A 143,044-nucleotide genomic window follows, 5' to 3' on the forward strand; every position below is an offset into this window, starting at 1 on the left:
CTCAGATTTTCCTATATCAATGATTCAAAATGACGTCAGAAAATTCTTTATTTATTTTCGAATCAAGATATTATTAGATTTTGCAGCAAAACCTGTTTATAAACTCATCATATAATTGCAATGTTGTAAGTCAGAAGCGTGTTTAAAAAAATGTTAAATGGGCCACATATATAAATGTACGAAGTTGAAGATCATTGAGGACTCAACATTCACAACTGTAACTAAGTTTTATATTTTAGATAAAATTATACTGTTTATTTTTATCATTCATGTTGATATTTAATGTAAACGCATGTTGTGTTAGTTGTTATCGTCTCTGATAGATCTGTACAGATTGGCTTATGAATACAAAATGAATCTTTAATGATTGCATTATATAAATATATGCTTAAGAATTAAATTGTGTATGTTTCACTCACCGGACAAGAATCAGGAAGTTATTTTTGTAAAATTGTATCTAAAAGGGCATCACCTGAAAGTTATTATATATATAAGAAGTGATAAAATCACAAAAATGGAAAGTCACTAATCAAATTGCAATATCAAGATCTCAAACACATATAATAACTTCTAATAGATTTAAGAATAGGCTTCATTTTCTAGATACACACTAAATATAAGGGATATGTTCCTAATGTCGTAGCGACAACCCGTCCCCTTTTGACGAATGTGACTACAGCTTTACACAGGCAATTTTTTCCAACGTGATTTTAACATGAGAATCACGTGATATTCACGTTGTCCACACCACGTGAGTAGAACGTGAAACGAGCAGAAACGTAATAATCACGTTGTGAGCACAAACGTGACAAAACGTTGTTCACACGTGATATTCACGTTGTGTATAATGCCACATGATATCAACGTGATAATACAACGTGATATTCACGTTTAATATATACCACGTGATATAAACGTGATAATACAACAGGACATTTATGTGAAGCAGCCATTGGAAAATATGAAATATTGTCTTTGTTGTACTTATTGACATATCATTTTTTTTCTTGGACATCTCTATTTGAAGATGATTCTCTGGTTCTTTGGTTCTTTATCTTAAAAGTAGGGTAAAAGTGATGTAAACATCAATAAATTGTCTTGTAGGTTATAACTGATTATCAGCTACCTCATATGCATGTTTAATGTACCTGTTATCATCCTGAATATGTATGTAATATTTGCAGCTGGATGTTAAGCATACATCAAAACTTAACTATAATTACAATATATTTTAATCCAAATCACGTTGTGTATAATGCCACTTGATATCAACGTGATAATACAACGTAAAATTTATGAAGACACATGGAACAATTGAAATATTGTCTGTTGCACTCATTGACGTCATTTTGTTCTTCGTCATTTTATTTTGGTTCTCAATTGAATTATTGTTAAACAGTTTTAAACCATCTTTTGATAATAAATGATTATTAGCTACCTTATATATGACACTGTGTGTGCAATATTTGCAGCTGGATCATCCATCAATGTATTGTACTTCAAATTATATTTTCTGGTTGTATTCAATGAAGTCCCATTAGTGGCTCTAATTATAGTTGTGTTCATGCTCTTTGGTCAGGTTGTTGTCTCTTTGACACATTCCCTATTTCCATTCTCAATTTAAGGAAACATTTCACACCTTTCTGGGTTTTTTTCATGATAAAGTCAAGTCATTTCAAATGACAGTTGCAACAAATATATAAAAAACAAATGTATATAAAACCACAATTCAAAATAGTCAAGCTAATTTTCAATTCAGACTCTGCAAGAGTTGTGTCCCTTTCAAGTTTATCAATAATCAATCTTTAAAATAACTAACCAAATCTGTTGGTGGATTAAATAAAATGTTTTAGCTCAAAATTGAAAAATGGTATATTTTTCCCTATAAAAGACATGCATTATAGAATAAAAGAAAAAAAACAACACTTTCCAGTATGACATTAAATGTATTCAAAATTAAGTGTCATATGATCGCAATATCTTTCTCTCTGTGTGTCTAAATCATCAAGTTTCTTCATCTGAAAAGAGAAATAAAGAAGTTCATTTACTATTTTAGTTTATCATTCAATTAAGCTGTATTGTATATGAAGCATACAGTTATCTCTATTATAATGCAAAACAAGTTCATAATTAAATTTCAATCATTATTTCGGTGTAAAATCTTCATTAAAGAAAATTCAGAGAAAAGATGTTATCTTCTTTGGTCCCTACACTAGGTGACGTATTAGGTATGCTTTTGGCTTCAAACATAAACACCGGGTATTTTCTGGCTTCTGTGCCGCTTTAGATGATGTAATAAAGTTTGATAAAAAGTAGAAAGTTAGGTGCAACATTTGAGTTTTTTTGCTTATTATTGTGAAAATTACATGTCAATGAATTCAGCAATTCAAAATGTCGGCTTCCTTAGTTACAGAAAAGGAGATTGAGAATTTTCTGCTAGCTGTCATCCAATCAGAATCATTGATACAAAATAATTGCATTAGAAATATCTATTTATTATAAAAATAACAGGTATGCAAATACATTTTTGCTTTGTTTGTACTTAAATTAATATACAAAAAAGCCATTTGTTACCCGACTTCCATGTTAAGCAAGCGGTAATATGAATATTTATATTTCCTAACCAGTTTAATTATGTTTTCTTTGCTGTCCCCGTTCCAACAACTTACATCTTTTTAGACTTTTATAAATTAGAGACAATGATAAAAGATTTAAATAAACTAAAATTTCTTTAAACATTTTTTTAAAACCACCTTTTTTTATCTTTTTTTTCATTGTTCAAAATCAATAATATTATAAAAAACATACTTGTAAACTTTATCACTATGTTTAAACTATATAACTTAATTTGAAAGAATACCTCGAATAGTCCATTGGCCAATTACCGATTTCATTCTGTTATTTCACACTTTTTAAACAAATTAATTCCCTTTGTCAATCTTGGACTCAGATTCTATGCAAAGTATAATAAATCAAAAATAATTTCTGATGTCGTAAGTATTTACATTTGAAGCTAAACAACAAATAAATGTATTATTAAAAAAATTCAAAAGCTTTTAAATTACTTACAGTAAGCACAGGTAAATTTGCTCTTTCTGCTAGCTCTACATTGTCAATGAAAATTATTGTCCCTCCTAAGTGAGACAACTTAAAAAGAAAGTTTCTACTACAGGATCAATTATGGGAATTGGCAAATGGACTATTGTAATAAAAAAGTTTTGTAGGAATAATCCAAATAAAAGTTTTGTGTAATTTTCATATTGGACCCATAAAATATCCATTTTGTAATCTTACCTATGCTAATATGGCCCGGTATCTAACAATCCTCTTTTCCTCACGGTCTTTAAGAGTTAGGTCTTTTTGGGGCTCTTGGTTGCTATTATAACGGTTTTCGTAGTCTTTAAATTCTTTAAAAAACCTGCAACCAAGAGACCCTTTCTGTTCAGCAGGAATTTTCCGTAACAACTTCCTTTCATGTGCGAAACATCTCTACAAAACAAATTACACATATTAAAGTCAAAGTTTAAACAAAGTGTTGTAAAAATTGTACCAACTCTTTTGATATTCATGATGACTTATACAGTACTTAATTAGTACTAGAAATTTAGGTACTACAGATTTTTGGTTACTATCGTTATATTTTCAGCATTTTGAAAGTTTTTCTATTTCAAATCTCTTAAAATAATGATTTTCAAACATGGAATATTGTATCTTGACCTATGATGGTTTACTTTTATAAATTGTTACTTTGGCGGAAGTGTTGCATTGGCACTCATACCACATCTTCCTATTTCTATACGCAAGTTTTATATAATTAAAACTAGTCATTTTGTTATAAACAAAAACATTTGCCTCATTTTGTCAAGCCTTAGGTTTCGGTTGAAAAAGCAAGACAGAGTGATCCTTCATTTCATCAGTGGTGGCGCCAGGGTCCACAAATGTTCACTATGTGGTTAAAGTTTTTGAAATTTTAATAATTTTCTTCAACTCTCCTGGATTTCTACAAAACTTGAACAGAAGCTAATGTTGATGATCATAATTTAAGACAGTATTCGGAAATAAATTTTGAAAAGATAAAATCAAGTTTTTCCTTATTTAAATTTAATAGTGAGTAAATAGTTTTCTTTTCATATGGAAACATTACAATTACTCTGTTGTTAAAGTTTGTCAAACATTCTTTCTTATAAAACTATCCTAAATTTGTAGCAACAAGAATGTGTCCATAGTACAAGGATGCCCCACTCACACTATCATTTTCTATGTTCAGTGGACCGTGAAAATCGGGGTCAAAACTTTAATTTGGAATAAAAATTAGAAAAATCATATCATAGGGAACATGTGTACTAAGTTTCAATTTGATGTAACTTTAACTTCATCAAAAACTACCTTGACCAAAAACTTTAACCTGAACTTCGCACTATCAGTTTCTATGTTCAGTGGACCATGAAATTGGAGTCAAAACTATTATTTGGCATTAAAATTAGAAAGATCATATCATGGGGAAAATGTGTACTAAGTTTCAAGTTGATTGTTAAAATTTTGTACTTTTTCTTCTGTATTGTACTTATAAATAGATTTAGTTTTTCTGCCAGCTAACATTTATGCATACAGTCTGCAGTTAAATTTTTAAAGCATTTGTTAGATTCATAAACTATCCGATTCTATGGATTTACAGCAAAAGTAGGCAAGTCTCTAGGTTCCGCAGAACCCTTACAATACATTTTATTTTTTTTTAATTTGAAATTTCATATGACTTCAAGTTAATTTATGCTTAATTTTTTTTAGTTAACAAATTGTTTATATACATAAACTTACTAGATGAGCTGTTAGTAGAATTGTGTCTCTTCCCAGGTCTGGCTTGAAACGTCCAAATAGGTGTCTTGCCAACCTGGGAAGGTCCATTTCTCCAGGGTCTTCTCCTGTTTCACTGAGTAGCTGTAAAAAGTTATAAATTGTATTATGCTCCATAACAAGATTTCAGAGAGCAATTTAAAAAAAAAACATAATTCAAATAGAATGGTGAATGTGTCGGTGGGAAACAGCTATAGATATTGCCCCAGCTTGCATATCATATAAAGTTATTAAGTGACACAAATGAAGAACATAAAAGTGACTCTACCCAAATTTGTACTTGGAACTTTGTTGTCATATTAATTAGTCTTGTGTGTAAGTTTCATAGAATTTGCTTAATGTAAACTTAATTTAGAATACAGAAACGAAAAAGTCAGTATTTTTTCATTTGTCAGGGGACATAACTCTAGAAAATCAAACTTGATCTGTATTTTGTGGTAATTAGCATTGTGTACAAGTTTTTACCAGTTTGTCAGGATTTCTTGATGAGTTCTTTTTTAACAAATGTAAATTTAAGAAGTTACTTTATTATCTTCTTATAAATTTTTGTGCATTATTATTTTACCTTGATCTTGACTTGGTTCCTGAAATCTACAAATTTCCTATATGCAAAGGAGAAACAAGATTTCAGGACCAAGTCAGAATCTTGTTTTACATCATAGGTCCTCCTGTACTGTAGGATCTTTCTCTGAAAAAAAAATATAACATTTCATAGCTTGCATCTTTTATTAGCAAACTGGTTCCATAATATTTTTTGTTTTGTTATACCCTTAACATTAATGTTTAAAGTGCCTTACTGACCAAAAGTTTCCTGTATTCTAATTACTAAATTAATAGTTCACTGTAATATGAATTATAATGCAATTTGCATGTAACATGGCTACGCGTCGCCAGTAAAACTGCATTTGCGACCGTCAAATCTACAATTGACGGTGGCAACTCTTCAACTACAGTACTGTTATTCCTTAAATATATTGTACTTAGTTATATAGATTTACCTTCAATTCGTCGTCTGTTTCCCTGACAAACAGCTCTGTGGAAAACATTTTCCTAAGGTATGCCAAGAAAGGTTTCTACAAAAACCAACATATAATTATAATGTGTATTTTAGAAGATGTCACAACAAAATCATGAATTATAAAAGTGAGACCTAATCACCTCAACACTTTAAACATAATCTTCAAAGCAGTGTAAGGGAGGTAATTTAAATTATGAGGTAATTCAAATAATGTTTCCTCCCTTACAGTACTATGCTTTTAAATTATGTTTTGAACTTAAATGAGTATCTATTAACCAGAACACCCTTGTTTTCCCCCTATATCTAAATCATCATAACCTCAAAGCCAATTTTTACCATCCTTTTGCACAGTATGGAAACTTTTCAGAGTGATCCATATATTAACACCCTTCCACAAGTTATTATCTGGAAAACTATAAAATGCTTATTTGGGCACCTTATTGGCACTTATTTCCAAATCTGTTAGGAACATAAACCCCAAAATCAATCCTACACTTTCTTTTCAAGTCATAAATCTTGTGTTTAATTTCTTTGATTTCCATTTACTTATACTAAAGTTATTGTCCGTACGCTTGTGTATCAGTCTTGCATGAATAGAAGTAGTTCCAGAAACATGGTTTATCGAAGTGTAAACTAAGAGAAAATTTCTAATTGACCAATCCAATTCAAGTATTTATAGATATATATGCAAATTATATCAGAATTATTGTCAGTTAATCAACATTTTAAAATTTTATAGTATAAGAAAAACAGACCAAAACACAAAAACTTAAATATAACCACTGAACCATGAAAATGAAGTCAAGGTCAGATGACACCTGTCAGCTAGACATGTACGCCTTACAATCATTCCATACACCAATTATAGTAGACCTATTGCATATAGTATAAGAAAAATAGACCGAAACGCAAAAACTTAACTATAACCAATGAAGCATGAAAATGAGGTCAAGGTCAGATGACACCTGCCAGTTGGACATGTACACCTTACAGTCCTTCCATACACCGAATATACAACACCTATTGCTTATGGTATCTGAGATATGGACTTGACCACGAAAACTTAACCTTGTTCACTGATCCATGAAATGAGGTCGAGGTCAAGTGAAAACTGTCTGACAGGCATGAGGACCTTGCAAGGTACGCACATACCAAATATAGTTATCCAATTACTTATAATAAGAGAGAATTTAACATTACAAAAAATCTTAACTTTTTTTTCAAGTAGTCACTGAACCATGAAGATGAGGTCAAGGACATTGGACATGTGACTGATGGAAAGTTTGTAACATGAGGCATCTATATACAAAGTATGAAGCATCCAGGTCTTCTACCTTCTAAAATATAAAGCTTTTAAGAAGTGAGCTAACACCGCCGCCGCCGTAGGATCACTATCCCTATGTCGAGCTTTCTGCAACAAAAGTTGCAGGCTCGACAAAAATTGACTATAAAGGGCAATAACTCTTTAAGGGGTAAACTGATGATTGTGGTCATGTTGACTTATTATTAGATCTTAATTTGTTGAACATTATTGCCGTTCAAAGTTTGTCTCCATCTATAATAGTATTCCAGAGAATAACAAAAAAACAAAAAATTCTTTAAAAAATACCAATTAGGGGGCAGCAACCCAACAACCAGTTGTCCAATTCATCTGAAAATATCAGGACAGATAAATCTTGACTTGATAATCAATTTTAGCCCGGGCAGATTTTCTCTTAAATGCTTTGGTTTCAGAGTTATAAGCCAAAATCTACTTACATGTATTACCCCTATGTTCTATTTTTACCCATGGGGGTCATCTTGGTTGGTTGGCCGGGTCACATTTTCTTAACTAGATACCCAAATGATGATTGAAGCCAAGTTTTATTGAATTTCTAACCAGCAGTTTCAGAGGAGAATATTTTTATAAAAATTGACAGATGACAACAACGAACGACAATGAAGGACGCCAAATCATCCTTAAAAATTTCAAAATAAACAAAAAAAATAAGTTTAATTTTGGACCCTTTGATCCCCTTATTCTGTTGGGACCAAAACTCCCAAAATCAATACCAACCTTCCTTTTATGGTCATAAACCTTGTGTTTAAATTTCATAGATTTCTATTTACTTATACTAACGTTATGGTGCGAAAACCAAGAAAAATGCTTATTTGGGTCCCTTTTTGGCCCCTAATTCCTAAACTGTTGGGACATAAACTCCCAAAATCAATACCAACCTTCCTTTTGTAGTCATTAACATTGTGTTTAAATTTCATTAATTTCTATTTACTTAAACTAAAGTTATTGTGCGAAAACCAAGAATAATGCTTATTTGGGCCCTTTTTTGGCCCCTAATTCCTAAACTGTTGAAACCAAAACTCCCAAAATCAATCCCAACCGTTCTTTTGTGGTCATAAACCTGGTGTCAAAATTTCATAGATTTCTATTAACTTAAACTAAAGTTATAGTGCGAAAACCAAGAAAATGCTTATTTGGGCCCTTTTTGGCCCCTAATTCCTAAAATGTTGGGACCAAAACTCCCAAAATCAATACCAACCTTCCTTTTGTGGTCATAAACCTTGTGTTAAAATTTCATAGATTTCCATTCACTTTTACTAAAGTTAGAGTGCGAAAACTAAAAGTATTCGGACGACGACGACGCCAACGCCAACGTGATAGCAATATACGACGAAAATTTTTTCAAATTTTGCGGTCGTATAAAAAGTAAACTATTATAGGTCAATGTACGGCCTTCAACATGGAGCCTTGGCTCACATAGAACAACAAGCTATAAAGGGCCCCAAAATTACAAGTGTAAAACCATTCAAACGGGAAAACCAAAGGTCTAATCTATATAAAAAAAATTAAAAAACGAGAAACAAACGACAACTACTGCACATCAGATTCCTGACTTAGGACAGGTGCAAACATTTGCAGCGGGATTAAATGTTTTAATGGATTCAAACCTTCTCCCTTTTTCTGAAACAATAGCATAACATCACAACATAGAAAAACACAAGATAAAATATCATAATAAATGTTAATTTTTGGTCCCGTTTTCAAATTGGTCTACATTAAGGTCCACAGGGTCCAAAATTAAACTTAGTTTGATTTTAACAAAAATTGAATCCTTGGGGTTCTTTGATATGCTGAATTTAAAAATGTACTTAGATTTTTAATTATTGGCCTAGTTTTCAAGTTGGTCCAAATGGGGGTCCAAAATTAAACTTTGTTCGATTTCATCAAAAATTGAATAAATGGGTTCTTTGATATGCCAAATCTAACTGTGTATGTAGATTCTTAATTTTTGGTCCAGTTTTCAAATTGGTCTACATTATAAGGTCCAAAGGGTCCAAAATTAAACTAAGTTTGATTTTAACAAAAATTAAATTCTTGGGCTTATTTGATATGCTTTATCTAAATATGTACTTTGATTTTTGATTATGGGCCCAGTTTTCAAGTTGGTCCAAATCAGGATTCCATATCAAGTATTGTGCAATAGCAAGAAATTTTCAATTGCACAGTATTGCACAATAGCAAGAAATATCTAATTGCACAATATTGTGCAATAGCAATTAATTTTCAATTGGAGTTATCTTTCTTTGTATAGAATAGTAGTTGATAATATATGTTGGAAATTTGCCAGACATGACTATGATGTCATTTTCTATTTTTATTTGCCAATAACTTTATGTAAATAACTACATTGGAAATTTGCCAATATAAAATGTTGCTGATGAAGCTTTTTTTCCTTATCTTATCTAAAATGTTTTTAGATAATGTATGTTGGACATTTGCCAGACATGACTATGATGTCATTTTCTATTTTTATTTGCCAATAACTTTATGTAAATAACTTCATTGGAAATTTGCCAATATAAAATGTTGCGGATGAAGTTTTTTTTATTGTTTTATACAATAAACAATGTATATTCACTTTTACTACCAACCAATCTTTACCATTCAGTGATAACAAACACTTTATTTTACATTTTAATATTATATGATGTATTTAAAAGAGTAGTTATTGTTGCAAACTCCATTAGAAATTTGAATTGATATCAGTTTTGGAAAAAGGGAAACGGGGATGTGAAAAAAAAGTGGGGGTTTAAATTTTTCTCATTTCAGATTTCATAAATAAAAAGAAAATTTCTTCAAACATATTTTTGAGAGGATTAATATTCAACAGCATAGTGAATTGCTCAAAGGCAAAAAAAAAAAGTTCATTAGACCACATTCATTCTGTGTCAGAAACCTATGCTGTGTCAACTATTTAATTTTAGATTTAAAAAGTTTGAAGAAGAAATCTTTAATTGATTTGTAAAATCTTGACATTTGTTTTGTGTAAAAAAAAACCATGTAATGTCAAAAATTTGATCACAATCCAAATTCAGAGCTGTATCACACTTGAATGTTTTGTCCATACTTGCCCCAACTGTTCAGGGTTCGACCTCTGCGGTCGTATAAAGCTGCGCCCTGCGGAGCACCTGGTTTAAAATTGTTATTTGGATGGAGAGTTGTCTCATTGGCACTCACACCACATCTTCCTATATCTATGGAGCTTTATACTTTCACTTTACCTCCACAGCAGATCCATCAACATTAAATGTTGGCACTGGAATTTCTTTAAAATTCACCTGCTCCTTTAATTTGGTAAGCTCTTCCACTGCAATTTTCAAAAGTTATTCTACATTAATATAGAAATACTACAATATAGACTCTTGAGTCTTTTCCTGGTTATGATATATATATTATTTTTAGTTCTTTAAATGATAAAATATTATGTATATCATACCTTCTTGCTTATAATTAGTTAAGGTATGTGTCAGGAAGTGCACTTGTCATATTATATATAAGATACTGTGTAAAGTATATAAGATAATATTATTAATTCGTATATTTTAACAAATTTGATTCGTTTAGGGATAGTCACATGTTAAACTATATTTCCGAAGGTAGAGAGAAAACGGCGGATAGCAAAAAGCATATTGACCTGCAAAAAGCATATCGCACGGTTATTTTTAGAATATCTAAAAACCGATATACTTTGTGACGTCATGTAATGAATTTCAGGATATTGTTTAACGTTTTGAAACACATGATATCTATGATCGATTATTTGACGGAAAAAATCTTCGAATACATATATAAAAAAAAAAAAAGTAAATGAAATAACAACTAATATGTTGTTATTGTCAAGCACGGGGGGTGGGGGGGGGGGAGGGTGGGGTGGGGGTGGGGGGTGGGGGTAACTTCAATATTTTTTTGGTAGGGGTGTGCCATTTTTGCCTCAAAAAACGTACCCATTTTAATATAACATTCACTGAAATTCAGTACCTATAGTTATATAAATATTTAAGAAAGAATGACCTATACTTATATACAATATTTAAAATATATATGATATTTTTAAATGTCAAATACTTCCATGCAGAAAGGTGCACATTTAATCAGATTTGAAGAAGAATAGATTGAATTTATATATGATATGTAGATCATACCCAAATCAATATACAGTTATCAAACGTGAAGGCATTTTGATATAGGATGTCATTAAAAAAGCTCGCAAAATTATGACCCATATTTTTGGCACATCCTCGTATACCTATTAATAGGAAGTTATCCCCCCCTTCCCCGTGTTGTAAAGGAGACAATGTAATATCTATAAAATTCCAACAAACCTAAATGACGACTTTGATACAAATATGGTTGGAAATTAATAATATAACAAATATAGCCTTTGTATGAGGTCAATATACTTCTTTCAGGTCAATATATCCTTGTATCGACCTCATACAAAGGCTATATTTGTATAATATATATAAGATATATATAGAGAATAATACATGGCAAAATCTGTATCATATGTCGTATCATCCCGAGACATCAATATCAGCCCAAGGGCCTAAATTAGGGTTTGAAAGAAACTGTTGTATAATGCTGTCTTTATTCTACCTTTATAGCTATAATATATATATATAATATATATGATTCTTTTTATAGTACATACATATCCTTTTCAGCATTCCATAATTTTGTTTGCAACATTTGCAGTCACATCCATTTTGATTTTCTGTCCCATCATTATCATCCTGTGGCTGTACCTCTGGCTCTCCTGAATCAAACAGATCATCCTGACTATGGTCAGGTTCAGTTTGCTGACTGTCCTGAAGATAATGATAAATTTCATAATTTCATGACATTAAACTGTTACAGAAAATTTCAAAGAGCCAGTGTAGCTCATCTAGGTTTACGTACAGAATTAAATTAATTATATGTGTGAAGAATGGTACTTTCATGTAGATTTGTTTGTTAAAATATTGAGGTAGATCTAAAGATATTATTTTTTTTAAAACTATTTTTGTAGCCCACATGGAACATACAGGCGTTATTCAATAAAACCGTAAATTTCTTGTTCCGGCCACTTTTGAAAAAAAAAATGTGATTGATCGACAAGCAATTTAAGCAATTGTTTGTGCAGCAGTTTGTGTAGAAACTTACTATTTTTAGAGGGATTAATAAAATATTGGTTCCTGAATGGTTCTAAATATCCAAAATGGTACGTACATGTTTAGTCAAAATAATTATGACGTCTGGCAAAAAATGAAATATAGTCTTCCAGACGTTATTTGGACTAGACTAACCCCTGTTCATCATTCGTATATATATATTATATGATATAAATATGCTGCTTTTCATATTGCAATGTTATATAATTTCACATTACTAGCAAAGTCGTTATATATTTTACCTCTAGCATCTATAAAAGTCAAGTGTTCCTTTTACGCTGTTCGTGTCAATATCCGTGTCGTCTGCAGTTGCTTGTCGTCAGGAACGCTCATTCTTGTGAACCGTACGGGATAATACTGCGAAAAGCGAAGCACGGTACATTCTAATTTCAATCACGTTAATCGATATCAAGTCATGATTAAACATATTGTTTTAATACAACATATATTAATCATTAATGATATAGGATGATAATATCTTTGTGTTTCAAAACTTGTAAATATGGATTCCGAAAATGAATATTGGTTCTCGGTTTTACCCGGGCTTTTTATAGATGGTTGTTTTGATTGAAAAATGGAACGACAAAAGGTAAATACATCACATTTCTCACAGAAAACTCGATACTCGTGTGATTTCTGCCATTACGAAACTGACAGATTATACAACTTTCAAAGACATTTAGAAAACAAAAAGCATTTAGTTTCCAAACAATTTGACCAATTTGTCGAACAACATGAACATGTAAACACTCAGTATACTGACAGTGAAAGTGATGATGACGATCGTGTCAATTGTTCAAGAACTGGTGAAAGTATCAATTCTATTGATGGAAGCCAGGATTCGTCTGATATGGAGATTATAGACAGTTTGAGTAACTCTGAAGAAGAAACTGATACCTTCCAACCAGAAATTTCTAGATGCAACACAGACCACAACGACTGGTTTCCCTTCAACAATAAGGTCCATTATTTACTGAGTATACTTGTCAACTCACGTACACACAAAGTTGTAAGTTTAATAAGAAATAATTCAATTAAAAAAAATCACATAGCAGTGGGTGTCATTGTTTATTGGAGATTTTGCTAGGTACTGGTCGTTTTGGCTCCCCCTTTTTTTCTGTTCACCCTCATGTCAGTGTGTGGAAAAAAGTATGTTTTTTTTAAATTGTAAATTATAAAAGCTATAAATCTAATTACACAAAATCCAGTAAATAGTATAATTCTGTAGGTCACATTTATGAAAGGGAAGAGATTGTAGTCACAATTTGTGAATTAAGTACAAAATGTAAACCAATACTAGTACATGTATGGGCAAAGTATGGTCTGCAATACAGAGCCTTTTATGTTTATTTATATGCAGTTGTATGAACATATATATATATTTCAACACTATTATTCTATTTAAAACCAGTAACTGTTTTAATTTTTTGAGGTCGCTGGGATACAATGTACCTTCATTAATTTTGAGTATTATGCATTTAAATTGAGTATTATACATTTAAAAGTATTGCCATTTTAATTTAAAAATATGTAGTTAACCCTTTCCTCAATTAATTTTTTTTTTTGGGATACCTGATTCGCATAGGATTTTTCAATACAATGCTGAAAATATACTTTAAACTATTAATGCATTGTGAAAAACAAATTTTTCATCAAATAAATGTAAGTCAGATATTCCTATGATATTCCTTAATTTCATATTGGGTACAAATTTTATTAAGTCTAGTACAGACACTTTGTAAACAAAGCGTTTCAACTGAGGTACTACACAGGCATCAAAAGGCGTCATTATGGAGTAAAGGGGGTGGCGTCAAACAGCTTAAAAAAGAGTCATTATGGAGGGAAAGGGTTAAATAATAAAAAAATACCTGAAAGGTAATTGTTTGTTATAACTTTTTTTATAAACCTCAAATTGTTTTTTGACAGAGTGATGAAATTGCAGCATATTTCTTGTTTGTTTTGAAAGAGGTTGGAGTGGTTGATGTTCCATCATTGAAACAATTAAAGGATTTTAATACTACTGGATTAAATGTGGAAAACATGATTGTAAAGGTAATATTTACATAAAATATTATAATTGTAAACTTTGGTATTAAAATAATTGTGTAATAAATCATATATTTGAAAAGTAAAAGAAATATCACCTTGTTTATGACGTTGACAATGTGTTTCCGTAGAGTTTTATTTATGACGTCAATAAATCATACAGGTTCGCGTAAATTTAGCGTCGTCTGCTTCAAATTAAGAAATGATGTTTTTACCCAAAATACTTCATGTAGAACAGTTCTAAGAGTTGCAGTATATAAAGAATAACCATACATTGTCTCGAAATATCAATCTGTTATTTGTACTTGGCTTGAAACAGGTAGAAATGCTCGACACATCCTCACTTTCTACCTGTTTCTAATCCTTGTACAAATAACATTGATATTTCGAGGCATTATATGGTTATTCTACATGTATGAAGCTAAAAAAAAAAGGAACATCAATACTGTGTTAGAAATATTGAATTTATCCTTAATCAGACAGATTTGGATGATTAGTCACAAATTATGCTATACTTTAAAATCAAATATAACTTACTGTTTATATTTCATCTAGAATGAAGACAAGGATGGAAATTTGTTCTGGACAGTTAAACCATCAGCTTTAATTGGTCTTGCAGTTGCAAATCCTAATACTGCATGTACTTTAAAGAGGTAAATTATTATCAAAAACTAAGATTTCAGTTGTTGTCATGTGTTTCAGTGTTACATATTTAATCGATCTTTTTTATGCCCCACCTACGATAATAGAGGGGCATTATGTTTTCTGGTCTGTTCGTTGTCTGTTTGTCTGTTTGTCCGTCTGTCCCGCTTCAGGTTAAAGTTTTTGGTCAAGGTAGTTTTGGCTGAAGCTGAAGTCCAATTATCTTGAAACTTAGTACACATGTTCCCTAGGGTATGATCTTTCTTAATTTAATGGCAAATTAGATTTTTTACCCAATTTCACGGTCCATTGAACATGGAAAATTATAGTGCGATTGAGGCATCCATGTACTTTGGACACATTCTTGTTCTTATATAAATAAGGCCGTTAGTTATCTTGTTTGGGTTGTATTACATTGTCATTTAGGGGCCTTTTATAGCTGACTATGTGGTATGGGCTCTGATCATTGTTGAAGGTCGTACGGTGACCTAAAGTTGTCAATTTTTGTGTCATTTTGGTCTTTTGTGGAGAGCAATATTTCTTCTTTTTTGTATATTAAGTTTCTTGTTATAATAGGATTGATTATGCTACAAATGTCTCAGTAACTAAGCTGTAAACATATGATTTCTTAAAATGTCTAAATTATTTTTTAAAGATATCCAGAAAAAAACCCAACAAAAGATGCTGGTCATGCAGGTAGCAGAAAATGGAAAGAAGAGATAGACTTTCATTGGGGAAAGAAAAAAAATGGTGACTGCATATACCTGGGAGAATATGTTAAACATGGCCACCAAATTGGAAAAGTGATTAACTTCATATCCATGATATCAGAGGTAAACCAGCTGTTCCATTAAGTTTCAATTAAACAAATTAAAAACCAAAACATTAACTTTAAAACTATATTTTCAATCACAATCCGTATACATGTATATTTAAATACTTGATATTAGATATTGTCACTCACATACTTACAACTACATGTATTCTTCAGTATTGAATCAATTGTTACCCCATAGAAGAAGGTAATAGTTGCATCTCATGATGGTAAATTAAATCACTTTTGTTTGGTTCTTGAGCATTTGAACTTGATCACTGTTTAAAGCTGGATATTATTGATATTTTCTATTTGATATTGATCTTTGAAAAAAAACTTATTTTAAACTGAAACTGTAATAAATTTATTATACTTTACATTAAAATGACATTTTTTGAGTGGCTAATAAGAGAGTGTTGATTTACTCTCTCACATGGTTAGCGATTGATATTTATGACCCACCTACGATAGCAGAGGGGCATTATGTTTTCTGGTCTGTGGGTTCGTTTGTTCGTTCGTCCGTCCATCCTACTTCAGGTTAAAGTTTTTGGTCGAGGTAGTTTCTGATGAAGTTGAGGTTCAATCAACTTTAAACTTAGTTCACATGATAAGAAATCCATAGTATTTTAATTTCACTCATATATATATCATTGTTAGTCTTAAAAAGTACATGTATATTAAACATGTTAAAGTTACTATATTTTTTTAATTTTTCAGGGTCAATCTTGTCTTACTATTGTAATGCAGTTGGTTAAAATTAACCCTCAGGAATTAGATTGTTATAATGATGATAGGCAAAATAGTACAGGGTAAGTATTTATCAATTATGGACTATTGACCGGGTTATTTTGTTATTCCCGGAACTGTTCAGATTATATTGGCTGAGGTCAAAGTCACAGATGTAATATAATACACAGGTCCTTAAACAGATTATTGAAAAAAAATACTTAATTTATAAATTAGGAGATAACTGTATTGTATTTTAATCTCTGACGGCATTAATTGGGGATTTAAAAAAGATATAGACTTGATGTTACTTAATAAGGGATAACTGTATTGTATTTGAAGCTTTAAGGACGTCCATCGGTAGTTTTACTGTCGCAAATTTAGTTTACCTGGCGACGCAGAGCGGAGACAGGTAAACAGGTATTTGCGACAGTAAAACTACCGATGGACGTCCGCAAAGCTTCAAATACAATACAGTTATCTCTATTGTAATGCAAAACAATTTCATAATTAAATTTCAATCATTATTTCAGTGTAAAATCTTCATTAAAGAAAATTCTGCGAAAAGGTGTTATCTTCTTTGGTCCCTACACTAGGTGACGTCATTGGTATTCCTCCGGCATCAAACATTAACACCGGGTGTTTTCTTGCTTCTGTGCCGCTTCAGAATGTAATAAAATTTGATAAAAAGAAGATTTTTAGGTGCAACATGCGAGTTTTTTGGCTTATTATTGTAGAAATTTCATGTCAATATATTCAGCAATTCAAAATGTCGGCTTCCTTAATTACAGACAAGGAGATAGAGAATTTTACGCTAACTGTCATCCAATCAGAACCATTGATACAAAATAATTGCATTAGAATTTTTTATACCCCCATTTTAATCATACCACCGCTTTAAATAAGGTGAGCGTATACTAATTTACATCTGTCTGTCCATCCGCCTGTCCTTCCATCACTTTGTCCTTCCCATTGATATTTTCTTCAGGAATTACAATGCAAAGAATTCTGAAATTGGGTTTGAGGGTTTATCATAGGTCAGCTGTACTGGGTGATGCGTTTTCAGGTTCATCTCTCAACAACTTCCTGATTACCAAACACTTGTATGATTTTACACATGATAACCAAGTTCAACTTTTCCATCACATTTTTCTACAAAACTACACTTGAGGATTTCTGAGATTTGGTTTAAGGGTTTGGACAGCATTGATTGGCAGGCATTAGGTAAAATTCACAACATATAGTGTGAAAGTCATATTATAGTGCAATTATAATTGATTACTACAGAAAATAAATTAATGTTGGTTTTTTTTTAAATAGCATTTGTTTGATAACTGGAAATATGGTGGAATATCCAATAGATGAATGTGAATTGATGGATCTGGCAATAATTGAAAACATTTCATTCATGAAAAAAATTAATGGAGATTACATAAACTGCACTCAACAGGTAATTAGCAGTCCCCATTTTTAATCATTTGATATTCTGATAAAAAGCTGCGAGAGAGTTGCTGCCTTATTATTTCTATCTTGTGGCTTGTGGAAAGACAAGCATGACATTTAGACAATATAAGTATAGTGTCTTGAAATATGAAATTTATTTGTATGAGGCTTAGAAACGGGGAAAATGCGAGGTTCTACCTGAAAATTATACTGAAATCGATAAAAAATATAAAAAAATTAAATAAAATATGTAAAAAATTCATTGACTACAAAAAAAAAAAGATATGATTGCCATGTTGAGACAACTCTCCACAAGAGACCAATATTACACAGATATTAACAACTATTCTATAGTTTACCGTACGACCTTCAACAACAAGCAAAGCCCATACCGCATACTCAGCTTTAAAAGGTCCCGAACTGACAATGTAAAACAATTCAAACCAGAAAACTAGAGGCCTCATTTATGCCCAAAAAAAATGAACAACAAACAAATATGTAACACATAAACAAACAACAACCACTGAATTACAGGCTCCTTACTTGAATGTTCATAACATACTAAATGTATGTTCATATTGAAATTGATAGAAAACCAAAAAATGGGAATATTGTAAATAAAGGAAGAGGGATAGAAAAAAAGCATTTTCCTGTCCCCATAAGAGGAGGGATATGACCTTTATCAGGACTCAGGGATCGGGTTTTTTTTAAAATCGGGATTTCCCCTTTCAGGATCCGGGATTTCCTTTTTTTTTCAATTTCGGGACCTCAGGATTTCGTTTTTTAACCCCGGAATTTCAGGATTTCATGTTTTAAAGCCAGGGAAGGCGGAATTTCTGGATCAGGACCCCTCCTATCCCCCTCCAATAACATGACTTATGATATTTTTGCTGAAATTTTCCAGTCCTTTATGTTTTACAAAATTCTTCCAACAACACTTTACATACTTTAAACTACGCTCTGAATGCCTGCGATTTCGTGGGTGTGTTCTAGTTATAATGATAATGAAAACACCAATTATGCTTAAATTTTATTCTTTTTTATAAATGTTTTATAGGATAGAGATTTAATGCTAGAGGTTTCGCCATTTAAAATCAGCAATCTTCCAGTTGTTACAGTACCAATCAACATATTTATTGATGACACATCTGCCAACAAGTCCAGAAGATGGGATGCCTTGCATTGCATACAAACACAGTTAGCAGGAATACCACTTAAAGATAAACAAAGAAATAGAAATGTTATGGTGCTAGGTACCTCTGACAAGGTTGCTATACTGGATATAGCTAAACCTATTTGTGATGATATCCTGTCTCTAAAGAGGTATAGAATTTCCAACATCTGGTGTATATCAAAATGATACTTAGGTTACCAGATAAATAAATTATTAAAGTGATCATTTTAAGTAATTAATGTAAATCATGATCTAACTTCAGTATTATGTCAAATCAATGTGATAAATGTCAGTTTTTTTAATAGATTAACTATGTTTTACTGTTTAAGAAAGTAAAATATTTTATCAAATAATTTGTATATTAACAATAATTAATAGTTTACACAAACTTTTTGTAAAGCAACACATTCTGTGTATTTTATATATAATATTCTGTATAATAATTAAATTAGTTGTATAAATAGTTTACATTTGTTTATTAAAAGCTCTGGAATTAGAGGATTTGATGCCATGACCAAAGAGAACATTATGATAACATCAGATGTAAACTGTATAATTGCTGATTACAACTGTGTCAGTCTTGTTTGCAATCATCTGGGACCATCCGCAAATAAGTTCTGTCCTAAGTGTATGGTAAGATGGTATTTTTATGACTAGGAAGAATTATTTTTATGCCTGGATATATATTGTTAGCTTTTTTTTTTAACTTAAGTTTGCCTCAACCAAATGCCATGAAACTTATGAAAACTTATTATTTACACAAAACACAGATCAATTTGGAATTTTAGAGGCATCACGTAAAAAGTTTTAAAGTTATACGCTTTACAAGTAGAAAAATATATATAACATTAATGAAGGAAATAAAAGCTTTATTTTACACTGTTTGAAGATGAAGCAGTTAATTCAAACATGCCTGACATACTTTTTTAGATTTCTACTAGTTTTTGTTGTTGTTGGGGTTATAGATTCATTTCATATTATGGATATCAAATGAGAGTTTTTAGATTTGCATTGTCTTAATTGTTAGATATTCTTTAAAAGTTTCATTTCATTTTTCAGGCAGATAGTTCAGATCCTTTGAGTTTTGAATGGGAAAAACGTACCCCAAATAAAACTCAAAGAACAATAGAGCACATAAAAATAGCAAGAAATAAGGTAGAGATCAGGAAAGAAAATGGAGTGAAAGAACATACTAATTGTTTTTGGGAAATAATCAATTGTCATAAGTAAGTACAGTTTATAAACAAAGTTTCTGCTTTGTACCTTAAGGATGTACTTAGATGAGGTTAGGTTAAAATTAATAAATTAAGAAGTTAAAATTGATACTATAAGCTGGTAGAACACTCTTTCCGGATAAAAATAAGCTAAAAATATTGATAATCATGGACCTCCTTTTTTAAATATTTTAGATTTGAAATATGGCGGGAAAAGGCTGACTCAGATAGTATTTGGGTCTCAAAACCAAAGAAAGAAAATCAAGAATCTTCTAAAATTTTGGTGAATGACCTTTCATGAGCTAATAAATCTTATATTAAAAAATAAATGGGTGTTATGGGGCAAAATATTTTACATTGTATTGTATGGAAAAACACCAAAAAGTTCGAACTTTTGACGCAAATTCCAAAACCTCACCTAAGTACATCCTTAAGGGGGCTCGCGGGTCTAAATATTTTTTTTTTTATCTAATACAGGATTTCTCTATATTTTTCTATAAATGAACTTTATCTTATACTTAATAGAAAAATGAAATAAAAAAATGGGGTCACCGTTCATTTACGCTCACAATCTGCCTTCGGAAGAAGCATACATTTTTGTTGATGTCCTTTTTTCTGTTGAACTAATAGGAGAGAAAACGGTAATATCGAAATAAAAAAAGAACTAAATTACAGAAATCGCTCAAATTTTACAGTTATTTAGTTTATGTACAGCTTATTTGAAAACAACAATAAAAAATATAGGTCACCGATAACTTAAAAAAGATAATTCAATTTTAATCCCAAAAAATGGCATTTTTGCAACAAAGGGAGATAATTTGAAGCTTTTTCAATGATATCTACATTTTAAAAGTCACCTAGGGTCAACACAAATTGATTTTTTGGAATGATTTACTCATAAGTAAAAAATAAACTGAAAATGCCATAGCTTAAAATAAAAAGACACATCCAAAGGTTCATTTTCATTTATCCAACTTTTTAAAATTTTAGGTTGTTAAGGTAAAAAAAAAAAGTTGGATAGATGAGATCAAAGGTAATCAAGAACAAAGGGTTTTTCAATTAGAGTTTGGGTTGAATGATAGATGAAAAATAAGACTGAAAATTATACCCTAATTTATTTTTCTGTAGTATTAATAAGAAAAGCATGTTAAAATGTGCAACTAACATTTAGTTAATGTAATGTTATTCATTTGAAAGTATTTTAAAGTTTTTTAACCATTAATTAAAATGTGAACTGGATAGAAAAATATCAGTTGCACTTTTATTCATGAAGAGATTTGTCAATGAGATAAAGCTTTTTTGGTGTAATAGATCCTGTTCATTCGTTTTTTTCTGTTCTTCTGACCAATTGATCCAAATGAGACAAAATATAAGTTGAATACGTTTTACTACACAAAGACTGAACAGAACAAAATTCAAACAATAATATATAGGTACCACTTATAGTCGCATTGACATCCTCTCTTATGATTATTCCGTTTGTGTTATTTTGGGAGAAAAACGAGCTAGCTTCCCTTGGCCAGAGGTCAATAAAATTTCTGCAGCAGTACCTAAAGTGTGGGCCAGGTGAGCTAAAAAGTTGGATAAATGAGAAGACGCCCATCCAAACAACATGTTAAGGGGTCATAAACCTTAAATATTTAAACAAGGCTTTGGAGATATTAAATAACCTTTGAAACATTGATTGCCATATTCAATAAAAAAACAACCCAGTAGAATGCTATACCCTATGTTATATATAATGATGTTCAACTGATTTTTCCATTTGTAGAGACACTCCAACTGGATTACTCCATTTCATGTATTTGGGTTTAGTAAAACATCTCGTGCAGGTAAATATAAAATAATTGGATGGTATATACAAAACACAACTTGACAAAACTTTTTCACATTTAGCTGTTGGTTTTATATTAATTATTTTTTTTTGTCTATGACCACATTTTTTTATGTTTATCTAATCACATGACTAAAGTATGTCTATGGGTTGATAAAAGAAAATAACGTCAGCCGATTAAAAGACGCGCTACATCCCAAATTAAATTATTAATATATAATAACCATTATTATTATAAGAATTTGAATTTATTTTCCAAAACATTCCAACAAGTGACATATGACAGACAACACATTTATTCTCAAATCTTTCACATTTCTTTAGTCATTAGTTGAATAAAGTTTGATAAACATCGGTTTTATGTTGTTGTTTTTAAGGTGAAAAAGTTATAGTTTTAAAATAATTTAATACTTTTATATTTTTTTTGTATGTATAATTCTAAATCTTTTGAGTTACTATACTTCAATAATTATAAGTGTATCTTAGTGAGTGCATTTACTTCTTTTGCAGTTATGTTTGACAAAACTTTCAGAGCAGCAGAAAGAAAAATTAGAACTGCATCTTAATAGTTTAAACTTGACTTCTTTTCCTTACCCTGTGAATGGGAAATTCATTAAATATGTTGACAGTCGACAAGGAAAAGATTTTAAAACATATGTAAGAAATATTTGATATACATTGTTATTGATTTTTTTATAATGTTTCAACCTTTCACTTTTATAGTTCATTACAGTAAAATTTTGTAAATGCCACTATCAGCCCTCTTTGCTTAATCATGGTAGCCAGCTTATAATTATCCAGAACACTGGCAGGACTTATAAATTAAGATGGGAGTCAAATTCACAGAAATTTTTGTGTCATTCCTTTTAAGAAACTATAAATTAGAGTTATTTTATATTTGATAGCAAGTGTTGCTTAATTTTAAGTAACTAAATACTAAGTACTTTATTAGGGAAATAATTTTTGAACTAATTTATTGTCCACAGTTCAACTTCTTTTGACTTATTGCAGGTGCAGGTGGCATTTTTTAATATGGAGTATGTCCGTCTTCCAATGAAATACCTACAAGCAATATCAGCCTTAGCAATGGTAATTTTCTATGTAACATGGAAATTATTTTTATAAGGTTTTATGATAAGGAATGAAAATAAGATATCTATTGGGACTGACTACCAACCAATCAAAATGTTGCATTCTTATATATTTCAGAAAATATTCAGTAGGATATATTTGTTCAATAATCTCAATAACTATCATCATATGTCATATTTAGATAAGCTTGATTTTGCAGCTTGTATGTTCATAAATTAAGGAAAAGGGAAGGTTATTGTACAACATAAGGAACATATCCAATATCATCTGTGAAACCCTTATTCCATAACGGTCAAGCAACAAGTGATGGCCTCGGTAAAATATACGAAGGAATGATTTCAACTTCACCATTTTGAACATAAAATGAAGTAGATGTGGTATGATTGCCAGCGAGACATCTCTCCACCATATATCAAATAACATAGAAGTTGACAAAAAATGTATGGACCTCAACAATGAGGAAATTCCACATGACACAGTCCTGTCGAAATTACTGATATGTATACATTTTAAAGGAGATTTCACCAACTTTCTGATATATACATTTATAAAAAAATGAACTTGGTGTATAAATTTTGAATAAGTTTTGATAAAATCATACTTACTATAATGTGGTTATAGTCATAAAAAGTATATTGTATGTGTTTGAGTTGCTTTCTTTTTTTTCAGATGTCAAAACACATTCACACTACAGAAGGTACTGAAACTGTAGATAAAGACATAAAGAACTACATTGCCATAATAAAAGAGAAAATACCAGAGCTTTCCAGTAAAAAAAAGACTCATCTGTGTATGCACTTGGTTAGTTGAGATAGTATCTATAAATTAATAAAAGTAACTTAGTTGTCCTCAGTGAACAATATTCATTGGGATATGATGGATGGGAAAAAAAAATTTAAATTGTAATTTTGCCTCATGAATGAAAAGTTTTATTGAGTAATGCAATTGCTTAAGGAATAACATGTGATGTGCAGTTAGCCAATCAGAATTACATATTATAGTGAAACATACATCTAATGTAATTATTATATTATGTAATTAGACTCTATGTTAAAATTAATACAATTTAATACAGTGTATCATTTAATATCTGTAGATTGATGATATTAAAGAACATGGATGTTTATTGGAATACTCTGAAGATGCATTCGAAAAAAACCATGGGCTCATTAGATCAGAAATATTTATACAAAATCAGTTGGCAAAAAGTAGAGATACAGCAGCACAATTTAGCAGAAATGCCATTCTGGAACACATCATTAGTGGTGGTTATTTCTTAGATAACAACAACTGGTATGTAGAATCGTGCGTTAATGCTTTGATTATTTTTTGCCGTATAAGAATTCTAATATGAAACCTGTTTTAAAATGAAGATTAAAATGTGTTTCATGTCTCATTTTTAGGTATCATCCAAGTCAAATTTCAAGTTTTCATTACATTAGTAAGTTAATGCTTTGGTTTTGCTATGAATTAGACAGTTAAAAAATTTCAACCAATTTTTACATGAACCACAAAAATATGATTTGCCGACTTTTTGAAATGTTCTGGATCCACTACTGGTTGGTAAGTCAATTAGTCCAGTTTTTACAGCAATAAATTTCTTTAAAAATTGGTCTAATCATGTATCAATTATTATGAACTATCAGAATTATCTCATTTAAGCAAATGACAGTTTTAGTAAACAGCTGAATGAATACAGTTGAACTAAGCTGTATAGAATCAAGTGATTAACAAATTAAGAAAAGTATATGTAAGAATTCTTGTCATAGTAGGTTATATAGTAATGGTTTACTGATATAAGAGGTCGCTAACATGACTATACCAAAATTGCATCTATTTTGACAGTTTTTTCCACCTAAATGTCTTTTTAAGATTCAGACGAAAATTTCCTTTCTTGGTTTGTTTTGTAGGGAAGACCTTTTTAATTTTATAGGTTCATCAATATGATTTTTAATCAGTATTTTTTCATAGGAAAATGGACTTGATTGGACCTCCGAACTATTCATGATTCCATTATGAGGAGTCTCCTGAAATTGAACCAATGCTCTAGTTCACATCATTAAAAATCAAATAACAAATGTTTTATTTTATTTTTTCATATATTAAGTAGAACCATATTAATAAGGTGTCTTTGTAAGAATTGTTGAATTGTTAAATATATTTTTATTTAAGGATTCAAGCCAGTCAACAAGTCCAAAGTTTTGGAAGGGTTAATATTGTGGAGAAATTTATGGGAAAAGGGAACGAGACAAAAGGGAAATTCACCCTATCAAAACTTGAAAAGAAAGACAATCTACAGGTAAATATACTGCAGCTGTGCTATTTGAGGAGTCAAATTGCATTGACTGTATATTCATATGTCATATACAGTCCATGACAGTATATCACCTTGTTTATGACGTTGACAATGGGTTTCCGTAGAGTTTTATTTATGACGTCAATAAAACATACAGGTTCGCGGAAATTTAACGTCGTCCGCTTCAAATTAAGAAATGACGTTTTTTACCCAAAATACTTCATTCAGAACATTTTTAAGAGTTGCAGTATATAAAGAATAACCATACATTGTCTTGAAATATCAATTTGTTATTTGTACTCGGCTAGAAACAGGTAGAAATGCTTGGCACAGCCTCGCTTTCTACCTGTTTCTAAGCCTTGTACAAATAACATTGATATTTTGAGACAATGTACATGGTTATTCTATATATTTATAGTTGGATGATGAAATCACTATTAAAATGGTTTGATAGTCATAAAAGTTAAAATGTCAAAAATTCCTTACAGTGTCAATATGAAGAATAGAAGATCGAGGCTTGTCAGATTTACATCAAACTGAAATACACTTATTTTCTCAAAATATTTTTGAACATAATTGGTTCCTGATCAACATAAAATGTAACTCTGCCATTCCACTTTACACAGAAAATTGAAAGTAAATAAATGTGTTCGAACTTCATTATTCATTTATTTGAGGAGTGACTGTAACATTTGTTTCTGTCTAAGGAGAAATAACATCAAAAATGTGTTGCAAACTGATTAACCCTTGTAGTGAGTTATGTTACAGTATGCATCAATTTTTTTTTATAATTGTAGTTGGAAAAAATATTACAGTCTTTTCCCATAATTAAATTCTAAATTCAATTTTAAACCATAGAAAAAACGTTATTGACAGGACTAAATTACATGTCTATTTGATAAGAAAACAACAACAGCCAATCAAAAGATGTTAGATGTCAATTAATTAGAGGCTTATTTTTTATGCATTTTAGTGCAATAGAACACAGAATAGTTCACAGACAATTTCTTACAATACTGTTTTTTTAAATAATCAGCACATTATATAATCTATAGATATACACATTTAATTCAGTATGAAATGGAGTTTTAAATTATTGAGTTGCATTAAACAATATATTTTCAGAAACTAAGTGACCTTCAAATTCTGCAAGCCTTTGTCAACTGTGGTCTTTCGATATCATCTTATAATGAGCAGTGTACTGTCACACAATTCTTTGGTAATGCATTAACCAAAAGTGGAGAAAGAGCAACCCTTGGAGGATATGTTTTGTATCTTGAGGAAGAAGAGGTATATTAGTTTGTAAAACAAATAAACTCATTGTTTTCATAGGATTGTGAAGATTTTTTTCTCATCTTAACAAAACAACGAATGCCCTTGTTAATTTATGCAAACTTTAATAATTGATAATTCATGAGTATTTAGTGTGTATTTTGAAAAAGTGTTTAAACTGAAAGTTTGATATTATTCCTAAGTTGTAGACAGATCTTATACAATTACTGTCTGTTAATGAGGTAAATATTTCTTATTGACTTTTGAAAAACTGATATTCACTGAAACCACATATTTACTGAAACAAAAGACAGTAATTGTTTTATGGAACAATTTTTTTCAATGGATAAAAGTTACGGTCAAATCCACATTTGACCATGAGTTGTTACTAAGGATAGACTTTTTCTTTTAATCATTGGATCATCAAATGTCAAATAAAATTGAGAATTGAAATGGGGAATGTGTCAAAGAGACAACAACCCGACCACAGAAGAGACAACAATAGAAATAAGCTTATATTGCTATGCAAAAAATAATAATTGCACCATAACATTATACTTTTCTTTATTTATTTTTTTAAAGTATATAAACATTCTTGGTCCAGAATTATGACATTTCATAATTTATATTATATTTTCACTTAACTAAATCAAATTTATATTAGCCTTACAACACTTGATTACTTGTTTAAAACATATTTGAATGTTTACAGGAAAAAATTGGGAGAATTAAACAGCTAGCTAACATAAAAAGTGGAAAATTGTGTATTGAGATTGCTATAATTGTAACAAGCAGGCCTGTGATATACAGATGTCAGAATATAGAAGCTGTCATGTTTAGTGCGGAGGAAACTATAGTTCCACTGAAAAACTTAATACAAAATGTGCATCTTATTCATGATTGTATAGGAGGTTTTTGCCCTATAAAAGAAACAAAACAAATTGTCAAAGTAGAACAAGAGATGATAGAGAAAACTATCAAACATTTGCAGCATAACGTTAATCATGATGTTTATTTGATAAATAAATTTAGATTAACTCATTTGAAGGACAAATATATTGTATAGTTAACAACCAAAATTTGTTTTTGTATTTTTGTTAACTTAAGAAGGGTCGTGAGTTCAAAAAAAATCAGCAAATATTTAAACATTTTTTTTTCATAACAAATTTTATTCATTACACTATTATTTATAACATTATGATATGGTTAAAAAATGATATTTATTAATTTTTTTGTAAATGATTTAATTAATTATAAGCTCCAACAAAGATACGGTTATGGGAGTAACATTCAAGAGAACTTTTTTCAAAAAAGAAAAAGGTTTATTCAGATTAAAAGCACTTTATGTGTATATAAAAAAGAGGGAAATTAAGGGTTTTAATATTTTACCTGTCAACTCACAATTTTGCTTAAAGTATTGTTATCTATATTTTGATTATAGAAAGAAAACTTTAAAATGAGGAAATTAAAATGATGATTAAAAATTGTTGTACTGGCATAATTTATATCATAGTACAGGTACTTGTTCTGTTTTACCCATAAAATGTGTCTATGTAATTATTAGGAATGAAAAATCTGATCAACAATTATGTTGCTTCAATCTTATAATTTATAACACTTTATGCTTTCCTTTGTCAATTGAGAATGGTTCTTAATACCTGTAATTAATAGTCAAAACATGATGAGATTTTTAAGGGATATATTAGTGATTGAACTAATTTCTGTAAAAATTAATAACTGCTGATATTAAAAGGTTTTCAGTCAACAAAGTTGAATGCATGATATGTGTAGATTAAAATTATGAAAAGGTTTAAATGATTACACATACATTGGTTTAGTATAACCAAGATAAATTCTCTTTTTACAAGTTTTACAGTGTCAATGAAAATTTGTATCCCACTTAGGGGAGACAATCCAAGAAAATAACTACAGGGCTGATTTACTGGAACTACAAATAGATTATTGAATATTTACTTCCATATTTCAAATTTCAAACAATGTTGGTATGTTCTTAACTTATATGGTGACTTATTTTGCAGATTGAGAAAATAATTTTTAGCTATGAGGTTAATCTCTGAAATAAACATCAGAAATGTTTTGTTTTCTTGTTTTCTATATATATTTTAATTGGTAAAAAAGGTAACTTATAATTAAAGAAACTGCCCCCCCCCCCCAAAAAAAAATAGACGTGAAAGATAACTCAACTTTTACCTCATGTGAAATTAACATTATATTTACACGTTAAAATCATATAAAAAAAAAGATATGTGAAATTAACACAATCTTTTCACGTTTAAATCACGTTAAAAAAATGTCATATGATAATAACGTTACATTGAAACGTGAATATCACGTTAAAAAAATATCATATGATAATAACGTTACATTGAAACGTGAATATCACGTAAGCAGATAGAAACGTGATTATCACGTGAGAATATCATGTTTGTAAAATACACGTGATATAAACGTTTATCCCGTGTGATACACACGTGGGAAAAACGTTATTCTCACGTGATGAGCACAAACGTGAAACACACGTTGGAAAAAATTGCCTGTGTAGACTTGTCAGCTGATGACTTGGATGCTTACTCAGCATCTATTCTAATTGAAATACAAATCATTTTCACTATATTAACTCTGACGTAGAAACGTGCGTTTGACGTCACTATAACACATTAGTAAGATGACAGTACGCAGAATATATACGTCAAGACCATCACGTATCGTTTGTGAAGTTAATACAGCATATTTATCAACAAGGTATTGGTATCTTCCGATATAACATTGTTAGAAAAAGGACGAGACGTTCTTCGACATACTCCTGGTCCATTAACTTTCTGCTCAGACACTGGTGGTCTGAGTAGGAGCTGCCCGCTCTAGAATACCGAATAAGTTAAGACATGTATAACATATATGCAGGTGAAGTTGGTTTCGCTACTAAGCTGGAGTAAATTGACAATCGTCTCATTTGTTATAGATTCTGGTACTGAGATGACTGTGTATATCTAGATATAAGTTTAAATTAGATGGTGGAAGTCGGTTTGTTGTTTCCTTAATTTCTAGTTCTAGGGGAAGGATAATCCCATATAAAGCGATTGAATTCAATATATATTTTCACAACAGCACAATAAACGTCTAGTAAAATGTAAAACTTGTTAGCAATACTAACGCTATGTGTTATATAAAGTTTCAGAAATGGAAGCTGCTCTTTTCACAAAAGATTTTAAAGAGTAAAAATACTCGTAAGCCATACACATTTCAGTATAAGTTACGATTGTTTATTCTTTAGTTTTCTATGTTGTGTCGTGTGTACTATTGTTTGTCTGTTTGTCCTTATCATTTTTAGCCATGACTTTGTCAGTTAATTTTCGATTTATGAGTTTGACTGTCCCTCTGGTATCTGTCGTCCCTCTTTTACTATTCTTTTCTATCCAGTTTTTCGACCATTTTTATTTGGTTGGTTGCTACACAGGCAATTTTTTCCAACGTGATTTTAACATGAGAATCACGTGATATTCACGTTGTCCACACCACGTGAGTAGAACGTGAAACGAGCAGAAACGTAATAATCACGTTGTGAGCACAAACGTGACAAAACGTTGTTCACACGTGATATTCACGTTGTGTATAATGCCACATGATATCAACGTGATAATACAACGTGATATTCACGTTTAATATATACCACGTGATATAAACGTGATAATACAACAGGACATTTATGTGAAGCAGCCATTGGAAAATATGAAATATTGTCTTTGTTGTACTTATTGACATATCATTTTTTTTCTTGGACATCTCTATTTGAAGATGATTCTCTGGTTCTTTGGTTCTTTATCTTAAAAGTAGGGTAAAAGTGATGTAAACATCAATAAATTGTCTTGTAGGTTATAACTGATTATCAGCTACCTCATATGCATGTTTAATGTACCTGTTATCATCCTGAATATGTATGTAATATTTGCAGCTGGATGTTAAGCATACATCAAAACTTAACTATAATTACAATATATTTTAATCCAAATCACGTTGTGTATAATGCCACTTGATATCAACGTGATAATACAACGTAAAATTTATGAAGACACATGGAACAATTGAAATATTGTCTGTTGCACTCATTGACGTCATTTTGTTCTTCGTCATTTTATTTTGGTTCTCAATTGAATTATTGTTAAACAGTTTTAAACCATCTTTTGATAATAAATGATTATTAGCTACCTTATATATGACACTGTGTGTGCAATATTTGCAGCTGGATCATCCATCAATGTATTGTACTTCAAATTATATTTTCTGGTTGTATTCAATGAAGTCCCATTAGTGGCTCTAATTATAGTTGTGTTCATGCTCTTTGGTCAGGTTGTTGTCTCTTTGACACATTCCCTATTTCCATTCTCAATTTAAGGAAACATTTCACACCTTTCTGGGTTTTTTTCATGATAAAGTCAAGTCATTTCAAATGACAGTTGCAACAAATATATAAAAAACAAATGTATATAAAACCACAATTCAAAATAGTCAAGCTAATTTTCAATTCAGACTCTGCAAGAGTTGTGTCCCTTTCAAGTTTATCAATAATCAATCTTTAAAATAACTAACCAAATCTGTTGGTGGATTAAATAAAATGTTTTAGCTCAAAATTGAAAAATGGTATATTTTTCCCTATAAAAGACATGCATTATAGAATAAAAGAAAAAAAACAACACTTTCCAGTATGACATTAAATGTATTCAAAATTAAGTGTCATATGATCGCAATATCTTTCTCTCTGTGTGTCTAAATCATCAAGTTTCTTCATCTGAAAAGAGAAATAAAGAAGTTCATTTACTATTTTAGTTTATCATTCAATTAAGCTGTATTGTATATGAAGCATACAGTTATCTCTATTATAATGCAAAACAAGTTCATAATTAAATTTCAATCATTATTTCGGTGTAAAATCTTCATTAAAGAAAATTCAGAGAAAAGATGTTATCTTCTTTGGTCCCTACACTAGGTGACGTATTAGGTATGCTTTTGGCTTCAAACATAAACACCGGGTATTTTCTGGCTTCTGTGCCGCTTTAGATGATGTAATAAAGTTTGATAAAAAGTAGAAAGTTAGGTGCAACATTTGAGTTTTTTTGCTTATTATTGTGAAAATTACATGTCAATGAATTCAGCAATTCAAAATGTCGGCTTCCTTAGTTACAGAAAAGGAGATTGAGAATTTTCTGCTAGCTGTCATCCAATCAGAATCATTGATACAAAATAATTGCATTAGAAATATCTATTTATTATAAAAATAACAGGTATGCAAATACATTTTTGCTTTGTTTGTACTTAAATTAATATACAAAAAAGCCATTTGTTACCCGACTTCCATGTTAAGCAAGCGGTAATATGAATATTTATATTTCCTAACCAGTTTAATTATGTTTTCTTTGCTGTCCCCGTTCCAACAACTTACATCTTTTTAGACTTTTATAAATTAGAGACAATGATAAAAGATTTAAATAAACTAAAATTTCTTTAAACATTTTTTTAAAACCACCTTTTTTTATCTTTTTTTTCATTGTTCAAAATCAATAATATTATAAAAAACATACTTGTAAACTTTATCACTATGTTTAAACTATATAACTTAATTTGAAAGAATACCTCGAATAGTCCATTGGCCAATTACCGATTTCATTCTGTTATTTCACACTTTTTAAACAAATTAATTCCCTTTGTCAATCTTGGACTCAGATTCTATGCAAAGTATAATAAATCAAAAATAATTTCTGATGTCGTAAGTATTTACATTTGAAGCTAAACAACAAATAAATGTATTATTAAAAAAATTCAAAAGCTTTTAAATTACTTACAGTAAGCACAGGTAAATTTGCTCTTTCTGCTAGCTCTACATTGTCAATGAAAATTATTGTCCCTCCTAAGTGAGACAACTTAAAAAGAAAGTTTCTACTACAGGATCAATTATGGGAATTGGCAAATGGACTATTGTAATAAAAAAGTTTTGTAGGAATAATCCAAATAAAAGTTTTGTGTAATTTTCATATTGGACCCATAAAATATCCATTTTGTAATCTTACCTATGCTAATATGGCCCGGTATCTAACAATCCTCTTTTCCTCACGGTCTTTAAGAGTTAGGTCTTTTTGGGGCTCTTGGTTGCTATTATAACGGTTTTCGTAGTCTTTAAATTCTTTAAAAAACCTGCAACCAAGAGACCCTTTCTGTTCAGCAGGAATTTTCCGTAACAACTTCCTTTCATGTGCGAAACATCTCTACAAAACAAATTACACATATTAAAGTCAAAGTTTAAACAAAGTGTTGTAAAAATTGTACCAACTCTTTTGATATTCATGATGACTTATACAGTACTTAATTAGTACTAGAAATTTAGGTACTACAGATTTTTGGTTACTATCGTTATATTTTCAGCATTTTGAAAGTTTTTCTATTTCAAATCTCTTAAAATAATGATTTTCAAACATGGAATATTGTATCTTGACCTATGATGGTTTACTTTTATAAATTGTTACTTTGGCGGAAGTGTTGCATTGGCACTCATACCACATCTTCCTATTTCTATACGCAAGTTTTATATAATTAAAACTAGTCATTTTGTTATAAACAAAAACATTTGCCTCATTTTGTCAAGCCTTAGGTTTCGGTTGAAAAAGCAAGACAGAGTGATCCTTCATTTCATCAGTGGTGGCGCCAGGGTCCACAAATGTTCACTATGTGGTTAAAGTTTTTGAAATTTTAATAATTTTCTTCAACTCTCCTGGATTTCTACAAAACTTGAACAGAAGCTAATGTTGATGATCATAATTTAAGACAGTATTCGGAAATAAATTTTGAAAAGATAAAATCAAGTTTTTCCTTATTTAAATTTAATAGTGAGTAAATAGTTTTCTTTTCATATGGAAACATTACAATTACTCTGTTGTTAAAGTTTGTCAAACATTCTTTCTTATAAAACTATCCTAAATTTGTAGCAACAAGAATGTGTCCATAGTACAAGGATGCCCCACTCACACTATCATTTTCTATGTTCAGTGGACCGTGAAAATCGGGGTCAAAACTTTAATTTGGAATAAAAATTAGAAAAATCATATCATAGGGAACATGTGTACTAAGTTTCAATTTGATGTAACTTTAACTTCATCAAAAACTACCTTGACCAAAAACTTTAACCTGAACTTCGCACTATCAGTTTCTATGTTCAGTGGACCATGAAATTGGAGTCAAAACTATTATTTGGCATTAAAATTAGAAAGATCATATCATGGGGAAAATGTGTACTAAGTTTCAAGTTGATTGTTAAAATTTTGTACTTTTTCTTCTGTATTGTACTTATAAATAGATTTAGTTTTTCTGCCAGCTAACATTTATGCATACAGTCTGCAGTTAAATTTTTAAAGCATTTGTTAGATTCATAAACTATCCGATTCTATGGATTTACAGCAAAAGTAGGCAAGTCTCTAGGTTCCGCAGAACCCTTACAATACATTTTATTTTTTTTTAATTTGAAATTTCATATGACTTCAAGTTAATTTATGCTTAATTTTTTTTAGTTAACAAATTGTTTATATACATAAACTTACTAGATGAGCTGTTAGTAGAATTGTGTCTCTTCCCAGGTCTGGCTTGAAACGTCCAAATAGGTGTCTTGCCAACCTGGGAAGGTCCATTTCTCCAGGGTCTTCTCCTGTTTCACTGAGTAGCTGTAAAAAGTTATAAATTGTATTATGCTCCATAACAAGATTTCAGAGAGCAATTTAAAAAAAAAACATAATTCAAATAGAATGGTGAATGTGTCGGTGGGAAACAGCTATAGATATTGCCCCAGCTTGCATATCATATAAAGTTATTAAGTGACACAAATGAAGAACATAAAAGTGACTCTACCCAAATTTGTACTTGGAACTTTGTTGTCATATTAATTAGTCTTGTGTGTAAGTTTCATAGAATTTGCTTAATGTAAACTTAATTTAGAATACAGAAACGAAAAAGTCAGTATTTTTTCATTTGTCAGGGGACATAACTCTAGAAAATCAAACTTGATCTGTATTTTGTGGTAATTAGCATTGTGTACAAGTTTTTACCAGTTTGTCAGGATTTCTTGATGAGTTCTTTTTTAACAAATGTAAATTTAAGAAGTTACTTTATTATCTTCTTATAAATTTTTGTGCATTATTATTTTACCTTGATCTTGACTTGGTTCCTGAAATCTACAAATTTCCTATATGCAAAGGAGAAACAAGATTTCAGGACCAAGTCAGAATCTTGTTTTACATCATAGGTCCTCCTGTACTGTAGGATCTTTCTCTGAAAAAAAAATATAACATTTCATAGCTTGCATCTTTTATTAGCAAACTGGTTCCATAATATTTTTTGTTTTGTTATACCCTTAACATTAATGTTTAAAGTGCCTTACTGACCAAAAGTTTCCTGTATTCTAATTACTAAATTAATAGTTCACTGTAATATGAATTATAATGCAATTTGCATGTAACATGGCTACGCGTCGCCAGTAAAACTGCATTTGCGACCGTCAAATCTACAATTGACGGTGGCAACTCTTCAACTACAGTACTGTTATTCCTTAAATATATTGTACTTAGTTATATAGATTTACCTTCAATTCGTCGTCTGTTTCCCTGACAAACAGCTCTGTGGAAAACATTTTCCTAAGGTATGCCAAGAAAGGTTTCTACAAAAACCAACATATAATTATAATGTGTATTTTAGAAGATGTCACAACAAAATCATGAATTATAAAAGTGAGACCTAATCACCTCAACACTTTAAACATAATCTTCAAAGCAGTGTAAGGGAGGTAATTTAAATTATGAGGTAATTCAAATAATGTTTCCTCCCTTACAGTACTATGCTTTTAAATTATGTTTTGAACTTAAATGAGTATCTATTAACCAGAACACCCTTGTTTTCCCCCTATATCTAAATCATCATAACCTCAAAGCCAATTTTTACCATCCTTTTGCACAGTATGGAAACTTTTCAGAGTGATCCATATATTAACACCCTTCCACAAGTTATTATCTGGAAAACTATAAAATGCTTATTTGGGCACCTTATTGGCACTTATTTCCAAATCTGTTAGGAACATAAACCCCAAAATCAATCCTACACTTTCTTTTCAAGTCATAAATCTTGTGTTTAATTTCTTTGATTTCCATTTACTTATACTAAAGTTATTGTCCGTACGCTTGTGTATCAGTCTTGCATGAATAGAAGTAGTTCCAGAAACATGGTTTATCGAAGTGTAAACTAAGAGAAAATTTCTAATTGACCAATCCAATTCAAGTATTTATAGATATATATGCAAATTATATCAGAATTATTGTCAGTTAATCAACATTTTAAAATTTTATAGTATAAGAAAAACAGACCAAAACACAAAAACTTAAATATAACCACTGAACCATGAAAATGAAGTCAAGGTCAGATGACACCTGTCAGCTAGACATGTACGCCTTACAATCATTCCATACACCAATTATAGTAGACCTATTGCATATAGTATAAGAAAAATAGACCGAAACGCAAAAACTTAACTATAACCAATGAAGCATGAAAATGAGGTCAAGGTCAGATGACACCTGCCAGTTGGACATGTACACCTTACAGTCCTTCCATACACCGAATATACAACACCTATTGCTTATGGTATCTGAGATATGGACTTGACCACGAAAACTTAACCTTGTTCACTGATCCATGAAATGAGGTCGAGGTCAAGTGAAAACTGTCTGACAGGCATGAGGACCTTGCAAGGTACGCACATACCAAATATAGTTATCCAATTACTTATAATAAGAGAGAATTTAACATTACAAAAAATCTTAACTTTTTTTTCAAGTAGTCACTGAACCATGAAGATGAGGTCAAGGACATTGGACATGTGACTGATGGAAAGTTTGTAACATGAGGCATCTATATACAAAGTATGAAGCATCCAGGTCTTCTACCTTCTAAAATATAAAGCTTTTAAGAAGTGAGCTAACACCGCCGCCGCCGTAGGATCACTATCCCTATGTCGAGCTTTCTGCAACAAAAGTTGCAGGCTCGACAAAAATTGACTATAAAGGGCAATAACTCTTTAAGGGGTAAACTGATGATTGTGGTCATGTTGACTTATTATTAGATCTTAATTTGTTGAACATTATTGCCGTTCAAAGTTTGTCTCCATCTATAATAGTATTCCAGAGAATAACAAAAAAACAAAAAATTCTTTAAAAAATACCAATTAGGGGGCAGCAACCCAACAACCAGTTGTCCAATTCATCTGAAAATATCAGGACAGATAAATCTTGACTTGATAATCAATTTTAGCCCGGGCAGATTTTCTCTTAAATGCTTTGGTTTCAGAGTTATAAGCCAAAATCTACTTACATGTATTACCCCTATGTTCTATTTTTACCCATGGGGGTCATCTTGGTTGGTTGGCCGGGTCACATTTTCTTAACTAGATACCCAAATGATGATTGAAGCCAAGTTTTATTGAATTTCTAACCAGCAGTTTCAGAGGAGAATATTTTTATAAAAATTGACAGATGACAACAACGAACGACAATGAAGGACGCCAAATCATCCTTAAAAATTTCAAAATAAACAAAAAAAATAAGTTTAATTTTGGACCCTTTGATCCCCTTATTCTGTTGGGACCAAAACTCCCAAAATCAATACCAACCTTCCTTTTATGGTCATAAACCTTGTGTTTAAATTTCATAGATTTCTATTTACTTATACTAACGTTATGGTGCGAAAACCAAGAAAAATGCTTATTTGGGTCCCTTTTTGGCCCCTAATTCCTAAACTGTTGGGACATAAACTCCCAAAATCAATACCAACCTTCCTTTTGTAGTCATTAACATTGTGTTTAAATTTCATTAATTTCTATTTACTTAAACTAAAGTTATTGTGCGAAAACCAAGAATAATGCTTATTTGGGCCCTTTTTTGGCCCCTAATTCCTAAACTGTTGAAACCAAAACTCCCAAAATCAATCCCAACCGTTCTTTTGTGGTCATAAACCTGGTGTCAAAATTTCATAGATTTCTATTAACTTAAACTAAAGTTATAGTGCGAAAACCAAGAAAATGCTTATTTGGGCCCTTTTTGGCCCCTAATTCCTAAAATGTTGGGACCAAAACTCCCAAAATCAATACCAACCTTCCTTTTGTGGTCATAAACCTTGTGTTAAAATTTCATAGATTTCCATTCACTTTTACTAAAGTTAGAGTGCGAAAACTAAAAGTATTCGGACGACGACGACGCCAACGCCAACGTGATAGCAATATACGACGAAAATTTTTTCAAATTTTGCGGTCGTATAAAAAGTAAACTATTATAGGTCAATGTACGGCCTTCAACATGGAGCCTTGGCTCACATAGAACAACAAGCTATAAAGGGCCCCAAAATTACAAGTGTAAAACCATTCAAACGGGAAAACCAAAGGTCTAATCTATATAAAAAAAATTAAAAAACGAGAAACAAACGACAACTACTGCACATCAGATTCCTGACTTAGGACAGGTGCAAACATTTGCAGCGGGATTAAATGTTTTAATGGATTCAAACCTTCTCCCTTTTTCTGAAACAATAGCATAACATCACAACATAGAAAAACACAAGATAAAATATCATAATAAATGTTAATTTTTGGTCCCGTTTTCAAATTGGTCTACATTAAGGTCCACAGGGTCCAAAATTAAACTTAGTTTGATTTTAACAAAAATTGAATCCTTGGGGTTCTTTGATATGCTGAATTTAAAAATGTACTTAGATTTTTAATTATTGGCCTAGTTTTCAAGTTGGTCCAAATGGGGGTCCAAAATTAAACTTTGTTCGATTTCATCAAAAATTGAATAAATGGGTTCTTTGATATGCCAAATCTAACTGTGTATGTAGATTCTTAATTTTTGGTCCAGTTTTCAAATTGGTCTACATTATAAGGTCCAAAGGGTCCAAAATTAAACTAAGTTTGATTTTAACAAAAATTAAATTCTTGGGCTTATTTGATATGCTTTATCTAAATATGTACTTTGATTTTTGATTATGGGCCCAGTTTTCAAGTTGGTCCAAATCAGGATTCCATATCAAGTATTGTGCAATAGCAAGAAATTTTCAATTGCACAGTATTGCACAATAGCAAGAAATATCTAATTGCACAATATTGTGCAATAGCAATTAATTTTCAATTGGAGTTATCTTTCTTTGTATAGAATAGTAGTTGATAATATATGTTGGAAATTTGCCAGACATGACTATGATGTCATTTTCTATTTTTATTTGCCAATAACTTTATGTAAATAACTACATTGGAAATTTGCCAATATAAAATGTTGCTGATGAAGCTTTTTTTCCTTATCTTATCTAAAATGTTTTTAGATAATGTATGTTGGACATTTGCCAGACATGACTATGATGTCATTTTCTATTTTTATTTGCCAATAACTTTATGTAAATAACTTCATTGGAAATTTGCCAATATAAAATGTTGCGGATGAAGTTTTTTTTATTGTTTTATACAATAAACAATGTATATTCACTTTTACTACCAACCAATCTTTACCATTCAGTGATAACAAACACTTTATTTTACATTTTAATATTATATGATGTATTTAAAAGAGTAGTTATTGTTGCAAACTCCATTAGAAATTTGAATTGATATCAGTTTTGGAAAAAGGGAAACGGGGATGTGAAAAAAAAGTGGGGGTTTAAATTTTTCTCATTTCAGATTTCATAAATAAAAAGAAAATTTCTTCAAACATATTTTTGAGAGGATTAATATTCAACAGCATAGTGAATTGCTCAAAGGCAAAAAAAAAAAGTTCATTAGACCACATTCATTCTGTGTCAGAAACCTATGCTGTGTCAACTATTTAATTTTAGATTTAAAAAGTTTGAAGAAGAAATCTTTAATTGATTTGTAAAATCTTGACATTTGTTTTGTGTAAAAAAAAACCATGTAATGTCAAAAATTTGATCACAATCCAAATTCAGAGCTGTATCACACTTGAATGTTTTGTCCATACTTGCCCCAACTGTTCAGGGTTCGACCTCTGCGGTCGTATAAAGCTGCGCCCTGCGGAGCACCTGGTTTAAAATTGTTATTTGGATGGAGAGTTGTCTCATTGGCACTCACACCACATCTTCCTATATCTATGGAGCTTTATACTTTCACTTTACCTCCACAGCAGATCCATCAACATTAAATGTTGGCACTGGAATTTCTTTAAAATTCACCTGCTCCTTTAATTTGGTAAGCTCTTCCACTGCAATTTTCAAAAGTTATTCTACATTAATATAGAAATACTACAATATAGACTCTTGAGTCTTTTCCTGGTTATGATATATATATTATTTTTAGTTCTTTAAATGATAAAATATTATGTATATCATACCTTCTTGCTTATAATTAGTTAAGGTATGTGTCAGGAAGTGCACTTGTCATATTATATATAAGATACTGTGTAAAGTATATAAGATAATATTATTAATTCGTATATTTTAACAAATTTGATTCGTTTAGGGATAGTCACATGTTAAACTATATTTCCGAAGGTAGAGAGAAAACGGCGGATAGCAAAAAGCATATTGACCTGCAAAAAGCATATCGCACGGTTATTTTTAGAATATCTAAAAACCGATATACTTTGTGACGTCATGTAATGAATTTCAGGATATTGTTTAACGTTTTGAAACACATGATATCTATGATCGATTATTTGACGGAAAAAATCTTCGAATACATATATAAAAAAAAAAAAAGTAAATGAAATAACAACTAATATGTTGTTATTGTCAAGCACGGGGGGTGGGGGGGGGGGAGGGTGGGGTGGGGGTGGGGGGTGGGGGTAACTTCAATATTTTTTTGGTAGGGGTGTGCCATTTTTGCCTCAAAAAACGTACCCATTTTAATATAACATTCACTGAAATTCAGTACCTATAGTTATATAAATATTTAAGAAAGAATGACCTATACTTATATACAATATTTAAAATATATATGATATTTTTAAATGTCAAATACTTCCATGCAGAAAGGTGCACATTTAATCAGATTTGAAGAAGAATAGATTGAATTTATATATGATATGTAGATCATACCCAAATCAATATACAGTTATCAAACGTGAAGGCATTTTGATATAGGATGTCATTAAAAAAGCTCGCAAAATTATGACCCATATTTTTGGCACATCCTCGTATACCTATTAATAGGAAGTTATCCCCCCCTTCCCCGTGTTGTAAAGGAGACAATGTAATATCTATAAAATTCCAACAAACCTAAATGACGACTTTGATACAAATATGGTTGGAAATTAATAATATAACAAATATAGCCTTTGTATGAGGTCAATATACTTCTTTCAGGTCAATATATCCTTGTATCGACCTCATACAAAGGCTATATTTGTATAATATATATAAGATATATATAGAGAATAATACATGGCAAAATCTGTATCATATGTCGTATCATCCCGAGACATCAATATCAGCCCAAGGGCCTAAATTAGGGTTTGAAAGAAACTGTTGTATAATGCTGTCTTTATTCTACCTTTATAGCTATAATATATATATATAATATATATGATTCTTTTTATAGTACATACATATCCTTTTCAGCATTCCATAATTTTGTTTGCAACATTTGCAGTCACATCCATTTTGATTTTCTGTCCCATCATTATCATCCTGTGGCTGTACCTCTGGCTCTCCTGAATCAAACAGATCATCCTGACTATGGTCAGGTTCAGTTTGCTGACTGTCCTGAAGATAATGATAAATTTCATAATTTCATGACATTAAACTGTTACAGAAAATTTCAAAGAGCCAGTGTAGCTCATCTAGGTTTACGTACAGAATTAAATTAATTATATGTGTGAAGAATGGTACTTTCATGTAGATTTGTTTGTTAAAATATTGAGGTAGATCTAAAGATATTATTTTTTTTAAAACTATTTTTGTAGCCCACATGGAACATACAGGCGTTATTCAATAAAACCGTAAATTTCTTGTTCCGGCCACTTTTGAAAAAAAAAATGTGATTGATCGACAAGCAATTTAAGCAATTGTTTGTGCAGCAGTTTGTGTAGAAACTTACTATTTTTAGAGGGATTAATAAAATATTGGTTCCTGAATGGTTCTAAATATCCAAAATGGTACGTACATGTTTAGTCAAAATAATTATGACGTCTGGCAAAAAATGAAATATAGTCTTCCAGACGTTATTTGGACTAGACTAACCCCTGTTCATCATTCGTATATATATATTATATGATATAAATATGCTGCTTTTCATATTGCAATGTTATATAATTTCACATTACTAGCAAAGTCGTTATATATTTTACCTCTAGCATCTATAAAAGTCAAGTGTTCCTTTTACGCTGTTCGTGTCAATATCCGTGTCGTCTGCAGTTGCTTGTCGTCAGGAACGCTCATTCTTGTGAACCGTACGGGATAATACTGCGAAAAGCGAAGCACGGTACATTCTAATTTCAATCACGTTAATCGATATCAAGTCATGATTAAACATATTGTTTTAATACAACATATATTAATCATTAATGATATAGGATGATAATATCTTTGTGTTTCAAAACTTGTAAATATGGATTCCGAAAATGAATATTGGTTCTCGGTTTTACCCGGGCTTTTTATAGATGGTTGTTTTGATTGAAAAATGGAACGACAAAAGGTAAATACATCACATTTCTCACAGAAAACTCGATACTCGTGTGATTTCTGCCATTACGAAACTGACAGATTATACAACTTTCAAAGACATTTAGAAAACAAAAAGCATTTAGTTTCCAAACAATTTGACCAATTTGTCGAACAACATGAACATGTAAACACTCAGTATACTGACAGTGAAAGTGATGATGACGATCGTGTCAATTGTTCAAGAACTGGTGAAAGTATCAATTCTATTGATGGAAGCCAGGATTCGTCTGATATGGAGATTATAGACAGTTTGAGTAACTCTGAAGAAGAAACTGATACCTTCCAACCAGAAATTTCTAGATGCAACACAGACCACAACGACTGGTTTCCCTTCAACAATAAGGTCCATTATTTACTGAGTATACTTGTCAACTCACGTACACACAAAGTTGTAAGTTTAATAAGAAATAATTCAATTAAAAAAAATCACATAGCAGTGGGTGTCATTGTTTATTGGAGATTTTGCTAGGTACTGGTCGTTTTGGCTCCCCCTTTTTTTCTGTTCACCCTCATGTCAGTGTGTGGAAAAAAGTATGTTTTTTTTAAATTGTAAATTATAAAAGCTATAAATCTAATTACACAAAATCCAGTAAATAGTATAATTCTGTAGGTCACATTTATGAAAGGGAAGAGATTGTAGTCACAATTTGTGAATTAAGTACAAAATGTAAACCAATACTAGTACATGTATGGGCAAAGTATGGTCTGCAATACAGAGCCTTTTATGTTTATTTATATGCAGTTGTATGAACATATATATATATTTCAACACTATTATTCTATTTAAAACCAGTAACTGTTTTAATTTTTTGAGGTCGCTGGGATACAATGTACCTTCATTAATTTTGAGTATTATGCATTTAAATTGAGTATTATACATTTAAAAGTATTGCCATTTTAATTTAAAAATATGTAGTTAACCCTTTCCTCAATTAATTTTTTTTTTTGGGATACCTGATTCGCATAGGATTTTTCAATACAATGCTGAAAATATACTTTAAACTATTAATGCATTGTGAAAAACAAATTTTTCATCAAATAAATGTAAGTCAGATATTCCTATGATATTCCTTAATTTCATATTGGGTACAAATTTTATTAAGTCTAGTACAGACACTTTGTAAACAAAGCGTTTCAACTGAGGTACTACACAGGCATCAAAAGGCGTCATTATGGAGTAAAGGGGGTGGCGTCAAACAGCTTAAAAAAGAGTCATTATGGAGGGAAAGGGTTAAATAATAAAAAAATACCTGAAAGGTAATTGTTTGTTATAACTTTTTTTATAAACCTCAAATTGTTTTTTGACAGAGTGATGAAATTGCAGCATATTTCTTGTTTGTTTTGAAAGAGGTTGGAGTGGTTGATGTTCCATCATTGAAACAATTAAAGGATTTTAATACTACTGGATTAAATGTGGAAAACATGATTGTAAAGGTAATATTTACATAAAATATTATAATTGTAAACTTTGGTATTAAAATAATTGTGTAATAAATCATATATTTGAAAAGTAAAAGAAATATCACCTTGTTTATGACGTTGACAATGTGTTTCCGTAGAGTTTTATTTATGACGTCAATAAATCATACAGGTTCGCGTAAATTTAGCGTCGTCTGCTTCAAATTAAGAAATGATGTTTTTACCCAAAATACTTCATGTAGAACAGTTCTAAGAGTTGCAGTATATAAAGAATAACCATACATTGTCTCGAAATATCAATCTGTTATTTGTACTTGGCTTGAAACAGGTAGAAATGCTCGACACATCCTCACTTTCTACCTGTTTCTAATCCTTGTACAAATAACATTGATATTTCGAGGCATTATATGGTTATTCTACATGTATGAAGCTAAAAAAAAAAGGAACATCAATACTGTGTTAGAAATATTGAATTTATCCTTAATCAGACAGATTTGGATGATTAGTCACAAATTATGCTATACTTTAAAATCAAATATAACTTACTGTTTATATTTCATCTAGAATGAAGACAAGGATGGAAATTTGTTCTGGACAGTTAAACCATCAGCTTTAATTGGTCTTGCAGTTGCAAATCCTAATACTGCATGTACTTTAAAGAGGTAAATTATTATCAAAAACTAAGATTTCAGTTGTTGTCATGTGTTTCAGTGTTACATATTTAATCGATCTTTTTTATGCCCCACCTACGATAATAGAGGGGCATTATGTTTTCTGGTCTGTTCGTTGTCTGTTTGTCTGTTTGTCCGTCTGTCCCGCTTCAGGTTAAAGTTTTTGGTCAAGGTAGTTTTGGCTGAAGCTGAAGTCCAATTATCTTGAAACTTAGTACACATGTTCCCTAGGGTATGATCTTTCTTAATTTAATGGCAAATTAGATTTTTTACCCAATTTCACGGTCCATTGAACATGGAAAATTATAGTGCGATTGAGGCATCCATGTACTTTGGACACATTCTTGTTCTTATATAAATAAGGCCGTTAGTTATCTTGTTTGGGTTGTATTACATTGTCATTTAGGGGCCTTTTATAGCTGACTATGTGGTATGGGCTCTGATCATTGTTGAAGGTCGTACGGTGACCTAAAGTTGTCAATTTTTGTGTCATTTTGGTCTTTTGTGGAGAGCAATATTTCTTCTTTTTTGTATATTAAGTTTCTTGTTATAATAGGATTGATTATGCTACAAATGTCTCAGTAACTAAGCTGTAAACATATGATTTCTTAAAATGTCTAAATTATTTTTTAAAGATATCCAGAAAAAAACCCAACAAAAGATGCTGGTCATGCAGGTAGCAGAAAATGGAAAGAAGAGATAGACTTTCATTGGGGAAAGAAAAAAAATGGTGACTGCATATACCTGGGAGAATATGTTAAACATGGCCACCAAATTGGAAAAGTGATTAACTTCATATCCATGATATCAGAGGTAAACCAGCTGTTCCATTAAGTTTCAATTAAACAAATTAAAAACCAAAACATTAACTTTAAAACTATATTTTCAATCACAATCCGTATACATGTATATTTAAATACTTGATATTAGATATTGTCACTCACATACTTACAACTACATGTATTCTTCAGTATTGAATCAATTGTTACCCCATAGAAGAAGGTAATAGTTGCATCTCATGATGGTAAATTAAATCACTTTTGTTTGGTTCTTGAGCATTTGAACTTGATCACTGTTTAAAGCTGGATATTATTGATATTTTCTATTTGATATTGATCTTTGAAAAAAAACTTATTTTAAACTGAAACTGTAATAAATTTATTATACTTTACATTAAAATGACATTTTTTGAGTGGCTAATAAGAGAGTGTTGATTTACTCTCTCACATGGTTAGCGATTGATATTTATGACCCACCTACGATAGCAGAGGGGCATTATGTTTTCTGGTCTGTGGGTTCGTTTGTTCGTTCGTCCGTCCATCCTACTTCAGGTTAAAGTTTTTGGTCGAGGTAGTTTCTGATGAAGTTGAGGTTCAATCAACTTTAAACTTAGTTCACATGATAAGAAATCCATAGTATTTTAATTTCACTCATATATATATCATTGTTAGTCTTAAAAAGTACATGTATATTAAACATGTTAAAGTTACTATATTTTTTTAATTTTTCAGGGTCAATCTTGTCTTACTATTGTAATGCAGTTGGTTAAAATTAACCCTCAGGAATTAGATTGTTATAATGATGATAGGCAAAATAGTACAGGGTAAGTATTTATCAATTATGGACTATTGACCGGGTTATTTTGTTATTCCCGGAACTGTTCAGATTATATTGGCTGAGGTCAAAGTCACAGATGTAATATAATACACAGGTCCTTAAACAGATTATTGAAAAAAAATACTTAATTTATAAATTAGGAGATAACTGTATTGTATTTTAATCTCTGACGGCATTAATTGGGGATTTAAAAAAGATATAGACTTGATGTTACTTAATAAGGGATAACTGTATTGTATTTGAAGCTTTAAGGACGTCCATCGGTAGTTTTACTGTCGCAAATTTAGTTTACCTGGCGACGCAGAGCGGAGACAGGTAAACAGGTATTTGCGACAGTAAAACTACCGATGGACGTCCGCAAAGCTTCAAATACAATACAGTTATCTCTATTGTAATGCAAAACAATTTCATAATTAAATTTCAATCATTATTTCAGTGTAAAATCTTCATTAAAGAAAATTCTGCGAAAAGGTGTTATCTTCTTTGGTCCCTACACTAGGTGACGTCATTGGTATTCCTCCGGCATCAAACATTAACACCGGGTGTTTTCTTGCTTCTGTGCCGCTTCAGAATGTAATAAAATTTGATAAAAAGAAGATTTTTAGGTGCAACATGCGAGTTTTTTGGCTTATTATTGTAGAAATTTCATGTCAATATATTCAGCAATTCAAAATGTCGGCTTCCTTAATTACAGACAAGGAGATAGAGAATTTTACGCTAACTGTCATCCAATCAGAACCATTGATACAAAATAATTGCATTAGAATTTTTTATACCCCCATTTTAATCATACCACCGCTTTAAATAAGGTGAGCGTATACTAATTTACATCTGTCTGTCCATCCGCCTGTCCTTCCATCACTTTGTCCTTCCCATTGATATTTTCTTCAGGAATTACAATGCAAAGAATTCTGAAATTGGGTTTGAGGGTTTATCATAGGTCAGCTGTACTGGGTGATGCGTTTTCAGGTTCATCTCTCAACAACTTCCTGATTACCAAACACTTGTATGATTTTACACATGATAACCAAGTTCAACTTTTCCATCACATTTTTCTACAAAACTACACTTGAGGATTTCTGAGATTTGGTTTAAGGGTTTGGACAGCATTGATTGGCAGGCATTAGGTAAAATTCACAACATATAGTGTGAAAGTCATATTATAGTGCAATTATAATTGATTACTACAGAAAATAAATTAATGTTGGTTTTTTTTTAAATAGCATTTGTTTGATAACTGGAAATATGGTGGAATATCCAATAGATGAATGTGAATTGATGGATCTGGCAATAATTGAAAACATTTCATTCATGAAAAAAATTAATGGAGATTACATAAACTGCACTCAACAGGTAATTAGCAGTCCCCATTTTTAATCATTTGATATTCTGATAAAAAGCTGCGAGAGAGTTGCTGCCTTATTATTTCTATCTTGTGGCTTGTGGAAAGACAAGCATGACATTTAGACAATATAAGTATAGTGTCTTGAAATATGAAATTTATTTGTATGAGGCTTAGAAACGGGGAAAATGCGAGGTTCTACCTGAAAATTATACTGAAATCGATAAAAAATATAAAAAAATTAAATAAAATATGTAAAAAATTCATTGACTACAAAAAAAAAAAGATATGATTGCCATGTTGAGACAACTCTCCACAAGAGACCAATATTACACAGATATTAACAACTATTCTATAGTTTACCGTACGACCTTCAACAACAAGCAAAGCCCATACCGCATACTCAGCTTTAAAAGGTCCCGAACTGACAATGTAAAACAATTCAAACCAGAAAACTAGAGGCCTCATTTATGCCCAAAAAAAATGAACAACAAACAAATATGTAACACATAAACAAACAACAACCACTGAATTACAGGCTCCTTACTTGAATGTTCATAACATACTAAATGTATGTTCATATTGAAATTGATAGAAAACCAAAAAATGGGAATATTGTAAATAAAGGAAGAGGGATAGAAAAAAAGCATTTTCCTGTCCCCATAAGAGGAGGGATATGACCTTTATCAGGACTCAGGGATCGGGTTTTTTTTAAAATCGGGATTTCCCCTTTCAGGATCCGGGATTTCCTTTTTTTTTCAATTTCGGGACCTCAGGATTTCGTTTTTTAACCCCGGAATTTCAGGATTTCATGTTTTAAAGCCAGGGAAGGCGGAATTTCTGGATCAGGACCCCTCCTATCCCCCTCCAATAACATGACTTATGATATTTTTGCTGAAATTTTCCAGTCCTTTATGTTTTACAAAATTCTTCCAACAACACTTTACATACTTTAAACTACGCTCTGAATGCCTGCGATTTCGTGGGTGTGTTCTAGTTATAATGATAATGAAAACACCAATTATGCTTAAATTTTATTCTTTTTTATAAATGTTTTATAGGATAGAGATTTAATGCTAGAGGTTTCGCCATTTAAAATCAGCAATCTTCCAGTTGTTACAGTACCAATCAACATATTTATTGATGACACATCTGCCAACAAGTCCAGAAGATGGGATGCCTTGCATTGCATACAAACACAGTTAGCAGGAATACCACTTAAAGATAAACAAAGAAATAGAAATGTTATGGTGCTAGGTACCTCTGACAAGGTTGCTATACTGGATATAGCTAAACCTATTTGTGATGATATCCTGTCTCTAAAGAGGTATAGAATTTCCAACATCTGGTGTATATCAAAATGATACTTAGGTTACCAGATAAATAAATTATTAAAGTGATCATTTTAAGTAATTAATGTAAATCATGATCTAACTTCAGTATTATGTCAAATCAATGTGATAAATGTCAGTTTTTTTAATAGATTAACTATGTTTTACTGTTTAAGAAAGTAAAATATTTTATCAAATAATTTGTATATTAACAATAATTAATAGTTTACACAAACTTTTTGTAAAGCAACACATTCTGTGTATTTTATATATAATATTCTGTATAATAATTAAATTAGTTGTATAAATAGTTTACATTTGTTTATTAAAAGCTCTGGAATTAGAGGATTTGATGCCATGACCAAAGAGAACATTATGATAACATCAGATGTAAACTGTATAATTGCTGATTACAACTGTGTCAGTCTTGTTTGCAATCATCTGGGACCATCCGCAAATAAGTTCTGTCCTAAGTGTATGGTAAGATGGTATTTTTATGACTAGGAAGAATTATTTTTATGCCTGGATATATATTGTTAGCTTTTTTTTTTAACTTAAGTTTGCCTCAACCAAATGCCATGAAACTTATGAAAACTTATTATTTACACAAAACACAGATCAATTTGGAATTTTAGAGGCATCACGTAAAAAGTTTTAAAGTTATACGCTTTACAAGTAGAAAAATATATATAACATTAATGAAGGAAATAAAAGCTTTATTTTACACTGTTTGAAGATGAAGCAGTTAATTCAAACATGCCTGACATACTTTTTTAGATTTCTACTAGTTTTTGTTGTTGTTGGGGTTATAGATTCATTTCATATTATGGATATCAAATGAGAGTTTTTAGATTTGCATTGTCTTAATTGTTAGATATTCTTTAAAAGTTTCATTTCATTTTTCAGGCAGATAGTTCAGATCCTTTGAGTTTTGAATGGGAAAAACGTACCCCAAATAAAACTCAAAGAACAATAGAGCACATAAAAATAGCAAGAAATAAGGTAGAGATCAGGAAAGAAAATGGAGTGAAAGAACATACTAATTGTTTTTGGGAAATAATCAATTGTCATAAGTAAGTACAGTTTATAAACAAAGTTTCTGCTTTGTACCTTAAGGATGTACTTAGATGAGGTTAGGTTAAAATTAATAAATTAAGAAGTTAAAATTGATACTATAAGCTGGTAGAACACTCTTTCCGGATAAAAATAAGCTAAAAATATTGATAATCATGGACCTCCTTTTTTAAATATTTTAGATTTGAAATATGGCGGGAAAAGGCTGACTCAGATAGTATTTGGGTCTCAAAACCAAAGAAAGAAAATCAAGAATCTTCTAAAATTTTGGTGAATGACCTTTCATGAGCTAATAAATCTTATATTAAAAAATAAATGGGTGTTATGGGGCAAAATATTTTACATTGTATTGTATGGAAAAACACCAAAAAGTTCGAACTTTTGACGCAAATTCCAAAACCTCACCTAAGTACATCCTTAAGGGGGCTCGCGGGTCTAAATATTTTTTTTTTTATCTAATACAGGATTTCTCTATATTTTTCTATAAATGAACTTTATCTTATACTTAATAGAAAAATGAAATAAAAAAATGGGGTCACCGTTCATTTACGCTCACAATCTGCCTTCGGAAGAAGCATACATTTTTGTTGATGTCCTTTTTTCTGTTGAACTAATAGGAGAGAAAACGGTAATATCGAAATAAAAAAAGAACTAAATTACAGAAATCGCTCAAATTTTACAGTTATTTAGTTTATGTACAGCTTATTTGAAAACAACAATAAAAAATATAGGTCACCGATAACTTAAAAAAGATAATTCAATTTTAATCCCAAAAAATGGCATTTTTGCAACAAAGGGAGATAATTTGAAGCTTTTTCAATGATATCTACATTTTAAAAGTCACCTAGGGTCAACACAAATTGATTTTTTGGAATGATTTACTCATAAGTAAAAAATAAACTGAAAATGCCATAGCTTAAAATAAAAAGACACATCCAAAGGTTCATTTTCATTTATCCAACTTTTTAAAATTTTAGGTTGTTAAGGTAAAAAAAAAAAGTTGGATAGATGAGATCAAAGGTAATCAAGAACAAAGGGTTTTTCAATTAGAGTTTGGGTTGAATGATAGATGAAAAATAAGACTGAAAATTATACCCTAATTTATTTTTCTGTAGTATTAATAAGAAAAGCATGTTAAAATGTGCAACTAACATTTAGTTAATGTAATGTTATTCATTTGAAAGTATTTTAAAGTTTTTTAACCATTAATTAAAATGTGAACTGGATAGAAAAATATCAGTTGCACTTTTATTCATGAAGAGATTTGTCAATGAGATAAAGCTTTTTTGGTGTAATAGATCCTGTTCATTCGTTTTTTTCTGTTCTTCTGACCAATTGATCCAAATGAGACAAAATATAAGTTGAATACGTTTTACTACACAAAGACTGAACAGAACAAAATTCAAACAATAATATATAGGTACCACTTATAGTCGCATTGACATCCTCTCTTATGATTATTCCGTTTGTGTTATTTTGGGAGAAAAACGAGCTAGCTTCCCTTGGCCAGAGGTCAATAAAATTTCTGCAGCAGTACCTAAAGTGTGGGCCAGGTGAGCTAAAAAGTTGGATAAATGAGAAGACGCCCATCCAAACAACATGTTAAGGGGTCATAAACCTTAAATATTTAAACAAGGCTTTGGAGATATTAAATAACCTTTGAAACATTGATTGCCATATTCAATAAAAAAACAACCCAGTAGAATGCTATACCCTATGTTATATATAATGATGTTCAACTGATTTTTCCATTTGTAGAGACACTCCAACTGGATTACTCCATTTCATGTATTTGGGTTTAGTAAAACATCTCGTGCAGGTAAATATAAAATAATTGGATGGTATATACAAAACACAACTTGACAAAACTTTTTCACATTTAGCTGTTGGTTTTATATTAATTATTTTTTTTTGTCTATGACCACATTTTTTTATGTTTATCTAATCACATGACTAAAGTATGTCTATGGGTTGATAAAAGAAAATAACGTCAGCCGATTAAAAGACGCGCTACATCCCAAATTAAATTATTAATATATAATAACCATTATTATTATAAGAATTTGAATTTATTTTCCAAAACATTCCAACAAGTGACATATGACAGACAACACATTTATTCTCAAATCTTTCACATTTCTTTAGTCATTAGTTGAATAAAGTTTGATAAACATCGGTTTTATGTTGTTGTTTTTAAGGTGAAAAAGTTATAGTTTTAAAATAATTTAATACTTTTATATTTTTTTTGTATGTATAATTCTAAATCTTTTGAGTTACTATACTTCAATAATTATAAGTGTATCTTAGTGAGTGCATTTACTTCTTTTGCAGTTATGTTTGACAAAACTTTCAGAGCAGCAGAAAGAAAAATTAGAACTGCATCTTAATAGTTTAAACTTGACTTCTTTTCCTTACCCTGTGAATGGGAAATTCATTAAATATGTTGACAGTCGACAAGGAAAAGATTTTAAAACATATGTAAGAAATATTTGATATACATTGTTATTGATTTTTTTATAATGTTTCAACCTTTCACTTTTATAGTTCATTACAGTAAAATTTTGTAAATGCCACTATCAGCCCTCTTTGCTTAATCATGGTAGCCAGCTTATAATTATCCAGAACACTGGCAGGACTTATAAATTAAGATGGGAGTCAAATTCACAGAAATTTTTGTGTCATTCCTTTTAAGAAACTATAAATTAGAGTTATTTTATATTTGATAGCAAGTGTTGCTTAATTTTAAGTAACTAAATACTAAGTACTTTATTAGGGAAATAATTTTTGAACTAATTTATTGTCCACAGTTCAACTTCTTTTGACTTATTGCAGGTGCAGGTGGCATTTTTTAATATGGAGTATGTCCGTCTTCCAATGAAATACCTACAAGCAATATCAGCCTTAGCAATGGTAATTTTCTATGTAACATGGAAATTATTTTTATAAGGTTTTATGATAAGGAATGAAAATAAGATATCTATTGGGACTGACTACCAACCAATCAAAATGTTGCATTCTTATATATTTCAGAAAATATTCAGTAGGATATATTTGTTCAATAATCTCAATAACTATCATCATATGTCATATTTAGATAAGCTTGATTTTGCAGCTTGTATGTTCATAAATTAAGGAAAAGGGAAGGTTATTGTACAACATAAGGAACATATCCAATATCATCTGTGAAACCCTTATTCCATAACGGTCAAGCAACAAGTGATGGCCTCGGTAAAATATACGAAGGAATGATTTCAACTTCACCATTTTGAACATAAAATGAAGTAGATGTGGTATGATTGCCAGCGAGACATCTCTCCACCATATATCAAATAACATAGAAGTTGACAAAAAATGTATGGACCTCAACAATGAGGAAATTCCACATGACACAGTCCTGTCGAAATTACTGATATGTATACATTTTAAAGGAGATTTCACCAACTTTCTGATATATACATTTATAAAAAAATGAACTTGGTGTATAAATTTTGAATAAGTTTTGATAAAATCATACTTACTATAATGTGGTTATAGTCATAAAAAGTATATTGTATGTGTTTGAGTTGCTTTCTTTTTTTTCAGATGTCAAAACACATTCACACTACAGAAGGTACTGAAACTGTAGATAAAGACATAAAGAACTACATTGCCATAATAAAAGAGAAAATACCAGAGCTTTCCAGTAAAAAAAAGACTCATCTGTGTATGCACTTGGTTAGTTGAGATAGTATCTATAAATTAATAAAAGTAACTTAGTTGTCCTCAGTGAACAATATTCATTGGGATATGATGGATGGGAAAAAAAAATTTAAATTGTAATTTTGCCTCATGAATGAAAAGTTTTATTGAGTAATGCAATTGCTTAAGGAATAACATGTGATGTGCAGTTAGCCAATCAGAATTACATATTATAGTGAAACATACATCTAATGTAATTATTATATTATGTAATTAGACTCTATGTTAAAATTAATACAATTTAATACAGTGTATCATTTAATATCTGTAGATTGATGATATTAAAGAACATGGATGTTTATTGGAATACTCTGAAGATGCATTCGAAAAAAACCATGGGCTCATTAGATCAGAAATATTTATACAAAATCAGTTGGCAAAAAGTAGAGATACAGCAGCACAATTTAGCAGAAATGCCATTCTGGAACACATCATTAGTGGTGGTTATTTCTTAGATAACAACAACTGGTATGTAGAATCGTGCGTTAATGCTTTGATTATTTTTTGCCGTATAAGAATTCTAATATGAAACCTGTTTTAAAATGAAGATTAAAATGTGTTTCATGTCTCATTTTTAGGTATCATCCAAGTCAAATTTCAAGTTTTCATTACATTAGTAAGTTAATGCTTTGGTTTTGCTATGAATTAGACAGTTAAAAAATTTCAACCAATTTTTACATGAACCACAAAAATATGATTTGCCGACTTTTTGAAATGTTCTGGATCCACTACTGGTTGGTAAGTCAATTAGTCCAGTTTTTACAGCAATAAATTTCTTTAAAAATTGGTCTAATCATGTATCAATTATTATGAACTATCAGAATTATCTCATTTAAGCAAATGACAGTTTTAGTAAACAGCTGAATGAATACAGTTGAACTAAGCTGTATAGAATCAAGTGATTAACAAATTAAGAAAAGTATATGTAAGAATTCTTGTCATAGTAGGTTATATAGTAATGGTTTACTGATATAAGAGGTCGCTAACATGACTATACCAAAATTGCATCTATTTTGACAGTTTTTTCCACCTAAATGTCTTTTTAAGATTCAGACGAAAATTTCCTTTCTTGGTTTGTTTTGTAGGGAAGACCTTTTTAATTTTATAGGTTCATCAATATGATTTTTAATCAGTATTTTTTCATAGGAAAATGGACTTGATTGGACCTCCGAACTATTCATGATTCCATTATGAGGAGTCTCCTGAAATTGAACCAATGCTCTAGTTCACATCATTAAAAATCAAATAACAAATGTTTTATTTTATTTTTTCATATATTAAGTAGAACCATATTAATAAGGTGTCTTTGTAAGAATTGTTGAATTGTTAAATATATTTTTATTTAAGGATTCAAGCCAGTCAACAAGTCCAAAGTTTTGGAAGGGTTAATATTGTGGAGAAATTTATGGGAAAAGGGAACGAGACAAAAGGGAAATTCACCCTATCAAAACTTGAAAAGAAAGACAATCTACAGGTAAATATACTGCAGCTGTGCTATTTGAGGAGTCAAATTGCATTGACTGTATATTCATATGTCATATACAGTCCATGACAGTATATCACCTTGTTTATGACGTTGACAATGGGTTTCCGTAGAGTTTTATTTATGACGTCAATAAAACATACAGGTTCGCGGAAATTTAACGTCGTCCGCTTCAAATTAAGAAATGACGTTTTTTACCCAAAATACTTCATTCAGAACATTTTTAAGAGTTGCAGTATATAAAGAATAACCATACATTGTCTTGAAATATCAATTTGTTATTTGTACTCGGCTAGAAACAGGTAGAAATGCTTGGCACAGCCTCGCTTTCTACCTGTTTCTAAGCCTTGTACAAATAACATTGATATTTTGAGACAATGTACATGGTTATTCTATATATTTATAGTTGGATGATGAAATCACTATTAAAATGGTTTGATAGTCATAAAAGTTAAAATGTCAAAAATTCCTTACAGTGTCAATATGAAGAATAGAAGATCGAGGCTTGTCAGATTTACATCAAACTGAAATACACTTATTTTCTCAAAATATTTTTGAACATAATTGGTTCCTGATCAACATAAAATGTAACTCTGCCATTCCACTTTACACAGAAAATTGAAAGTAAATAAATGTGTTCGAACTTCATTATTCATTTATTTGAGGAGTGACTGTAACATTTGTTTCTGTCTAAGGAGAAATAACATCAAAAATGTGTTGCAAACTGATTAACCCTTGTAGTGAGTTATGTTACAGTATGCATCAATTTTTTTTTATAATTGTAGTTGGAAAAAATATTACAGTCTTTTCCCATAATTAAATTCTAAATTCAATTTTAAACCATAGAAAAAACGTTATTGACAGGACTAAATTACATGTCTATTTGATAAGAAAACAACAACAGCCAATCAAAAGATGTTAGATGTCAATTAATTAGAGGCTTATTTTTTATGCATTTTAGTGCAATAGAACACAGAATAGTTCACAGACAATTTCTTACAATACTGTTTTTTTAAATAATCAGCACATTATATAATCTATAGATATACACATTTAATTCAGTATGAAATGGAGTTTTAAATTATTGAGTTGCATTAAACAATATATTTTCAGAAACTAAGTGACCTTCAAATTCTGCAAGCCTTTGTCAACTGTGGTCTTTCGATATCATCTTATAATGAGCAGTGTACTGTCACACAATTCTTTGGTAATGCATTAACCAAAAGTGGAGAAAGAGCAACCCTTGGAGGATATGTTTTGTATCTTGAGGAAGAAGAGGTATATTAGTTTGTAAAACAAATAAACTCATTGTTTTCATAGGATTGTGAAGATTTTTTTCTCATCTTAACAAAACAACGAATGCCCTTGTTAATTTATGCAAACTTTAATAATTGATAATTCATGAGTATTTAGTGTGTATTTTGAAAAAGTGTTTAAACTGAAAGTTTGATATTATTCCTAAGTTGTAGACAGATCTTATACAATTACTGTCTGTTAATGAGGTAAATATTTCTTATTGACTTTTGAAAAACTGATATTCACTGAAACCACATATTTACTGAAACAAAAGACAGTAATTGTTTTATGGAACAATTTTTTTCAATGGATAAAAGTTACGGTCAAATCCACATTTGACCATGAGTTGTTACTAAGGATAGACTTTTTCTTTTAATCATTGGATCATCAAATGTCAAATAAAATTGAGAATTGAAATGGGGAATGTGTCAAAGAGACAACAACCCGACCACAGAAGAGACAACAATAGAAATAAGCTTATATTGCTATGCAAAAAATAATAATTGCACCATAACATTATACTTTTCTTTATTTATTTTTTTAAAGTATATAAACATTCTTGGTCCAGAATTATGACATTTCATAATTTATATTATATTTTCACTTAACTAAATCAAATTTATATTAGCCTTACAACACTTGATTACTTGTTTAAAACATATTTGAATGTTTACAGGAAAAAATTGGGAGAATTAAACAGCTAGCTAACATAAAAAGTGGAAAATTGTGTATTGAGATTGCTATAATTGTAACAAGCAGGCCTGTGATATACAGATGTCAGAATATAGAAGCTGTCATGTTTAGTGCGGAGGAAACTATAGTTCCACTGAAAAACTTAATACAAAATGTGCATCTTATTCATGATTGTATAGGAGGTTTTTGCCCTATAAAAGAAACAAAACAAATTGTCAAAGTAGAACAAGAGATGATAGAGAAAACTATCAAACATTTGCAGCATAACGTTAATCATGATGTTTATTTGATAAATAAATTTAGATTAACTCATTTGAAGGACAAATATATTGTATAGTTAACAACCAAAATTTGTTTTTGTATTTTTGTTAACTTAAGAAGGGTCGTGAGTTCAAAAAAAATCAGCAAATATTTAAACATTTTTTTTTCATAACAAATTTTATTCATTACACTATTATTTATAACATTATGATATGGTTAAAAAATGATATTTATTAATTTTTTTGTAAATGATTTAATTAATTATAAGCTCCAACAAAGATACGGTTATGGGAGTAACATTCAAGAGAACTTTTTTCAAAAAAGAAAAAGGTTTATTCAGATTAAAAGCACTTTATGTGTATATAAAAAAGAGGGAAATTAAGGGTTTTAATATTTTACCTGTCAACTCACAATTTTGCTTAAAGTATTGTTATCTATATTTTGATTATAGAAAGAAAACTTTAAAATGAGGAAATTAAAATGATGATTAAAAATTGTTGTACTGGCATAATTTATATCATAGTACAGGTACTTGTTCTGTTTTACCCATAAAATGTGTCTATGTAATTATTAGGAATGAAAAATCTGATCAACAATTATGTTGCTTCAATCTTATAATTTATAACACTTTATGCTTTCCTTTGTCAATTGAGAATGGTTCTTAATACCTGTAATTAATAGTCAAAACATGATGAGATTTTTAAGGGATATATTAGTGATTGAACTAATTTCTGTAAAAATTAATAACTGCTGATATTAAAAGGTTTTCAGTCAACAAAGTTGAATGCATGATATGTGTAGATTAAAATTATGAAAAGGTTTAAATGATTACACATACATTGGTTTAGTATAACCAAGATAAATTCTCTTTTTACAAGTTTTACAGTGTCAATGAAAATTTGTATCCCACTTAGGGGAGACAATCCAAGAAAATAACTACAGGGCTGATTTACTGGAACTACAAATAGATTATTGAATATTTACTTCCATATTTCAAATTTCAAACAATGTTGGTATGTTCTTAACTTATATGGTGACTTATTTTGCAGATTGAGAAAATAATTTTTAGCTATGAGGTTAATCTCTGAAATAAACATCAGAAATGTTTTGTTTTCTTGTTTTCTATATATATTTTAATTGGTAAAAAAGGTAACTTATAATTAAAGAAACTGCCCCCCCCCCCCAAAAAAAAATAGACGTGAAAGATAACTCAACTTTTACCTCATGTGAAATTAACATTATATTTACACGTTAAAATCATATAAAAAAAAAGATATGTGAAATTAACACAATCTTTTCACGTTTAAATCACGTTAAAAAAATGTCATATGATAATAACGTTACATTGAAACGTGAATATCACGTTAAAAAAATATCATATGATAATAACGTTACATTGAAACGTGAATATCACGTAAGCAGATAGAAACGTGATTATCACGTGAGAATATCATGTTTGTAAAATACACGTGATATAAACGTTTATCCCGTGTGATACACACGTGGGAAAAACGTTATTCTCACGTGATGAGCACAAACGTGAAACACACGTTGGAAAAAATTGCCTGTGTACATGTTATTTTGTCGAATCTTATTTATATTCCCCTTTGTAGGTATTTATACGTTTGCAAATTACCTCGCCATATGTTGGTGCTATATTTTATTAATTTAAATTGTACATAAAAAAAAATCGATAAATATTTTTTGCATTATATATTATGATTACTTTTTTTTTAGAATTCATAATTTTTTTTGAAAACAAACATACTTTATAGCTTGTTTTTCGGTGTGAGCCAAGGCTCCATGTTGAAGGCCGTACATTGACCTATAATAATTTACTTTTCTAAATTGTTATTTGGATGGAGAGTTTTCTCATTGACACTCATACCACATCTTCCTATATCTACATATGGCGAAGAATGAAAATCATACATATCCAATTTAACAATCTAATCTAATTGAAATTTGCGGAGACGGAATTTAAATTTTGATATTTATTTTCGATTTTATTGCACAAAAATCCATTACGAATCAATTGCGCCGTTCAGTTCACATTTGAGACGACCAAGAGTCGTGTCAAAACTCGTTACCGAAACTTTTCTTTAGTCTGTAATAGAAAGAGTGCAAATACTGTCGATTGAATAAGGTGGCGTAGCTTACAATTCTATTGTTATTTTACTGTTAAATAAATTTCAGTTTTGTGTATTACGCTCTATTAATTGTAGAAAACTACCCTTTGTAGGCTATAACATTGACGAATACGTACACCTGTTAAATATGAATTTAGAATACGTCTTACGTTAAAGATAAAATATGCATTATACACAAGATAACAATTTGTACTATTTAGAGTTGTTAAACTGTTCATTGTGTGAGGTAAAAACCCATGTTGGGTGTTTACATAATTAGATAAGTGAAATTTACGTATTGACATGCTTTTAATAAAGGGTTCTTAGTATAAAAACTTTACAAGCATAACTATTTTTTATAGTGGTAGAGTTTATCATTTAAAACTGTTAATGTTCGAAATTGAATAAACTTTGAACTGATGTTGTACTGCACTCATCGTCATAATTACACCCGTTTAGTATGATGTTGGTGCATCATATTATACATGTGTTTTATTGTCATTCATGTTTGTCCTTTATCCTTCACAAGTGGGTTGATAATTTCTAGTCAATAGGTGCAGTTTGGAACTGCATATGATCACCATAGTTTAAACGCAACCATTGGTGAGAAAACCTTTTGTACATGGTAAGCCAGCTTACAGTACAATATATAGTTACCTAGCTACCAGTTCATTTTCTTTCCGAGATATGTAGCCGGTTTCTCTTATTACCAAGTTGTTGATCTCTTTTCCTCTATTGATGGAATACTCTGACGTATTAAGGTCCTCTGCATTGTGGTATAGAGTTTTTAATTGGATAATTTGAGTTGATTTTCAACAGATTTTGTGTGTGGTGCTTTACTATATCCAGAATTCATTGTGCATCTCTATGCTATTTGCTAGAGCATAAATATAATCTGCACACGAATGTGCTGGAACTTGTGTAAAACCTTATATTGCTCTAAACACGGCATGTAATCTACACAAGCAACACAATCTTTCCTTCAACAAAAACCGTGAGAGGGTTTTCCGGTTATGTTTGAGTGCAGTCATTTTCTTTTTTTTAAATTCTTTATTTTGTATTTCTTCATCTCATACAATATCTATATGCATCAAAAATGCATATCAAAGAAGAATACAATACACATATTTTTAATTTGATTTAAATTGTTAGTGTCAGCGTTTATATTAACATCCCCTTCTCACACAAAAACAAACCAAAAAAAAAAAACATAAAAAAACAAAAAAAAACCCAGAACAAAGCAAAACAAAAAATATAAAAAAAAACAAATAAAAAAAATCATTGACTTATATTCCTATACGATTACATTGATATTAAAAGATTCTAATTATTATTGATGCAACATGGAAATTATATCCGTACATGTACTCATAAAGACAATTATATATATAATGACATACATTTGTATTTTGTTGTTATTTTCTCTTCCCAACAATATTTGGAAACATATAAAAACAGTAATTCTTAAATACATATATATATATCATATCTATAGTCTGCACACTAAACACTGTCCAATTGTGATGTGCATCCAGTTGTATTACACATTTATATTCAGTTAAGTATGAGTTTTATTTCTTGTATCATAAAATTAGTTGTTGAAATGGTTCACATTTTTTCTATTTTTTTCACCTATTGTACTTGTACTGTGAAAGGTGGAAGATAGTTTTTCAATAAAATAATATTTTTTCAATTTCTTTAATGCAATCTTAACACAAGGTAACAGTGAGTTTTATCTACAAAAATAAATATAGTACTTCATGAGAACAGTGCATTTTTTTCAGAGATATCTATAATATCTGATCACCAGATGATGTTTTGTTTTGATATCAGAAGCTCATAATTGCAATCTGAATGTAGTGTATCCACTAGTTGAAGCAAAACTTTTTGACAATATAACATTCCCGAAAAATATGTTCTATTGTCTCTTTTGTTTCATTGCAAAACCTGCGTAGGTGTGTACACTTATATTGTAGATCATTTTTGCCTAAAATTTTGTGCAGAATTTTGTATTGAAAAATGATCAGTTTATTACTCAAAGAGCAATTGAAAGGGTGCATATAGAAAAGATCCCAGTGACCTATTTCCAAGTGCAAAATTTCTTTCCACTTATTTTGTGATTTTATGGGGTTTTCCTGAAAAGTAGACACAAATAATTTATAAAAATATGGGCATGATTTCTGATTTGTTTTCAAATAGTATAAATTGTAGCAAGTAATATTGATTTTCTTTTCACAGTTTTTGATGTGGTCCTTCCAACTAATTGGGATCATATGATATATACTATAGAATTGACGAAAATTTGTATTAATATCATATGTTTCTCTAAATTGATTAAAAGAGAGAAATTCATTGTTCTCATTCAGTAAATCATTGACAAAAAATATTCCTGTCTCACACCATTTTTCATAAAAAATAGTTTTATTATCAATTTTTAAAAGTGTATTAAAACAAATAAGTTGGCCCATAAAGTCATTTTGGTCATGGGTAGCATTTCTCAGTTTAGCCCAATTTAGAAGGATGTCCTTCCAAGACCTTTTAAAATATATTGAAATTTTTAATACTATCCTTATTCATCATCCATATTTTATCTGCACATATTTTCTATATTTATCATTGAATGAATCGTCCAAGGAGAAAGATTGAATGGGTCTGATAATTTATAGATCCATGTCATTTTTAGTGAATAACAAAAGGATTCAATATGAGGCATATGTAGTCCACCTGTATCATATGATCCAATTAGAACATTTCTTTTGATTTTATCGGGTTTACCATTCCATAGAAACTTAAAAAAATATTTTCAATTCTTTTTAAATTTTCAAAAGAGGAATTTGGCAATATTGTTCATGACGGAATGAGAATTGGCAATGCTAAAGACTTTATGACCGTAATTTTTCCTAGGTATGCAAAATCTTGGTAAATCCAAGTATGTAATAATGCCTTTATCTTTTCAATTTTCTCTTCAAAATTATTAAGTTTGCTCGGAGAACTTTTCTAAATATATAGAGATTGTTGTAACGATTTTTCATCATCATCTAAATATAAGGTTGAGTCATCTGCATATTGACTAAGCAAATATTCAGAGTTGTCAATCTTAATCTTAATACCATTAATATCTGGGTTATTTTTCATTGCTGCACTCATCAGCTCAAAAGCCAGTATAAAAAGGTACGGGGGTAAATTATCCCCTTGACGAACCCCTCTTTCTATATTAAAGAAACTTGAGCAATGACCATTATTTATGATACAACTTTCGATATTGAAATATAAGGATTTTAACCAATTACAGAAATCAGGACCAAAACCTAAGAATTTAAGTGTTTTATTTATGAATGACTTTAAGAGTATCAAATGCTTTTTCAATATCTAAAAGGATTAAAAGTCCAGGTATATTTTCTTCTTCAGATCTTTCTATTAAGTCAAAAATAAGTCTTGAACATTCCCCAATGTATCTACCTTTAATAAATTCTAACTGTGTTTCACTTTGAATATGTTTTCCTATTTAATTCTATTTGCAATAGATGCGGAACATATTTTCATATCAACATTTAAAAGGGTGATAGGTCGCCAGCTTTTTTTTTTAGATAAAACTTAGATTTCCCTTCTTATGGGATGCATGTAACAATGCCTTGTCTTTGTGAAATTGATAAAGAGCCTTCTTCAAAGCTATAATTAAAGGAGTTAAGTAAATAGAACTTAAGGTCATTCCAGAAAACCCTGCAATGTACCCATCTACCCCTGGTGATTTATCATTTTTCACTTTTTTAAGTGCAGTCATTTTCGCCGCTTCGCAATGTATATACATTTCTAAAATCGCAATTTTCTAATTCAACTAATGAAATGTTGTAAATCGGGGAATGATATGATGTGGTGAATGCTTTCATTAAGGGATACACGTATCGATTACTGTTGTATATGGAGTTTAACGTTTGCAAAATAAATCGTCCCACGAAAAACTGCCGTAAAAAGTTACATTTTACTTTTGAGATGTTTCTATTAACAGACCTGCAAGTTTAAATTTCATTTTTTTTATGTTCACAGACTGAGTGCCGTTTTAGGCGGCTTACTCGCTTTAAAAATTTAGAAGACGTCTAAATAAATTTACACAAATGTATAATTTCATTATTTCATGCGTCAGGGGATTGGTTTTCACATTTTTATAATCATTACAAATCTAAGATATTTCTGTGCATAATGCATACTTTCTGATCGATAAATAAAGGCAACAGTAGTATACCGCTGTTCAAAACGAAAGATCGAAAGTGTTGTTCATATATGATTGTTTTTGGAATAGGAAATTTGTCAATTACAAAATTCGAATATGTTATATTACTTTGTAATACAATCACTCGGATCTAAACAAAATATTCCCTGAAACTGACATTATCAAGATGTTTTATTTCTTGATTGACAACATAAATGTTATGTTTGGAGGACTCGTTTTTCAACAATCAATATGCAATCCCATGGGATCCAACTGTACATCACTTCTCGCCGACTTGTTCCGTAATCCGTATGAGGCTGCAGTCATACAAGAACTTCTTATGAAGAAAGAAAAGAAGTTAGCAATATAAAAAAGAAGATGTTGTATGTTGCCAATGAGTCAACTCTCCACAAGAGACCAAATGACACACAAATTAACAACTACAGGTCACCGTACGGCCTTCAGCAATGAACAAAGCCCAAACCGCATAGTCTGCTATAAAAGGCCCCGAAATGACAATGTCAAACAATTCAAGCGAGAAAACTTACGGTCTTATTTAAATACAAAAAATGAAGGAAAAACAAACACCTTTTAACTTTACTTTCCGCTATATAGTGTTCATGGTGTTCTATGTTGTGTCTAATGTACTATTTATGTCAATAAAGGCTTTGATTTTGTGAATATTGCCGGTATATTTAACGACCATTCTGTTAAAGAACAAATTCCTGGATATTTTGACAATACTGAGCTACCTCTTATTTGTTATATTTACAAGAAATCTACCCGGAAATTTGTGTTTAATTATAGTCAATTGTGTAAAGATGTTAATATCAGTGAAAATACACCTACTTCATGTAATTGCAGTAATTCCGAATATATTTATGGCCCCATTTCCCATGTTATAACAGGAGATCTTAACATCGATCAAGACCGAGAGTTAAAATCATTCCTCAGTAAAGGACCTAAATATCGTCCCCCGTCAATTATTAATTGGAATGAGTGTCGTTATATCATCCACGACTCACTCCATACTTACTGTATGAAATGGATAAAACGGGAAAAACCTGAAAAAAAAATCTTTGGACTCTTTTTTTAATTCAGTAATGAAGATAGTTGATATACGTATTCAACATTTTAAAGAACATTTTACTATAAACCCTTACAACAATAAACCTATTTCTCGTATCAAACATAAACTAAAAGAATTAGCCAAGGAATTTGTTTTTGTCCCGGCAGATAAAGCTGCTAATAATATTATTATTGTTTGACGTAAATTTTACATTGAGGTTCTGAAAAAGGAAATCACCAATTCACCAACATTCCAACTGACTCCATTTTCAGAAAACGAAATCTGTAACAAACATAAACTTTTAGGCACCGCTTTACAAGCAGAGCCAAATACAATGAAAGTCCCAACTATGTATTGGCTTCCGAAGCTACACAAAACCCCTTACAAATATAGATTTATTTCGTCTTCAAGCCATTGTTCAACTACTAAATTGTCTATTCTTCTTACCAGCACACTTGGTACAATTAAAAACCTGATAATAAATTGTTCAAATAAGGCCTTCGAAAATAGTGGAATAAATTACTTTTGGAGTGTCAAGAACTCGTTGGAAGTACTTGATAAATTGCATGCTTATATTGGTGATTTTGAATCTGTTCAAAGTTTTGATTTTTCTACCCTGTATACCACATTGCCTCACATTCTCATTAAGAAAAAATTCACACACCTAATTAAATGGGCATTCAAAAAATCAGAATGTGAATATATATGTTCAAACTCTTTTAGGTCATTTTTTAGTAGCAATAAACAAAAAAACTATGTTAATTGGACATGCTTTGATACTATATATGCCCTTGAATTTTTACTAGATAACATTTTTGTTCGCTTTGGGGATTCCGTATATCGTCAGATTATCGGAATTCCAATGGGGACTAACTGTGCACCACTTATTGCGGACCTCTTTTTATATTGTTATGAGTTACAATTTATGACAAAAATAAGCAAAGACCCATCGAAACAACATCTGATAAACAAATTTAATAATACTTTTAGATATTTGGATGATATTTTGGCTCTCAATAATGACGACTTCAGTATGTATATTAATGAAATTTATCCTGTTGAACTTACTTTAAATAAAGCTAATACTAACAATGACCACTGCCCTTTTCTCGATCTTGATATCTATATCACTAATGGAAAGCTGAATACTAAAATTTATGATAAAAGGGATGATTTTTCATTTCCTATCGTTAATTATCCGTTTTTAGATGGTGACGTTCCCTTGTCACCATCTTACGGTGTTTATATATCTCAACTTGTACGATTCGCTCGTGTATGTAACAATGTTTTAGATTTTAACGAGAGAAATTTATGTATTACTGAAAAATTATTACACCAGGGTTTTCGATATCACAAACTAGTCAAAACATTTACTAAATTTTATCATCGGTATAAAGACATTATTCGTAAATATAGCTCAACATGCAGACTTTTAATACGTTCAGGTATTTCACATCCAATTTTATTATGGTAATATTCTTTATAAAGCACAAATGTGTCAGTATTCACCTCAGAAACTTACAAAACCTTTGAATAGACTTATTAAGAAGGGATATAATTACGATACTGTTGTCAAGTCATTAAAGATTGCATATTTTGGCGTTAATATTGAGTCATTGATAAGGTCTTTGCATCGGAACTAAACACATTTATTCTAAAAACAGTTGTTGGCATGACACGGGTTATGTTCTTCTCATATATGTTATGGTGGTATGATCCTAAACCCCTAACGGGAAGGATTGTGCCTGATGTTCATATGATGAAATCATAATCTTTCAGTCAGTTTAGTTGAAGTCTGGAGCTGGCATGTCAGTTAACTGCTAGTAGTCTGTTGTTATTTATGTATTATTGTCATTTTGTTTATTTTCTTTGGTTACATCTTCTGACATCAGACTCGGATTTCTCTTGAACTGAATTTTATTGTGCGTATTGTTATGCGTTTACTTTACTACATTGGTTAGAGGTATAGGGGGAGGGTTGAGATCTCACAAACATGTTTAACCCCGCTGCATTTTTGCGCCTGTCCCAAGTCAGGAGCCTCTGGCCTTTGTTAGTCTTGTATTATTTTAATTTTAGTTTCTTGTGTACAATTTGGAAATTAGTATGGCGTTCATTATCACTGGACTAGTATATATTTGTTTAGGGGCCAGCTGAAGGACGCCTCCGGGTGCGGGAATTTCTCGCTACATTGAAGACCTGTTGGTGACCCTCTGCTGTTGTTTTTTATTTGGGCGGGTTGTTGTCTCTTTGACACATTCCCCATTTCCATTCTCAATTTTATTGTTTGTCTGTTTGTGTTTTTCTTTTTAACCATGGCATTGTCAGTTTATTTGTTATCTATGAATTTGTATGTCCCTCTTGTATCTTTTGCCCCGCTTTTATATCTATATTAAATAATTTGCCTAAAAAACATCTAATTATATAAATGCATAATGGACGTAATAACATTAACGGTACAAATATTCCTGCACCAGATGCGCATTTCGACAATACATGTCTCTTCAGTGATGCTCGTATCCAAAATATTTGAAATCTTATATAAGCTTATATAAAAGGTGAAGAGCTTTAATCCAAAAGGTCCAAATAGTATAGCCAAATCCGTGAAAGGAATCAGAGTTTTGCATGAGGGAGATACATTCCTTAATTTATAATAATTTTGTATAAGCAAATTTTAATAACACAAAAACTCCGTATTTTCAACTATCTAAAGGAATTACAAAAACTTTTAAAACCTGTTTTTAACTACTTATAGATGACAAGAAGTTAATATCTAATGTACAAAATACATAATTAATTAATTGACATTGCCGAATGATAGGATTCGTTGATCTTTTAGTTCAACGAGCTAGTTGCAAATGTACGTTTCTGATCTGGTTTGATAAACAAATGACACTTTTGCGATTTTCATTTTAATATGGACGTGTTGTAAATGTTTTACATTATTACTTTTAGTTTCAAAATAAAATTTGATGTTAACTTATCAATGATGTCATGCAACATTGGTTTTATCAAAATTATATATTTAGTCTGTTTGTTATCATATATAAGAAAATTAAATCAAATTTTATTTTAATTACAAGTCAGGAAAATGGCCATTGTTATATTATAGTTCGTGTCTGTGTGTGTAACATTTTAACGTTGTGTTTCCGTTGTGTCGTTTGCTTTCTCTTATATTTGAGTGTGAATTCACATTACTACAAGACGTGTCACGGTACTTTTTTATCCCAAATTCATGTATTTGGTTTTAATGTTATATTTGTTATTCTCATCGGATTTTGAATAATGCTTAGTCCGTTTCTGTGTATGTTACATTTAATGTTGTGTCGTTGTTCTCCTCTTATATTTAATGCGTTTCCCTCAGTTTTAGTTTGTTACCCCAATTTTGTTTTTGTCCATAGATTTACGAGTTTTGAACAGCGGTATACTACTGTTGCCTTTATTTATTGATATAGTAACACAAAAACCAATGTGCTTTATACTATCTATGCAATCTCCTTAAGTACACGTATTTCTTTATAACAGGAACAGAATGTATTTACGACTTGACTCGGTAATGCTGTGTATATAATATAGTCATACATGTAAATTATTCAAGTTGTTAGTAATTCATTTATACAATCGGTACAATGTAAATCAATCTTGGAATGTGATATGAATTAATACAATATAATACTGTCTTTTAACAGTTTCAAAGTTAAAGTTATGTGCACGTACATAATACTTGCTTACAAATGATTTATACTTAAAATGAACAGGACTATGTACTAATAACATAATATTTTATCTAGTTCTCACGATTCAATTATGTATTTTAGGATAGCTGTATTTGTCAATTTCAAAATGTAGATATATGAAGATATATATTATTGTATTATTTTCATATTTATTTCGTTTGTGAATACAATTGTAACCAAATGATTGTATTCATTGTTTTTATTTCAACACAATTTAACGTGGTTGTTCTACCTGTAATGAACGTCTATAAAATATTGAACTTTCATTTGTTTATATTCATTTTATCCAAAATTTTCAACGTATAACTAATTAAAGATTTTCATATTTAGCTCTTTTTTACACTATAGTATATGCCATATTTAAGTCAAAAATGTCGTAGCCAATTAAAATAATCCATTATTCTGGCTCCAGTCTCTGTTGGACGCCTAGAACATCTAATATGCAAAATCACTACTGTAAGGTTACCGTTGGTGCCTTAACAGCTACATGTAAATTATCTTCCTTTGGTGTATTCTTTTCCAAAAGTTGTCTTTTCAAAAAGTAAAGAATAAGAAATAAGATAATTGTGATATAATGAAAGAAAGAAACTACAAAATGCAGCACTATTGAAACATTTTTGCATGAATTACCATTCTCGCAGGAGAGTAAAAACTCGATCCCACTAGATTTTACCTCAACTGTGACTCTTTTTAACTTGAACACTAAAATGCTTCTAATTTGCCCTAATATTAATTGACTCCATAAACAGTACGAACTTCACCAGACAGTTTTCAATGTTAATCGATAAGGTCTTGTGAATACTCAAATGATATTTTAAGGCGTTACACAACAAAAAGAGAAATATTTCAGAAAAATATTTGTCGCGACCTGAATTTTGGTTTTTCCAATAAAATCAATTATTGCAAAAGTTTAAACAAATACAAAATAACTAGAGTTTGATGCATTTTATATAAAATAGCTTATATTGGATTCCTACCATACAGTTTTATATCAGTACTCAACAATTTGACTTAACGTGATGACTCAGCACTGTTCACAACACAGTTCTTAGTGACTTGTTTCTATTATTGGTAATTTACAATCAGATGCACTAATTAAAAGCTAATCAAAAGCTTTAGAAGAGTGCAATGTACACGAAATCTAATAAATTTCGAGTTATCTCAGATGGTGCCATTAAAACAAAATACATATATGGTTTGGCGATATCTGGCCACAGCTTTTATTCATAAATGATAGATTCATATGATATATAATATATAGAAAGATAGATAGACCATAGATGTATATGTAGATAGATCTATGGTCGGTTACCCTCGGTTACCCAAAGGTAATATGGCAACCAGATAGATAGATAGATAGATAGATAGATAGATATGAAAATGTAAAGATGTACCGTGGGATACACTGGTGCTTTAAATTTAGAAAACACCGTGGGATACACAAGTGTAGTCTGTATTATCCAAAAACCTAAAATTTCATAGTTAACATTAAGATTCTATGCAGCAAATTCTGCCATGTACTAGGAATCTATTTATGATGCTCAAAGTTCAAATAAAAGTCACTTTTCTCAACTGCAAACAAGTTAACATCATCAGTCAAATCTGTATTACTACTGTCACCGACACAAACCTGAAAAATAAATACAAAAGAGCAGTATCTCGTCCAAAAATTGGTGTATGTGGGCGGGTTTTTAATTTTTCCGCTTACGAAATTTAAACAGCTTGCTTGCTGCGATGAAATTCTAAAAAGGACTAAATTACGTCACAGAATATAACGTCAATCAGTTAGGTAAATCTAAAACATGAAACACAATTCGTCAGTGGCCCCAGCGATAACTGAATTTAAGTCTATTTACTTAAATTCCATTATCTTGTTAAATGTATACTTAGTATACGGAAACCGGTATATTTTCCCCTCCATAGTCGACAATACTGCCATTTTCTTGATAACCACTTTTTATAACACAAACGTTTTACAAAACAGTTATAAGTGAGTAATTCATTTTTGTAAATTAATGTCAAATGGTGGCTTGACCATCTTGTAACAGACCTTGTTTTTATGACTCTTGAGCACCGTCATTTTAAATCAAATGTGAAGCAACATAGTTTGCAGCCATTACATATTTCAACTTTCTGTCTATCCAATATTTAAAACCGTATTTTTATAGTTGTTTGTTATTTTATTTCCAACCGTTTTTTATGATTTACATTGAATCTGCCTTTTCAATTCATTGGTAGTTTTTGTCCATAAAGTGAATTAAATATTTGCAACTATTTTTTATGCTGATATATCTCAATATTGTTCATTCCAAAACACTTGTTTTTTCCTTCAGAAAACTACTATTATATGAACCATTCAAATTTGTATGAACAACCTACAGAATTAACATTAGTATTGAGTACCACCACTACAGAAAAGAACAAATGAATACAACATCTGACAAATGTCACGAAAGACCGAATTCGCTTTCATATCCTTATATAGATCAGGATACTGTAAAAAATCGTAAAAGTGATAGTTTTCGACAGGAAAAAAGGAAGATAAAATGCCACAAAAAGGATCAAAGAATGCACTCTTCAAAGGTTACTCAAGATTTAAAGCCGGAGGAAAATGCTTTTAAATGCGACACTATCAGCAAATTAACATCTTCTATTGGGTTACGACATAAAAACAGTGAGTTAAACAAGTATGTTGCCGAGAACTTCATTGTTACACTCATAAAAAAAGACGATGGATTTGGATTTGGATTCGATGGAGGAGTTCCTGGACAACTAGAGGTAAGTGGATTAAGAACGAAACTTTGGTATACTGTGTTTAAAGTTATAGTAATATTATACTATGTTAATATTAGTAAAGAGTCTTTTATGCTTTACATTTAAATATTGACTGTTGATCAATTTGAATAGCTTGTTAGATGATTTTGGACTGAATGACACTCTTCAGAGGTACACCAGCACCTATACGTAGGAGTAAGAAAGGGAAAACAAAGTATCTTGAACAATTCCAAAAATACCAGAATGAAGAGATTGACAGAATCTTTTTTTTATTTATTAGCAGTAGGCTTCAAATATTCTGCTAGTACAGAAACTTAGAATTGGTACTTTTAAGCTTCATCTGCTACGTTTTTACACTTTTATCTGCGTTTATTTCTAAATTATTACTCATAATAAATGGACGTATATAGTAACAGCGCCTGTCAAAACACCATGATATTGTGACTTATGGCAAATTGTGTTCGACTCCAAAATCATGCCATTTTTGCTGCCGAAGGTTTGTGGTTCTCTCCACAGACTCTTGCTTCCGCTACCAAAAAAGAAATCAAATGATATTTCAAGGCCACCAATAAGTGTCGTTTAACTACAACAAGAAAACAAACAAACACATTTTAAAATCTTGAGTCACACAATGGAAGGACAGACATGAAAATCACTGAACTAAGAGATTGAAATCGTTTTATTTGTTTCTATTAACTTTTAAATTTTCTGTTACTATAGTAAACATTACAGTAAGCATTTATCGCCTTCTCTAACAAAGAGCTTCGATTTTTTTATTCTATTTCAACTGGATTTCCGCCTGTACTTAGGTCATGTACAACTTCAATACTAAAGAATTAGTTCTGTCACCTTATTACTGTTTAATTCACAATTGAGATTGTTCAATCAAATGTGTTTGCTATGGTGTAACAATAGTTTGCAATTTCTCCCTTCAGGTCTGTTCGTACAATTGTATCCAGGAAATTGGCTTTATCGCTTTCTTTCTGAATTTAGAAGCCTTTTGTACTACCGAGTTGGAAAAAAAACCCAGAGAGAATGTTAAAACGTAATTTTAAATACAAATATACTAAGTATAGAAGCTTTGTAATTGGATTAAAAATTCTTGTTTAGAAGAAATCAGCAAATTCTTACAAAGAAATTTGAAATTTGTTTGAAGCCATTTGTTTTCAAGACATAACAATGAGAATAATTGTAGTTGAACTATCATTATGCTGTCAATTATCTTTTGATTTGCACATAAGTATCTTAATCTGAGTTTAAGACCAGTAATAATTTTTGGTCATACTGTAACTTTTGGCATGTATCGCCATAATTATAGCACGCATCTGAAGATTAAACCATGTATATTTATGAATGTTACAATTGGTATTTTGTACGATGTATAATTAGAACTGGTTACATTGAAGAGGTGGTCTCCACATTGTAGTTTATTTTCTGTAACTTCAGATAAAAGTTACAAGTCTTGTACCTGGAGGTATAGCAGATTTAAGTGGACAGATTAGAATTGGAGATTGTATAGCAACTGTAGACGGCCATAATGTTATTGGAGAAAGCCATTTCAGTGTATTCGAATACTTGCAAAGGGAATCAAATAAGGTCGTGACATTTTGTATCAAAAGAATCATTCATAACGGTTAGTGCTAATTTATATTCAGATGTATCATACCCACGAACCCACACTCCTCTACGCCCCTCTCACACACACGGCATAACGTGTTTGGTCTCATTGGCAATCATACCACATCTTCTTTTTTTTATATTTGTCTATTTGTCAGTTGGATTATACTCCTAATATGCATAACACACAATGTGGTATGATTGCCAGTGAGAAAAAAATCCATGAAATAAAGATAACTATACTTACCATCATCAATAAAAAAAATCAAAACTGATAAATCAAATATTAAAAAGACGAAAGACACAGAGTGCCGATCTACAAAAACTAATTGTAACTATAAGTAAGTTCAAAGCATAGTTTCAACTAACATATAAGCCTTGTTCTATGGCAAGCCGTTCTCGTCAAATAGTTATCAAAGGTACCAGAATTATAATTTAGTACGCCAGACGCGCGTTTCGTCTACATAAGACTTGTTTTGTAAACAGGACATTTATAAGAATGACCACATTATTGATATTCATGTCAACACCGAAGTGTTGACTACTGGGCTGGTGATACCCTCGGGGACGAAACGTCCACCAGAAATGGCATCGACCCATTGGTGTAAACAGTTATCAAAGGTAGCAGGATTATAATTTAGTACGCCAGAGAACTATTGTTAAAGATCACTCCGATTCAAACTATTCGTAAAGAATCACTCCGATTCAAACAAAAAATTCTCTGAGACCGATATTATCAAGATGCTTGATTTCTTGTTGACAACATATTTGTAACGTTCGGAGGACGTGTTTTTCAACAAACTGTCGGCATCCCAATGGGAACAAACTGTGCCCCTCTACTTGCCGACTTGTTTCTTTATTATTATGAGGCTGACTTCATGCAGGAACTTCTTAGAAAAAAAGATAAGAAGTTAGCAATATCCTTTAACTCTACTTTCCGCTATATAGATGACGTTCTTTCACTAAACAATTCAAAATTTGGTGACTATGTGGAACGCATCTATCCCATCGAATTGGAGATAAAGGATACTACAGATACAGTTAAGTCGGCTTCATATCTTGACTTACATCTAGAAATTGACAATGAGGGTCGGTTGAAAACAAAACTTTACGACAAAAGAGATGATTTCAGCTTTCCAATTGTGAACTTTCCATTTCTAAGTAGCAACATTCCAGCAGCACCTGCATACGGGGTATATATCTCCCAATTGATACGATATTCCCGTGCTTGCATTTCCTATCATGATTTTCTTGATAGAGGGTTACTGCTCACAAGGAAGCTATTAAACCAAGAGTTCCAAATGGTGAAGTTGAAATCATCCCTTCGTAAATTTTACGGACGCCATCACGAGTTGGTTGACCGTTATGGAATAACCGTTTCACAAATGATATCGGATATGTTTCTTACGTCGTAACTACAATCCCCTTCCCTTTCATGAATGTGACCTACCGAATTAGACTATTTACCGGATTTGTAATCACATAAGCAACACGACGGGTCTGCTTACCCTTCCGGAGCACCTGAGATCACCCCTAGTTTTTGGTGGGGTTCGTGTTGTTTATTCTTTAGTTTTCTATGTTGTGTCATGTGTACTATTGTTTTTCTGTTTATCTTTTTCATTTTTAGCCATGGCGTTGTCAGTTTGTTTTAGATTTATGAGTTTGACTGTCGCTTTGGTATCTTTCGTCCCTCTTTTTTTAAACCATTTTTTCGAGAAAAAAAAATACACACTGAGATTGAATAACCTGAAATAACATATTGAGAAAACGAATTACACACTGAGATTTTATAATTACACAGTGAAACTGAGTTTAAAAAAAAAATGAAAAACACGCACTGTGAACTCAAAATTACACACTGAGATTATATTAAGAAAGACACATTGAGATGAAATAATTGAAAAAACACACACTGAGAATCGTTAATTACACACTGAGATTGATATGTAAATTTCAAATGAATATTCATGAAATGAATAATTCAACAGATTAATATCTTGATCTCAAGAACTCTTGTCATTATAATGAAATGAGATTCCTCCAACCTGGGACTATTATACTAGTTAGTATAATAGTCCCAGCTTCAACAAACATTCGTAATGAATTTCAAAACTCAGCATTGCCATTATTTATAAGTTTGTTGCCTATAATTCAGATAATTACTACCAGTGTATCGGGATTTAAAAAAAAATTTAAACTGTATACGCATGGGTCCCTTTTCAAAAGTCTTCCAACTGTTACCCTAATTTCGCAAGGTAATCTTTTATATTTTTGTTACGTTTATATGTTATATTAGACACTCAAGTTAAAATTTCACTGCATTCTTTGATTTTTGGAGATTGTTCCAATGTTTTCTTATAATTTTAATAAAGTTTTTCGCAATTTTTGTTATATTTTGTAATGAATGAAAGTGGGTATTTTTCTTGTTCTTGTATTTCTTAATTTTTTTAAAAAATAATTTGGAACCAAATCGAAGGAAAAAAAATCTAAAACTGTATACACATGGGTTACTTTTCAAAAGTCGTCCAACTGTCACCCTGATTTCGCAAGGTAATCTTTTATATATATTTTTGTTATGTTTATATGCTATAATAGACACTTAAGTTAAAATTTCACAGCATTTCTTGTTCTTGTATTTCTTAATTTTTTTTAAAAATAACTAGGAACCAAATCGAAGGACTAACGAGTTCTGTCCCCTAGTTGTTTTAAGGTTGTAATGGATTCAGATTAAGTATGCTAATTGGATATTTGCGGATAAAAAGTGCGAACAAATCTCAGTGTGTATTTCAAATTCACATGTATGTTTTTCAGTTTATTTATTCTCAGTGTGTCCTTTTGCAATCTCAGTGTGTAATTTCGATTCTCAGTGTGTAATTTTCAATTCTCATTGTGTGTTTTTCACTTTTTGTAATCTTAGTGAGTCTTTATAAAATCTCAGTGTGTAGTTTTTAATTCTCAGTGTGTTTTGTTTTAAGTCTGTGAATTTTTCTGAAAATGGTTAAACATAGATTTGACGAGAACGGCTTGCCATATTGTTCTCTTGAAGAAACTAAAAACATGTGGAGCAGAATCTGCTTACCCTTCCGAAACACCTGAGATGACCCCAAGTTTTTATTGAGGTTCGTGTTACTTAGTCTTACTTTTGGGCCTCACCTACGAAAGTAGGGGGCATTATGGATTCTTGTGCGTCCGTTCGTTTGTTCGTCCGTTCGTTTGTTCGTCCGTCCGTTCGTTCGTTTGTTTTTTCGTTTGTCCGTCCGTCTGTCCTGCACAAGGTTAAAGTTTTTGGTCAAGGTAGATTTTTAGTGAAATTGCTCGTCTTATCAACTTGAAATTTATTACACATGTTCCATATGAAATGATCTTTCTAATTCCAATGCCAAATTAGAGTTTTGTCACCGGTTTCACGGTCAAATGAACATAGAAAAGGATAGAGCAAGTGGGGCATCCGTGTACTATGGACACATTCTTGTTCTATGTTGTGTCTAGTGTACTATAATTTGTCTGTTTGTCTTTTCTTGTTTACACATTACGTTGTCAGTTTATTGTCAATCTATGAGTTTGACTGTCCCTCTGATATCTTTCACCCCTCTTTTATGATACTATTTTTCTAACAAATGCAATTTTGATTGATCCTAATGACATTTAACCATACACTGTGACTCGTCACACAGTTACAATTTTCCAATAAATCTGGCATTATTCGTGTCTTATGGAATACAGAAACCTGTCGAGAAACTTAACTGCATGCATGTAAATGTTTTCCAAGAGAAATTTACGATTCAATCATCTCATCACAGTTTCAGTAAGTAAATCAAGCATGCATATTTATCTTTTCTTTTGAGAAAAAAGGCTTTACATAAGTAGCAACAATCATTGTGTATTCGCAATGTGTTTTAATGCTATTTTGTAACAAGAGAAAAATAATGGCAACAGTAGTATACAGGTGTTCAAAAGTCAGAAATCGATTGAGTTAAAACAAATGCCGGTTAAAAGCGATAACTGAATGAGACACATCAACTAACAGAGTAAAACAAAAGAACAACAGGAACACTGCAGTGCTACAAAAAAAACCGGCATCGTACATAGAAACTAAACATTTGATAACAACTGCAATATGTCTGACTTAGTGCAGGAAATTTAAAGAAAACGGTGGGTTGAACCAGCTGGTTAACTCTGAGTAAACTATATGGAGTACATATCTCCAAATTGATACCATATTCCAGAGCTTACATTTTCTATTATGCATTAATGGGTAGAGGGCTACTGTGTACAATGAAGCTATTAACTCAAAAGTTCCATTTAGCGAAGTTGAATCATACCTTCAAAAAATTAACCTACGCCATCATGATTTAACTGAACATTAAGGAATATATGTTTCACAGAACTGATGACAACGAATATGTTCTAACTGATGTAACCACATCTGTCCTTTCCCCCTTGAATGTGACTCACCGAATTTGACTTATAACCGAGTTTTTACTAACACTATAAACACGACGTAAAGTAAAATCTGCTTACCCTACCGGAGCACTCGACATTACCACGAGGGTTTTGTTTGATTTGTATACTCAGATAACATTTGTAAGTTTTCAATGTTTCTTTTTTTGTATTGTTAAAATGAAATTATTCCAAAAAATCTGATCATTTTTTATCATTTCTCAAAATGTTTGAATGAAAGAACTGTTACACAATATTTGTCATGACTTTTTGTAAATACATTGTTTGACGTAAAAGCTGGTGTTAGCACTTCAACCACATTTTAAGAAAACGCTTAACAGCATTGTGTTTCGCTATAAGCTCACACGTCACACACGTCACACATGAATATCTTTTTTTTCATATGTTCCAAAATAAAAATCGAAGCACATTATCATGCTACGTTTGACGTGTATCTCCTGTCTTATAGCTTTTCATGAACTGAAACAGATCTGCCCGTGACGGGAGATGCGTCTATAGCAATAGAAACTTATCTTGTCAAAGCCCTGTTATTTTTCTGTAAAATGCAGATTTTGACCTGTATCTCTGAAACCGTTGTTGGGATACTGCCCCTGAATTTTCAATTTTCATTTTTTTTTAATTTCAATCTTTAATTTGCATTGAAACAGATCTGCCCGTGACGGGTGATGCGTCTATAGAAATAGAAAATTTAGAAAATGACTGTAACATATATATAATGTTTGTAAGGTGTTAATGTTCAAGTGCCAGATGACATCTATTTCATTTGACCTTGATTTCATTTGAATAGTTCACTGCTTAATGTTATTTATACGTATGTTGTGTTTGGCCTGTTTTTCTTAAAAATATAAGCATATATGTCAACCATATTTAATATACCAAATAATTGTAAGTTAAAAATATATGTCTGATTGATGTCATATGACCTTGAGCTCTTTCTCGTGGTTCATTGGCCATGGTTTTTTGTGTTGTCCTTGTGAGGCTCGTTTCTTAGATACTATATGGAATAGGTCAACTATATTTCATACATGGAATGATTGTAAGGTGTACAAGTCTGTATGCCACAGTACATCTAACGTTGACCTCATTTTCCAGTATAACTTTACAATATAAAGTTTTAATGGTTTAGGTTTTTTGTATACTAAAAGCAATAGCTAGGTCGACTAAATTCTGTGTAAGGAATGACTGTAAGGTGTACATGTTCTTCGTGGTTTATATAAATGACCATGATCTGTTTTTTTTATTATTATTTGCAGTTTATGTGATACTTGTAGGAAAACGGTATATTTAGGACTTTCAACATAAAATCAATGGTCAGTAAAGCAGACTAGACATTTCAGCGTATGTTCTCTTGCCTTTTTTTTTTAAATGTTAGACACATTGTTTTGCTCCTCATTGTCATTGAACTGTTACATCTAAGAGAAAAAAACATATAGTATTTTTCTGCACAACACATTTCCAAGATATATGAGTTAGACAAAACAATTGTAAAATTGTTTTATCTGTTCTGTTTACGTTTGGTTTTTAAAACTGTTTTATTTTATGAACTACATTTGGTCACTAACATACAAACACTTTATAACAGTTAATCTGGAGGGAACAGAAATATACGTTGTGCAGCTAAAACGATTGTAGTATACCATTACCATAGTTGTTTCAAAATACAACTGACATCATTTGTAATTTCAAAGTTTTCGATTGTTTTACTTATTCAGGTAAGCTAAGTTCCACTTGCTCTCGGATGCATAATTTAGATTTGTACCAGGGATCAACAGAAATAATGGACGAAAAACAACCTTCTAACTACCATAACAAGAAACAACAGGTAGATGAAAAAAATGACAAATACCTGGATAGAAGACAAACGCTTCAAGAGCAGAATACTTTTAATCACTGTGAAAATCATAGAACTGATTTTCGAAGTGGAATAAGGAAAGAAATATGCAACAGAAAAGACCATACAATACTATATCCAAGTGCAGAACATAAATTAAAACAACAAGAACATGCTCGCGCCTGTGATAAAAACAAAATTGAGTTATACCAATCTGGTGTCCAAGACTTTAATGTTACTCTTTGTAACAATGATGAAGGATATGGATTTGGTTTTAATGGGGGGTGTCTTAATCAACCAGAGGTAGGTAGATTCAAGTATACAAAGGATTACCCAAAATGATATTTAAGAACATAAGAAATACGTGTTTGTAGCCTGTATTTCTAGTAATAACTCTCGTTGTCTTGGATTCGGTTGACTCGAAATTTCGGCTGAGTCTATGTTTACCCGTGGTTCCAAACTTTGTTCCATATAATATATGTATTTCGACTCCTAGTGAGTAGCACTTGAGTAAGTCGAAATAACGTTTGACTATAACTAAATTTACGATGCAAAGGTTAACAAATGGTTTCAGATTGCAATAATTATATCGAACTAGATAAAAACACATTTGTCAAAAGATAACTACGGGTTTTAAATGTTAAACGGAGAAAATATCATCAGGTATCTGTTTGGTCCCTTGCATTTGAAAGAGAAAAACAGTATTTTATGTATATATTAACAACCCATTTAAATGTCCAGCAGACACTTATAGCATTAACGCTACTTATTTCAATAATGCAGATTCACAGTTTGAAAAAATAAATGTCTTTTCGGTGATTCTCGTAGCCAAGTGTTTAAAAACTAAAAAAAAAAAAAAAGAAACGTATAAAAAAAATTTCAGAGCTGGTAAAACAAATAAGTGTCCGAACGTTTAGCGAAAGCTGAACTGGAACCAGAGCTATATTGTATTCACGACGATGATACATTTCTGGATTTAAAAGAATTTCTAAATTAGGAAAAATAATACCCGTATTTTATTCCAGAACCGAAGTAATATCAAATTAGCGAGTGATACACCCTGGAGGACAACAGGTATATACATTGAGTATTGACCTTCCATGAATATGAAACGTTTTAAATTTGGTTTATACACAAGGAATATTTCATCTTGCATCCTCTGTCAATAAAATTATTTATACTTTTCACGTCAGAGTGTAAAGTTTACTCACAAAAAGCAGTTTCCAAAACCCAATACTATGCAGAACATAATCCTTGTGTATAAAGTAACTATAAACCAAATAAGAAACATTGTCAATAACCAATGGTGTACCTGTCGTTTTGTCAAAGTACTAGTAGGCGTGCCTTTAAGTAACATCAATTTTTTTTTTTTGATAAATCAGCATGTAGAATGGCAATCGCGTAGCGAAATAATTATATTATAACAAAGAAAAAATCCCTAGCATTTATTAATATTTAGGTTACTATGCAACCGTGCACATCTATACATTAATTGGTTGGTATCTTATTGGCAGATTGAAAGCAAGCGATCTCCGATAAGATAAATTATAAAATATTTCCTTTTTTTTTTAGATAACAATAACTCACATTAAACGGGGAGGCAAAGCAAATTTGAGTGGGCAGATGCAAATCGGAGATTGCATACTCAGTATTAACAACCACAGGATGATGGGGAAATCACATCAATATGTACTTCGTTTCTTGGAGAATAGAAAAGGAGATACGACCACATTCGGTATCAGAAGATTAGTTCACAACGGTTAGTACAAGTTCATTGCTATATTTTGGACAAATAGTTATCAGGGTAATATATTAATCAACGTAATATCTAAATCTAAAATAACATTTATTGATACTTCCAGCTCTCTTACAGAGGCCATGAAATCAAAACGCTTTTATTCTAAACCTTATCACAACCACAAATACCTGGCCTCCAAAATCTATTAAAAAGACGCTAAGAAAAGGTGTACATAAAGCGGAGATCTTTCATAGGACAAAACTGATAGCAAACAAAGATAATAGTAAAAATAGATTGTGAAAATTTTTCGGAACCCTATTTCTTCCTTCGATAACTACTGTCATTGTAAATTTGAAATTACGATCGCCAAATACTAAATCAATCTATCTATAAAGTACGAGAAAATGAAAAATATAAACATAGTTCACTGTAAATATTTTTGTTTATCTGAAAACAAATAAAAAATGAAATAATGTACAAGATTCATAATGTTTTTGACTTAGTTAATGATCAATCAACATATTGAACATAATGTTTACGACGCCGACAACGGTGTGTAGACACTTTTTCTCGCTTCAACGACTTAAGGTGGTACCCAACACTTTAACTAAAATTAATTTGGCTCGTTTAATTTTCATAAAATTTTGTCAAATTATTTACTTTAACCCTTTAACAAAAATATAAAACTTTCAAAAATTTTGAACCAACCGTTTTGTCAGAAAAATTACACTGGTTATATAGCAGTTTGACAAACACTAATATTGATCATTGAGAAGCTTAATATTTCCATTACAACACAACGTATTAAAACGTTAAGCTGACTTTACAGAGTTATCTCCCTGTAGTGTTAGGTACCACCTTAAGGTGGCACGGTAGTATTTGCATTCCAGAATTTAGGTTACTCTTTTGTGTACCCTACTTAGGTAAATGTATCTAAACAGTGTGATTGGACAAAAAATACAGTATCAGCTGAACATACTTTCCCAAACTGAGGGATGAATCAGGTGTAGAAAAATATGAAATAATTTTACATAAAGATGAAAATGAATTTTTGAGAATTTTTTTTAATTTTGTATTCACTCCATAAAATACCTAAAAGTACTAGTGGCCTTAGGTTTTTAAAAATAGCAAAAAAAGTAAACGGTCATGATACATATTCAAATTCATTTCTGAATAGTAAAATGAAAGTACTTCGGTTAACTGTGAATGTAGAATTTTTTGCAGTGTTAGAAAGTGGTGAAAATTCTAAAAAGGCTATCATTATCCCTTATGGGCCAGGAAATACTACCGTGCCACCTTAAGGGGGATATATATTTTTACACTAAATCAATAAAGGAACTTTTTTTACCCATGAAATTGTAAGTTTATTAATAAAAAGTTGATTAATGGCAACTATGATAAAAACAAGCCTTAAATTCCATTCCTGAGAGTAAAAATTGCTGATTCAGCAAATTTTGGCTGATGTGTAGGTAATAATGTAAAAATTTACCTAGAAAGTAGAACTTCATTATTTTTATGTAACTTGCAAAATATTTTTAATTATAAATGCTGGCTTTAACTTTTCGCAGTGTCTGACACATGTGCAACCACTGAAATTTGAGACGCGACATTCTTCGGTTGCATGTACATCCTATTATTTTCACCGAAATAAATAAATTGCATAATTTCTTATTTTTTTCAACACAAGTACAGCTATAATCGTTTTCTTGAGGTTTAATTTGTAGTTCTAATGTAAAATGACACCAGAAATAGCTTTTGGGGAACCAGTAAGTGGTTAAGGGGTTCTTACTTAGTCATTTATCTCTCATATTGGTCTGAAAAAGAGATAGAAATAGTGGTTTCTGTACATTAACTAGACATTATTTTTGACAAAGAATGTATTTATGATGCTATATCAGTAAGATTAAATGGTTTATTCATTTTCCATGCAAATACAATTAGTTGTTAATATTTTCTGACAGTGAAAAGCACAATAAAGGCAAATTGATTATGTAAGGGGACATAATTTAACTTAATGCATACTTGAGCAATAGACAAACAGTCAACTTAGAGATGTATTCTAGTACATGTATTGTCAAACAGATTTTGGAATAATAGTTAACTGCAATCTAAAGACTCTTGTTGTATTGCCCTCATAATCTGGAAATGTTTAAAGTAACATAAGGCATGCTGTAAAATGTGGAATGAACTTTAATATCAGTTTTCATGATTTGGTGCTTAAACTGTTTCTTTTAGTCAGATTAACCATAAACATAGTTGGCAATCCAATAATTCCTCCTGAATCACCATGTTTGACTTCTGTGTTGATTTGAAACATAATATATTTGGGTTTTGTTCACTCCTTAAGTAAAAATGGTAAAATGAAAAAAAAAGTGAAAATCTGCCAGATGGGGTAGGGATGTAATGTTTCATTTTTTTTGGTAAGAAATGAGTGCAGACTAGAATTCTTTATTGTAATATGTTCCAAAGTAAGAAGTCTATGAATCATAGGTGTCATGACTGGTTTCAAGTTTGTCATGTCTTGGTTAAGGTGGCACGGTAGTATTTGCATTCCAGAATTTAGGTTGCTCTTTTGTGTACCCTACTTAGATAAATGTATCTAAACAGTGTGATTGGACAAAAAATACAGTATCAACTGAACATACTTTCCCAAACTGAGGGATGAATCAGGTGTAGAAAAATATGAAATAATTTTACATACAGATGAAAATGAATTTTTGAGAATTTTTTTAAATTTTGTAATCACTGCACCATAAAATACCTAAAAGTACTAGTGGCCTTAGGTTTTTAAAAATAGCAAAAAAAGTAAACGGTCATGATACATATTCAAATTCATTTCTGAATAGCAAAATGAAAGTACTTCGGTTAACTGTGAATGTAGAATTTTTTGCAGTGTTAGAAAGTGGTGAAAATTCTAAAAAGGCTATCATTATCCCTTATGGGCCAGGAAATACTACCGTGCCACCTTAATGTCACAGGTTAGGCAATTATTGGCGTCTATGTGTTCTACCTTCTAACAGCCATCTATAAAAATCAGCCTCTATTTCAATCGATGGCAATGCGGATCAGTTTAATAAACTTCAAACTATCCTCACCTTTCAAGAGCCTCTTACGGTATGTTATAGTCTGATGAATTTCCTCGTTTGGGATGAAGTGTCTACGGCCAGTTAACGCTACAAATGGCGAAAACATATACATATTTAACAACATCCACAAGTAAATATAAAAAAGAAGATGTGGTGAGACAACTCTCCACAAAATACCATAACACAGAAATTATCAACTATAGTTCACCAATACAGCCTTCAACAATGAGCAAAGCCTATACCGCATAGTCATCTATAAAAGACCCCGAATTGACAGTTCAAACGAGAAAATAACGGCCTAATTTATTTTAAAACAAATGAACGAAAGACAAATATGTAACACATCAACAAACGACAACCACTGCATTACGTGTTCCTGGCTTGGGACGGGCACTTACATCTACAACATCTGCCAGTGAAGGCTTCCCTATACAAATATCAAATAGTTATATATTCTGAATGCTTTATATATATAAAAAAAAAAACAATATGAAAAAAGGAAAAAACACAAAAATACTGAACTCCGAGGAAAATTCAAAAAGGAAAATCAAAAATCAAAAGGCAAAATCAAAAGTCCAAACACATCAAACGAATGGATAACAACTGTCATATTCCTGACTTGGTACAGGCATTTTCTAATGTAGAAAATGGTGGATTGAACCTGGTTTTATAGCTAGCTAAACCTCTCACTTGTATGACAGTCGCATCAAATTCCATTACATTGAAGTGAACTCCTTTAATAAGGTTATACTCTATCTATTATAATTAAAGGAGATATTTCATTAAATTTAATTTTTGTTGTGTGCTAATTTTAATTTTTAATTAATTTTCTATTTTTTTTTTTTTCTTTCAACTTCAGATACTTTATTTCACTATAATAGTTGTTAACAAAGCCCTTAATGTTACAACAATGGCACTAAGGTTCTACCCTGTATGGTTAATTACCAATAAAACCAGGGGATTTCATTGGCAAACTTTTTATAATTCTACATAGTATTGCATGTTAGTTACAATTTACAGAGTAATAGCTGTCTACAACATGTGTGCATTACTTTACTTAACAATGAAAAAGAAAACGGAACTTTGAAAGTTTTTTGTTTAGCTTTTAGTTTCGGATTAATCGAAAGTGAAAGAGCATGGTTTCTGATCGGACCAAGAGCTCAGTATAATCGGATTAAGATTGTATTTTTGTATAGTATCTTAGCATTCAAATACACTAAACATTGAATAATATACTATATCTGATATTCAAACAAAAAATTAAAGAACAAGTTTGTTTAGAAATTTTTCTTCTTTTTATTTCAATGAAAATTTTGTGATTCTCAAAAATCTAGGTCAATCAAATATAAACAAGACAGACCGAAAATGAAATTTCTAAAATTTTTCTTTGAAATTTTCTCAAAAAGGAATTTTCCGGATAATATAAGGTATGTGTATCAATTTCGTTTTTTAGGACTGACATCAAATTTATTAGAAAATAATCATTACTTTGTGCAGATAAGTGATAGATAAGTTGTAGATATATATTAATTTGTTATAAATGGAAGAAAAAAGATGAGAAATTATTAACTATATATAAAAGAGGGACAAAAGATACCAGAGGGACAGTTAAGCTCATAAATCGAAAATTAACTGACAACGCCATTGATAAAAATGAAAAAAAAAGACAAACAGACAAACAATAGTTCACATGACACAACATATAAAACTAACTAAAAACACATGAAACTTATGTTTGATTACACTTAGTGCTTAAAATGATTTTCACCTTTTATGAATATAACACACCATCTGGTATTTGTCAATCCCCAAATTATAACATTTGGTTTTAATTTGAAAATAAAGATTTACATTATTGGTTCATGTAAATTAAGTTTGAGTTATTTCCATCTCAACAAAAATAGTTTAACTAAGCAGTATTTCATAAAAAAAAATGAATTCTTTGCTATGATGATTCTAGCAATGTACTTAGATTTTGGGTATTGGATTATAACTGGTAAATTTCCAATTTCAATTTTTATAGTTGTTCGACCCCATTTATTTTGTGACAAAACTTACGCTGTATCAAATATTCAATCCAAATTCAGAGCTTGTCATAAATTGTAACTCATAACAATACATTAGTGGTGCATAGTTAGTCCTTTACTTGACGATATACAGAATCTCCTACGAGAACAAAAATGTGAACTAGTGAAAATTGAAGGGCTGTTTTAGTATCAATGCATGTCCAATTGACATAGTTCTTTTGTTTGTTTTTACTTAAACATTGTTAAAATGACATAAAAGAGTTTAAACATATATATTCGCATGCTGACTTTTAAATTTCCATTTAATAAGGTGTATGATTTTTTTTTCTGAATAAGAATATGAGGATTCAAAATCACCAATTTAAGCTTGCAATTTATCAAATGTCTTCCAAAGAATTTCTGAAACTTCAAAAGTAATTAGTTACACTAATTTCAAAGGCCTTTTTTGAACAATTTATTATCTTATTATTTGTACCAAGTGAACTTGAATGTTGACTTTGCGGTAAGGGCTTTGCTAATTGATGAAGGGCGTACGATGACCTTTAGATGTTAATTTCTGTGTCATTTTTATAATAAGTAAAATAGAAAATTTAGTAAAGGAACTGTGGCTTGAAGACGAAATAAATCTATATTTGAAAGGTTGTGTGTGAAGCTTTGGAACCCAGTACATAATTGGAACTCTCATTGTATTTGGTTCTACGTGTAAAAAGTAGAATCACAAAGTATTCCGAGGAAAACATTACTTCATAAACTTAAAATAGGACATCATATAAGAACTTTTGCATGGATACAAAATAAACGATACAAATTATACCAGTATTGATGATTTATTAACAATTATACATTTTAGTGTATACAAAGGATATTATATATTCGGGTAAAAAATAAAACAAATTAATGTGTTCGAAATCTTTACAAAGGAACTTCATCAACATTATGAAATATTGATAAATAAAGAATGCAAATGTAAAAACTTCCACAATTTAGTTGCATTTGAGTTTATTCTTGAATTATAATGTATGATACATCATGTTATCTTATTTTTATTCAGTTGTAAATAACTCCATATCAATATTTGATATCCAATCGGAATCGGGAAAATAAAATTTGCCTTTAAAACAATCTGAAAATAACGACCATCACCTTATGTCTTCCTTTATTGACGCAGTGAGCCTTATATGGTGTCGAGGATTTGATATTCCTGACATTGCATCATAAACACGTCTGTTGAATGCCATACCCGTAGAGATCACTCTGGAACAAAAGTTCAAAATGCCTGTAAAATACTGGAGAACACGTAACGTTGTTCTTTTTTTTGAAATTATTGTTTTCAATTTCAGCAATTTCTCTTGTGGAATTTTTACGGACATTTCAATTGTATTAATTTCAAGCCCAACAAATGTAAGAACATGAGTTGGACCTACGTATACGGTCTTGTTATGTGCCAAAGTGATCCCATATACAATCAAATTCACTCATCAGGTTAAGGCAAGTTGAATCAGCCCCCGGGCCTACAAACAAAAAATCATCTAAGTAATGTATAACACTATTCTATCCCGTTTTTTTCCTTAAAAATACATTCTAGAAATGTTGAAAATTTCTCAAATGTTGCACAAGACAGACTATAACCTTGAGGCAAACAGCGGTCCACGAAGTAAATGTCCAAAAATTTTGAACCCAATAACTCGCAATCATCCGGGTTTACTGGTAAAGGCTTAATGCCGAGGTGATATATGTTTTTCCAATTAGTGCAAACTTTCCTTGGCTACCCACCATATCTAGTGCGTGGTCAAACGGCATATAAGTCACAGAACACAAGCCCTTACCAACATAATTATTTACACTTAAACCGTGTGGAAACGATACATTCTGTATAAGCCTCCAAGACCCATCCTTTTTAGGACATAAGCCAATCGGAGACAATCTTAGATAAAAATGAAGTTTATTGTTTAAGGGGCCAGCTATTCTACCCAAATTAATTTCTTTCAATATTTATTTGCGACTTCAATGTTATTGCCAAAAACAGATACTCCAATCAGTATTCATCCTAGGTCCAGTATAGTTTAGACGAAAACCTTCCAAAAATCCAAAGTATAATTCTGAAGCGACTATTTTGCTACTATAATTTGCCAGAAACTTGCAAAGCACATCAAATTTAATTGGCGTATTAGCAAATGAATGAACCGTGGAATCTGACAGCTACCCATGGATTAGCACTCGAGCCTCGTTGTGAATTGTTATTTAGGTGTCCATCAGAATCTAGGACCACGCCTAAAATTAAAATTTGTCTGAGCACCATAAAATCGTGTACAGTTTACCGATGGGCGAATACCTGTATAACGTAAACAACTATTAGTCCATCAGCTAGTTTTCAAAAGGGCTCTAGTTAAGGAGTTTGTGTTACACCCCAGGGTACCGCAATTTTTTTTGATATAATTCAACTTCATTATCTTATTGATAAAATACAAGGTGTTAGACTAAAAAAAAAGTGTCCAAAAGAGGTTTAAAAACGTCCCTTTCAATGGTCCCCTCATTTAGCTATCACGACTAAGTAATTTTCAGTTAAAATTTTTAATATAAAGCGATTAAAATAAATTAAGTTATAGGTTTACACAACTAAAACAGATATAAAACTATCATATTTAATGTAGCTCTGAAGATTTTTTGTTTAAAAAAAATGTTTATTTACATTACAAACAATCCGATTTTTTGGGTTAAAATTAAGGCATATTTTCTCATTTCATAATGAAATTCGTAATGCAATTATCCGTTTTTGCGAATTAAAATTTAAAATTGACCGTTGTGCAATGTTTAAACTATTTGCAGTATTTATATATCGTCTAAAATATGAATTATTCAATAAAACATATGTACGTGCAAATACTTGTGAAATACCGGAACTCATCACATTACCGTCTTCGATTCAGTCGATAATATATTCATACCTGAGTGCACACATAAGCACTTTAAGCTTATTAATTTGCAAATGAAAACAAACATTAAATTGACTAGTATGTTGTTTTTATGAGACTAATTATTTTATAAAGTAAATGTGTAAAAAAATATTTATGAAAAAATGACAAATAAAAGTTATTTTTTTGCGTTCTGAAAGGGTGCACTCTATCGAACTCAATAAAGGTGTGCTTGTTTACATTTTGAGTTTTAGCTATGTCGTGACTGAGTTAAGATTGTTAAGTCATTTAATCGACAAACATTGCTTTGAAAGAAGGTCAAATAGTTAGTTTGGGAATTTGTTAAGATTTTTTACTTTCTTTGGCACAAAACTATGTCGATTTGACATACTATTTATTTGCTTTTCGTAATGTATACATTGTATCTCTTTTGATAGTGTTTTTTCCCATTTGCTTTCCTTCTTGCTTGAATATATTGCTTCACTGTGCAGTGAATTTAGTCTTGTTTTTTCAATTTTGTACATATTGTCAAATGATTTTGTTACTTTGTTTGCATTCAGTTTTTTGCATATGACCGTCAAAACTATTCCCGATACATGTCAGTCTATTTGCTTCATATGCAAAATATCTATCCTGATGCGCATGGATATCTTTCATCTGGTTACTTTTGTGTTCAGAGAAGCTCTCATGGATTTTCTAGATCTCCAATTGACCAAACAATAGAGCAAACATTGAACAGAGATATAAAAACACGAGGTGGTATTGTTGGTGTCAGTTAAAATCAAAGTTTTACTAAATGTTGGTTGTTAAATGCACATGAAAGAGCTTCAATATCATTGAAATGTCGAGATTTAGCAGGAATTGTTAACCCTGAAACATCCGCACAAAAAGACCTTGAAAAACTCAAATGAAGCGAGAAGAAACTGACTATTAAAATTGGTTCAGACACTTCAAAGGCGGACAAATCCATTTGAAACATCTAAGCAGTTATCTGGTTTTTCCTCGGGTACTGTTGCTTCTTCAGAATTAAGGTGCGACCTTCCAAACGCGTATGAAAATGTCGGCATCAGAAAATGTCATTATTGAACGGTTTATTCAAAGGTCAACCAATATCTTCAAACTAATCAAAAGACAATCATGGCTTACATTTTCAACAAAGAAAATAAAAGGTTAACAATTAATGGGTGATAAGAACAGCATCATATTGAAAGCAGATAAACATTGTTTTGGTAGCCTGTATTTCATAGCCAAGAGTACAGTTGGATATACGAGAGGTACTCCAGTTTGAATTATGTCCTCTTCCATGATCTCTTACAAACGTTGATGATACACCTGTAAAGACAAATAAATCTGTCCTAGGTGGTCTTTAAGAAAAGGACGTTGAACAAATGCAAGCCATGTGGATATTTGATGGTACGGCAGTTATTCAATCCTTTACTAGGATACCAAATACTTTTTCTGATTTGGCAATGGTTGTTTAATAATAGTTTCTGAAAGAGCTCCCCGCATTGATTTTGTCATGATCAGTATCCCACAATATCCATAACAAATTTAGAACGGGATCGCAGTTCCTTGCGAGGTCAAATTATAACGACAATTTCTAGATCGAAACAATCTTGTCCTCGGCAATTGAAGAAATGTTTGTCAGTTGGTAGACTAAAACTAATACTATTAGTATAATAGTCCCAGTTTATTTGTATCATATGGAAGTATGTGCCACAAAATACATGTTGAAAATGAAATAGTGACAGGTATAGAATGCATTGAGCTTCTAAGCATACAGGAAGAAGCCGACACAAAGATGTTTCGTCATGCAAAACACGTAGCTGACAAAGGTTACGATTCCATTGGTATAAAATCGTCTGGCACGGATGTGGAAGTATTGGCCTGCTATTTTCAGAATTATATCAGTTCTAATATTATTATTCCAAATGCAGATTAATAAATGTGCAATTATCATCTACTTCCCCTAACAAAATATGCAATGTCAAAGCACTTCAAACGAGCCAACTTTTAGGCAACGATTTGGAAATCTGCTCTTCAACACAACACTGTTCCATCGCCAAACAACCATGGTTAGATTGTTAAGAACGATTTGATCAGCATTAATTGGCTAGACCAACCGCCACCGTTAGATGGTTAATTGATACTAATAAGCTGTTCATGTAAAGCTGTTTGTGCCACCAAAAGATGTTCATGTGTTCGACAAGGTTTATCCTGTACAGATAACTGCAAATGTACCAATGCTTGTAACAACAAGAATAATCAAATCGTTGATATGGCTGACGATGACGACGAAGATGATGAAGATGATAGTGATGATAATTCGGTAGATGGCGTTGACGAAAATAAAGATGATTCTATGAATTGACCTTCTTCATGACCTTATAATGTGGTGATTCTGTTGTTAAACGAACTTGAATAAAGATCTTGAAACTCTGACAGTTCTTTTATTTTTTTAGTACTATGTGTGTTTTTTAATGACTGTGATGTACATTGCTTATGTTTGTGTTTGTCATTGATTCCATGTTTTTTTCCCTTTCTTACCTTTGAATTTTGTTCAACTGACTTTAGTTACTGATGTTCTATTTTTCAATGTAAAAAATATACCTTTTTTATCAAGAAAACTAGTATGTATGCTTTGTTTCATTCAAAATCATGAATTTTGGATATTACCCTCCCCCTTTTTTTCTTGGTCCTATACGATTTATAAATTAGATAAAAAGTAGCCTCCATATTAATAAGATATGATTTGTTCAATTTGATAAAAGAAATAGTACCGAATACTTGGTTACATTTTCTTTTTTCTGTATATATGGGTTAAACAAAGATTTTGTTATACTCTTAAATAAGACCCCTTTTAACCCCTTTTGGACACTTTTTCAAAAGTCTAACACCTTTTAAAATATTCTTCAGACATTACTCTTTAGATTTATACAAAAAAATTGCGGTACCCTGGGGGTGTTACACAGAACTGACATTTTACCTTACCAGCTGATGGACTATATGTGAATAATGACAGTTAGGCCTAGTACAGGAGCCATTGTTATAATCATAATATTTATACGCATTAGTTACATGGTTTGGGTTATTTTGTGTGTTACATGAAGAATTAGAAAAGCTCTAAATCAACTGTTCCCCAGTTACAAGACGGCATTCTTATTTTTAAGACGGAATTGCTCGTCATACCTCTTCAAGCCTAAACCCTACTACCTTCCAGTTGTTTGTTAATCGTGTATTTCAGAAACCCTCCTGCCTCACGCAAATGACTTGGAAAAAAATACAGTTTTGGAGGTCAAGCTGTGTTGTACAAGAAACTATAAAATATTTTGGGATGCTATGAAGAACAAAGACGCTAAATTCATTCAAGTGTGGATATCACAATATAGCGACTAATTACATAATAATTAATTATGTCATAATTATGTCATAATGAAATTATCACAATTTGAAAGATTAATCTTTTTTCTTTCTTTTGGTACCTCATTTATAAAATATAAAGAAGGATGAAACGAATAACATCAGTTTAAAGTTGTCTGATTGGGAGTGAACAAATCTTTGTATTGTGCTACCTTAATTGTGAATGTAGATTTTTTTGCAGTGTTAGAAAGGGGCGAAAATTCTAAAAAGGCTATCATTATCCCCTATGGGCATGGAAATACAAACGTGACACCTACAACTGTTGCCTATATCAATTCAAGTATTAGAATCTGCAGCTACATTTCACTTTAAATGACGACGTCAGTAGTAATCGTTTGTTGCCGTGTTACATATTTGTTTTTTTTTCATTTTTTTTCATTAATCAGACCGTTAATTTTCTCGTTTAACTTGTTTTACATTTGTCACTTCGGGGCCATTTTATGGCTGATTATATGGTATGGGCCTTGTTGAAAGCCATAAGTAACATATAGTTGTACATGTCTTTGTCTTGTGATCTCTTGGAGAAGAGTTTTCTCATCGCGCAATTGCTACTCTTGAACTTTATTCAGTATTTTATTCGATCGTTTTTATTAGCATAGAATGATAAAAGAATATTTTGAAAAAGGTTTCTATATTATGATAACTGATCACGGGTGTATAGGAAAACTTTTTAAAATATTGATGTATTCTTATTATCAAATTAAAACGACCGAATAAATACTCATTAAAAGAAGTAATTGCGCAATTGAAATGACAACATATAGTAAAGAAAGTATAAAGATCGATTGTGTTAGCATGAATCGTTCCTGCGGTCATTCAAAGTGAAATTCTAAAATATGTATTAACTGTAATAATGATCCGTACATGAATTATAGGATTGAGCTTAGAGAGCTATGTGTAAATCATTTACATTCTCGAATAGACATTTTTATTAACGGCATTGAACAAAATCACGGAAAAATAAAAGATTGATCAGTTCATATCATTAGCTTAAATTTCTGTCCTGTGCAACTTTATCTAAAAGTAATAATCCTATAATGATTCGGATGCTCTCTTTAGCATTCATACGTGTGTTATCAACAGGTTTGTGCTTTAAACGTAGAAAAACAAAAACAAATAATATATCACCTCTCTTCTTATTCAATTATTTGTTTACTTTGCTTTTTCTTCATTTCTAACATTGAAAATGCACATTACTTTAAAGACTTAAATGCGGAGCAAATGAAATACCTTAACTGTGTAGTTTGTCAGGTAATGTGTGTCTGAATAACAAAGTATCAGATAAAGGCCAAATTATATGCAAATCCATTGTTTTTTTAAAGAATATTGCTACCTCTTGTGATGCAAAATCTGATACCCTGAGCGACACATTATATTTTGATACAAAAAAAGTAGTTTCAAAACCAAACATATTTTTTTAACTAAGCAGCTGGCCTTTTGTTAATTTCCATGATAGTAACTCAGTTTTATATCAATCATACGGAAACATATTGTCAAAAGAAGTTTTTTATCCTTAAACTTGCATATGAAACCTCAAAATCTGCAACACAGAAAACTAGGGAGAGGTAAACAGAGCACTGGAAATTTATGCTACTGCTTGCTGGATATAGATAATGGTATCGATTCCTTCCTAGCACATTATTTGGAACTATCTATTATAAAAAAAAAAGAAATCTTGATACTTGAACCTTCCTCGATCGTTTTGTTCTTCGGTTCAAACCAGTCACCTGTGTCAAACATAGCCAACACCCTGCATGTAACGTTCTTCATGGTAATCGTACGTGTATTGTTTCGTCGACCTCTAGAAACACGACAGACCCTGCTGTATTGAGAAAGAGTAAAAACACAAAAATACTGAATTCCGAGGAAAATTCAAAACGGAATGACCCTAATTAAATGGAAAAATCAAGTATTAAATCACATCAAACGAATGGACAACAACGGTCATATTCATTCCTTGGTACAGTCATTTTCAAATGTAAAAAATGGTGGATTGAACCTGGTTTATTAGCGCTAAATCTCTCACTTGTATCACAGTCGCATAAAATTCAATTATATTTACTACAATGTGTGTACAAAACAGACATAAAAGGTAAAATTGTCAAATTGGGGTACAGCAGTGATCACTGTAATCACAATCTCAATTAAAACAAAAACAAACAAATATTTAACTTGTAGAAATCAATGAACATTGTTACATGGTTAGGAACGATAACTCACGACGCTTTTTGGTATTGTTTTAACTATATTTTTTACATTTTAAAAGATAACGTCTTTTAATTTTTAGTTAAGGTTCCTACTAGAATAAAAACAAAGTACGTGAAAATGACAGTTTTAAGACAAAAACTTTGAATTTTGTTTAATTAAACTTCAATGTCCATTTCAGGGGCCAAATTAAAGCTCTTATCATACTTTTTTTTATACATTTGTTACATATAGTTGAAAACTGGTATAGTATTCCGTACATTTTAATAAGGTTATTCGGATCAAATTAATGACTGAAGATAAGTCAATGAATTACATGAAATAGTTATATCAAACACATATTTCTTTATGTTTTATAATATTGTGGTCTCAAACAGTGTTTTTCTTTCTTTATTTAAGTGAGCAAAAGTTCACAGCCAGCTTTGAAGCTATGCAAGCAAGAATTGTCATTTAAGTCCTGTAACAATATATTCCTTGGTGGATCTCATGACCATTCAAGTAAGTAGCATCGTATTTAATTAAAGATGATTAAACTCTGAAATGTTGAACCTAGTAATAGACATTTTGCATAGATAAGTTTTTTTTAGCTTAAATATAACTCATCGCTTAATACTTTAGATGTAATTTGACTCAAAACAGATCCCTGTGTCTAAATTATTCCAGCAAAGAAATGTTTGGATTCAATAGTTGATATCGACGAATATTAATACAAATATAACTATTTTCCCTTGTAAGATGTAATATCTTCTACAAAAGTGTGGCGAAAGATACCAGAAGGATATTCAAACTTATAGATAGAAAATAAACTGACAATGCTATGGCTAAAAAAAAACCCAGACAAACAATAGTACACGAGACACAACACAGAAAACTGAAAACTAAGTAACACGAATCCCATCAAAAACTTAGGGTGATCTCAAGTGCTCCTGAAGAGGGTAAGCAGATCCTGCTCCACATGTGGCACCCGTCGTGTTCCTCATGTTATTACAAACCCAGTAAATAGTCTTACAAGGTAGTTCACATTCGTGAAATGGGATCGGGATTTTAGTAACGACATTAGGAATTGAGGTTTAAGATCTCCATACCTTTTGTTTATATGAATAATGTTAATTTCAGTTTTCTCTCTTGGACACGCACTGCACGTACAATTGATACATGATTTTCTTGCACAGCAGGAGGGCTAGAACTCCATTCTATCTAGTGGTTGTAATCTTACATATGGTCGTTAAAAATAAATCTTATTGAGTCTAAATGTTCATTATACGGCATGATAATAAGACAAATGTATAGGCATGCAAAATTGCCATACAAAATAATATTTTATGTTGAGCAAAGGATTACAATAATTATTTTATTTAAAGTTCTATTGACATTGAGAAATCAAGTTAATAAACTGTCAACTTCTTTAAAAAATGAAACTGTACATAATATGAGATAGGAAATGATACTAAAGTGAAAAACATTATTAAAATTATTTGGGCAATCATAAAAGGGAGGTTGCATAACCTATACGCCACCTGTATCCGCCACTGATTCTACTCACGCTTATGCCACCTTGAAATGCTAAAGGAAATACAAAAGACAGTGACACCCATGAATTTTTGATGAGTTTGATTATGGGTTTTTTCTCCAAAAAATCACATTGATATTTGGGTATCGGCGGAATGCATGACCACGGGATGCAAATTCGAGACGACTTTAAATATTTGTATGAAGCTTCATATTTCAGATGTTAGAAAGCATGACTTCACCATAACTTACACACAGGTCTTTTAAGTAACGATGTTTCTTTTTGTCATGTGATCATTGCCTTTGACAATTTCCTAAGAAAAATGAAAGCTGTTTATTATCAAGTGAGTTTCATATTGATTATAGATGATAACTTTGATAAAGATTAACATTTCGTGTTTAATTTACTTTCCAAAAACCTCATACCAAAATTGGGTTTGTCTGTTTCAAACGATAAATAAAGTACCCAAATGAAGATGGACAGTGGTTGCAATGGTTATCATTTAAGGAAACATTTGATGTCATATGTGTATAAAATAGAATCTTTCATATGTGCGTGATGAAACATTTAGTTCAAATTCCTAATCAATTTTAATACAATCTTCTTTAGAATATAAAAAAGTGGTAAACATAACAATATTGTAGAAACAGAAAATGTACTCTTACTTGTATAAAATAACATTTATTTAAAAAAAAAAGTATTCAAATAGATTGTTAGCGGTATGTAAGTTCTCTTGGGTTCTCTATACATTTAATTGGGGCCCATAATGAACAATACGACATAACAGACTGTTCATCCTCATTGGTGATATTTCCTAGTATATTTAGACTTTCTAGATCTGTATCAAAAGCATTTGTTACATTTTTGACAACGATATTGTTCTACAACTGTTTTGTACTTTGCTGTCACGTAGTCAGATAGAAGATATCTCGAATATCTGAGGACTCATTAAAGACTTAAAACTGTTACAATTAAAGTGGTAAAAACTTTCAAGTTCCTCTTGCATGAACCTTTGTGTGTGTACTGCTTTTCCCATTTTCCACACTTGGTAGGTTTTTTCCATATGCATGTTTATATGGCTAAAATTAAGTAGGCAATGTCTTCATATTTTTTGTTACAGATCTTGCTTTTTCATCACCTTTTTGCAATATCAGATTGACTTTTTTCGTGACGTCTGAGGTCTGTTTTTGTTTTTTGTTTTTTTTAGTTTTTCTCCCAAAAACCGGGTCCTATGCAAAGACAAAACCGGGCCATTATTTAGTAAACAACATTGACAAATATAAAGGAAACCATTCTCAGATAAACGATAAACCAAAACACTCTTAAACCAAAATTGTTTATCTTTAATTTACATATCTGTTTAGATTAACATGTGTTAAAGTTAAAAAAGGAATACAAACATTGATTTTTTTATTTTGTTACAGGCATCAGCCAAAGCGATAGCTTGATTTTAAACAATCTAACTGGTAAGTAGTTCGATTATGCTAGCTACAGTTGCTGCAATATTTCAACTTTACGAATGATACACGATGGCCATTTAAAATAAATACTGAGAACTGACGTTGTTTATCATCTTAATATCTTGTTATGATATTATTTTATTTGTCTTTATGAATATTACTTTTAATGTTTAATCTATTCTTGGTGATAACCATTTGACTACACATTTTACGTGGCACTGCACCTAAATCCCGTCATATTGTTATTGTGATATGGTTAATTTTTGTATTCTATCTTTCATTTTTTCAAAGTGCTTTGACTATATGCTTTTTTGTGTTTCTCTGTTACATATTTGTTTGTTTTTATAGTAATTAAGATTATGACACTATGTTGACTGCTGTATTCTAATTTTTGATATTTTTACCTATTCTGTCTGTTTGTTATGTTCGCACATCGTTGACAATATGATGGAATTTAACGCGACTGTCATACAAGTGAGAGTTATGGTTATAGTCCGGCGGCTACAAGCATATTTCAAACGAATTGTGCACATCCTGCTACAAGCATGAAATTTGGCATAGACCATCCTCAACTATTACTCTTAAATTTCAGATAGGGAGGCATTTGAAAAAATGTTTCACTTCCGGTAAAATCCAAAATGGCGGACATCATACTTGAATCAGCCCAATATCGAAGGCTAGTATGTGAAAAGGTGTTATCATCATGCTACTATCATAATATTTGGAACAAACCTTTGTTATGTACTACTTTTTGATATACCATATAGATTAGATGTCTTAACAAACCCCTACTTCCGGTAAAATCAAACATGGCGGACATTGTACTAAAATAAGCTTATTTTTTAGGTTGGGTAATTGAAATACGTTTTAACGTATTGCTACTATCATTACATTGTACATTAACATTTCTTTGGTGCTAATCATGGATACAATGTATAGACGATATGTCTTTAAAACCCTTACTTTCGATAATATCCAAAATGGCGGACATAGAAATATCAATTTATTATTTAAGTATTCAACTTGTTTAAAAATGTAAAGACAATGTTTTTTTTTGTGCTGGTCATTAAACTTTTGGCTTTAAGTTATCCCCCAAACCCCTATTTCTATTCTTTTGTAAATGGTTGAATACAAAGTTGACACTTCCGGTATAAAATAGGGCGTACATTTCAAAGATGAGTCCTCAATCCATTTCTTCGATGTAAAGTTTTGAATAGATTGATTAAATCAAAATAAATTCACTATAGTACTAAAACATTTTTAAAATTACTACTATTTGGCCAACAAGACATGTTTATTCACAGTTACCACCACATGCCTGTAAAGCAGCGCACGGGGGACCCGATTTTCCATATTTACAACAACTGCGGCATCCTTCATTACATCCACAATGTACAAACTTCTGACGAAATTCTGAGGCCTCAGAAAAAGTTTTTATAAAAGGAATACTCTTTGTCCCTTCGGCATCCATTAGCGCCTGGACTGGGTAGCATAAGAACCAACCACAGGTTAGTCCCCTTAAACACGTGATAAATCTGTATATTCTTTCTATTAAAGTCACATCTTCAAATGTCTTCATTAATGTCTCCCAAGCAGTCTTTTTTTTCCTTTTCAAGCAAACAGAGAACCGTATCAGAACCAGTAAAGGCATGGATCACAATACGTGTGTGTGATCAATCATTGCCTAGTGCATTTGAAAGGCCATCGATAGATATTAATCCAAAGTGTTTTGCCCTCCCAATTACAATCCATAGTTCGTCTGCCCCTATGTCACGGAATAGCGAAACAGTAATGACAACATCATCAGAAACGACTGTTCGAATCATGACTCGTTTAAATTTGCATTAGACACATGCACCATGAATCTAGTGTCAGTCTCTTAATGTGAACATGGTTCTTAACTTGAAATTCATCACTGAGAATTTGTTGATACAACTAACATAGACTTCATCCACTCTTGTTACTGTTTCAAGGCATTTTATTAAGGTCAGGACATAATACCAAATCAGCATACACCTTGAAACTGTAACAGCAGTGGATGTAGTCTCGGATGTGTACATAGACAATACTGATAGTTTGAAGGCTGCTACAAGAAGCAAAGCTACATTTAGGGGTAAGGGAACACACAGACAAATCCAGGCCTAGGGTCAAAACAAAAGAGATGACGACAATAAGAAAGCGGTTTTTAGTTTTCATTCACAACAGCTTGCTCAATAGGATTTTGAAGAAAATGTAGTTGAAGCAACAAATGCTCAGGATGTTCAGTGTTATCCACCACCCAAAAATCACCAGATATGGATTTGACAATGTCATTGGTAAAACGATACGTGGTTTTGTTGTAAGATAGAAAACAAATTATCAGATGGGGTGTACAGAGCAAAAAACATGTGTGTTTGGAAGATGGAAGACTTATTGAGACTATTTCCACGAATCGGTCTAGTCTTTTTCAGAATGTCAAGCGTGCATGTACATTATGGATGTTAGAAACAGTACCACAGTCTTTTTAAATGAAAAAAAGCAGCTCTCCGATTGTGAATAAACATGTATTTTCGGGCTAAAGAGTATGCTGATTGGGTAATATGTCCTTACTTGAATAAAATACCTTGAAACTATAACACGAGTGGATGAAGTCTTGGATGTGTGTGTAGTTCTAGCAACAAATGCTCAGGATATTTCATCTTATCCACACGTGATGTATTTCAAGTTTAGCACCAATTTCACATTAAGAGGCAGACACTAGAATCAAAGTGCATGTGTCTGATGCAGTGCAACACAAATTTAAACGAGTCATGATTCGAACAGTCGTTTCTGATGATGTTGTCATTACTGTTTCGCTATTCCGTGACATAGGGGCAGACGAACTATGGATTGTAATTGGGAGGGCAAAACACTTTGGATTAATATCTATCGATGGCCTTTTAAATGCACTAGGCAATGATTGATTACACACACGTATTGTGATCCATGCCTTTACTGGTTCTGATACGGTTCTCTGTTTGCTTGAAAAGGGGAAAAAAGACTGCTTGGGAGACATTAATGGCATTTGAAGATGTGACTTTAACATAAAGAATGATGATTGATCAACCTTAATCTCCGAGGTTTTACTGAAAGGACGCACAAACTTAACAGATGGGGTTAACATGGTTAACGGAACAAGAAAAGAACTATTGGATGGCGAAGGAACATAGATAATCCCTTTTAGAAAAACCTTTTTCTGAGGTCTTGTCATTTTATCAGAAGCTTGTACATTGCGGATGTAAGAAAGGATGCCGTGGTCGTTGTTAATTGTGAAAATCGAGTCTCCCATGGACTGGCTTATGTGCATGTGGTCGTCACCATGAATAAACATGCCTGTTTTGCCCAATAGTAATTATTTTAAGTTAATGTTTTAGTACTTTACTGATTTTATTTTGTTTTAATCAATCTATTCAAAACTCTTCATGGATTGAGGAGTCATTTTTGAAATTTGCGCCCTTTTTTACCGAATGTGTCATCTTTGTATTTAAACATTTACAATAGAATAGAATTAGGGATTTTGAGGATAATTTAAAGCCAAAAGAATATTTAAATAATAAATTGATATTTCTATGTCCGCGATTTTGGATATTATCGGAAGTAAGGATTTTAAAGACATATGTTTTATACATTGTATCCATGAGAAGCACCAATTAAAGGTTCCTGTACAATGTAATGATAGTAGCAATACGTTAAAACACATTTCAATTACTCACCCTAAAAAATAAGCTAATTTTAGTACAATGTCCGCCATGTTGGATTTCACCGGAAGTAGGGTTTGTAAAGACAACTTATCTATATAATTTATCCAAAAGTAGTAAAAAACAAAGGTTTGTATCAAATATTATGATAATAGCATGAAAATAACACCTTTTTACATACTAGCCTTCGATATTGGGATGAATTAAGTATGGGCCAGCTGAAGGACGCCTACGGGTGAGGGAATTTCTCGCTACATTGAAGACCTGTTGGTGACCTTCTGCTGTTGTTTTTTTCTATGGTCGGGTTGTTGTCTCTTTGGCATATTCCCCATTTCCATTCTCAATTTTATGATGTCCGCCATTTTGAATTTTACCGGAAGTGAGACATTTTTTTCAAATGCCTCCCTATCTAAAATAAAAGAGGAATAGTTAAGAAAGGTCTATGATAAATTTCATGCTTGTAGCAGGATGTGCACAATTTTTCACCAAGCCGCCGTACTATTATTTATAAAACCAGCTTTAAACCACCTTTTTTTGCATATAAAAAATGCCTGTACCACCTGAGGAATATGACATTTATATTCATTCGTTTGATGTGTTCGAGTTTTTGATTTTACCTTTTGAGAAGAGACTTTCCTCGGAGTTCGTTTTATTGGGAATATTACTTTTTATGCCCCACCTACGATAGTAGAGGGGCATTATGTTTTCTGGTCTGTGCCTCCGTTCGTCCGTTCGTTCGTTCGTCCGTTGGTTCGTCCCGTTTCAGGTTAAAGATTTTGGTCAAGGTAGTTTTTGATGAAGCTGAAGTCCAATCAACTTGAAACTTAGTACACTTGTTGCTTATTATATAATCTTTCTCGATTTAAAGCCAAATTAGACGTTTGACCCAATTTTCACGGTCTACTGAACATAGAAAATGAAAGTGCGAGTTTCAGGTTAAAGTTTTTGGTCAAGGTACTTTTTGATGAAGCTAGAGTCCAATCAAGTTGAAACTTAGTACACTTGTTGCTTATGATATGATCTTTCTAATGTAGACTTTTGACCCCAATTTCACGGTCCACTGAACAAATTAGACTTTTGACCCCAATTTCACGGTCCACAGAACATAGAAAATGAAAGTGCGAGTTTCAGGTTAAAGTTTTTGGTCAAGGTAGTTTTTGATGAAGTTGAAGACCAAACAACTTGAAACTTAGTACACATGTTCCATATGGTATGATCTTTCTAATTTTACTGCCAAATTAGATTTTTTTACCCAATTTCACGGTCCATTGAACATGGAAAATGATAGTGCGAGTGGGGCATCCGTGTACTTAGGACACATTCTTGTTTGTATGTAGTTCTATTTATCTTGTTACCTACTTAACAGTTTTATGGTTGGCAAGGAATCAGAGCTATGCATGATGGAAATAATTTTTGTTTTAATTTAGAATAGTATCAACATTTCGAATAGATAATTACTTCCAATATACTGACTACTGGTCTGGTGATACTTTCGGGAACTAACAGTCCACAAGCAGAAATGTTGACCAGTAGTGGTAAAAATGTAACCGGGACTTCCTTTGTTGGGGACTTTCGTCCATTTAGGAAATCTAGCATCCGTCGGTGGTCTTGTTGTATTCTAGCTCTATGCGTGTCAATGTGATACCATCTACATTAAAAGTACAACACAGCGTTAGTCTGGTTTACTCTATTCTAATTCTGGTATTTATAAAGTATAGACTGATTTATTTAAAATGGCAAACTACAATGTAATATGCTGTGAGATCCTATTGATTCAAATAGACGTACACCTATACTTCATTTAATTTTATAATCTTAATTAATGAATAAAGTTTAGTGTAAAATACCAGCAATTTTATTCATTATATCAGAGGATAAGTTCATGCTGGAAACTAAAATAGTTTAAACTTGAACAATCTACATACCAGGCCGGTGAATTAAACAAAACTTGTTTTAGTGATTTATACCTAGCATCAAATAATAAAGAAGTGTGAAATGACTTGTGGAAATATTTTAGTCACCCCTTTCTAGCCCATCATCACGTGATGATTGAAACCATTTTATTAACCAGTGAAATCTAAGCGTCGGTTTTGAATTTAATTAAGTGTTTCTTTTGTATTGGTCAACTCTTCTTTCTCATATCATCGGTTTGTATTTATTTAGTTATGCAAACGTAATGATTTTGATTTTCCAAAATCAGGATAGTGAACATTAGAAACACTTTAGTATCATTTCCTATCGCATAGTATGTACAGTTTCATTTTTTAAGAAAAGGAAAGTTTATTTACTTGATTTCTCAATGTCACGTTAAAATGTGTGATCGATAATTTTTTTTTATAGGAATCAGTTTTACTTATCATGCTTATGTTTACCTATATTATTTACAAACGACCTATTCTGTCTCATTACCTTTAGCAATGCAAGTTGTATATTTCAAATGTAGCATTTTAATTTATCTGCTGATTTATTTATTAATTTCGTTTTCCTTACCTTACTTTATGCTTGTACAAGTATACAGTGTTTCGTTATTCGAACAACAGGAAGGGTACCAAATATTGTCTCTTCAGTACTGCTCGTTGTGAAAATATTTAGTAGTCCAGAATAAACCATACACATATGTTAAAAGATAATAAAACATAACAACAGAAGAAGTACAGCAAAACGTAGCCAATAAGAAAACGAGCAGTGCAGAATTTCCTTCATCACAAATTCAAATAAAGCTAATCTTGATCGAAATATTCCGACTTTTTATGACAACCCAGCGTAATGGCTACTGGGATGGCGATACCATTACCAACTAACAATTTACCAGCAGAGGTGTCGACAAAGTAGTTGTAATAACATTAACGATAACAATTAAATTATCCCTGATGTACATTTTCAAAAATTGAGGTATCTTCAATGATACTTGTAGCCAAATATTTGAAAGTCCAAAACCATATACAAACGTTGAATAGCAGATAATACAAAAAGGACAACAAAAAAAAACCCGGCAAAACCTGTATGAGAAAGCATAGTTATGCAAAAGGGAGATGAATTCCTTAAACTTTATTTGGAGGTTGTAAAACAGCAAATCTAAATAGAACATTAACCGTTGGAAGTTATATAAAAAAATTGTTTCCATTTCCATTCTCAATTTTATTGTATACACTTTCAGGTTCCAGTAGACATATCTTATTACGAAAAATCAAAAGAATAGTATCCAATAATAGCTAAAACTATTGAAAGTTCCGGGATTCAGTATGTACTTTAAAAAAAATCCCAGCTATGTTTATCAAATGTCCAAATATTACAAATCATTAAATAAAATAATATGCTAAAAGACCATTTAAAACTTGAATTGCATTTAACTAATATTTAATTAGTAACTGACAGTATTCCTGTCAATCTCCTCTTTATTCCTAAAGTATAGTATGGGTGTCATTCTCCATCCTGGATATTTAGTAAATAACAGAGAACCTAAGGTCCAGATTTTCTATCAAATTAGCAAAAATTGACGAGGAATGCAGATAACTAATTTGAATTTTCATTTAAAGAACAGACTTATAAGAATTTACCTTATAAATATTCATATTTTTACAAGCATACATTATTTTTGCTTGATTTATAATGTTTTTTAAATGGGAATTTTAAGGGACGGTATCTTCAGTATAATGCATTTTCTGAAGGAATCTATATGAAATTTTGGTATTTTATATTTTAGTCGAACAAACGTACGGTGACCCTATCTTTTCTTTTGATGTTCTCAAAGCATTTTCAATTTATTTTCTCGTATTTTGCTTTACAATTCTATCATTTAGTTTAGCTTCTTATCAGATAATGATGTGTTTTTCTGTATACTCCATACAAAAATGTGTCACTTTGTTAACACTTGTAGCGTGAGAACATGCTCAATGACCTTTCATTTTTATTATATTGTTTTTGGACCGAATCACGATATATACTACGTTTTGCCAAAGTATGAATAAATTCTATTATTTATAATATAGATTCCCATACCACTTAATGGTTTAATCCTGGATTTAACAAGACAAATCAGGATTTTGATGTCCGTCTGCGTGATAAAAACTGTGAAGTTTTCAACTCTGGTTTTCTGATAACAAAAATGCATTTAGTGATTAATAAACTAACAAACTGAATTTGTTAGAACTGAACATGATTACATGTCAATTCACTGACCAACAAAACTGTTTTCACATTTTTTTTTAAAACAAATCGTTTATAATATAAAAAAAAAAATTGTTTTTCTGCACCTTATCTTTTTTTAATTTCAGAAACAACAAAGAGTACATTGAGTCAACACTGTGATAAACAAACATTTTATCAAACAACTGGATTTCATGTCGCTTTAAGGAAACTTTTTTCATACCAGAAAGTTATAATTACAGGTGGGCATGGATGTGGAAAAACGTCATTAGGAATGGAGCTTCTTAACTATTTTTCAAAAACTGAATCAGAAATGTTTACTAAAAAAAGTCCATTTATCATTCGAGTCCCGAATCATTGGCATGTAACAGTTGAGCCTGGTCAAAATCTGATCATTTTACTTGATGACATTTTTGGAAAAGTAAAATTAGATGAACATTCCTTTTCAAAGTGGAGTTGCATCTTTCCGGATATGCATACATGTATAAATGACAGTAGAATGTGTGTTTTCGTCATAATAGTTGTTCGCGATAATGTTTTGTCTAATATTTCAGAAAGGATTCAACGAATGGAATTATTTCAAAATGCTAACAATTGTACAGTTAATTTAAATATAGAATCAAGTGTATCAATAGACGACAAAAGGGAAATATTGAGACGACATTTTCAGTTTCCCAGTATTCGTCAAATATTTGTCCTATGCATTAACCATGAAATGTGTCCTGATGAGCGGAATACAATCCACATCAGTCCTGGGGAAATCGAAAGTATTATATCCATACCTAAGTTGTATGCTTATCCTTTATGCTGCTATAACTATGTCAACAACGAAACTTATTTGCAGAGAGGACCGAGATTTTTCATACAACCATATGAAATAATGTATAATGACATTAAACATATTTGCGAAGACGATAAACTTGCTTATTTTCTCTTTTGTTTGATTTTATTATCAAAATCAAATGAATTTCTGAGAAAGAATACTGCAGATAATTACTTTGGATTAGGAAGCAAACTATATAACACTTTACTAGAAATATGTAATAAACCTGGTTTTGACAGCAGTCTAACCATTCAGTTAAAACACAAAATCAGTATCTTCTCCGGTATATACGTACAGGTCTTAAATAATGGATCTGTTGTAAGATTGTCAAACCAGACTACGCTTGAAACAATGGTTCGCATACTTAGTCACCAACATTTGGATTTACTAATTTACAACTTAGATTTGGAACTTTTGAATAGTGTCCTTACTATGAATATCAACGACAGTAAAGATCAAAAGATATACATTCCTACGCAATTTTATGAATCTGTTATTGACAGATTTATTTATGAAATTTTAAATGGAGAACAAATGCATGTAGCCAGAAGTAATGCCTTTAATCATCAACCATTTGTTGAAGCTTTTGTGAATTCTATGAACAACGAAACATATGGACTATGTTTTACTAAAAATAAAGACAACAAATGCTTATTGGACCATGCAATTAAAACCGATCCTCCACGTTATGAGCTGATATCCAAAGTACTATCTCGAGACAAATCATTGAATAAAACCCAAGACCAATACTTCAATGAAATAATCTATAAAGGTTTTTGCTATGCGTGTCGGAAAAGCGATATTCGACTATTTCATGATTTTGGGAATTATGTTAGATATCTTCCAGATCAGTTTCTACTAAATGGTGCAATTAATTTTTCCAATACAATATTTAACTTGCTTTTAAGATTGCCGATGTGGACATCTGACTTAAAAAGGTCAGCTCTAAAATGTAGACAAAAAGATGTCACAACATAAGAGAAGAATGAGTTCGTTTATTTTGTGTGATGAGCAACACAATACTACAACAGAATTTTAACTTGATGATGTTTAAGTTTTTAATAAAAAAAAAAAGATTCGCAATATGGAATTGTATTCGCAGTAACAATTCAGAGTGAGATTCTATTTGAAGGAATAAGTTACAAAGCGGTTTATATAACAGAAAAAAGAGATACATATTCATCAAATTGCACCATTATTCGTTTACGTCTGCAATGAATCAATAGAGAGTTTAATATAAATCTGTATTGTATATTCAAACTTCAGTAAATCTTTCAATTGAGATGGAATAAAAGTAGACTTGAGTATTTTAAATACTGTTTCAACTCTGTCATTTGTTTTAAAAAGTGCATTACGTTGACAGAAGTTGTCTTAACTTCATAGTTTAGTAATTTCCAACTGATTTATATAGTTAGTTCTTATGTCGCAATGCTACAAAATATTCCATGTCAAGAAGAAACTGATCATCCTTCTGGAGCATGTTATTTCATCCCATTTAAGTAGGGATCTTGTTGATAGGTCTTGAACAATTGTTTCTGGTTAAGACGATGTAAGGCGTTTGCAAAATTGTCAACTCGCCACATTCTTTTTTGGTCTGTTTTATGTCGGAAACCTGTAATTTTAGCGAGTGTATGTTGTCTTTATTTTATAGATAAGGCCGTTGCATTTCCACGATTTATTTTTTTTAACATTTCGTTACTGTTTTACTATTTGCAATCATACCAAATCTCCTTAAATTTTCTTTGTGATGGGTTTGTTTACGATTCATTGTCATCCGTCTTTGCATGATCTTCATAACCAAAAAGACATTCAAAATCTGTAACAAAAGTAAGCACGAATTTATGTTTTGAAGCAACAAAGTTAAGAATGTCTGTCCAAATGACAAGACACCGAAATTTTAAGAAATTGTCTAGAGCTTCGCCTCCGTTATATTATATTCGAATTGACCAAGTAAAACATATATAGGTTGTATGCAAATCTTCGTACAAAATCACCGAGTGGTCAAAACTAAGGAGAGCAAAGTCTCATTCAACGACATCACGGCCATTTATTTTCGGTGCAATAGAGACGACGGTTATTCCATCCAGCAACGGGACTAGAAAATAATGAGCCTCAACATGTCTCATTTCTTCTATATATAGAACAACCTTCGAGTTGCTTTCACGTGCCAAGGGTATTACCTTTCCAATACTCAAACACGAACTTTTACCCTTCAAGAGCAATTGAAGTCATCGCGATTGTTCGTGGGTTGTGTGTTTGTGCTAATTACAATTTTCCGCACATCTCAAATTATTATTGTTCATGTCCTTTTAATTGGTTAATAAGAGGCAAATAATTTATTCTAGCCCATGGCAAATACTGCAGTATCCTTCACAGATACGATTGGTCAATTATGCGCTTCATTTAATATGAATGTTTGTTATGTACAGGACGTCATAGTTTATTACTTTGAATTTTAAACTTAATAGAAAGTTATTATTGATTCCAGAATATTCACTAATACAAATTAAAATAATGCATAACTGAGAGGGTGCTAGAGCAGATTGCTACCCTTCGCCAAGACATTGTCAACATTGGATTCGCAAAGGTTGACAATGTTTTCTTGAGGTAATGATCTGCTCTATCACCCTATCAGCTATGCGTTATTTATATAGTATTCATATGTGACACTTAAAAACGAGCATGTTTTAAGAACGCTCCTACATGAATAGATAGAAGACGATGTGGTATGAGTGCCAATGAGACAACTCTCAATCCTAGTCACAACTTGTAAAAGTTAACAATTATAGGTCAAAGTACAGTCTTCAACATGGAGTTTTGGCTCACACCGAACAACAAGCTATAAATGGTCCAACAAGGACTGGTAAAACTATTCAAACGAGAAAACCAACGGTCTCATCTATATAAAAAACTAAAAACGAGAAACAATTATGAACCTTATCAACACAAAACAGCTACTCAACATCAGATTCCTGATTAAGAACAGGTGCAAACAAATGCAGCGGTTTTAAACGTTTAATAGATACCAAACTTCAACCTTATCTGAAACAATAGTGTAACTTCACAACATAGATACACTATAAAATATTAATTGAAATGGCTTAACACAATCATGGTCGTATTCATCAATATAGTATGCTGCTCGGCAATGGCGACCTTGAAATTCCTCTGGTCCGATAATGGCGCCAAATTAGAGGGAAGCAACTCACGCCAGACAAAATTACCGTATTTCACCAAAATAATCAAAATTTCGCTTTTTGATAACAAACAGTAATACGATAACCACATTTATATTCAGTCATCGTTTATTGATATAATTACAAACATTATTTTATTAAAGCCATCAATAAAGAATTCACAATTAAGTAATTAATGGAGTGCATTGAAATCAGATCTTATGGGGTAGAGGGGTTAAACAAAAGCTCGTAACTTTTTTAAAAGCCTGGTGACCCCCATTTTATTTTACCTTAAAATGTTCGAAAAGTTCATAGCTTTGACATATCTGTTTTTAAAAAAATCTACCGGGGAAATTTTACGAAAAATCGATTAAACCAATATTTTTTGCCTTAAACTGAAATTAGAAAATGCAAAATTTAGACATTAATCTGAAAATAAAAGGATTTTTAAGTCAAAAACAACCAAGGCAAAGGTTTACATTTCAAATTCTAATGTTTTTTCACATAAAAATCATACTGACTTGGTTTTAAAAGTCTTTGAATTTGATGTAACCGTTATTGTTGAAAGGGTGGGCATGTTTGGAAATAGGGTCAAAATCGCACATTTCGCTTCAATTTGAGGGGAAAACGAGCCTGGTGACCCCCTTTTTATTTGCAACGCAATCCTGTCATCTTTTTTTTTTTTGTGTTTGTCCTTACCGAATATGACATTATAAATGGTGCCATATTTGTAGCAACAACTGCTTGCCCTTCAAGAGCAACTGAATTCTCCTCGATTGTTGGTGGTTTCGTGTTGCTCTAGATATGTGTTATATTTTATAACAGGTTTTTATTTCCACTTTTTGATCTTGGCCATGATAAAATTGAGAATTGCAATTGGGATTGTGTCAAAGAGACACCAACCCGACAGGAGAAGAAAACATCCGACGCACAGCATTGGGTCTTAACACAGCAAGAAATCCCATAGAGGTTGGCTTTAGCTGGCCCCTTAACATAAATGTGTAATAGTTTAGTGTAAATGGACGTTATACCTAACTCCAAAACATATAAATGAACTTAAATTTATAAACATAGAAGACTTACAAAGATAAGAGGTACCTGACATGGGAAATGCAGCGGTATTAAACATGATTTGTGAGATTTTTTGATTGTCTAACAGCAATCTTGCGTCCTTCTGAAATTAAAATTCACTACACATTGAAGTATAACAATCAATGATTCATGATTATACGAGTTCCGACAAATAAGTACACAGGTAAACAAAAGAAAAACTTATAAGAAATCGTATTTTCATGATCCTAGCTATACAATGTAATTATAAGTATTTAATGCTTCTTTTTGTAATTTCATAGGTTGCGCTTCATACAAAATGTATGTACTTCGGTCAACGCTTTTACACACAAATTAATTTACAAAAAGAAGCATTCGATTCTTAATTAAAAATCAAGCACAATCCCTTCCGTTAACGTTTTTTTTTCTTCATACCATCGTAAATTATACGAGAAGAACGTATCATTCCAACAACTGGTTTTAGAATACATATGTTTATTTCCGATGGAAACGACCTATGAGTGAATCAATATGAATACCAAAATAAACTAAATGTAATGACCTGACAATAATATCGTAACTAAATTTCTTCTGAATAAGTCTGTTTAAAGGTTTTGCTACTTTTGTAGTGAATGCCGACAATTTTGTGCTTCGTATAGAATGTTCACATAAAAGAAATGATGGCTGATTTATATTTACGAATGATGTCCTTGTACCGATGATGAAATTAAGTCAATGTTTTGACAAGTTTGTGATATCGAAAGCCATGTTGTAATAAATTTTCAGTAAAACAGAGATTTCCTTAGTTAAAATCAAATACGTAGTTGCATAAGAGCGAATGAAACAAGTGGAGATATGTAAACATCATAATATGTTAACAAGTGATCGCTCTCTGTTAACGATATAGATATCATGATCCAGGAAAGGGCACTGTTCATTGTTATTATTAGCTTTATATAAAATCAGTTCAGCAAGAACATTCTCTTCAGTGTACATACTGAAGTCGTCGGACTCATTAGTAAGAGTAAATATGTAAATGTGTTTTTAAATTTTTGTATCAGACCTTTTTTTCGATGGGTATTTCCTGATTTAAGTCATACATTATAACTCATAACAATACAGAAACAGGTCCGCAATAAGTGGTGCACAGTAAGTCCTCTCCTTCGGCATTCCAATAGCTTGACGAAATACAGTATCGCCATATATCGAACAAAACTTTTATCTAGTAAAAAATCAAGGGCAGTGAAAGCATCAAAGCAGATTCAATTTACATAGTTCTTTTGTTTGTTGTAACTAAAAAATGACCAAAAAGAGTTTGATCGTAGACTAATTTCTTTTTCTGCTTTTTTAAATGCCTATTTAACTAGGTGTGAGAATTTTTTTCTTAATAAGATTATGTGGCAAAGTGATATTTAGGGGAGAAAAATCAAAACTTTAAACAGATTCGAACTCACCAATATAAGCATGCTTTCACGTACTTTCAACGAATTGTTGACGCTTAAAAGTATTAATTCCACCATTTATAAAGGCCTTATTTGAACAATTTCTTTTCACGTTATTGATTGTACCAAGTGTACTAGTAAATAGAATAAACAATTAAGTAGTGGAACAATGGCTTGAAGAAGAGTTAAATCTCTATGTGTAAGGTTTTTGTGCAGCTTCGGAAGCTAGTACATAGTTGGAACTTGCATAATTGTATTTGGTTCTGTTTATAAAGAGAGTAAAGTTTATGTTTGTTACATATGTCGTTTTCCGAAAACGGAGTCAGTTTGAATGTTTGTGAATTCGTGATTTCCTTTTGCAGAACCTTAATACAAAATTTACGTATATAAACTCATCACAGATACCACGATTTTAATTAATTTTGTTTTTACGCCAAACGCGCGTATCGTCTACAAAAGACTCATCAAGTGACGCTCGAAACCAAAAAAGTTGTAAAAAAGGCCAAATAAAGAACGAAGTTAAAGAGCTTTGAGGACCAAACTCTTAAAAATTTGCCATATACAGCCAAACTGATCTATTCCTCAGTTAGAAAAGCCTTAGTATTTCAAAAATGCAAAGTTAAAACAATAATGATATTACTAACGGCATTATCAGCCGGGATAACAACAAATTCCCTGGGGAGTTTTGTATACGAGAACTAGGGCTACAGTTGGGTGCAGACCAAGCATTACATAAAGTAAACGCAAGTTAACGCGGCGTGCACATATTTCGTTAGTTAACTTTAAATTTCGCGTTTACTAGTAAACGCCCGTTTACTTCATTAACGTTAACGCGGTCAAAATGGAAATTTCTAATGTCTACTCGAGTAAACGCGCGTTTACTCTGTGTCCGTTTAGTCAGTAGTAAACGGCCGTTTACTTCAGATTTCACAAGTTTAATTTTACGTGCACGTAAAAGTAAACGGGCGTTTACTACAGATTTCTAAATTGTATTTTTACGTGCACTTGAAAGTAAACGCGCGTTTACTTTTCGCGTTAACTAATTGTGTATATTATAAAATAATCGTCGCGTGCATTTGTACATTTATTTATGTTGTTAAAATGACTTAATATTTTACGTATTTGTGTTTTAAACCTTAACATTCAAAAACACTTTTTATTACAAATATAAACATTTTTTAATTGCAAAAAAAAAATCAGTTCCAAAAACTTTCAACAGCGGCTTTTCTACTTTTTCTGTTCAAAATTTACATGTACAAATATCAACTCACAAACCGGCATATTTAAAACAAATATGCTAAAATAGATTATTGCAAAACTATGTGTACATTTTAATTAATTAAAGAGGTGTCATTTCATTAAATGCAGTCGTCAATATGTTGATCGAAAATGGACAGATGGATATTTTGATGTACCTTATCATGTGATATATTAGGTCAGTGTATCCAGGATACGAGGACAATCTGCGTTAACGCGCGTTTACTACAAACAGTAAACGGGCGTTTACTTTATTATACAAAATTGGAAGCCACGCCTTTTTCGCGTTAACGCAAAGTAAACGCCCGTTTACTCTTTACAAAATTAGAAGACGCGCGGTTTTTGCGTTAACGCGGAGGTAAACGCGAAAGTAAACGCCCGTTTACTATTTATGTCTACTAAAATTTCGGAGTTAACGCAGAGTTAACGCGCCGTTTACATGAAGTGCACGCGAGTAAACGCCGCGTTAACTTTTAAGGCCCGTTTACATGTAATGTTTGGTCTGCACCCAACTGTATAAGGTGTCAGACCACCAATTACTCCCTCCAATTTAGTCCTACTTTGACACAAAATAGTGCTTTTGATGTCATTGTTTACTTAAACTAACCAACAAATTTGCAGAAATGAAACTTTTGGTGAAAGGGAAATATATTTAGACCATTTTGAGCCAAAATTCACTTGTCTATGAGTTTGCATTAAAAATTCAGGATTAATGCGCTACATAGTACACTAATTTAAGATTTCCAGAAAACCGGGAGTTATTTTGGTAGTACCTGTCTTTTCAAAATCAGAAATTTGTTACAAGACTTTAAACATTGGTTGAAAATTGGCATGTAGGAAGGTGATACATGTACAATTCAGGGTATACCTGGTTTCCTTGAAGTTAAACTTAATGTAAAATATTTAGAAAGCTGTGAAAATTGCAAAATTTGGTTGAACAGATAGAGATTTTTAATTGGTGGTCTGACACCTATAATGGTTGTTGTAAGGAGTAAAATGTTCTTTGAAATTTAGTATAGACTACATTGTACGTATATCAGCTATGTTCATTACTGAATAAAAAAAAATCTAAGGATTCTTGTCAGTTTTTTTCTCGTTTTATCCTTTTCGTGCAATAATTACGGAGTTTGTCGTGGATGATAATATTTGACGGAGGATGTCATGTATGTGCTTTACTGTTAAGTTCTCGTTTTATAATATGGGGACTGAGCCATAAATGTATTCGGAATTAATACAATTAATGACATATAACTTTTTGAACAAAAATGACATTAGATTTGTCGTTTTCGTAAGGTATTAGACGCTGAATTGAAGGAACTAGCCTCCCGGGGACTTGGAAGTATGTACTACGAGACAGGCCGATCCCATCACCAAAGAAGACGAAGAAAATATTTGGAATTCTGGAGTGTTTGGCTGTGACAATTCTGTGGCATTTTAAAATACAAAATAATTGTAAATTGTTTGGAATGCGGAGTTATGATGAGCGCAAAATCTTGGAGTACTGACAGTTTGCTATCGGATTTTATGGTTCCGAAGGGCGATTTACCTATTTTACTGGTAGGATTAGTAAAACTTTCAGCGCAGAATTTAATCACCTTTGTGTGAAAATTACAGATATCAAACACTTCTGTCCAAATGCCAAAAGTCATTTTTTTTGTTTGGTTAGTAACGTTTAAGTGGCGGGAAAATATCATTTGCTTACAAAAAAGACTAATTTGGGGGATGGGTTGGGGTTTATGTTTTGAAAATCTACTTATCAACTTGAAAAGACAATACATTTAAGGTTCATCTTAACAAATGCACATATATGGCTATGTTTACACCTACTCTAAGTACAGAATTACATGTGCAGGTGAATAAAATTAAGGCATTGCATCCAATAGATATATAAATACCTCTACGTGTAAGAATGTGTGTTATTTTAAGTTTACTGAAAGAGTAACTTAAGGTCCCAGTTTTTGTAATTTGCCATTTACTATTGACAGTAGAGGTGTCAGAATTTGAACACCAATAATTAATTCATAGTGTGTATACGTTACGCTAAAGGTTCATCATTACAAATGGTTACACATGGCTGTATTTACACCTCAAACACTACTCTGAGTGCATACTCACTTGTCAAGTTGGGAAAGTTGTAAGACCGAGCATCCACTAGATATATAAAAGTTAAATGCATTTTGTGTTTCAAAAAGATAAAATCTTTTGGGGATTTTGATGGGCATCAGATAGGCCTCTGGTATGGACTTTCTCGGATATTAATATGAAAGTTCTATAGCCTCATTGTTTGTGATCTTATCATTCTGACACACCTTATATATACGCGTACGGTTAGTCTTATATTTTACTTATACTAAGACAACTCCTGAGTTTGAAACGCATTTTCCGAGAGACTTTTTCTTTGCTGTCTACGAAAAATGATGATTTATTTTTACATTTAAGTGATTCTTCCTTCAATTAAAAATCTTATTTTTTCCAATCTATCGCCGTCTTGCCTGTGAAAAATTGCCAACATAACTGTTGGTGCTCTAGTATCATATTACAACAAAACAAATATTCCGATTCCTTAAGCTTGCCTTACTTGTCTTAAAATTAAAATTCGGAAGAGAGAACGACAGTTTTATGTATGTATTAATCTCATGCGTATGTTCGTTATGTTTAAAAGTTTTCCAAATGATCCACGACGGTGTGCATCGTCCCCACACATTTCATAATAAATTACCAGCGATCCGTTAAATTTGAATGTAGCGCAACTGGGTCTAGTTTCTGTTAAAGAATTAGTTTAACATTTAGCAATACGGATATAATAAAGTAAAGGTTACAAAATAAAGCACTTGAACTAAATTGCGAAACTATTAATACCATAAAAAGGTGTTTCATTAAAAACAAAAATTCGTAAGGGAACTCTGTGTCTCGGCTTAGATTGCTGCTGTTAGTGTGAAAAGTGTAATATTGGCTTAAAAAGTCCATTTATCAGTTAACTACCTTATTTTAATCAGATGCTTCGCTGAGTGCAGCCTGATACGACCGTAGAGGTCGAACCCTAAATAGTAGGGGCAAATTTGGACACAATATTCAAGTTTGATACTGTTGGATTGTGATTTAAAAATGTTTGACTAGATATAGGTTTCAAAATAAATGTGGTCAACAATCTAACAAATCTTGCGCAAAACTGTGCAATTGAAGATTAATTTTCTTCTTGAAACTTTTCAAAAATTCGAAATTTGAAAAATGTAGAAAAAATATGACTCTTTTAAAAACATTGTAAACAAAAAATATCCCCCCAAACTTATTGAAACCCCTCTTGGAGCAATAATCCCAAAACCTAATCCCAGCCCTTCCTTTGTAATATGGAACCTTGTAGCACAATTTCAGAGAGATCCATACACTCAAATACAAGTTATTGTCTGGAAACTAGAAAAATGCTTCTTTTTGGCACCTAATTCCTACAAGTTTAGGGCAATTAACCCCAAACTCACTCCCACTGGCCAGCCTTTTCTTTGTAGTATGGAACATTGTGGTACAATTTCAGAGATATCAAGTTATTGTCTAAAAACTAGAAAATGATTGTTTCTGGTCCCCTTTTGGTCCTTTATTCCTAATCTGTTGGCCCAATAACCCTTAAGATAAATTCCAACCTTTTACTTGTGGTATTAAACATTGTGGTACAATTTCAGAGCAATCAAAATACTAATACATTAGGTATTATCCTGAAACTAGAAAAATGATTGTTTTGGGCCCCTTTAGGGCCCCTAATACCTAAATAGTTGGGACCATCATCCCCAAAATTAATCGCAACCATCCTTTTGTGGTATTGAACCTTCTTAAAAAAATTATAAAGATCTAATGACTTAAACTAAAGTTATTGCCCGGAAAAACAATGCGTCTTCGGACGACAACGATGATGACGCAGACATCATACCACTATACGATTCCAAAAACAATTTGCGGTCGTACAAGAAATCACTTCAGATACAATTTCGTGGAGATTAGCCTTAAGTTTGTCCAAGTTTTCATAACAATCCATGAATGTTTACAAACTTAACATGTGATTTTTTTTTATCCCAGACTGTCTAAATGATTGTAAACAAACTATTAATTAGTCCATCGATCAGAAATATACTGAAAATGAAAAAATTGCATTAGACATTATCTCTTAATTATAAAAAAAAACCTTTGCTAAAATTTCAAAACAATCTATGAAGCATTGTAATAACTGGCCTAACGAGTGATATTATTACTTTTCTGACACCACCTGTGTTTACGGGTACACAGGAACCTAAATAGACTAGAACTGTTTCCACTAGTCTAAAATAGAGACCGGTTTAAACACTTTGTGTTATTTTTATAAGTGAAAACTTTATTATTTCTTGCAAATGAATGGGCACTTAACTAGACCAAAAGGGTTAAAATACCTATGACATATTAACTTCATTTTACAGTGGCGGATCCAGGGGGGGGGGACGGGTTCCGGGGGTTGGAACCCCCCTTTTTTTGCCGATCAATGCATTTGAATGGGAGCATATAGTTGGAACCCCCCCTTTACTCTGTGTTGGGAACCCCCCTTTTTAAAATGGCTGGATCCGCCACTGATTTTATATTTAACAAGAAACTCAAATAGGGAGAATAACAGGGGTAAAGAATATTCAAATACGTAATAGTCTGTGTATCTAAACACACTTTCTATCGTGTAGTTTATAGAACAGCTTGACACTGTAAAATAGAGGCTGCACCTCTAACTTTGAATTGCATATAAACTAACACTCAAGAAGTGGAAACTTTAAGGACAGTACCGTCATACTATTCCACAAATGAATATTATATATCTGACAATCAAATAGTCTCGTCTCGGTCTAACAAAAAGATCTATTCTATCACGAGGCAGTGTAATGACAACAACCAGAGACCAGTTGGACAACTATGGTGAATTATGTGTGTTCAGCAAGGAAAAGTAAGATAATTGTGAGCATAATGATGTTTTATCAGTAGATTCATGAATAGTTCAATAAACAATATTACACAGTTTCTACTAAATTATTAACCACAGTATTCAACCAACTATTAAATATGCTATAACATTATCAAAAATTGTATGCCACCCTCTAATAAATTGTCTTAGAATAACTATAGTACTTTATCATTTACTCAATAAATTGGCCTCGGTCTCCTGGAGAAAGCACAGGAAGACAGAATTACAATCCGTAGATTGCAGACATTTAAAATGTGAATTCAAATTAACCTAACCTTACTTTATATCTTATCACATTGTCAAAATGATGAATACTCTTTTTACTGGAATAACTCGGTAAAATAGTAACCTAACAACATTCCTTAACTAAAACAATGGAGTGGGAATGGGAATGGGAGAAAGTACAAAACTTTAATTTGCTGTCTTAAATTTAACAAATTAGCAAATAAAAACTAGCTTGTATAAATAGACATACTACTTATTATTACGGGCTAGAAGCTAACTTGAATTAAATACATTTTTGGTTCTGATCAAAGTCAAGAATACAAGACTTATAGTGAACGGAAAAAGTCTAAATAGTTGGTAATTTAGAAAAGTCAATTGTAATAAACAATTATTGAAAAAGTACACGGGTGTGTATTGAATCAAAAATAGTCTCATGAAACTGCAGTAAACTGCTTAAAATTACAAGAAATTCATGTTAAAATATCAGTGTCTGAGAAATATGATGACCAACCGAAAATAATGCAACGTCTCTGAAGGACTGACTAGGTAGGAAGAGTCCCCGATGAACGGGTGCAACGCTTTTATACCCGACGGAGCTATCGGGGTAACGGACATTTCTTAACGGGGGAATGAACGGGAAACTGATAAGCACAAAAAAGAATCCCCGATACTCGCCCCGATAGCTACGAATAAATACTGAAAAAATGTAAACAACGTACATGTTTACGGAAAAGAAAAATCATCTATATACAATTTACAATCCTAAGAAATAATGTTTTAATACAAAAAACATGTAAAAATCGATCTACAACCGGTATAGATTAAATTCATACACTGGTTTACGATAGCGGTACATAAAGTTCACCTGAGGTTACATTTGCATAATCAAATGTGCCGGAAATGACCGTTCTGAAGTGAAAGTGAAATTATACAGCAGAAGTTATCTCGATTATTCCTAAATAAAAGTTGTTTTACACTGAGAAAACGGATTAAATATTATAGAACACTGAAAACATATATAATTGAATTAAAAAGGTGTGAACCGGTGTCAAATTATAAAACAGTCAAAAATAGATTCGTAGCTAAAACTAGAGGCTCTATAAAGAGCCTGTGTCGCTCACCTTGGTCTATGTGAATATTAAACAAAGGACGCAGATGGATTCATGACAAAATTGTGTTTTGGTGATGGTGATGTGTTTGTACATCTTACTTTACTGAACATTCTTGCTGCTAACAATTCTTTCTATCTATAATGAACTTGGTCCAGTAGTTGTTGTTGAAAATGTTAATAAAAATTTACATGACAATTGTTAAAAATTGACTATAAAGGACAATTACTCCTTAGGGGGTCAATTGACCATTTTGGTCATGTTGACTTATTTTTAGGTCTTACTTTGCTGTACATTATTGCTGTTTACAGTTTATCTCTATCTATATTAATATTCAAGATAATAACCAAAAACAGCAAAATTTCCCTAAAATTACCAATTCAGGGGCAGCAACCCAACAAAGGATTGTCCAATTAATCTGAAAATTTCAGGGCAGATAGATCTTGACCTGATACATTTTAAAACTAGATTCCCAAAAAATGATTGTGGCCAAGTTTGGATTAATTTGTCCCAGTAGTTTCAAAGGAGAAGATTTTGTAAAAGATAACGAAGAATTAAGAAAACTGGTTAAAAATTGACTATAAAGGGCAATAACTCCTAAATAGGTCAACTGACCATTTTGGTCATGTTGACTTTATTTGTTAATCTTCTTTGCTGAACATTATTGCTGTTAACAGTTTATCTCTATCTATAATAATATTCAAGATAATAACCAAAAACAGCAAAATTTCCCTAAAATTACTAATTCAGAGGCAGCAACCCGACAACGGGTTGTCAGATTCATCTGAAAATTTCAGGGAAGATAGTTCTTGACCTGATAAACAATATTACTCCTTGTCAGATTTGCTCTAAATGCTTTGGTTTTTGAGTTATAATCCAAAAACTGCATTTTACCCCTATGTTCTATTTTTAGCCAAGGCGGCCATCTTGGTTCGTTGGCCCGGTCACCGGACACATTTTTTAAACTAAATACCGCAATGATGATTGTGGCCAAGTTTGGTTTAATTTGGCACAGTAGTTTCAGAGGAGAAGATTTTTGTAAAAGTTAACGACGACGGACGACGAACGTAAAGTGATGAGAAAAGCTCACTTGGCCCTTCGGTCCAGGTGAGCTAAAAAAAAAAAAAACAGGTGCTCGGAAATACAAGCACAGTCATGGCTTTACAATGAATGGCACTTGACCAACTCGCTACAGTATTTGATTCGAGCGTCACTGATAAGTCTTTTTTAGACGAAACGCGCGTCTGGCGTTAATATAAAATTTTGATCCTGGTATCTTTGATGAGTTTATTCACACAGTATTTGATGTGTAACACACTTAAGTTTTAGATGCATGATTCCTTTAATTATTTCAAGGGCTTTGAACTATCTGTCTGTCTGCGAGTACTCTCAGATCTGTAAAAAAAATTTTGTCGTTGGAATATACAAGTACCCAGCCAAGCCCTCTCTGTGTATTTGTTAGATGTATTTCTGTTTGTAACCATCTGATGAGTTCAGCCTTTTTCAACTGACTTTTTTTTTATAGTTCATTCTCATGTTGTACTGTTACACCACTATCCCAGGTAAGGGGAGGGTTGGGATCCCGCTAACATGTTCAACTCCGCCACATTCTATGTATGTACCTGTCCGAAGTCAGGAGCCTGTAATTTAGTTGTTGTTGTTTGTCGATATGTTAAATATTTGTTATTTGTTCATTCTTTTGTACATAGATTAGGCAGTTAGTAATCTCAAGTTCGTTTGAATTGTTTTACATTTGTTATTTCGAAGCCTTTAATAGCTGACTATGCGGTAACGGTTTTGCTTATTGTTGAAGGCCATACGGTGACCTATAGTTGTTAATTTCTATGTCATTTTGGTCTCTTGTGGAGAGTTATCTCATTGACAATCATACCACATCTTCCTTTTTATATTTAACCCCAGATTGTAACTTTTTGTTAACTGTGAAATAAACTGAGTTCATTTATTAAACATTAAAATATGGAAAAATTAATATAATTTTTTTTTAAATCTTGCTCTGGATACTTTTTTTTACATTATAAAGCTTCTGTCCAAATGACATAAAATTACATGAAGATTTGGCCACGAGCATCACTGAAGAGACATATATTGTCGAAATGCGCATCTGGTGCAACAAAATTGGTACCGTTGATTTTATTACTACCACTGGGTCGATGCCTCTGCTGGTGGACTAATAGTCCCCGAGGGTATCACCAGCCCAGTAGCCAGTACTTCGGTACTGGCATGAAAATACGGATTTTTTGTGTTATTAAAATTTGCTGTTACAAAATATTAGAAATTATTATAAATTAAGGAATGTATCTCCCTCATGCAAAGCTCTGATTCCTTTCACGAATTTGGCTATACTTTTTTGACCTTTTGGATTATAGCTCTTCATCTTTTATATAAGCTTTGGATTTCAAATATTTTGGCCACGAGCATCACTGAAGAGACATACATGTATATTGTCGAAATGCGCATCTGGTGCAACAAAATTGGTACCGTTGATTTTATTACTACCACTGGGTCGATGCCTCTGCTGGTGGACTAATAGTCCCCGAGGGTATCACCAGCCCAGTAGCCAGTACTTCGGTACTGGCATGAAAATACGGATTTTTTGTGTTATTAAAATTTGCTGTTACAAAATATAAGAAATTATTATAAATTAAGGAATGTATCTCCCTCATGCAAAGCTCTGATTCCTTTCACGAATTTGGCTATACTTTTTTGACCTTTTGGATTATAGCTCTTCATCTTTTATATAAGCTTTGGATTTCAAATATTTTGGCCACGAGCATCACTGAAGAGACATATATTGTCGAAATGCGCATCTGGTGCAACAAAATTGGTACCGTTGATTTTATTACTACCACTGGGTCGATGCCTCTGCTGGTGGACTAATAGCCCCCGAGGGTATCACCAGCCCAGTAGCCAGTACTTCGGTACTGGCATGAAAATACGGATTTTTTGTGTTATTAAAATTTGCTGTTACAAAATATTAGAAATTATTATAAATTAAGGAATGTATCTCCCTCATGCAAAGCTCTGATTCCTTTCACGAATTTGGCTATACTTTTTTGACCTTTTGGATTATAGCTCTTCATCTTTTATATAAGCTTTGGATTTCAAATATTTTGGCCACGAGCATCACTGAAGAGACATATATTGTCGAAATGCGCATCTGGTGCAACAAAATTGGTACCGTTGATTTTATTACTACCACTGGGTCGATGCCTCTGCTGGTGGACTAATAGTCCCCGAGGGTATCACCAGCCCAGTAGCCAGTACTTCGGTACTGGCATGAAAATACGGATTTTTTGTGTTATTAAAATTTGCTGTTACAAAATATTAGAAATTATTATAAATTAAGGAATGTATCTCCCTCATGCAAAGCTCTGATTCCTTTCACGAATTTGGCTATACTTTTTTGACCTTTTGGATTATAGCTCTTCATCTTTTAGATATTAAGCTTTGGATTTCAAATATTTTGGCCACGAGCATCACTGAAGAGACATATATTGTCGAAATGCGCATCTGGTGCAACAAAATTGGTACCGTTGATTTTATTACTACCACTGGGTCGATGCCTCTGCTGGTAAACTAATAGTCCCCGAGGGTATCACCAGCCCAGTAGCCAGTACTTCGGTACTGGCATGAAAATACGGATTTTTTGTGTTATTAAAATTTGCTGTTACAAAATATTAGAAATTATTATAAATTAAGGAATGTATCTCCCTCATGCAAAGCTCTGATTCCTTTCACGAATTTGGCTATACTTTTTTGACCTTTTGGATTATAGCTCTTCATCTTTTATATAAGCTTTGGATTTCAAATATTTTGGCCACGAGCATCACTGAAGAGACATATATTGTCGAAATGCGCATCTGGTGCAACAAAATTGGTACCGTTGATTTTATTACTACCACTGGGTCGATGCCTCTGCTGGTGGACTAATAGTCCCCGAGGGTATCACCAGCCCAGTAGCCAGTACTTCGGTACTGGCATGAAAATACGGATTTTTTGTGTTATTAAAATTTGCTGTTACAAAATATTAGAAATTATTATAAATTAAGGAATGTATCTCCCTCATGCAAAGCTCTGATTCCTTTCACGAATTTGGCTATACTTTTTTGACCTTTTGGATTATAGCTCTTCATCTTTTATATAAGCTTTGGATTTCAAATATTTTGGCCACGAGCATCACTGAAGAGACATATATTGTCGAAATGCGCATCTGGTGCAACAAAATTGGTACCGTTGATTTTATTACTACCACTGGGTCGATGCCTCTGCTGGTGGACTAATAGTCCCCGAGGGTATCACCAGCCCAGTAGCCAGTACTTCGGTACTGGTATGAAAATACGGATTTTTTGTGTTATTAAAATTTGCTGTTACAAAATATTAGAAATTATTATAAATTAAGGAATGTATCTCCCTCATGCAAAGCTCTGATTCCTTTCACGAATTTGGCTATACTTTTTTGACCTTTTGGATTATAGCTCTTCATCTTTTATATAAGCTTTGGATTTCAAATATTTTGGCCACGAGCATCACTGAAGAGACATATATTGTCGAAATGCGCATCTGGTGCAACAAAATTGGTACCGTTGATTTTATTACTACCACTGGGTCGATGCCTCTGCTGGTGGACTAATAGTCCCCGAGGGTATCACCAGCCCAGTAGCCAGTACTTCGGTACTGGCATGAAAATACGGATTTTTTGTGTTATTAAAATTTGCTGTTACAAAATATTAGAAATTATTATAAATTAAGGAATGTATCTCCCTCATGCAAAGCTCTGATTCCTTTCACGAATTTTGCTATACTTTTTTGACCTTTTGGATTATAGCTCTTCATCTTTTAGATATTAAGCTTTGGATTTCAAATATTTTGGCCACGAGCATCACTGAAGAGACATATATTGTCGAAATGCGCATCTGGTGCAACAAAATTGGTACCGTTGATTTTATTACTACCACTGGGTCGATGCCTCTGCTGGTAAACTAATAGTCCCCGAGGGTATCACCAGCCCAGTAGCCAGTACTTCGGTACTGGCATGAAAATACGGATTTTTTGTGTTATTAAAATTTGCTGTTACAAAATATTAGAAATTATTATAAATTAAGGAATGTATCTCCCTCATGCAAAGCTTTGTTCCTTTCACGAATTTGGCTATACTTTTTTGACCTTTTGGATTATAGCTCTTCATCTTTTATATAAGCTTTGGATTTCAAATATTTTGGCCACGAGCATCACTGAAGAGACATATATTGTCGAAATGCGCATCTGGTGCAACAAAATTGGTACCGTTGATTTTATTACTACCACTGGGTCGATGCCTCTGCTGGTGGACTAATAGTCCCCGAGGGTATCACCAGCCCAGTAGCCAGTACTTCGGTACTGGCATGAAAATACGGATTTTTTGTGTTATTAAAATTTGCTGTTACAAAATATTAGAAATTATTATAAATTAAGGAATGTATCTCCCTCATGCAAAGCTCTGATTCCTTTCACGAATTTGGCTATACTTTTTTGACCTTTTGGATTATAGCTCTTCATCTTTTATATAAGCTTTGGATTTCAAATATTTTGGCCACGAGCATCACTGAAGAGACATATATTGTCGAAATGCGCATCTGGTGCAACAAAATTGGTACCGTTGATTTTATTTGACAAAGTTTTTATTGACAGAATAACTTTAATCTTAGACTAAACCTGAATAAAAACTAAATAAATTGCTTCGCTGAGCGCAGCCTGATACGACCGCAGAAGTCGTACCCTGAACAGTTGGAGCAAGTTTGGACACAATATTCAAGCTTGATACTGTCTGAATTTGGATTGTGATCAAATTTTTGACATAATAAAGGTTTCTGACACAAAATAAATGTGGTCAATGATTTTACAAATCTATAGCGCAATACTGTGCAATTGAAGATTTCTATTTGAAACTTTTCTAAATTTGAAATTCAAAAAATTTTGAAAAAAATATGAATCCCCTAAAAAATTGGAAAACTTTAGCCCAAACTTTTTGAACCCCCCCCCCCTTTTAGAGCAATAACCCTTCAGTCAACCCTAGCCTATCCTTTGTAGTATGGTACCTTGTAGTACAATGTCAGAGAGATCCATACACTTAAACACAATTTATTGTCTGGAAACTAAAACAATGCTTGTTTTTACCCTTTTTGGCCTCTAATTCGTTCATGATTTTGGGAAATATTCCCCAACTCATGCTCAGCCTCCCCTTTGTGATATGACACCTTGTGGTACAATGTCAGAGAGATCCACACACTTACACAAAAGTTATTGTCTGGAACCTTGAAAAAAAAATGCTTGTTTTTGGCCCCTTTTTGGCTCTTTATTCTTAAACTGTTGGCCCCATAACCCCTAAAATAAACCCAAATCTTCTACTTGTGGTATTAAACATTGTGGTACAATTTCAGACCAATCAAAATACTTATACACAAGTTATTATCCTGAAACTAGAAAAATGTTTGTTTTTGGCCCCTAATTCCTTAACAGTTGAGACCATCTTCCCCCAAAATCAATCCCAATCTTCATTTTCTGGTATTGAACCTTCTTAAAACATTTCATAGAGATTCATTCACTTAAATCAAAGTTATTATCCGGAAACCAATGCGTCTTCGGACGGCGACGCTGACGACGCAGACGACGACGACATCATACCATTATACGATCCCCAAAAAATGTTTGCGGTCGTATACAAAACTAAAGGATCTAAATAGCCTTTGTCGCTCATCAATGGGAAATCAAACACCGCACACTCTCCGACATTGTAGACGAGAATAGACTATATTTTGTTGATCTTGTATTACTGATCTTTAAATCTGTTACGTTTCTTTGACTTATTATCAGATCTTGCCTTGCTGATCATTTTTGTGATTTTATTTCATACGACTGTTTATTTATGTGCATATGAGGCATAACAGAAACAAAATGTTACTCTCTAAATATCATAGTTTTCATGATAATAGCAACATTGAAAAAAAATCATAAAATTTGTCATTTATGGGCAATAACACCTATAAGAATTTGTCTTACAGTTTTAACGTATTACATATGTTAGAGGTCATTATTCTGAACATATCACACCTTTCAGATTTTCTATATTTATACGATCCACAAACAATAGACAAAACTTGCTTTTTATCACTTTCTTTTATTTTTAGCCATGTTGGTTTTTTTTTATTAAGATACTTTAATGAAGATGTTTAAATTTGTCTCAGTAGTTTCCTAGAAGATTTTTTATAAAAGATAACAAAACATTACCAAAAATTGGTGAAAATTTACTATGAATGGCAATAACTCCTAAAGCTGTCACTTGAACATTTTGGTCATTTTTGACTTTTTTGTAGATCTTACTTTGCTGAACAAGTTTGCTGTTTACAGTTTATCTCCATCTTTTATATTATTCAAGATAATAGCCAAAACCTGTAAAATTTCCTAAAAAATACCATTTCTGAAGCAGCAACAATTTGTCTGATACATCTGAAAGAAAGATAGATCTTGACCTGTTGAACATTTTTGTCCTGTGTCAGATTTTCTGTAAATGCTTTACTTTCAGATCTAAGATAATAAGCTAACTACTACATTTTATCCCAATTTTTTATTTTTAGCCATGGGAACCATTGTATTTCTAATTAAAAATGTTACACATGTATTTGGCATTATATGGAAATATTTAAATACAACTTTTTCTAAAAGCGCATATGATTGCATAAAAAGAGTTTAGTGGATGACAACACGGAAAAAAAATGAAATAATTCATGAAAATCATTTTAAACACCTATAATATTACTACAAATTAATTTTGATAGCAAAACTAACTGGAACATATGTTTTTTTTTCCACCAATTTCTGATAATTTAATAAATTAACTAGTCCTTACTACTACTCGTATTTTTAATTTATAAAGGAAATCTACTTTTTAATATCAAATAAAATTACAAAGTGTATATAACAGAAACACTAGAGTCTATATATACATAAATTAAAAAATCTCTATTAAAAGAAAAAAACAAGTCAAAATGTTTTCAAATAATTCTAAATGACTACATCAAACTAGGTGTTAAATCCGCTTACAGGATGCCATGAATTACTATCACTCTCATACACATAGAGCTGATTATTGTGAAGACTATACCTTTTCCGTCCAGCTGTAAACATATCTGATGGCAATGGATTAATGTACGACATAGTGTTCGATTTCGATTCTGTGCCCGCCGTTTTTGGTCTGTGATGTTTATAATCGTTTTCTACGTGGCTTTCAGTAAAGGCTGAATGTGGTCTGTTATCATTATCATGTTGTTCATAACTGGTGTAGTTTTTCGTTGCTGGTTCTGACGAGGGTAAATATTTGTAAGCAGATCCAGAAGTAGTTGTAGTTCTCCTTAAGCTTGTATTTGTAGAATAAGGTAGATGTGAAGAATTCTGAAACATCTCATTTACACGATGATCATTTTTATCAAAGCCTGGACGGTCTGTTTCTTCCTCGTACTTTTTATGTAAGTCAGTGGAATCATGTTGCGGGTGTTGGTTTTCTCTAAGCAGGTCATTAAATCTTGATTCTGTTTCTTTTAACTGGTTATGCTCGTATAAGTCCTTACGTTCAACCTCTTTGTTGTGCAATAATCGTTGACGTCGTTCACTTTCGGACTCTTGACGACCCTAACCTTCATTTTATCGACCGATATATTTCTTTTCTTTTCCGAGACAGAAGTTGAGAATGACTTTGCAATTGGTTGAACAACTCCTTTTGTAAGAATAGCTCCATCTTTTTCAATCAATAATGGTAGCCAAACAACGAATGAAACTGTATCCCCTTGTACGGTAAATTCTTCATAGCTATCTTTGTCATATGGTTGTCCTGACATTGGAGGTTCAGCAAACTCAAGAGGAGGATTATGGGCGTTCATTAACCAGCAAATTTCAATACATTTATTGACATACTCTGGTAATCTTTCTGTGTACATTGGTTTGCGACTGGAACTCATGTAACTCTGTAACAACAAACCATATATATTATCAGCTATCGAATTTATCGATTGACATCTCAATTAAATTTGTCTAGTTTAAAAACAACCAGTAGTAACAGTAATAACAAATGTACAATATTTCACTACTTTAAACTTGCTTTCCAGCACAATCAAGAAACGCACTTCGGGCGCACGAAATAACTCTATCTTCTTTCATTAACATAAAATACTCCAAGATAAGTTCTCTTTTTCTTTGGTCTTGTTGCGATCTGATGAGTCAAACCCCTAGCCCTTAATTGATGAAAGAACAATTTTATGCATTTACCGTAAGCAGGAGCACTAAAATCAACGTTTTAAGCCACTGATATAAAAGCACCGAAACTGATATTTAATGTTTGGTCTTATGTTGTGACGATAAACCCATGTAACAGATTAGGGAGATGATTATGAGTTACAAACATGTTTATCTCTGCTACATTGTCGTAAAGTCAGAAACGAGCATTAATAAATGTGTTGTTTACATTCATTCATCCGTCTCTGCAAATAATTGTTTATAATTGGCAAAAATTCATTTTTATACGCCCGTCGTCTTTTAGACGGGGCGTATTATGGTATACCGTTGTCCGTCTGTCCGTCCGTCTGTCCGTCCGTCCGTCTGTCCGTCCGTCCGTCTGTCCGTCCGTCGTCCACACTTCGGACAATAACTCAAAAACGCTTTCACCAATTTCCATGAAACTTGAGTGAATTGTTTATATCTATTGACGTAAGCTCCATTTCGTTTTTTTTGAATTTCAGATTTTAAGTTTTGGATTTATGGGGCTTTATTCATAAAAAAGGGGGGATTTTCAACACTTCGGACAATAACTCAAAAAGGCTTTCACCAATGTCCATGAAACTTTGGTGAATTGTTTATATCTATTGATGTAAGCTCCCTTTCCATTTTTTTAAATTTCAGATTTTAAGTTTTGGATTTATGGGGCTTTATTCATAAAAAAAAGGGGGATTTTCAACACTTCGGACAATAACTCAAAAAGGCTTTCACCAATGTCCATGAAACTTTGGTGAATTGTTTATATCTATTGATGTAAGCTCCCTTTCAATTTTTATAAATTTCAGATTTTAAGTTTTGGATTTATGGGGCTTTATTCATAAAAAAAGGGGGATTTTCAACACTTCGGACAATAACTCAAAAAGGCTTTCACCAATGTCCATGAAACTTTGGTGAATTGTTTATATCTATTGATGTAAGCTCCCTTTCAATTTTTTTAAATTTCAGATTTTAAGTTTTGGATTTATGGGGCTTTATTCATAAAAAAAAGGGGGATTTTCAACACTTCAAACAATAACTCGAAAAGGCTTTCACCAATGTCCATGAAACTTTGGTGAATTGTTTATGTCTATTGATGTAAGCTCCCTTTCAATTTTTATAAATTTCAGATTTTAAGTTTTGGATTTATGGGGCATTATTCATAAATAAAAGGGAGATTTTCAACACTTCGGACAATAACTCAAAAAGACTTTCACCAATGTCCATGAAACTTTGGTGAATTGTTTATATCTATTGATGTAAGCTCCCTTTCCATTTTTATAAATTTTAGATTTTACGTTTTCTTAAGTAATGAATTTTCATACTTAAAAAAGGGGGATTTTATGAAACTTTGGTGAATATATTAATGTAACATCCCTTTTGATTTGTATATATATTTATAGTTGATCATATAAATTCATTTAAAGCATAAAAGACAAGTTAAAAGAGCAACGGGCGTATCATGCGCTAAAGCGCAGCCCTTTATTGTTTATGAAATGTGTTTTAATCCACCATTTTTTATCTAAGAAAATGCCAGTACCAATTCAGGAATATGACAGTTGTTTCCATTTAGTTTGATGTTTTTGAGACTTTCCAATTTGAATTTTCCTCGTAGTTTGGTATTATTGTTATTTTACTTTTTACGAATTGTCGATCGTTGTTCCCTCACTTTATACGGTGATAAATACAATCAGATATAGTTTATCTAAGATGTTCACGTCATATCTGTATTCTAATCTGACAATCCACAAAGGAGGTTCGGGTTGTAGCAAAACGTTCGAAAATTGGAAACAGATTGTTATAAAAAAAATCAACTATTCAGGTCAAACCTCAATTAGCAAGACATTCTGTTTAGTTACCCAACAAGGGTAACCCTTTTAAATTTTATTTTGTCTTGCTGATGGATATTCTATACAGAACATGTACTGAACTGAAAAACATGCATTTATTTAGATAAAATGAAGTAAACTTGATTAAAAAGAAATCACAGATATTTATCGAACCTTTTGCAAATTAGCAATCGCTGTCTTGGCTTTCAATTTCAGACATGTTTCAAGCATTTGTCTAATTTGCTTGTCTTCTCCGCTCTGGAGATTGCTTTCTGTTGCATGTTCTCTTGAAGATACCTAAAGACAATAATAAAGATATAGATTTTTTTAAACAGAATTACTTTAAAAAAAATTTTTGTTGAAAAAATACACAAAATCATGAATTAATGGTAGGCAGAAAATATGTTTAATTGATTTATTTTGGGAATATAGCTTTCAAAAAGTAAACGGTTATTTTTTTAATCACATAACTTAAATTACCGGTATGCAACCAACTACCTTGGTTATCATAGTGACAACAAAAAATAACACATGCCTTGTATATTGGTGCCATTGAAAGATCATATTAGATCGTGTTTATTCAATAAATATATTACCTTTAAATGTTCAAATGGACATTGAAAAATAGCAAGTTTTCACCTTTAAAGCTCGTGTGCATACTCTTTATATTTACCAGCATGTAAACTATAAATTTGTACTTTTGTTCTAGTACTATGAACAACAAAATTATTTATTTTGTAAAAATATTTCCGTTCTCAATTTATACTGCACACATTAAAACAACATTATTTTCATTTACCTGTGTATATTGTTCTATTTGGCAGCATTTTGTTCAAGGTTTTAGATGACTTACGTAATTAATTTTACATCTCACAGCGGTATACTACTGTTGCTTTTATTTATTCAACACTTATATTATTGATTTTGTATATACATATGTATTCGCTCAATGTATGTTAACTTGTGTGATATATCTCTTGATTGAGTTAAGCCATTTCAATTAATATTTTATAGTGTGTCTTTCTATGATGGATGTAACTATTGTTTCATGTAAGGGTGAAGGTTGGTACCTTTAAATATTAAAACCTGCTGAATTTGTATGCATCTGTCCTACGTCAGGAACCTGGTGTTCAGTAGTTGTTGTTTGTTGATGTGATTCATAAGTATTTCTCGTTTTCCGATTTTTTATATAGATAAGACCGTTTGTTTTTCCCGTTTGAATGGTTTTACACTAGTCATTTTTGGAGCATTTTATATCTTGCTGTGCGGTGTGAGCCAAGGCTCCGAGTTCAAGACCGTACTTTTACTCATAACGGGTTTTCTTTAACAAATTATGATTTGGAGGGAGAGTTGTCTCATTGGCAATCATACAACAATTTCTTATATCTATGAATATTACGATTGATTAAATATTGATTGAAAAGTTCACTTACAGGATTACTTAAAATGCATTCCAATCTTTGCAACGATTCCATTTGCGCTCTTTTACAGAATGAACTGGCATGCTGAAAGACAAATATGGCGAGTTGAATCTTGAGTTTACATGAAAATATGGACAACAGAAAATCTTACTTAGACCTGGCAGTAAAGAATTTAAACAATATTTTACGATTGTAGTATTGCAAGAAATACTTGAATTTGGTTCATAATTTGGGCTATTATAATAACGTTACTTTAAATATAATATGTTTTAAATAAACCTTACGTTTCCAATCTTAACAGACAGCGCTTTACCTAATAGATTCAAAATGTGCATCGAAGTGTGATACTATTATAAACCTTCATATTATTTTCATATTATAATCGAAGTATACTTTATTAGTCTCAATCCAGGGATCAGTCAAAATATTTGAAATTCATCGTTAAACTGCATAATTATGACAAAACAGTGACATCATCGCTGAAACCATATTCCAAAACCATTTGAACGTGTATTTTTGGACAAACCTGAACTTTAATTAGCTTTTGATTTAGGTAATGTTGTTTATCATTCAAGTCCTTTAATACTTTTCAGTATAATACTCATCTGGGCTTTGAAATGTAAAGGTTTGATAGTTCTTAATAAAACAAACTATAAAAAACGCTTTTGACATTCAAATTTTCATTAACACCTGCTAATCAACCCGATTTTGCAAATCTATGATTCATGACGTTTAAGTTAATATATAATTGTTTCTCTAATTCTTCGTCAATTTATCTCTTTCTGCACCAATTGTATAAAAAAATTTAATCAACGTGTGGTTCGTTTGATCTCAGTACTTTATTGGTTAAAATCCGATTATGACGTCGAATTGTCTTGCTTTCCTCTGAAATTCCCATTGTGACGGCATGAAAAAAGGCGACCACTTCTGATGACGTCACATAGAAGAACATATCTTTTTGCAGATCATTCGAAAAGAAGGAATAATTTTTCCTGCATAATGTTAGAAAATCATTAGAGAAACAAATTCCACTACCAAATCTCGTGTAATACGATATTTATCCATTCTCGGGCAAGCCTCGCGTTTTAAATTTGAAAATTTAACTGTCTCGAGTGGATAAATATCGTATTACACTCGATGCAATGGTAGAATCTATATATATCATGTTTTAAATACCGTAATTACTTTAGATAGCATTACATAGAAATCATTCAATACCTTCATCATTTCCAATAAAATTCTGACACCAGCTTCCTCCTCTACATGACTCTTAGTGAGGCTCTCTAAAGCATCTGTCCAGTCATTGTCATACAAATTGTTGTACTTTTCTGTAAGCTTTGTAGATCAGCTATTCCTGCATTGTTTTCACTTAACTTGTCGCCCATTTCTTTGCTTAATCTGGTTAGATAAGAAGCACTGCGGATTACTTTGTATACATTCATTTATTATCTTATTATGTGGATTATAATTCTGTACGATCCAGCATCACAGACTACATTTTGTACTTAAACGATAAATTATATCGTCGGACATTTAACACATATTTCACATTCTTGATGTCGGGTGCTTTTTGGCAGAATAATTCTCTCTTGAACTGTTGTTGACGGTCGTAAGGATGCCTATTATCAAACTTATAAGATTTAAATATTTCATATATACATATCCTCTGCATTTTATAGTTATTTAATGAAAAGTTTAGTCCGTACATGATGATAATGTAAACATTGCAAAACGAAATTTGCCTTGAAATTTAAAAAATACTTTTCTTTTAAATTTCATAAAAGAGGACAAAAGATACAAGAGAGACAAACAAACTTATAAATCGAAAATAAACTGACAACGCCATGGCTAAAAATGAAAAAGGCAAACAGACAAACAATAGTATTCATGACACAACATAGACATTAAGCAACACGAAAATGTGACTTAATTCGAAAAATTTTATTTTTCTGCACTGTACATATTTTACCTGGATAGTGCTGAATCCTTTTCAAACCTGAGATTCGATAATTCGGCCTCTCTTTCCTTCAGGCGCATTTTCAATTGTTTAATGTTTTCCTCGGATTCTGTTCTCGCTTTTTGTTTTGCGTCCTTTATCAACTGTTTTGCTTGCGACACTATTTCATTATTTCTGTCTACTGCTTCTTGGTATTCTTTTATGGATTCGTCATAAACTTCTTTAAGAGTATTTTATTCCTCCTTTTGTTTTCTTAAATCTATCTTCAGTTGTTCTGTTGATGTGTCCTGTTAATAGATTAGAAGAATATTTTCCAGATCATCTTCTGTATACATCCTCTCTCCATGAAAAATTTCAGGAAGAAAAGATGCGGAGTAAACGTTATTCGTGTTATTGATACAATAATCCAACACTACAAACAAGAGCTGACATTTAAAAATGTCTTTCTTTCTGTAATAATTGAATACTTTTTGATTTAAAATGCAAAACTAAGTAAGCAATGAACATGGTTGTTAAATTTGATATATGCCATTTTGTGCTTCTTTGTTAAATACTAGTATTTGTTTGTTTTTGTTCTGATTCAGATTATAACACGGTGATAAATGATGTACCCCTATTTTTACAATTTTACCTATTATGTCTGTTTTGTTCACGCATCGTTGTAAATATAATGAAATTTGATGCGACTGTCATACAAGAGAGAGTTTAAGCGCTATAAAACCAGGTTCAATCCACCATTTTCTACATTTCAAAATGCCTGTACCAAGTCAGGAATGTGACGGTTGTTGTCCATTCGTTTGATGTGTTTTTCATTTAATTTTGCCATTTAATTAAGGACTTTCAGTTTTGAATTTTGCTCGGAGTTCAGTATTTTTGTGATTTCACTTTTTTCAAAAGGTTATAAAATCTGATCTTGATCTGTAACTTGTCATTATAAAACAACATACCAAATATCAAATCAATATCTACAAGCACGAAGAAAATAGTCTGGAAAACTGATTTGAATTTCTGCTTAAAGTATATTCAGTACAGATATTTGGAACCTGTTATATATAAAGTCTTCGTTGATTAAAACGCTACTTCTTTTAATCATTCAACATTTTAAACAAAGTGTTTGCTTGTCGGTTTGAGAACAACATGCAAGTGAAATAATAAGTATACACAAGTGAATAAAATATTTCTTTCTTCCTACGGAAAATCATTTTAACAGTCTTGAATCATATCTATATTGTACAGATAACGAATAAAACATAACGTACGCCAGAATACCCTACAAATAAAAATACGCCGAAGTTGCTAGCAGATATTAGAAGTCTAGTTAGTTTCAATGTCACAATCGGTGATAAGGAAACGGGATTGTGGTTAAAGCTAGATTCACGCTGCCGATCAGATCAACTCGATGATCCCGATTGTCCAAATATCCACGTCCAAGCTCAACCAAATTTTTGATCGGGCCTGTTTACGGCTTCTCACCGACCGCAATCTGACTGTACACCGCCTAAAATCGACCATTCACGACTCCCTAATGACTCCATCACGACTCCATTCCGACAACAAAATGAATACTTATTCGATAATTCCGATCAATTCACGATCTTTACACGATCTTTACTCGACTAGCTAGACCAAATCAACTATTCACGATCTCAGCATGATCTCGACCAGACCAAATCGACCTGATCGTATATGGGTCGTATGGATAATCGGGAATTGGTCGGGTATGCACATTTAAAGTATAAAAACGTCCGATTTTTTTCATTCCCCGCCGCTTCGGAATGGACATTAAGTGTTACCCTTGTCCGTCAGTACGTACGTACGTCCCAACATGGCCCTTTATAATGTTATATATGCTAGCTGGGGCTTTATAAGTGTTCCATGGACACATTCTTCGTTTATTTGGTTATATTCAGTAGAAGGTCCGAGTAAAATCACACAGAATATCTACATAGAAATAAAGCAGTTAGATTTGTGGGCAAGGTGGTAAGAGCTCAGAGAGACAAGTTAATAGCTGTGACGGAGCTTGTATAGTTCATAGAAGACGAAGAAGATGGTGTAGACAGAAACAGGCGCCGAAAAATCTAGGTGAGGCAGTGGCTGACACGACAACCACTGTGTGGGCACTTTGAAAGACTTGCACTAACTCAACAAAGAGGAACTCAATGCTTATAAAAACTTCCTCATAATGGACACTGATATGTAAGGGTAGTTGTATTGCTCTTTTTTGGAAATGACACCACAAAATGAGATTTGTCACTGGATTAATACTAATGTTAGATATCAATATACATAAACTTTACCATCCCCATTGCCTTGCTTTCTTACAAATAAAAGCGTACTGTTTGTCAAATATATGTGCATAAGTATGTAATCAGTATTTTTCATAGATTTGATATCCAGTAATTGAATGGTTAAATATATTTATTTTCTTTTTGCTGTATGGCAACAACCTGTATATGCATTTGCCAAAAAATATTGCAAAAAGAGGTCAAAGATGTCACATATTTCCCCAAAATTTGACCTTAAGTAGAATTTCAATCCCCTGGAGTGATACCTTTTCTAGATCTGAAACAGTTTACAATTTTACATATATCTATCAAGAGATCAAGAGTGCATTTCTTTCTAACCAAAGTTTGGTAAACGTTGTGTGCCGTTTGTTATAGTTTGTTAAACGTTACAGAAGTAGAAACAAATGCATCGTTTGGTTCGAGGGGATTGAAATTTTGAGTAATTTGAGACAATGTTTTGAGTTATGACAAGCAAGAACACGTTTAGATAAATAAAGGCAACAGTAGTATACCGCTGTTCAAAACTCATAAATCCATGGACAAAAAACAAAATCGGGGTAACAAACTAAAACCGAGGGAAACGCATTAAATATAAGAGGAGAACAACGACATAACACCGAAACGTAACACACACAGAAACGGACCAAGCATCAGACAAAACACTACGAGAATAACAAATATAACATGAAAACCAAATACATGAATAATAGATAATTGATTTAATGTTAAAGTTAGAAAGAAATGCATAGTTTGAACTAACAAACGACGAATGACAAACTGTAGACGCATTTGCAGCGAATGTATAGTTTGTCAAAGTTTATGCAAACTTTGCAAAAGTATGTTAGAAACAATTGATCAAAACGTGTGCTCGCTGATCAGTTTGTATCGTTACTGTTAGAAATTAAGAGATTCGTACCAAATAAAAATAGTTGTCTTTCGTCTCATTTTTGTGTGAAATTACGTCAAAAAGTTCGAATGAAAAAAATGACTGTAAGGTGACCTATAGTTGTTATTGATAATTTCTGTGTCATTTGGTGTTCTGTGAAGAGCTGTCTCCTTAGCAATTGTACAACATCTTCTTTTTTTATGCAACAAAAGTTTCTGGACAAACGGAAAAAACGGACAGACAAAACAGCCTATAAAACAGGTTACATATAATCTTGATGTTCTTATAAACCAACTTTGAAAGATAACTTAGTCATCAGCAGTCTTACAATTAATATCATTGCACAATTACTGTAATATATGAAAATCCGCCGGTGCCAAAATTGCAGGATTTTCTTCCCTTCCGGAACATCTGAGATCATCCCAGGTTTTGTTGGGTTACGTGTTGCTAAGGTTTTAGTTTTCTATGTTATGTTGACTGCTGTTTGTCTTCTCGTCGGTTACTTTTTTTTCGCTATGGTGGGTCGGTTTGTTTTCGACGACCTCTGAGTTTGATTGTTCCTTTGGTGTCTTGTGTCTCTCTTTTTAAAATGTTACCCCTCCTTACAAAAGACACGTACTGTACATGGAGGAATTTTTGTACAGTTAAAAATAGAGTTGCCAATATATTTTGGCAGAAGCAGAGTTATGAGAGTTAATCAGATCTGCACACACTTTTAGAGAATCGTGTAGAAGTCATGTGTTCTCGTGTATGGCCGAGTAGACATCGAAGAATGGTCGAATGTGGTCCCGAAGGGATCAGGTATTGGTCGAGTTGGTCTGGGATAATATAAATATACAAGTCGCAGTGATCTGGAAGCGATCAGGCATTGGTCGAGTTAACCTGTAAATGATCGGACATTAGTCGAGAAAAGGTCGAAATGATCGAGTACTGATTGGTAAAAGTTTTGTATTCCAAACAAACTCGATCTCTACACGATCCTTTCCCGATCAATTCGACCGCTACTCGACGAGTTCTCGATCTCTTCTCGAGTGACTTGCTTCTCGATTCTTACTCGAATGTTTTTGACATGTCAAAAACTCTCAGGTAGAAAGTCAGATCGATGACGAGCAAGGTAGACTATCCCGAACATTCTTGTCGATTGAGACAGACCAGTCTCCCGATCACGTAATTTGTCTTGATCGGGCTTGGTCGAATTGATCTGATCGGCAGTGTGAACCTAGCTTAAGACACGACTGGTGGAACACATCCGAGGTCATTTGTGCCACAAATATTTCATAACGCTAAACCAAATCATGACAGTGCTCGTTGAACTTTTGATGAGACGACCTTAAGGCAACCAATAAATATACTTGTTCCAAAAACCTCCTTTTAAAGTATATTCAATATTAGAAACCACTATGGATTACAGATTAGCATGAAAATCGTCGGATTGAAATGTTTTAATTCATTTTATAGTATTACATCAATCTTGTGAGTGTTTCTTATAGAAATCTAGTAACAATCTGTATGGGTTGATAACATGCAAGGACAACAGTAAAATTTATAGCTATCTAATATGAATGTCAAGAAAATTAAAGTTCAATGATGCTTGTTATTTCCACAATTAAGTAAAATTACATTCAGAGATGATTCTATATATAGTATCAATATCAACTTTCTTTAAATCCTTAACCAAAGTTAAAAGTTGATTCACGTGTGAGGATTCTATTGATGATCTAAGTTTCGTTCTGTCATTCTCGATTGTGACGTTTGGTGATGACTGCTTGTCGGGGGGAAGATAAACCCTTCTAGTTGTCGTTATATGGTCGTGTCTATCATTTTCGTTGGTTTCACCTTCGCTAGAAATATTTGGTGATGGCTGGTGGTCTCTGGATAGAAATTCTCTATTTACTATAGGTTTACTGTGCGTATCAAAACGACTTCTTTCACCATGTGGCGAAGTTGCCCGGTTGTATGTAAATTCAGAGCTTGGACTGAAAAAGTCCTATAAATTTGGAGCTCTTCCTGCACCCACGGTTCTGCTGTGTGTATCGTTCCTCCTGTCGGACATTTTCTATTGAAAGAAGACAATATAGATAAATTGAAGTGATGAATAATATACTAGTATTCGTCATTCTACAACTTGACTATCGAATTTTGTTAGTTAACAATAAAAAAATAATTTTAGTCTTTTAAATCTTAACATCACATTAAAAGTCTCGAGTTTAAACCTTGTTTAGATTTAGGTTATTTTTCAGATATTGTTTTGTTGCATATCAAGAAGGGTACAGACACTTTGCATGCTGCCAATCCATTATGATTCAGTACCGATTCAGAATATCTAGTATGTTGTTGTAAATATCTACTGAATAGTTTGAACATGCACATCTTTTTGTTCTCATAGTTATATGACCAGGTCATAATTGACTGTGAGCGAATGGCCTGAAAAGTACTTCATTCACTACAATCCCAGAACTAACCAAAAGAGCTGCTCGATCAGATCACAATAACCGTTTCAGTTCACACTTTGTTCAATAATGTAAGCATTTATTTAATTCACTGGGGTAAAGCTGATGACCGTAATTCGATTCACGGTCATCCCAAGATGGCGGATGAAAAATGAGGTCAGTATCTGTTTTGTCTGTTAAAGCGTTTCTATATTATTTTCTAAACAAAGAATACATCGGTAGGATGCAGATTTATAAAAGATTCACACGGAAATCACAAATTACTACCGAGAAATGTATAGGAAACAGGAAATTCGATTTGACAAAATCGCTCATATGACCGTAAATCATCACTATTTTCAAGATGACCGTAACTTATTACAAGGATGACCGTGATTGGTAAAAAGGTGACCGTAATTTGTAAAGGATGCCCGTAGTTTACAAAGGATGAGTGTAACTTTCAGACGAATCAGACAACCCGTTGTGTGGTTGCTGCCCCTGAATTGGCAATTTTATTGAAATTTTGCATTTTTTGGGTTTTATCTTGAATATTATTATAGATAGAGATAAACTGTAAATAGCAATAATGTCCGGCAAAGTAAGATCTACAAATAAGTTAACATAATCAAAATGTCCAATTGACTCCATAAGGTGACATTGCCCTTTAAAATCAAATTTAACAATTTTTCGTATATTTTTGTAATCTTGTAATTCTCCTGAAACATGAACTGAGACAAATTTAACCAAATTTGGCCACAATTTGAATAAGGGCATCTAGCGTAAAAAATGTGTCCGATGACCCTGCCTTTCAATCATCATGGCAGAATTGGCTAAAAATAGAACAATGGGGGAAATGCAGTTTTTGACTTACATGTATATCTCTAAAACTAAAGCAAAAGTATAATGGTTGCATTATTTCATGCATCAATTTCAAATAAAACTATCAGGTGAGCTCGTTTATGTTAAATATCAGATTTTAGTTACATTCTTTAAAAGGCTATCCGACGTTAGCGCAGTGACAAATTGATTTGAGACACGCGAATAGTATGAAATCATATTGGAGTCAAAACTCGTCAAAACTCCTCTGACAAAAGTCAATGATACAACCCAGATTGAAGCAAACATAAAGACAAATATTAAACTCTTTAAAATGTTGAGCAACCCCTTAGGCTTCTGCTTTCTATAGAAGTCTCATGCAACTAGATTACTACCTTTTCAATATTAATGACCGTTTATTTTTAAATGACTTTTTAGTATAACAAAACAACAAATAACGTTATTACAAACAACATGGTGTTATGTAGTGATCCAAAGAAGTCTCTATTGTAGTACATGTATGTAAACAGTCAGGGCGTGTAATTCGTTTTAATTTTTTGTCTGTGTAAAGGTCTAGCAATAATTTACATTGTTTGTGCCAACACAATATCTTTAATATAGTTGTATACTAAAAGAATATTGTAAAGTAATTATATTGTGTATGAATTCATGGCATAGAATCACTGCAAGCACCCGGCAATCCCGATACAAAGGAGCAGCAGGATATTGTTCACTTAGTTTTACTTTGTTGCTAATAATTAGACACTTTATAAAAATTCTTTTGGTGTAATATCTGCTACTTCACATTCAAATCTAACTTCATTTACTTGATAAGATCATAAATCCTGTCTTTTTATATTCCGATGCCCCCTCCCTTTATTTACTTTTATACTTGGATATACGTTTGAGAAGTCATTACTTCTGTTTGACATGAATTATTATTGATAGAGTCATGATTATAAATGAACTGTCTACAAATCTTTTTAGTTTTGAATTACTAAGGCTTTTCTTTCTCAGGAATAGATTACCTTAGCCGTATTTGGAAAAATTTGTAAGAATATTGGTCCCCAATGCTCTTTAACTTCGTGCTTTATTTGGCCATTTTAACGTTTTTTTAAATTATTTTGTAGACTAAACGAGCGTCTGGCGCAATTACAAAATTACATTCATGGTGTCTACGATGAGTTTATTTAGTGTGTTATAAATCAAATATGAGAATTTTAGGCAAATCGATGAACATGCATTTTACAGCTAATGTCCCTTTAAAGGAGAAATTAATCAAAGTGGACTGAACTCCAGGGTGATACCCGTACTATAGTATTTTTTTTTGTGCTCTTAAGATAACGGACTAAAAAAGTTTCAAACTACCATGGATCTTCATTTTCTCAAATTGTTGAAATTGGAACATGTTTAATGATCCAAGATCATAGATGTATAAACCAATGGATGGGTTTCATCATCATTGCTAAGATCTTTTCATAGATAGCGGTAAACAATGATAACAACAGTTTAGCCTACAAAGGCTTTGGGGGCAGGGACCCCTCTTTTCGTTGAAGGCCGTACATTGACCTTTAATGGTTTACTTTTATAAATTGTTATTTGCATAGAGAGTTGTCTCATTGGCACTCACACCACATCTTCCTATATCTAAGAAAAGTGTCAACATGTATAAATTACTAGTATTGATATTGAGGATAAGAACAAGAAAACAATTAATAAGCATACAAGTTAAGATAATACAAAATATTCTCAAAAAAGTAATTAAACGCCCAAAACATGAAAATATAAAGTATAAAAGGGAAAAAGGGGGGGGGGGCAAACAATGTGTCTATAAAGAGGCTCCAGTCTTCATGTAACATATTGTTTAAGCCATGATGAGTACGAGTACCAATGGCAATATTTCAACATGTACAATTCCGAAGTCAATAAACCATGACTGAAGGGGACGGGCAAACGAAATGTGACATGTCAAAAAGTTGATACAGCAACATATGAGCTAACATTGTCTTATCATAAGAGGTACTTCTGAAACTGACTTAATTACACACTTTCACATGTTAAATATGCCAAAGATTCAAGTAATATCTCATGACTGCGGAAATTGGACCACACCATTTCCCTTAACAATAAATATACTGCATAACAAATACCATGATACTTTATCATTTATAGTCCCTTTAAACTGATGAAAAACTTTAAGATGTATAGAACAGTGACTTAAAAGGTGGGACAAAGTAATTTCCAAAAAGAAGTTGTATCAATGCTATTTTCTAATACAACTGCATACAACATACCATTGACTTACTATATTTGAGTTGCCTTAAACGTTTTTTTTTTAATTTCATGTTTCGTTACCTATATTCTGTCCTTTCACTAAATTCTAGCAATCCAAAGTTGGCGACTTTGTTGAACATTACGTATCCCATCGAACTTGA

At 31.7% G+C, this 143,044-nt stretch overlaps 4 protein-coding genes and 2 long non-coding RNA genes across 12 annotated transcripts; 3 read left to right on the forward strand and 3 right to left on the reverse strand.

Moving 5' to 3' along the window:
• Positions 1 to 1,933: 1,933 nt before the first annotated feature.
• Positions 1,934 to 12,691, reverse strand: LOC143085433 (uncharacterized). Of its 2 annotated transcripts, XM_076261771.1 has the most exons (8): positions 12,601 to 12,691; positions 11,860 to 12,016; positions 10,430 to 10,515; positions 5,850 to 5,924; positions 5,417 to 5,539; positions 4,816 to 4,935; positions 3,295 to 3,489; positions 1,934 to 2,018 (listed from the first exon to the last, which is right to left on the reverse strand). In XM_076261771.1, the coding sequence occupies exons 1-7, from the start codon at positions 12,607 to 12,609 to the stop codon at positions 3,295 to 3,297; spliced, it is 765 nt and encodes a 254-aa protein (XP_076117886.1). In that variant the 5' UTR covers positions 12,610 to 12,691; the 3' UTR covers positions 1,934 to 2,018. The 2 variants fall into 2 exon arrangements, with proteins under 2 accessions (XP_076117886.1, XP_076117887.1); XM_076261772.1 differs by lacking the exon at positions 5,417 to 5,539.
• A 96-nt stretch (positions 12,692 to 12,787) lies between these two features.
• LOC143085431 (uncharacterized) lies at positions 12,788 to 29,009 on the forward strand. Of its 3 annotated transcripts, none has more exons than XM_076261768.1 (17): positions 12,788 to 13,367; positions 14,285 to 14,410; positions 14,960 to 15,057; positions 15,702 to 15,879; positions 16,578 to 16,669; positions 17,907 to 18,036; positions 19,087 to 19,352; positions 19,689 to 19,836; positions 20,263 to 20,429; positions 22,189 to 22,249; positions 22,762 to 22,908; positions 23,263 to 23,340; positions 24,013 to 24,144; positions 24,440 to 24,648; positions 25,516 to 25,642; positions 26,765 to 26,929; positions 27,624 to 29,009. In XM_076261768.1, the coding sequence occupies exons 1-17, from the start codon at positions 12,933 to 12,935 to the stop codon at positions 27,975 to 27,977; spliced, it is 2,913 nt and encodes a 970-aa protein (XP_076117883.1). In that variant the 5' UTR covers positions 12,788 to 12,932; the 3' UTR covers positions 27,978 to 29,009. The 3 variants fall into 3 exon arrangements, with proteins under 3 accessions (XP_076117883.1, XP_076117884.1, XP_076117885.1); XM_076261769.1 differs by having other exon boundaries at positions 24,440 to 24,636; XM_076261770.1 differs by lacking the exons at positions 24,440 to 24,648; positions 26,765 to 26,929; positions 27,624 to 29,009 and adding an exon at positions 24,747 to 24,784 and having other exon boundaries at positions 25,516 to 25,600.
• A 2,621-nt stretch (positions 29,010 to 31,630) lies between these two features.
• Positions 31,631 to 42,388, reverse strand: LOC143085435 (uncharacterized). Of its 2 annotated transcripts, XM_076261777.1 has the most exons (8): positions 42,298 to 42,388; positions 41,557 to 41,713; positions 40,127 to 40,212; positions 35,547 to 35,621; positions 35,114 to 35,236; positions 34,513 to 34,632; positions 32,992 to 33,186; positions 31,631 to 31,715 (listed from the first exon to the last, which is right to left on the reverse strand). In XM_076261777.1, the coding sequence occupies exons 1-7, from the start codon at positions 42,304 to 42,306 to the stop codon at positions 32,992 to 32,994; spliced, it is 765 nt and encodes a 254-aa protein (XP_076117892.1). In that variant the 5' UTR covers positions 42,307 to 42,388; the 3' UTR covers positions 31,631 to 31,715. The 2 variants fall into 2 exon arrangements, with proteins under 2 accessions (XP_076117892.1, XP_076117893.1); XM_076261778.1 differs by lacking the exon at positions 35,114 to 35,236.
• A 96-nt stretch (positions 42,389 to 42,484) lies between these two features.
• Positions 42,485 to 58,706, forward strand: LOC143085434 (uncharacterized). Of its 3 annotated transcripts, none has more exons than XM_076261773.1 (17): positions 42,485 to 43,064; positions 43,982 to 44,107; positions 44,657 to 44,754; positions 45,399 to 45,576; positions 46,275 to 46,366; positions 47,604 to 47,733; positions 48,784 to 49,049; positions 49,386 to 49,533; positions 49,960 to 50,126; positions 51,886 to 51,946; positions 52,459 to 52,605; positions 52,960 to 53,037; positions 53,710 to 53,841; positions 54,137 to 54,345; positions 55,213 to 55,339; positions 56,462 to 56,626; positions 57,321 to 58,706. In XM_076261773.1, the coding sequence occupies exons 1-17, from the start codon at positions 42,630 to 42,632 to the stop codon at positions 57,672 to 57,674; spliced, it is 2,913 nt and encodes a 970-aa protein (XP_076117888.1). In that variant the 5' UTR covers positions 42,485 to 42,629; the 3' UTR covers positions 57,675 to 58,706. The 3 variants fall into 3 exon arrangements, with proteins under 3 accessions (XP_076117888.1, XP_076117890.1, XP_076117891.1); XM_076261775.1 differs by having other exon boundaries at positions 54,137 to 54,333; XM_076261776.1 differs by lacking the exons at positions 54,137 to 54,345; positions 56,462 to 56,626; positions 57,321 to 58,706 and adding an exon at positions 54,444 to 54,481 and having other exon boundaries at positions 55,213 to 55,297.
• A 20,603-nt stretch (positions 58,707 to 79,309) lies between these two features.
• On the forward strand, positions 79,310 to 107,498 carry LOC143043205 (uncharacterized). Its single transcript, XR_012968253.1, has 5 exons — positions 79,310 to 79,724; positions 80,994 to 81,180; positions 95,209 to 95,307; positions 97,744 to 97,785; positions 105,770 to 107,498. It is a non-coding gene; the product is annotated as an uncharacterized LOC143043205 (long non-coding RNA).
• A 20,204-nt stretch (positions 107,499 to 127,702) lies between these two features.
• On the reverse strand, positions 127,703 to 133,587 carry LOC143085436 (uncharacterized). The gene is made up of 4 exons (XR_012981336.1): positions 133,455 to 133,587; positions 132,249 to 132,320; positions 130,990 to 131,112; positions 127,703 to 128,703 (listed from the first exon to the last, which is right to left on the reverse strand). It is a non-coding gene; the product is annotated as an uncharacterized LOC143085436 (long non-coding RNA).
• Between the last annotated feature and the right edge of the window lie 9,457 nt (positions 133,588 to 143,044).

The sequence above is a fragment of the Mytilus galloprovincialis genome, chromosome 8 (genome assembly GCF_965363235.1).
Source record: "Mytilus galloprovincialis chromosome 8, xbMytGall1.hap1.1, whole genome shotgun sequence".
Taxonomy (NCBI): domain Eukaryota; kingdom Metazoa; phylum Mollusca; class Bivalvia; order Mytilida; family Mytilidae; genus Mytilus; species Mytilus galloprovincialis.

Coding starts and splice junctions, on each gene's coding strand:
- LOC143085433 (XM_076261771.1), bottom strand. Junction 10,516..11,859: donor TGGAATGCTGAAAAGGATAT/GTATGTACTATA, acceptor TGAAAATTGCAG/TGGAAGAGCTTACCAAATTA. Junction 5,925..10,429: donor TTGATGGATCTGCTGTGGAG/GTAAAGTGAAAG, acceptor TGGTTTTTGTAG/AAACCTTTCTTGGCATACCT.
- LOC143085431 (XM_076261768.1), top strand. CDS start 12,933: ATGGAACGACAAAAGGTAAATACATCACATTTCTCACAGAAAACTCGA. Junction 13,368..14,284: donor ACTCACGTACACACAAAGTT/GTAAGTTTAATA, acceptor GTTTTTTGACAG/AGTGATGAAATTGCAGCATA. Junction 25,643..26,764: donor AAAAGAAAGACAATCTACAG/GTAAATATACTG, acceptor ATATATTTTCAG/AAACTAAGTGACCTTCAAAT.
- LOC143085435 (XM_076261777.1), bottom strand. Junction 35,237..35,546: donor AAACAGACGACGAATTGAAG/GTAAATCTATAT, acceptor TTTTTTTTTCAG/AGAAAGATCCTACAGTACAG. Junction 33,187..34,512: donor TTCTACTAACAGCTCATCTA/GTAAGTTTATGT, acceptor TTTGTTTTGTAG/AGATGTTTCGCACATGAAAG.
- LOC143085434 (XM_076261773.1), top strand. CDS start 42,630: ATGGAACGACAAAAGGTAAATACATCACATTTCTCACAGAAAACTCGA. Junction 53,038..53,709: donor CAATATCAGCCTTAGCAATG/GTAATTTTCTAT, acceptor CTTTTTTTTCAG/ATGTCAAAACACATTCACAC. Junction 55,340..56,461: donor AAAAGAAAGACAATCTACAG/GTAAATATACTG, acceptor ATATATTTTCAG/AAACTAAGTGACCTTCAAAT.